Source organism: Hypanus sabinus, chromosome 21 (assembly GCF_030144855.1).
Source record: "Hypanus sabinus isolate sHypSab1 chromosome 21, sHypSab1.hap1, whole genome shotgun sequence".
Lineage (NCBI taxonomy): Eukaryota > Metazoa > Chordata > Chondrichthyes > Myliobatiformes > Dasyatidae > Hypanus > Hypanus sabinus.
In genome coordinates, this window is record NC_082726.1 from 30,471,306 (window position 1) to 30,593,201 (window position 121,896).

The window sequence follows — 121,896 nt, forward strand, 5'->3', positions numbered from 1 at the left end:
TGTTGTGCTGAATCAAATAAATTAGTAACCAAATGGCCAACTAGATTAATGCCTTCTGCCTACACAATATCCATATCTTTCCAATATCCTCCCATTCATGTGCCTATTTTAAAGTCCCTAATGTACGTGTCTCTATCACCACCCCGGGCAGCCCACTCCAGCCACCCACCACTCTGTATAAAATAGAACTGCCCCTCACACCTCCTTTGAAATTATTACCCCTCACCCTAAATGCACGCCCTTTAGTTATAGACATTTCAACCCTGTGAAAAAGATACTGGCTGTCTACTGTATCTAAGCCTTTCATAATCTTATAAACCTCTATCAGATCTCCTCTCACCTTCTGCTGCTCTAGAGAAAACAACCATATTTTGTCCAAACTTTCACAATAGCACATGTACTCTAGTCTAAGCAGCATCCTCTACTGCACCCTCTCCAAAGCCTTGACATCCTTCCTATAATGGGGCAACCTGAACTATATGCGTTGCTCCAGAACACAAGATATTCTGCAGGTGGCAGTCCTGATGAAGAGTCTCGGCCCAAAATGTTGAATGTTTATTCATTTCCGTAGATGCTGCCAGACCTGCTGAGTTCCCATAGCATTTTCTGTGAGTTCAATACTCCACATGCAGCCTAACTAGAGTTTTATAAAGGGGAAACATAACTTCCTGACTTTTGAATTCAATGCCTCAACTAATTAAGTATGCCATATGCCTTTGAATCCACCCTATCAGTCTGTATACCAACTTTCAGGGAGCAATGAACTTAGACCGCAAGATTCCTCTGCTCCTTAATAGTGTACTGTCTCTTTACATTTGACCTACCAAGGCATAACACTTTTGGCCATTAATAAACTTAATTCTGATTCCATGGTAGCTGGTGTTTCAGATTCAATGTTTTTATATGCATGTAAGGGCACTAATGGTGTGGGTGCTGAAGTCGTTAATGAATGATGGGTAGGAAAGTAGGTTGTGACGAGGACAGAAGGAGGCTACCAAGGCAAAGGAATGTGTTAAGTGAGAAGACAAAGGTTTGGTAAATGGAGCACAATGTGAGACAACGTGAGGAAATGGGAATAGTCCATGACAGAAAAAATAAAACTGTATATTTTGTATGTAGCATTTTTCCTTTTGGACCGAAAGAGAATGAAAGGTGACTTGATAAAGGTGTATAAGACATTAAGAGAAGTGGACAGCCAGCCTTATTCCAAGGGTGGCAATGGCTGATATGAGAGGATGTAATTTTAAGGTGATTGGAGGAAAGTACAGGGGAAATGTCAGAAGTAAATCTTTTACTGAGGGAGTGAGTGTGTGAAATGCCGGGGTGGTGGTAGAGGCAGATACATGTGGAACATTTAAGAGAATCTTACATATGAACATGCATGAAAGAAAAATTGGAGGGCCACATGGGAGGGAAGGTTTCAACTGATCTTGGAGTAGGTTAAAATGTCAGTGCAACATCATGGGCTAAAAGGCCTGTAATATGCTGTAATGTTCATTGTTCTTTGTTCTAAATCGTGAGAGAGTGCAGAGTTGTGAGATGCAAGGTATCTGGGTGCCCATGTGAATGATTCACCGAAGGCAAACATAGTGTTATCGTTTTCTCGGTTCATTGTTCTATGTTCTAAATGGTGAGAGACTGCAGAGTTGTGAGGTGCAAGGATACTGGGTGTCCTAGCGAATGATTCACAGATGGCTTAAATGCAGGTACAGGGAACAAAGAAATCACTGTGTTATCATTTGCTCTGAGCAAAATTGAGTTCAAAAGCAGGGATGCTTCAGTTACAGACAGTACTGGGAAGACCACATCTGGAGTACAGTGTGCAGTATTAGTCTCCATATTTAAAGATGGATGCTAATATGTTAGAAGCATCTCAGAGAAGGGTCTTGTCATGTACTCTCTATTTTCCTCTTCTATTTGACCTCTCAAAATACAACTCTTTACACTTGTCAGTTTTCCACCCAAATTTCCATCTGATCTATATCCTGCTGTATCCTGTTGCAACCTTCCTCAGTATCCACAATCCACATGTTGTCTGAAAATTTACCAATCAGATCCCCTCTATATTCATCCAAATTATCTACCTATATGTATATATATCTCACAAACAATAGGTATTTTGTATATAACACTCTTTGTGGAACACTTAATGGTCACAGACCTCCAGTCAGAGAAACAACTATCTTCCGTCTTCAAGGCCAAGCCAATTTTGCACCCAATTTACCAATTCTCCATGGATCCCATGGGACTTAATTTGCTCAATCTGTCTACCATGAAGCACTTTTTCAAATGCTTTGCTAAACTCCAGACAACATCCACTGGAAAATGAACTACCTATACCTGCATTGTTTGTGATATATAGTATATACTGTACACATGAGTAACTTGGATGAAAATGTTAGATGGGAGGATTAGTAAATTTGCAGATGACACAAGGATAGGTGAAATTTTGGAAAGTAAATAAGGTAAACCGACTTAGATCTGTTACAGGTGTGGGTGAGGAAATGGTAGATGGAGTTTAATCCGGCCACGTCTGAGGTGTTGCATTTTGGGAGTAGGAGGGGGAATGAGGGATTTTGAGGAAAAGGCAGTAGGTGGAGGTGAGTCCACGCCAGATCAGCCATAATAAATGGCAGAGCAGGCTTGATGGGCAGTTGGCCAACACCTGTTCCTCTTCCTATTTCATAGGGGCATATAAAGAGCAAATGTCCAGTTAATAGCAGGACCCTCAACTATACTGATGTATAGAGGGACACTGGAGCCTGTAACTCCCTGAAAGTGGTTCAACAGATTGATAGGATGGAAGAAAAATTATGCATGGCATTCTTGCCTTCATTGGTGCAGCAGTGAGAATAATAGACAGGAAGTCATGTTGCAGTTTTGGTTAGGTTGCACCTAGAGTATTGTGTGCATTTCTGGTCATTACCTAGAGTAATGTGTGCATTGTGGGAAAGACATGAAGGCTTTGGAGAGGGTGCAGAAGAGGCTCACCAAGACGTTAGAGTATATGAGGGTTTGCACAAACCTGGAGTACTTTTTCTGGAGCACAAGGGCTGAGGGGAAACCTTATAGAAAATGTCATAGTTAATTAATTTTTAATTAATAATTATTAAATTATTAAACTATAGTTCTTTAAATTATTTAGTTGACAGAGCGTGGACATCTTATTACCACAGGCAGCTGGGGTGGCCAGGTTGTTGAGTGTATTTAAGGCAGAGCTTGATAGGTTCGTGATTAGACATGGTATCAAAGGTTATGGGGAGAAGGCCAGGGAGTGGGAAAAAAGGATCAGCCATGATTAAATGGTGGAGCAGACTCGACGGGCCAAATGGCCTTACTCTGCTCCCATGTCTTACGGTCTTATGGTTAATCTTTCTCTCAGTGTTAAATATCAAACACTAGATGGCACAACCTTAAAGTGCAAGGGACCAAGTTTAAAGGAGACACACGGCAAGATTTTTTTTACACTGAGTGATGGGTGCCTAGAAAGCACTGCCAGAGGTGGTAGTGGAGACAAATATGATGGTGTCATTTAAGAAGCTTTTAGACCCGTGGTTCCCAGTGGGGTCCATGGCATACAATAGGGTGAGAACCCCGGTTTTAGACAGATGTGAATATGTAGAAAATGGAGGGATATGGACCATATAAAGGTAGAAGGGATTAGTTTAATTTCCGCATTGCGTTCGGCACGGACATGGTGGGCTAAGTGCCTGCTCCTCTGCCATTCTGCTTTGTGTCCTCTGAAAGGGAAATTCTTCTTCATACCTTTTGCATTGGGACAGGGAACACCCACCGCCACCAACACTCCTGCATGCTTACCTCAGTGGTCATTCCAACTTGAAGCTGGAACATGAAAGAGGAAAGGCCACAGGTTACTCATCCATTTCAAAAGAACACGGCCCCTTGTACCAAAACCCAAGACTCACAGAGACCCCACTGACAGCAGTGTGGTTGACAGGCCTACAGATGATTCTGGAGGAGTCAGCCTGTGAAGTCCTACCCTCAGCCACTGGTGCCTGTCACACAGTGTTCATTTGTGCAGAGTCGGTCAGGACAATACCAGACATACAGCATACCTTTCATTCCAACACATTCTCCTTTCTTTAACCACAAGCTCTGGGGATTTGTCAGAATTCACTGCTGAAATAGCACAGCGTTTTCCCTAACCAAGACTTATTGACATTCTCATTGTCCCGAACCTTATGAGTCTGCTTACATTTGGTGTGGAAGCCAGTGCCTTCTTTACATCAGTTTGCATCAACTGAACATAATGGGGTGGGGGTAACACCACGGGCAAGGGTGGGGAAACTGGCACTTCACAGGCTCACTACAGCCACGTCTGAACAGAATGAGTCAAGTAACGCCACTCGAGGAGGAGATTTGGCCCATGGAGTCTATACTGGCTTCATGCAAGTACGATCTAGCTCATCCCACTCTCCCACAACCTCCCCTCAAAGACATGATAGTTTTTACTTTCGGACAATTAACCACTTCCCTCTGAGTGGAACACCTAAATTCGCCTGCACTCCCCTCCCTCAGGAGAGTCTTGACACTGATCATTCACTTTGTCAAACAAATGCTTCCTCTTGTCATTTTAGGTTGTTTGCCAATACCTCCATTCTGTGAGCCACCCATTTGCTTCTCCTCTGCTTGTCCCCTTCACATTCAGTCCCTCCATCAGGTCATTGACTTTCTCTCTGTGAGAGCGAGGACATCTCCAGTCTATCCACAATGCTCAGGATCTCCGTCCATGGTCAACACGCCATCACCCAGTAACACGGTTGGGGGGGGGGTGGAGAATGGCATTTCCTGCTGGCATCACCCACACCAATACCACAGCGCACTGCAGGGAGCACTCTGTTCTGCAGGTATGTGACAGCAGCACTGGGAGGCAAACAAGTGAGACAGAGGTTGTCAGTATGACGTCTGGAGTCGCCAGTGTTGAACCAGGTCTGCTGGTAGGTGAGGATACATTTAGATTCTGGGGAGGGGAAGAAAACCTCCACTGACCCTTTGAACTCTGGGGGACTGAGGAACTGTCGGCTCCAAGAACCCATCTTACAACAGACCTGGGAAATCTCATGGGTGAAACTTCCAGTTGTCCCGTTCTTGGACCAACAGTCGGGATGGTTACATTTCCTAATGGGAAATGGACCTCCCGCACTGGGACAGGACAGTGCTCACAGCCAGCCATCACTCCAGCATCCTTACCTTGGTGCTATTCTCATTAGTTGGCACCTAGAACATGAGAGAGGGAAGGCACAGGTTAGTCACCGGAAATTGAGGGATCACCTTATTCCAAAGGATCCCACCCCCTTGTTCCAAAAGCGGAGTCTCAGTGAGACACCACTGACAGATCAATGGTTTCAGATTTTTGCATCATTCAGATCTCTTCTGGGCCACAGCAGACCTATACAAGAGGGATGGGTTGCATCTGAACTGGAGGGGAACCAGTTGTACCAGGTTGTTGGTGCATGGTTCTTCATAAATTCTATTGTACTTCTTTATTTTCTTGTAAATGCCTGCAAGACAAGGGAACCTCAAGGTAGTATACGGTGACATATATGAACTTCGATAATAAATTTACTTCTGACTTTTGATCTTATTGAGCAGATGCATTTGTGCTGTTAGGGAGGATTTAAACTAAATTGGCAGGGGGTTGGGATCCAAAGTAGAAGCGAAGCAGGAGGGAGGCTGAAAGTTGTGACGGAACTCAGCAGTATAAGGTCAGTTGCCAATGATCACCTTGTTCTATAGACTCCAAATAGTCGATAGGAATTAGAGGCACGGAGACTGCAGGGATAACTGTGGGAGCCCTGACTGAGATATATGCACCATCATCTGCGACGGGCGAGGTGCTGGAAGACTGTACAACCAACATGGACCAGCACAGCACAGGAACAGGCCCTTCAGCCTGGAGTGTTGTGCTGAAGTGATAAAATCAGTAATCAAATGTCCAACTCAACTTATCCCTTCTGCTACACAATGGCCACATCCTTCATCCCCTGCACTTTCATGCCGAAGTGCTTATCCAAGAGCCTCTTGGACTCCCGGTTGTGTTAGACTCCACCACCATCCAGACAGGGTATTCCAAGCACCTGGCACTTTCTGTGTAAAATCATCTCCCTGGAATTTATCCCTTAGCACCTTAAATGCATATCCTCGAGTATTAGACCTTTCTGCCCTGGGGAGTAAGATGCTAGCTGTCTACTCTATCTATACCTCTCCTAATCTTATACATGTCTATCGGACGTCCCCTCAGCATCTTCTGTTTCAGTGAAAAACAACATCAGAAGGTTGTACAACCTCTCCACATAGCACATATCTCTAATCCTGGCAGCATCCAGGTAAGCCTTCTCTGCACCCTCTCCAATGCCTCCACATCCTTCGTATAATGAGGTGACCAGCACTGAATGGAATATTTTGGATGTGTCCTAACCAAAGATTTATAAAGTTGTAACATAACTTCCTGAAATGAGTCTTGAACGAATTCTTTGAACAATAGAGGCAAGCATGTTATATGCCTCCTTTGCCACCTTATCAACCTGCGTAGCCTCTTCTAAGGAGCTACGATCTTGGACACCAAGGACCCTCTGCTCATCAACACTGTTAAGGTTCTTGTCGTTAACAGTGAACTCCCTCTTTACACTTGATCTCCCAAAGTGCATCCCTTCACATTTAGCCGGTTAAGCTCTATCTGCTATTTCTCCACCCATATCTGCAGCTTATCAATATCTTGCCGCATCCTTTGCCAGCCTCTCACTCAGTCGACAAAACCACCAATCGTTGTATCATCTACAACCCTGATTAGCCCGACCAACCCCAGCCCTTAAGAAGGGCTGCGAAGTAGAACCTGGGAAATACAGAGCAGAAAGCTTATCACCTGTGAGAGGCAAGTTGGTAGGGGGATTCTGCAGGATAAGATACGTCAGCATTTGGATGGACCGAGTTGATTAAGGACAGTCAGCTCCACTTTGTGCATGGGCCATCATTTCTCATGAGTTTTAGCAGAGTATAAATAAATGGTGGTCATAGATAGGGTGAACATGCACAATCTATTACTTATAATTTAAGAGATAAATATGAAACATTTCTGAAAATTTGGCGCCCTTATTTACAAAAGACAGGATTAAATATATAGGTGCTCGAAAGATAAAATAATTGGTTATTTGGGGAAATAAATAAATAAATATATACACACTATAATTATTATGAACTCTGTGGAGGGTGTGGGGATCTCCCGATATCCAGGCATTCATTCTTTCTTTCTCTCTTCTCTTTCTTTTTCTTTCCTTCTATAGGGATATGTTAGGGGGTGGAGGGGTTAAGGGGAGGGGGAAGGGTTGATAATTCTTTTTCTTCTTTCTGTAATCATTTGAAAACTCAATAAAAAATTTTTTTTAAAAAAACATGCACAATCTTTCCCTAGGGTTTGGCAATGATAAACCAAAAGGCATAGATTTACAGTACTGTGCAAAAGATCCACCCCTTGGAAGTTTTCATGTTTTATTGTTTTACAACATTGAATCACAATGGATTTAATTTGGCTTTTTTTATACTGATTAACAGAAGAAGACTCCTTCATGCCGAAGTGAAAACAGATCTTACAAAGTGATCTGAATTAATTCCAAATATAAAGCACAAAATAATCGATTGCTTAAGAATTCACCCTCCCCCCCTTTAATATGACACATCAAATCATCACTGGTGCAGCCAATTGGTTTTAGATGTCACATAATTAGCTGAATGGAGGTCTGCTTTTTGGAGACCCGTGTGCAGTCAAGGTGTTTCAATTGATTATAGTAAAATACACCTGTATCTGGACGGTCCAACTACTGGTGAGTCAGTATCCTGGCAAAAACTACACCATGAAGACAAAAGAACATTCCAAGCAACTCCGCAAAAAGGCTATTGAAAAGCTTAAGTCAGGAGATGGATACAAGAAAATTTCCAAGTCACTGAATGTACCTCAGAGTACAGTGAAGTCAGTCATCAAGAAATAGAAAGAATATGGCACAGCTGTAAATATGTCTAAGTCTTTGAAAACTGAATGACTGTGTAAGGGCCTAGTGAGGGAGGCAACATGACAACTGTGGAGGAGCTATAAGCTTCAGTGTCTGAGACGGAAGAGACTGCGTATACAACAACTGTTGCCCGGGTGCTTCAGCAGTCACAGCTTTATGGAGGAGTGACAAAGGGAAAGCCACTATTGAAACAAAACTCACATGAAGGGGGTGAATAGTTATGCAATCCATTATTTTGTGCCTTATGTTTGAAAATTAATTTAGATCACTTTGTAGAGATCTGAATTCACTTCGATACTAAAAAGTCTTTTTCTGTTGATCAGTGTCACCAAAAGCCAAATTAAATCCACTGTGATTCAATGTTGTAAAACAATAAAGCATGAAAACTTCCAAGGGGAGGGGGGTGAATACTTTTATATGCACTATATAGTGAGCATGCCTCAAACCTTTGTACAATATGGTAGCCATTTTATATGTTGCACTGTATTGCTGCCACAATAAAAACCAAATTTCATGACATATGTGAGTGATGATAAACCTGATTCTGATATCGGCCATTATTGACTGAGATTGGGAAGGGGACAGAGAGAGGGGAATCATGGTTGGCGAAAGGGGAAGGGAGCGGTAAGCACCAGAGAGACATCCTGTAATGATCAATAAACCAACTGATTAGAATCAAATGACCTTGCCTGGTGTGTCAGGACTGGGTGTGTCTGCACCCGCACCACCCCCTGCCCTTCTCACTTCCTCTCTGCTGCCTGTCCCACACCCCTCCCATGGTGCTCCACACTCGCCATTCCTAATATCCTTTGCTCCTACCGGGTTTACAACTTCGCTCCCTGCTCCAGGTGACAAACACAGTACTGTGCAGACGTCTTACGCACCCTAGATATATATAGAATTTTTCATTGTACTGTAAAGTAAGAGGGGAAAGATTTAATATAAACCTGAGGGGCAACTTTTTCACTCAGACATTGGTCAGTATATGGAATGAGCAGTCATTGGAAGTGGCTGAGGCAGGTACACGACAACATTTGAGAGATAGCTGGAAGGGTACGTGGATAATAAGGTTTGGAAGGACATGGGACAAACGTGGACAAATAGGAATTTTGGTTGGCGTGGGCCAGTTGGATCAAAGAGCCTGACTCTGTGCTGTATGACAACAGGGCTGCATTTAGCCTGCAGATGATGTCGGAAGTTTCAGCTTGTGACTTCCCACGTTCATCCACTCACTGACCTGAGTCGGTCAGGACAACACCAGACAACATCAGTATCAGTTTAACATTACCTCACAGGTTGCCGAGCTGGTGGTTAAACAAAGGGAGAACGTGTTTGAATGAAAGGCCATTCAAACACGTTCTCCCTTTGTTTAACCACCAGCTCGGCAACCTGTGAGGTAATGTTAAACTGATACTCTTCTCGGTGTCAAAGGGCACACAAAATAATAGGAACCCTCCCTCTTGGACCAAACACTCCTTCCCAAATGTTGCTGACTCTACGATAGTTTGTACCTGGCATTTGCAACAGGTAGGTTAGGGATGGGGGACAAGGAGGAGGGTCCTAGGATGCCAGGAGTGGGGGCCCAGAGCTGGGAAACATGACACACCGCACAGACCCCACCCGCACCGGTGTGGGCTGGGATCACAGCTACGTTGTGAGCAGAGGCAGAGATGGCTGACTGTGAAAGTGTATCTGCTGGTGGGAAAGGGCGGCTGCTCAAGCCCCTCCGGGGGCAGCATGTTGTGGGGGGAAGGGACACACCCTTCCCTCCTGGGGTAATTTCACAGTGTGCTGTGAGGGAGGGTGCAGTCCCGCCCTTCTTACCTCTGTACTTGACTGGTTCATTCCATTGCTGACGGTCTGGAAAAATTAAAAAGCCACATGCATTAGTCACAGCGGTGACATCCGCCTCCAACACTCAGACACCCTCTGCTCCACTGTAACATCATTGCTACTGAAATGTTACAGCCTTTTCCCCTATTGAAGACTTACTAACATCCGCTTTGCCCCTAATGCAGTGAGTCTGTTTACAGCTGGTGTGGAAACCAGCTCCTTCTTTACATCAACTGAAGGTCACGGGGTGCGGGAGCTACCAAGTAACGTCACTGCCAAAGGTCAGAGAAACCAAACTGCCAGAAGCTCAGTAAAGCCCAATAGGAGCTGAGAAGTCTTCATCCATGGAACGAGAGCACCGGTGAATCACTGAAGGGGTGGTTTCAGTCCAGGGAGTCCAATCTGGCTTCCCGCAACAGCGATTCAACACGTTCCGCTCTCCCAAACCTTCTCCCCAAAGACACTATTTTCCTTTCCAACAATTAACCACTTCCCCTCTGAGTGGTACAACTAAATTCACGGCAAACCCCCTCTTCAGGACAGTCCTGACACTAATCATTCACCTTGTTAAATAAATGTTTCCTCAGGTCATTTCAGTTTGCTTGCCGACACCTCCATTCTGCGTCCCTGATCCCTGACTCTGCCTCCTTAGGAACAATTTCTTTGCTTCTCTTCTGTATGTCCACTTCATGCTCAGTATTTCCATCAGGCCTCTGACCCCTCTCTCTCTGTCCATGGGAACGAGAGCACCTCCAGATCCTGCAGTCTATCCACAGAGTTAAACACCTCTGTTCACGACGTTCCGTGGCACAGATGTTAGACCATAAGATATAGGGGTAGAATTAGGCCATTTGGCCTATCAAGTCTACTCCGCCATTTCATCATGGCTGATCCATTTTCACCTCTTAGCCCCAGTTTCCTGCCTTGACCTTGTATTCCTTCATGCCCTGACCTATCAACTTCTGCCTTAAATATACATAAAGTCTTTGCCTCCACAGCCTTCACTTTGGCAATGATTTCCACAGGGTCACCAACCTCTGCCTAAAGGAATTGCTCCTCAGCATTCTAAAAGGGCACTCCTCTCTTCTGTGGGTATCCTCTGGCCCTAGATCTCCCACCACAGGAAGCATCTTCTCCACACTCACTCTATCAAGGACTTTCACCATTTGTAAGGTTCCAATGAGGTCACCCCTCATTCTTCTGAATTCCAATGAATACAGGCCCAGAGCCATCAAACATCCTTCATATAAGCCGTTCAATCCTGGAATCATTTCCATGAAACTCCTTTGAACCCTCTCCAGTTTCAACACATCCTTTCTAAAATAAAGGGCCCAAAACTGCTCACAATACAAGTGAGGCCTCACTAGTGCCTTAAAATGCCTCAACGCTACATCCTTGCTTTTGGATTCTATTCCTTGTAGATATGTTGCACCAATTAATTTCTGTATCAGTTGCTGCTCTGCCTGTGACTTGCACACTGTTGCTGAGCGTCTCCTTAAAGGAACAAGCACATGATGAGCTGCTGCCATCACGTCTAGACCCAGAAGTTACACATTGGGGATGATGTTTCTCTCACCAGACCTTCAGTCCTTGCCCCAGGCTTCTCTCACCTCGTCATGTGATGTGAAGTAGTTGGAATTCTACAAAGATAAAAACATGATGAATGTTACTGGCGGTCACATCCGTAGAGAAAACAGGCTGTCAATGCCACGGTCAGCCCTCTGCTAATTGTGTTGCAATTGTTCTCTACCTTTTGAAGCTTTGCTCTTCTGAAAGGTACAGGCGATCATTTCTACCGGACTGTCTGGTAGGAGGTACCCCTGGAGGGGAGGGAGATTCACAAGCCGGAGTAATTTTGGGGGAGATTGGAGGAAGGGGGAGGGTGATGAAGGGAAAGTTAGGAACGAGAAGAGCGGGGATGATGATGAAGAGGAGGGTGGTGGGGTGACAAGAGGAGAAGGGTGGGCGAGGGAGGAGGAGGGACAGGGAAGAGGATGTAGCAGGTGGGGAATGGGGGAGGAGAGAAGTCAGGGAAGAGGTAGAGGTGGAGAAGGGTGGGGGAAGAGGAGAAGAGAAAGAGGCTGTCCAACACATTCCCCTTTCTCAGAGGTGGAGGAGTCTTGCTGACTCTGCCCGTGCAGAGGACACCACTGCCCACAAACCGACACTTGGTCTCAGTGTGTGCGCGGCAGGAAATGGAGAGAGATTTTCACTTTTATTCATTCCCTCTACAGCTCGGTGTATGGTGCAGTCAGGCAGCCTGCTTCATCCACCCGATTCACAGTTATCTATACACAGGATAGTGACATAATAAAGTGATGGGTTCTAACTGTGAGTGATACTGAGAAATGTCATGGAACATACAGCAATGGACTATTCTGTGCTGAAGCTGAGCTCATTTTAAGTTCATTCCATCTGCCGAGACATGATCCATATTCCTTGGATCCCTGTCTGTTCATGTGTCTGTCAAATGCCTCTTTAACTTTCTTATTGTGCCTCCTTCCACCAGCTTCTCTGCCTGTGCATTCCAGGCACCTACCATTTCCTTGTGTGAAAAAACTTGCCTCATAAATACCGTTCAGACTGAAACACAAGAGAGTCAGCAGATGCTGGAAACCCAAAGCGGCACACTGAAAAAAGCTGTAAGAACTCAGCAGGTTAGGTAGCATCTATAAAAGGGGATACATGTTTGAAGATTTGGGCTGAACCCTTCTTTAGGGCGAGAAGGAAGGGGCAGATGCCAGAATGAAATGGAGAGGGGAGGGGAAGGAGGATAGTTGGCGGGTAATAGGTGAAGCCAGGTGGGTGGGAAAGAGGCTGGAAAGGAAGGAATTTGATAGGCTAGGAGGGGACCCAGGGGATGTAATAGGCATGTGAGAAGAGGTGAAAGGTCAGAGTGGGGAATAGAGGAAGGGGGGAGTGGGAGATTTGCTTATTGTAAGGAGAAATCAATGTTTATGTCACGGGTTGGAGGCTACCCAGGCGGAATATAAGCTGTTGATCCTCCACCCAGAGAGCGGCCTCATCTTGGCAGAAGAGGAGGTGGCTGATCAACACGTCAGAACAGGAATAGGAATTGGTCATTGGGAAGTCCCACTTGTGGTGGATAGTGTGAAGACGCTCAACTTAGTGATCCCCGGTTTTTGACACAGAACTTTTAACTTGCCCCCTAACCTTAAACCTGTGCCCTCTACTACTTGACATTTTTATTCCCCCACCCCTGTAAAAAAACACTCACTATCCACCCTGTCTGTGCCTCATAATTATAAAAAATTCTATTAGGTTGTCCATCAGCCTCTGAAGATCCAGAGAAAATAACCCAAGTTTGTCCAACTTCTCCTCATAGCTAATATCTCTTATACATATGACATCCTAAGTGAACCTCTTTTGTACCCTCTCCAAACCTCCACAAGTGACCTCTCAAGCAGCAACATCTCACACTTGTCTGGCTTTAACTCTCATCATTCCTCTGCCAAAATTTCCAAATTATCTACATCCTACTATATCCTTTGTTGCTCTTCTCTTTGTATAACCCTGCCAATTTTTTTTCACAAAATTACTAATCATCTCACCTACATTTTTGTCCAAGTCATTTTTATAACTTAAACTGTAGAAGTACCAGAACGAATCCTTGTCACAGTCTTTCAGTCAGAATAGCTCTTCGTCAACACTACTCTTCGTCATCTATAGCAAATTAATTTTGAATCCAGTCCAATAAGAATCTATTGATTTTAAATCTTCCTCTGAAACCTCAATTGTTCAGTAGTCATGACATAAAAAGTAATTTTACCTGCAAATTTTCCAATTCACGAGCAGGTTGGCAGACAATACATTCCGGGTGTTAACCACCAGCAGTGAGAATCATAAGACCACGGAACAGAACTAGGCCATTCAGCTCATCAAATCTGCTCTGCCAGTCCATCACAGTTGCTTTGTTATCCCTCTCAAACCCATTCTCCCCATAACCTTTGATGCCCTGATTAATCAAGAATCTATCAACCTCCACTTTAAATCTACCCAAAGGCTTGGCCTGCACAGCTGTCTGTGGCAAAGAGTTCTACAGATTCACCACCGTCTAGCTAAAGAAATTTTTTCTCATCTCTTTCTAAATGGATGTTCCTAAATTCTGAGGCTGTGCTGTCTGGTCCTAGAATCCCCCACTATAGGAAACATTCTCTTCACATCCACTCTATCCCGATCTTTCAATATTCAGTAGGTATCATTCAGATCCCTCCTCATTCACTTAAACTTCATTGAATACAGGCCAAGAGCCATCAAACACTCCTCATATGTTAACCTTTTCTTCCCCGGGATCATTGTCATGAATCTCCTCTGTACTCTCTCCAATGCCAGCACGTCCTTTCTTAGATAAGGGCCCAAATCTGCTCATAATACTCCAAGGGCAGTGTGACAAATGCCTTATAAAGTGTCGGCATTACACTTTGCCTTTGTATTCTAGTCTTCTCAAAATGACTGCTAGCATTGCATTTGCCTTCCTTATCACCGACACAACCTGCAAGTTAACCTTAAGGGAATCCCAAGTTCCTCTGTACCTCTGACTTTTGAATTTTCTCCCCATTTATGAAATAGTCCATGTCTTTATTCCTTCTGAAAAAGTGCATGGCTCCCTGCTTCCTCAACACAACCTACCCATCCATCTAGCTTCATCTCATTTGCAAACCTGGCCTCAAATCCATCAATTCCTTCATCTAAATCATTGACATACAATGTGAAAAGGAATGGTCTAACACTGATCTGTGAGGCACGCCACTAGTCACTAGCATCAGCATTATCATTATGTTTCCTTTCGTATGATGTGGGCGATTGTTCTTGGCAAGGTTTTTGTACAGAAGTGATTTGGCATTGCCTTCTTCTGGGCAGTGTCTTTACAAAGTCGGTGACCCCAGCCATATCAATACTCTTCTCTGCCTAGCATCAATGGTTGTATAACCAGGACTTGAGATGAGCACGAGCTGCACATACAACTATCCACCACCTGCTTTCATGGCTTTAATTGACTGTGATTGGGAAGGGTGTGGGGTGGTGGGGGGGACTAAGTACATGCTACACCTTGCCCAAGGGTGACCTGCATGCTAGCAGAGGGAAGGAGCGTTTTTACAACTCCTTTGGTAGAGACCTGAAGCCAACTAAAAAAGACTCCCTTTATTCCCATTCTTTGGCTCCTGCAGGTCCATGAGTCTCTCCATGCTAGTACCTTTCCCATAATAGCATGGGCTGTTAGTTCGTTGAGCAGCCTCTTGTGGCACCTTGTCAAATGCCTTCTGAAAATACAAATAGGCAACAGCCACTTATTCTCCTTTGTCTATCCTATATGCTATTTCCTCAAAGAATTCCGACAGATTTGTCAGGCAAGGTTTCCCCCCTTTGAAAACAATGCTGACGTTGGATCATTTCACCATGTGCCTCCAAGTAATCCAAAACCTCAACCTTAATAATCGACTCCAACGTTGTTCCAATCACTGATATCAGGCTAACTGGCCTATAATTTTCTTTCTTCTCCTTCCCTCCCTTCTTAAAGTGTGGAATATTTTTGATTTTCCAGCCCTCAGGAATGATTCCAAAATCTATGGACTCTTTAGAGATCATTCCTAATGCCTCCACAATCTCTCCAGCAACATCTTTCAGAACTTTCTGATGTCGTCCATCTAGTCCAAGTGACTTATCTGCTCTCAGACTTTTCAGCTTCCCAAGCACCTTCTCCTCAGCAATAGCAACTGCACTCTCTTCTTCCCCGACACGCTTGAATTTTTGACATTCTGTTACTAGACTGCTCGTGCCTTCCACAGTGAAGACTGATGCAAAACTCTTATTAAGTTCCTCCACCATTTTTATGTATTCCATTACTACCTCTCCAACCTCTTCATCATTTTTTAGCAGTCTGTTATTCATCTGCGTCTCTTTTACTCTTCATTTTTCTGAAAAACCTTTTGCATCCTCTCTTATATTATTGGCTAGCTTACCTTCATATTTCATCTTTTCTCTCTTTATGGATTTTTAGTTGTCTTTTGTTAGTTTTTAAAATCTACCTAATCCTCCACCTCCACCTTCCCCTATATTTTTGCTCTACTATGTGCTCTGTCATTTGTTTTCATGCTGTCTTTGACTTTCCTTGTTAGCCACGGTTGTCTCATTGTCCCTTTGGAATATTTTTTTCATCCTATTTATCTTTCCTGTGCTTTCCGAATTTCTCCCAGAAAGAACAGCAAATTCTGTTCTGCTGTCATCCCTGCTAGTGTTCCCTCTCCACCTCTTCTCTCGTGCCTCTGTAATTCCCTTTACTCCACTGTAATACTGATAATTACAGCTTCTTCTCAAACTGCAGGGTAGAAAGTAGACACTGAAGATAGTATCTCCTGTCACCTTATCCACAAAGCACAGTTCATTTGCATCTCCCCACCACAAAGTAAAATCTTTTATTCACAGCTCAGTTGACACCATGCTACCAAAATAAAGTCAATGTAGTAGTTACTTGGACTTGCTGAAGGGTGTTGGCTGTACTTTTTATCCATAGATGCTGCCTGGCCTGCTGATTTCCTCCAGCACTTTCTTTGTGCCACTTGGTAATGTGTGTGATTGAACACGGAGTGACCATGCTGCAGGTGACCAGAGCTCTGGCAACCTGCTGGGCTTGAGTGGGTAATTCTGCATTGACTGCGGGGCAGGCTCCGAGCTCCAGTGTGTGTGTGAGTGAAGAGACACTGCCTCAACAGCTCACCGTTCCAGCAAATGGAACAAGCTTGGAGCAATGGCAGGTTTAAGGACTGCCTTGAGGTCACCCCGTCCATCAAAGGAACGCGCAGTCTTTGCTGGCCCTCTCTGCTGAGGTGGAATGAGAGGATTCCCAGGATGAGGAGCCAGGAACTTAGCTTGGCCAGGGTGATGCTCCCACATTGGTCACGTGGCCCAGAAAACCTCCACGCGTTGCAATATAGTGTTCAACTCATTCACCGGGGCCATGATAGTGAAACACCTGCGAGTGGTGCCACAGAAACTTCGGGCCTCTGCAAATTAGTAACTGAAGCACGTGACTGAAAAAGGTAAGTACTCTGGGGCTCACCCGGGGAGAGGACAATCTTCTGTCCTGGAGTTGTGGGCCTTTGGAATTCCCTCACAGGAAGCTATGGTTCCCTCCAAATACTCCAAGGCCAAGGTTGGTGGGAAAATTGGAAGAGATATGGATTGGGTGGGAAGGTAAAATTGAGGCAGAAGAACCGCAGTTTGATTGTGTTTACTCCTAGTTCTGTTAACACATCACTGGGGAAAAGGAAGCTTCCAGCAGTTCCTCAGTGTCACATTACTCAGCTGAACCTAATGCTGTCACAAATCTCCACTCCTCAAGAGCAGCAGGATGGACAACCCTTCACAGCGTCACCAGAGAACAGATATAAAACTGCAGTCTTGTGCCGACTAGGAGAGCTCACTGCCTGATTCAAATCCACAGTCAGAGAGGACCATTTGGGGAGAACACCTGTAATGCCAAGCAGCCCTGGCATGTTGGAAGGCATGCATGGGCATCGAGAGGCTCTGGCTGTGGAGGAGGGCATCAGCTTTTCTGCTTTGCACTCAGACATCACAGAGGATTATCAGAGCTGACAAAGTTCAAAAATCTGCACTAGAGCAGCAAGGAATGAGCATTGCATACACTATGTGCTGTGTTGTATGACGTGGACGATCATGGTCTATGACCAGGATCGTTCTTGGCAAATTTTTCTACAAAAGTGGTTTGCCATTGCCGTCTTCTGTCTTTCCAAGATGAGTGACCCCAGCCATTATCAAAACTCATCAGAGATTGTCTGCTTGGCGTCAGTAGTTGCTTAACCAGGTCTTGTGATATGGACCAGCTGCTTATACGACCATCCGTCACCTGTACCCATGGCTTCTTGTGTCTCTGATCAGGGGGTATAAGCAGGTGTTGCACTTTGCCCAAGGGTGCCCTGCAGGCTAGCGGAGGGAAGGAGTGCCTTACACCTCCTTTGGTAGAGATGTACCGCCACTCCACCATGCATTAAAACGTAACAGACACAAAATGCTGTATGAACTCGGCAAGTCAGGCGGCATCTATGGAGGAGAATGAACAGTTGAATTTTCATCAGGACACTGAAATGGTGACTGTTTATTTCTCTCCATACATGCTGCCTTACCTGCTGAGTTCCTCCAGCATTTTGTGTGTGCTCCAGTTTCTGCAGAATCTCTTGAGTTTCTGTTATATATGTAAAAGTACCATGAGGATAAGGAGAGGTGTTGGCCAGGTGATAGTTCAGAGTGGATGTTATTAAACACTATATGAATAGACTGCTCCTCAGTTTGCACTTCAGAATTCTAGAGTTGTAGTTTACATCAGAGCCACACACCAAGCTGCAACATCACTCACTGAGACGATGGTGAGAGAGCTGAACGCATCAATGTAATCCAGTCCATTAACAAAAGATCCAAAAAATAGTTCTTGTCTTCTCTTGATTCTGTCCCTCTGCTGACCCCCCGGCCAGACAGTGGGAGGTTGAGTAGGGTTCATGGCAGATCACTCAAGGGGAAGTTTAAACAATGGTTTCCGCACTCTGTGGGGAACATCTCGGACAGACAGAGCATCCTAGTTGGTAAAATTAATTTTGTCGGATACAGCAAGGGAGTGAGAGCAAGGAGTGGAAACTATTCTGTACGCTCTAAAGGGGAGGTGAAGTTCTCAGTGTGGGCAGTCCTGATGGTCAGGCCTGCTGCAGCATAGACTGTGATGCCCAGAGGTGCAGGCTCACGGACAGGAACGGAACTGGAGGCTGAGGCTAATAGGTGTGGGGGGACTGTGGGTGGTCAAAGAAATCCGGTGCTGTGAGTCGGCAGAAACAGGCCCCAGGGCAAAGAAACCAGAACGACAGCAAGGACGAGTGAAACAAGTCAGAACCAGGACTTAGGAAAAGAATAACATTTAATGAACTCCCCAGAACCGCCAAAGGGGGAACTTCATCAGCTACCCTCAATCCAGTACAGTTTGCCATGTCACACTGACCTTCCCATCACTCTGACCTTCAATAAACAGACCATTCACCATTCCCTTTCAATCATTTTCAACACCCATATGGTCCTCCATGGCCATGGCCATGGCTCCACTGCGGAGAATTATTTCTGGGTTGGGATCAGCGCCCGCTGTTCTGTGAGCTTCCTGCACTTTCGCAGCCGGCACACCTGCTTCATGAACAACTTCCTGCTGAAAGCACCTGCTGCCACTTCCCCTCTGCGTGTTCGCAAAGTTTGTCTCCTCAGAGAACAAAACTTCAATTGATGTAAAGTCAACAAACTGAGCTGTTACCGGGAACAGTATCTAACCAATGTTTAATCACAACACGGATTGGAGTTACACTTGACTGGAGCAAAGACAATAGTTGCTTCTGTTGTTGGACTGACTGACTACAAAGGATACAGAGGGTTGTTGACTCAGCCAGCCCCCTCAGCCATCCAGAACATCTACAAAAGGTGATATTCATTATTATTATTAAGGGACCTCACCATCCGTGACATGCCCTCCTCTAATATCTACCGTCAGGGAGGTTGCACAGAAGCCCGAAGACCCACTCCACATTTTAGGAACAGCTTCTTCCTTATCACCATCAGATTTCTGAACAGTGCATGAACACTAACTCATTATAAAAAAAACAAATAGTGCATAAAAAGGAATAATTTACTGATCATTATGCCTTTGCATTGCTACTGCTGCTGCAAACACAACAAATTTCACATCATGTGGCTGGGATAATAAATCTGATCTGATTCTGCTGAAAATGGAACACATCATAAAAATTATTCAGATGATAGAAAAACTCCCATTTGTTTGGGATAATGCTAATACCCAGCTTATGCACAGTCCATTCACACCAGTGAGCATTTGGGAGACAGTCAGAATGACTGTTTGCAGTGGGGGTGTCAGATGGGAATTCAGATCATGGTCACATTCCCAAATATCCTGGTTATGAAAAATCACAAAAACAAAGACTTAGGGAAGGGCTGTGTGGGTAACAAACAATAGTGGGGGGAGGGGAGAGTTAGTGAGGCAGTGGGGAGAGCAGCCCCACCACAGCATGTACAATACAAACCCCGAACACACACAACGCAAGTCTCAGACCCAACTACATCACAGTCTGTACACTGAACCCACATACAGCCTCAGATCGAACCACAAAACAGATCACACACTGACCCACAATACAGGCTACACACTTGACGCACAATGTCGGTCTCGAAGCAGAGTTAATCAAGACTGTAGGTCATCGCCCTGACAGTCGTGTGCTGAGGAGATGGGGGTGTAGAGGCAGAAACACTGGATGAACAGAAGGTAACCTGACAAAGAAAAGGTCTCATCTACAAATGTACGTTTCAATGCTTACAACAGAGTTCCTACTCCTCAGTCTAACTGTTCTGTACAAGCACACTTTAAATGAGGCTAAGAAGGGCCAATGTATGCTGGACTGTCACAGGATCACACCAGGAAGCTGATCGTGGGCTGTGTTCCATGGCATATTCAGAGTCAGTGCTTTTCTTGGGTCATGTGCTAGTGGAACCTAGAGGTGGCCTCGTAGAGCATTCTTGGAACAGCGCAGCTGTTTTAGTCTATTGCTAAAAGTGCTCCTCTGTTCAGCCAAGGTGGCATGCAGAGGGTGAGAAACATTGTCCAGAATTGCCAGGATTTTCTGGAGGGCCCTTTGTTCTACCACAGCCTCCAGTGTGTCCAATTTGACTCCTATAACAGAGCCAGCCTTTCTAAACAGTTTATTGAGCCTTTTGGCATCACCCATGTTGATGCCATTGTCCCAGTACACCACCGCATAGAAGATTGTTCTGGTGACAACAGGCTTGTACAACCTGTGAAGGGGAGGCCTGTATACACCAAAGGCCCTCAGTCTCCTCAGGAAGCAGAGGGGGCTCCAGCCCTTCTTGTACACAGTCTTTGTCTCCACTCAAGTCTACCATTCAGGTGCAACCCCAGGTACTTGTGGGTCTGCACCACATCCACATCCTTACAATCAATAGTAATAGGGATCAGTGCAGGCTTAGTCTTCCTAAAGTCCATCACCATCTCCTTTGTCTTACTGATGTTGAGCTGCAGATGATTCAGCTTGTACCATTTGACAAAGTCCTCCACCAGGGCCTTGTATTCATCCTCCTGTCATACACCCAACTATTGCTGAGTCAGCAGAGAGTTTCTGCGGATGATATGATTCAGTGTTGTATCTAAAGGATGGACAGAAGACCAAAGAATTTCAGGAATCATAATGTCCCCAACCACAACAGAATGGTTGCTGACACCAAGAGTTCAAGGTTGTGAAGATCTGAGAAGAGGGACACTGAGAATCTGATACCTGTACTGCCCAGAAGCTCCCATGAACAGGATAAATGCAGTCCCTTCAACTCCCTCAGTGTGGGTAAGCAGGAAAAAACTGCATGTAGTGAGCCTGTCGATGGAAAACACCCCTCCTCCAAACAAAGCTCCTGCAGCTGGGAGCAAAGGTTTCAATATCTGTGGTATTTTGAGTGATCCTGGGGATGTTCAGCCAGAGCAGTGGGCTCATGAAAACAGAGTGCAAAGAGAAATGTGGTCTTGTATAACAACCACCAGACACAGAGCGTCCTAATAAGAGACGGAAGCTACCAGAGACCTACTGCAGTCATTGAACAGCCAGTGCAGGCAGAACTACCACTAGATATAGACCCCGAGTGATACTCAATGTATTGGACAGGGTCCAAGGCTGAGGTTTAATGGCAGTGCAAGTGGTGTGTGAGCAAGATTAGGGGAGGAGTGTGTGAGGGAGGGAAGGGATGGGATGGTATGTGTGTGTGTAAGGTAAGGGATACGTGTGCAAGGTAGAGGATGGGAGGAGTGTGTGAGGTAGAAGATTGTTTGCATCGGAAGGAGGGGATGAGTAAGGGAGAGGCAGAAGAATGCGCAAGGAGGATGAAGCGAAGAGCATATGAGGGAGGAAGGAGATGAGTGTGAGAGAGGGAGGGGGCAAGAGTGTGCAATGGAGGAGGGGAGGGGTGAGGGAAGGACAAGAGGAATGTACGAGGGATGGAAGGAGCTAGTGTGAGGTAGGAAGTTTACGATGATACATGTGTTGTTGGTGAAAAAACGATGATGAGAATGGAAAGCTGATTATGATCCCCTGGAAACGAGCTAGAAATATTAGCAGGGTGAAATGACAAAAAATGAGTAGTTTTAGCCTTTGGCAGCTGTGTCACACCAGGAACAAGACATGCAGAACCAGAGGAAACTGGGTTATAATCAGGACCTTTTGCAATGGGCCTTCTAAGGGTTATCAGATGTTGTGTAAGACCCAGATGATTTCAGGCATAGGCTAATAGGTGACAAGTTATATTTGCATCATTCACACAAAAGGTTCTGCAGTTGCTGGAAATCCAGAGTGACTCACTAAATACTGGAAGAACTCAGCAGGCCAGGCAGCATGTATAGAGAGGAATACTCAGTCCATGTTTTGGGCCAAGGGCCTTCATCAGGACTGGAAATGAAGAGGAAAAAAGCCAGAATGAGAAACTGAGGGGAGGGGAAGTTGTGCAAGCTGAAAGGTGTGAGGTGAAACCAGGCGAGGGGGAAGGCAGGGGGACGAGGGAGGGGGGAGTGGGAGGTGATAGGTGGAAAAGGTAAAAGGTTGGAGAAGGAATCTGATAGGAGAGGAGAGTGGACCACGGGAGAAAGGAAAGGAAGGGTACCAGAGGGAGGTGAAAGGCAGGCAAGAAGAAAAGTGGGAAGAGGGGTCCAAAGTAGCGAATGTAAAAGGGTAGGGGGTAGAAATTACTAGAAGTTGGGGAAATTGGTATTAATATCACCAAGTTGGAGGCTACCCAAATGGAATATGAGGTGCTGCTCCTCCAACCTGTGAGTGACCTCATTGCGGCAGTAGAAGAAGCCGTGGCCTGACGTGTTGGAATGGGAACGGGGAGTGGTATTAAAATGGTTGACCACTCTGTTGTCAACAGACTGAAGGTGCTTTACAAAATAGTTCCTCAATCTAGGTCAGATCTCACTCCGTAGAGGAGTTTGCATCAGGAACACATGGATCAGTAGATGACTCCAAAAGACTTGCGTTACCTGAAAAATTGACCCCAATTCAGAATGGGGATTGGGAGGTTTTGCGGGATTTATACGGTGTATGCGAGGGAAGTGGTGCCAGAGTAAAAGGTCAACCATGATGAATCATGTACAAAGTGGGGAATGGCCTCCACCATCACCTTGGGGAAACATACACTCAGGGATGAAGGGCTTTCAGAAGATGCCCTGCTTTAGCACCAGAGTTGCAGGAATGGATAAAATATCGTGGGAAGACTGATGCAGTTTTAAAAATCTGTGACTTGCTAATATTACTCAATGCCCCGTAGAAACACACAATCTCCTTCAGTCACTAGCAAACCAAGGAAGAGCTGATAACTCACCATTGCCCGACGTCGTTAGCTGCAGTGATGGAAGAACACAGAGTAAACAGCATTCAACTAAAAGTCAAAACATAAATTGAGTAACCAGATTGGAACCAATAAGGAAGTTAAATACTAGAGTTCTGTGGCTGGGTATGGGCATCGTGAACAAATTTTGCATATGAAATAACTGCAGAAAGCTCTGAACAATGTAGTTGGAACTTCGTTCACTATCAGGAAGCAAAGAACTTCTGGTATTTAGTCAATGTTGTGCCCTGCATAACATGAGCAGATGTGGAGATTTTAGTGCAGGAGCTGCATCCTGGTTGGGCTTTGGGCCGTATTCCAGTGCCAGACCATACTCAACACTCAGCAGGCATGGAAACTCTATGCCCGAGACTACAAGCTTATCAAGGACATTGCCTGAAATCAGAGAACTGAGAATGTGTCAGTGGCTTAAATAGCTCATCATTATGACACCCCTGGAACAACACTCCACGGGTCAGGCGGCATCCGTGGTGAGAAAACATTTCAGGTGACTGACTTTTCATCGGAACTCAACAATGCTGAAGATTAAATTATTGCCTTTCCAGAGGCATGACACTTAGGTTTGCAGTCTGTGGAATCTTTCTGTGCACACTTGGCTGGGCTTGGGAGTGTTTGCTGTCTCAGGTCCTGTGTTCATTGGGAGTTCACAAGGATGAGGGGACGATCTGATTGAAACCTACCAGATACTAAAAGGCCTGGTTAGTGTGGATGTGGCAAGGATGCTTCTGAATAAAGGGATGCCTCTTTAGAATTGACATGAAGAGGAACTTCTTCACCAGAGGGCGGTGAATCTGTAGTCACAGAGGCCAAGTCACAAGGTGTATTTAAGGCAGAGATTTATAGGTTCCTGATTGATAAAGTGGGGAGGAGGGTTAATGATGACAGGGGAGAGATGGAGATTGGAGTCAAAATTAACAGTAACCATGATTGAATGGCAGAACAGACTCAACGGTCCACGTTCTGCTCCTTTATCTTATGATTTCATGGACAAGCGACTACAGTTAGAATGCATGTGGTAGCTCAAGGATCTGATTTCAGTTATCAGGAGCCCTTCCCAATTGTTCAGCTCTGTCTCGAACCCCAATTTCTTCACTGCTGCATAGTGGGTCACCCCCTCCTCCAGCCACTGCCCCTCTTCCCCTCTACCTACGGAGGGTTGAAAAGCACATGGTGAGCAACGACAACCATTTCTCCCCAGGCACCCTCGCACTGATGGCATTGGCCCGCTTCCCAAGGCAAGTGACATCTGCAGGTGACTGGGGTTTGAGCCTCTCTCTCTGCACACCATTTCCCATCAAATTCCAACCCATCTCCAGTGCCAAAGTGGATTATAGGCTGGGATGTTGGGTAGGTTCCAGGGTTGTCTGGCTCTTCCTGAGGAAGGAAAGCACGCTGCTAGCATTGTCTCAGTATCTGTGTGGGGATTAGGCTCAGCATTTGGCTTGGCCCACCTGAGGTAGACTGCTCTTCAGGTGAGACTGTATATGATGGCCTCTATTGGATCCTTCCATCCATTCTCTGAAAGAGTTCTGCAGGCTCTGGTCTGGTATTTGTCCCATATTGGATAAGGTATTGTGGAGCAGATCAGCAGGGGAGCTGCAGAGGGTCATATAGGCCACACTGTGGTAGTAGAGAGAGTCCAAAGTAGCAACATGGGACAAAAAAAACCATAAGGCACAGGAGCAGAATTGGGCCACGCAAACCAGTGAATCTGCTCTGCCATTTCATCATGGCTGATCCATTTCCCTCACAACCTCATTCTCCTGCGTTCTCCACATCACCTTTCATGCCCTGACAAATCAAGAACCAATAAACCTCCACCTTCAATACAATGACCTCGCCTCCACATCCGCCTGTGGCAATGAATTCCACAGGTTTACCATTCTTTGGCTAAAGAAATTCATCCTCATCTTTGTACTAAATGGATATCCCTCTATTCTGGGCCTGAGATATCCGGTATATTCAGAAGAACTATAAAATGTAGTGGACTCAGCCCAGTACATCACAGGTAAAGCCCTCCCAACCATTGAGCACATCTACATGAAACGCTGCTGTAGGAAAGCAGCATCCATCATCAGAGATCCCCACCACCCAGGCCATGCTCTTTACTCACTGCTGCCATTAGGTAGAAGGTACAAGAGCCTCAGGATTCGCACCGCCAGGTTCAGGAACAGTTACTACCCCTGAACCACCAGGCTCTTGAACAAAGGGGGTTATCTACACTCACTTGCCTGTCCATTGAGATATTCCTGCAACCAATGATCTCACTGATCTGATTATCACAATTCCACATTCCTATCTCCCCACAGAAACCTTTCAGATCTATCTATCTGTTTTAAAAATTAAAGACTGCTTCACTGCCTTATGAGAAAGCTACCACTGACATCCCTTTATATTTTCCTCCTATCACTGGAATACTCTGCCCCCTCATACTAGCCATTCCTGCCCCAATAAGGGCTAATGCCACAGCAGTATTCAGAGGACACATTTGAGGGCACATCCACAGGGTCATTTTGGGCAGTGCTCCAATAATCACCGCGAGATGGAGAAACAGGCATTGAAGATGGACTATGAAAAGGTTTCTAAAAATGGAGGAACCCAAGAGAAAAAAAGATAAGTCCACTTCATATTTGCCATGATGGGTGTTGAAATTTCTAGGACCTAATAATCCTAGAGTTGGCCATGGAGACTGTGGATCCACTAACTGCCATTTCCCAACATTCCAGAGTCCAGAATCGTTCCCACTGTCAGAAGGTAGCAATCGAAACCGCGGATCTATTAAAAAAAACTAGCTAGTATGAGATGGAACTCTGAATAGCAGCAATAAATCTTACTGGACAACAGTATTTTGAATGATTTCATCACTGAATGATTGACTTCTTTATCTTAATTGCACTTTTTTAATAAGCAATTTATTTTAATTTTCAACAGAAAAATTATAAATTCAGAAAAGAGCGTTGTTTTGTAAACAGTACTTTTCAGGCACTTCACAAAAAGGCCACAAGATCATAGTTCCAGAGTTTTTCCTGATAGGTGAATCGGTGATGTGCAGAGAATTGTCCTCTGTATAATGGTCATAGGTAAAGATCTGGGGAATTTACTGTTGAATGTATACTTGCTATACAGATACATCCTTGCTTCATGTACAACACAGTAGGGAGCACAGCTGTGCCTGCTCTGACCCAGCCACACACAGTGTTTCAGAATAAATAACAAACTAACCATCTACAACCAACTACCAAATACAGCTTCAGACATACAGAAGCAACAGACTGTAATGTTGAATATTTTACTATCAATACGTTTCTGCTCTTTTCCTGCACCTAGGGTTAATGGGAACACCAATGGCTTCCATGTATGGAATAATTCCTTTAAAATTTGGATTTCTGAATTATCTCAGCGTTACTTTTTTCTATCCTTTTCTTATTAAACAGAACACCACACTCTATTTTAAGCAAACTATTTCCATTTGTTTTTGAATACCATAGTGCCCAATTCTCAAAGTATTCAAATGTGATGAGCTGAACATTACATCATAAACATTGTTAAAGATGATGAGTGAATCCCACCACCCCATTTCTTGTCATGCTTCAAAGGTTTCCAGCTCTTCGAAGTTCTATATTTGCAAACAATTTGTCTACGGCGTCCATAACTAGCTGTGTTCTTTCGGCGACCAGAACAGTGTAAACCTTACAGCCAGTGAGGCAGGTTGGAAATGTTGCCTTCATATTTAAACAAAAAGCAAGGAGTCATCACACTTATAAATGCAGACTGGACAGATGCAGGGGAAGGAAGAGGAGAAAGGAACCAATAGGGAAGGGCAGAGAAAGGGAGGATGGGAGAGAGGAATGGGGAAAGGGACAGGTAGGAAAGGATGGGGATGAGAACAGAGATGTCAGTCTGACAGGAAAGAGCTTTCTGAATAGAATCATAAGTAACACTGAATCAATGGTTTTGGAATCCTGTTCAATTTGAACCAAAATCAGAAATGGCTCTCAACCCTCCTTGGTCAAAGTACAAGTGAAGTAAGCCGCACTTTGGAAGTCCAGTGTACAGCCAGTGGGGTGGTCATTTCCTCATGTGCAGCTCATCTTGAAACTTGGTGCTGCTGTATCGAGCGTGAAAACCTTTCTTATTTATGGTGTCATCAGTGTAAAATCGGATCATGATCGAGTCTCCTGCAGAGTACACGTCTTCCAGAAGCTAGGGAAAGAGAAATGAAGAGTTAAGTCAAGCTGGTTAAGGAACTGGTTTAACCTCCAAGAGACAGAAATTGTTCATAGTTGGATTCAAGAGGAACTTTATTTTAAAACTGTATATATCACAACCGGGCTGAAGACTGAGCGTCATGGGTAGGGCCTGCATTTATTGCTCATCCCTAATTGTCTTCGAGAGGTAGTGGTGATGAACCATAATTTTATTAACTGGATTGAGAAGCTGATTGGCTAATGCTCCCAGGTCATCCCTTTCTGTGGCAGGCCACTGATTTACACAGCTGCAGTGCTTCAGGTGAAGGGGTTCCCTTGTAGATGATGACAATGAAAGGAGAGTAGTATCTTCCTAATGTAGGGAGGTGTTAACCTGAAAAGAGACCTCCAAGTGGTGGCACTCCCATGACCCTGTCGGCCTTGCCCCTCTTGGTGGTGTAGGCCGTGATTTCTGTGAGGTTCTGCTGCTTAGCTGAGGTGAGTAACTCTAGTGCACTTTACAAAAGCCACACACTGAAGCCACCTTGCCCAAGTGGTGGATTGTCCTGGGCTGCAGATGAGGTGCCAATGAAGCAAGCTGCTTTGCTGTGAATGCTGGCCCTGCACTCATCCAGGCAAGTACTCTCATTTATGCCTTAGAGTGGAAAACCTTTGGATGTTAGGAAGTGAGTGTAGGACACCCAGCTTCCAATCTGCTCTCAATGGGTAACAAGTCTCTGGTTAATGGTGGTCCCTAGGATATTGATGTTCAGGTCCCAGAGATGGTAATGTCAGTCAATGTCAAGGATAGGTGTTCAGACTCTCTCCTTCTGCCTATGTTACACTTCATTAATCAACGCATGCCTGAATGTTGTCCTGTTTTTGCGGCTTCGTCTGCTGAGGAACTGGACACTATGGAGTCATCAGAGAACATCCCACTTCATACTAATGAAAGGTTGTTGCTGCAGTAACATCCAAATGGTTGGATGTAAGGCACCCAGGGGAACTGCTGCAGTAATATACTGGGACTGGGAGTATTGTCTTCCAACAACCACAATCATTGTCCAGTAGGAAAGCAGTGAATCCACACACTGGGGTGTTTCCTTGCTCATGCCTACTTGGCCATCTTGATGCCACACTTGATGAAATGTTACTGATGCCACTGGCAGTCACTCTCACCTCACCCCTGCCACCTGCTCTTTGGCCCATGCTTGGACGCAGGCTGTGATAAAGCCTGGAGCTGAGAGGCCCTGGAAAAGTCACAATGGCCATCAGTGAGTAGATCGGATTTGTCAAGTCTTTAGTGAATGTGACCGTAAGACATAGGTGCAGAATCAGGCCATTTAGCTCCACCATTTCATCATGGACGTAGCTGGACGTAGTTGTTAGGTAGATGTCCGGATAATAAATGATATGGGGTTGGCTTAGTTCCTGAGTGCAGGTCTTCGGTACTATAGGGATATTGCCTGGCCCTCTGATCTTTGCCTTCTCCAGACATTTCTTGGTATCACACTGATGAACTGAATTAACTGTAGGCAGGCTTGGATGAGGGTGGCGATCTCAGAAATAGCTGAAACAGATCACCTTGCTGGTACATCTGGCTGAATCGTCATTAAATCTGAGCTCTCCCTTTTGCTCTCATGAGCTGGGCCCTCGCTGTGTAGCTGTCTGGGGCTGCCCCCCCCCCCAGTGAGCCGTTTCAATGCCACTCCCATTCACGGCCAGATGTAGTGGGTTTGCAGAGCCGTGATCTGATCTGTTCGTTGCCAGACTGGAAAAGGAACAATGGCATTTTCTGAAAAATTATCTGTTTAAACATATGTGAATCAATCGTTGCTTATTAAATAGACTCTCTCACAAAATAAACAAAAAGCACATGATCAACCAACCAATCACAGAATGCTCTTGCATGTAGCTCACCTGACTCTCCTCAGTCTCATCCTTCTTTCCCAGGGCCCAGTCAGAGTCAAATAGCATGGAAACAGGCCTTTCGGCCCAACTGGCCCATGCCAACCAGGGTGCCCATCAAGCTAGTCCCATTTCTCCGGGTTTGCCCCATATCTATGTATCTGTCCAACTATTTTTAAAAGGTTGTTTCTATAGCTACCTCATCCACTTCCTCTGAAAGATTATTCCACTTACATACAATGACACCACGTATTTGGGTGTCATCTGAAAATGGCTTGTACATTTGCATTCAAATTGTTGATAAAGACGAAACAGGCCTAGCGCTGACCTGAGCTCCATCACTTGTCACAGGCCTCCGGACTGAGAAGTAACCTCCCACCAACACCCTTCGCTTTCTACCGTCGAGCAAACTGCAGATCCACTTAACCAGCTCTCTTTGGGTCCCATGTACTCTAATTTTCCAAAGCAGCCTACCTCGTAAACGTCCTGTTGAAGTCCCTTATTTAAAAGCCTTACTGAAATCCATATAAACCATGCTTAACACCCTGCTCTCGTTGAATTTCTAGGGTCACGTCATCAAAAAATTTAATCAAGCTCAAAAGACACTATCTTCACCAGCAAAGACATACTGGCCACCTTTAAGCAGCCACAGATACTTGTATAATTGGTCAGACACTGGAGAATTACCTAGTTGTATATGTTTTAAGACATCTAGTACTTCCTCTACTGTCATGCTGACTATCCCCACAATCTTACCCAATTCCCAAATTTTTGAGCCTTGATCCATGGAGAAATATTCATTGGAAACCTTGCAGTTCCACACAGGGATGTCTAGTCCTGTCCCAGCCAATGTTCCGAAGTGTTAGTGTGCATGGGATTTTCCAGACTTTGCCCTGCCCACTAATTTTGTAAACCTTACCCCTGATCCACAGAATCTCCCAAGTCGAGGGGCCGCACTGTCAGGACCGTCGTATATCTCCATGTAATCGTATCCGCAGTCAGCCTCCTCCTCGATTTCAAATGTCTGAAATATCAGCTCCACCCCGTAGCCATCCTCTGCCATGATCACCCAGTCACAATGCAGCTGGCCAGGGTAATTGTTGTCTCCAAACTGTGCGTGAGAATACAAGTCGTTGGTTCTGACCTTGGCTCTGAGATGCCCACCACACACTGAAGAACAAGAGTTACTGAGTTACTGTACAATGCCAGTACTGGCTGCTCAACCCCATCCCAGGAAGCATTGAAAGGGTCTGAAGCAGAGATGAAGAGTGGGCCTTTGGGCCAACATCAGCGTCTATTTACACTTACCTCAGAGTCACTGTGCTGTGCAGCATAGAAACTGACCCTTTGGCCCATCACATCCATGCTGACCCCTTTTTTTGCCCCATGCTAATTTGATTTGTCTACTCACATTTTGATTTTCCCCACTTTCCCAACATAAAATAGACCAGACCGGGTAAGAATGGTAGATAACCTCCCTACAGGCACTGGTGAACTTGGCTGGACTTTTGACATTAATAACAGCCACAGTTTTCCTTTCCAACAAGGGGACCACAACCTTGTCGGTGGGTTTGAAGGCTTTCGTGCCTCAGTGACCTGGAGAGCTATGTTGGCTGGAGTCTGAGCTTTATGCTTCGGCTCTTGGTAGGGTCCCCATGCTGAACGGGTCAAAGGGTACAGGTCAGAACAAGAGTGGTCCACTGTTCCTCTAGGTTTGGGGATTCAGCTCAGGGCTAACAAGCCTGACTGGTAAAACAAAATTGTTACGGAAACAGCAATGAAGAATCCTTCTATATTTGAGTGTGACGGTATTCCTGAGTCTCCATCTGGGACGTGCGTGGCTGACAGTTGAGAAAACCAAGCGGAAGCTACCAACACGATGAAGGAGGCCTCTCAATGCAGCCTGAGAAAGATAGCCTATATTGCTGCCTTAAACACCTTTAAAAATATTAATATTTAAATATTCAAATTTACTAGTGAGTTTTGAACTTGTGTCCCTGAATCAAGATTCCACAGTTCTCTTTACTGGCTCAGTAACCTAACCACTAGCCTACCAAAGGAACTGAAAGTGGAATGCTCAGAGTGACTGAGTGGATTCCTTGTCCTCGTTGGTGTCAAACTGGAATATTGCTGATGGTGTACCCAAACTAGACAGTGAAGAGCATTTCATCGCAGCCTTGACCAGTGCTGTACCAGGCCAGGTGTGAGCGAAGGGTAGCAGGAAATCTATCCCATAACGTGTGGATGAGCCAGAGGTTTTGGCAGCTGATTCTACTTATGCCAAGCCCTCAGCTCCACCAGCCGAAGCCCAAGGCTGGAGAGAAGTACAGCAGTGTCAGTGGAAGACAGCAACGATCCCTCACGGGGGACAGTTCAGTGAGTGGGGGCTAGCTGGATGGAAAAGGGCGGAATATGGGACAAGGTCAAAGAACCTGTAGAAAATGGGCGAGGCTGAACTTCGGAGTAACCAATTTCACTCATCGCCCGAGGACTGAAATCAAAACCATGCTGGGGGTTCACAGCAGGTCATGCAGTACTTGAGAGTGAGGGTTGGCATTCAGGTTATTGTCTTTTACCCCCAATGCTTTCTGTCTACTTCAGCCTTACAGCATCTGAGAAAATCTGCTATCTGACTGTTACAAAGGCCAAGTCCTTTAGGCTGCATTTAACCTGAGGATCACATCTCACCTGTACTGTGTTTTGCCTGAAATCCTTTCCTCTGGATCGAAGCATCAGAGAAAAACTTGATGAACATTTTATTCCCCGTGGTGACGAGTGTCTCTGGTTTTTTACTCCCACAGTATCGGGCCAGCAAGGAGGACCTTGTACCCAGACCATCGTAGACCTCGAGATAGTCATAAACACATTCCTGATGCTGCTCAATTTCAAACTCGCTGAAGGCCTATTGGATGCAAGTTGGAAGGATTTAGTCTGAGGACTGGTAAGAATAGATCCCTGCTATTCCAGCTCAACCCACTCCCAACATTTTCCCAAACCACTCGAGGTGATATTTCCAATTTAGTGTCACTCCTGAGTTGGCATTGAGGGGACTGGTTCACCCTGAGTGTGCTTCACTGCTCGGTCTAGCGGTGGAAACCTGCTTCAGGTAAGCCCACTGAACTGCTTGCCTTCTTCTCGTCCCAAACAAGGCCACGACACCACCCTCTTCCAAGGACCACCCGAATCCCCTGAGTTCCACCACCCCTTCGCTGATCCAACCTCTCTTTCACTTATGATCCTCAGATCAGATCCAGGCAGCCTCCCCCTGATCCTCATTCCCAAACCGAATCTCCAACATTCCCCACCCTGCAGGCGGTCCACAGAATGACCCCCCATCGGACTAACAGAGACACAGTGGCAGTCTTCCCCCCACTACTCTATCTATGGGCTTTGTGAACAAGAGTCCCACCCCACCGCCTCAGTTCTCAGCATGGCAAAATAGGCAGGGATTCCTCAATCAGAACTTTCACGTTGCCATTCACCGCGCCTCCTCCGGCGCTGGGCAAGTACAGGCCCATCTCACTGCCGTTTGTGTGACCCTGCTGTGCATGCAGGCTTGTAGAGCGTCAGGACACCTTGAGGTCATGAGACAAGGGAGTCCCTTCCCTCCGAGTGCCGACTGGAGTCGCAACAGAAATATTTACCAGCTTGACCCTGTGCCCCGGGGGCGCAGAGATGCTCCAGGTACACTCCTTGCGGTTGGGATACTTGTCTGGCCAGTTGGGACTGGCGATCACTCCCTCCACGCTGCTTATTGAATTTCTGCAGCCAGCTGTAGGAGAAGGGGAGGAAGGAATTTAAGATCACTTTGGACATTGGGGAGCATGCCTTATGAGAACAGGTTGAGTGAACTCGGTCTTTTCTCTTTGGAGTGAAGGAAGATGAGAAGTGACCAGATAGAGGTGTATAAGATGATGAGAGGCATTGATCGTGTGGATAGTCAGAGGCTTTTTCCCAGGGCTGAAATGGCTGCCACAAGAGGACACAGGTTTAAGGTGCTGGGGAGTAGGTATAGAGGAGATGTCAGGGGTAAGTTTTTTACTCAGAGCGGTGAGTGCGTGGAATGGGCTGCCGGTGACGGAGGCAGATACGATAGGGTCTTTTAAGAGGTTTTTAGATAGGTACATGAAACTTAGTAAAATAGAGGGCTATAGGTAAGCATAGTAATTAGTAAGGTAAGGACATGTTCGGCACAACTTTGTGGGCCAAAGGGCCTGTAGTGTGCTGTGGGTTTTCTATGTTTTTCTATAATTAATTGAGTGTACTGGAGAGGTCCGAATGGGGGACCATCTCTGCCCAGTGCCCAAATGTGGGGCTCCACCCAGTGCCTGATGTCCACATTCTTAACTTTTCCTTTGGCTCTCAAGTCTGTGCTGACCCTCAATTACCCGTTACCGATCTCTGATTCTCCTATCACTCCTACACTTGGGATTGTTTAAAACAACCAGTTAAGTCACCATCTTGCACATCTTTGGGCTGTAGCCAGTGCAGCCAGGTGGAGCCAGCACAGTCACAGGAGAATGTGCAAACTCCACACAGGCAGCTCTGGAGGTCGGGATCAAACCTGGGTCTCTGGAGCTGTGGTCCACTTCATACAGGCTTCAAAAAATTCAGCATCTGCATCGTGTGTCAGGAAAGGCATCAAGTCCCATGTTGGTGTGTCCATGTCAGAGTCATAGAGCGCGGCAGTAACAGAAACAGGCCATTCAGCCCATCTATTCTCTCTAGTCCCATCAACTTGCACCCAGATCATAGCCCTCTACACACCCCCTCATCCAAGGACCTATGCAAATTTCTCTTGCATGTTGAAATTGAACCTACACCCAATACTTCCGCTGGCAGCTCAGTACATGCTTGGGTAGTACATCTTTGGTGGAAAACAGCAACCATTCCCGAGGCACTGGACAGACAACATCCGTCACGTCCACAAACTCCATTTCCTCTGACTGCTCTGTGCGTTTTTTGCCCCCCCATTCCTATTGCACACTGCTGCATCAAAGTGAGCTCACAAACAAATTTTCCAAACCCCTCAGTTCCTCGTTACAACAGTGTCAGAGGAGTCTCCCAACACTATTCAATTAATTTTCTCAACATAAGCAGGCCCTCAGCAAAAACCCACTGACCTCCTCTGGTCCTTCATCTCTTTATGGCAATGCTCTCCACGCCCCTTCCCAGTCTCTGCAAGCTCCCGCAGCCAAACATTCAGCTTCTTGGACCCTGGCCTCTTCTGCCACTCCTGTGTGGCAACATTCACACACCCCACCAAACCTCGCCACCCCTCTGCATCTCGACCACAGGGACGTATCTGAGCTCTTCTCAGGTACCTTTCTCCCGTCTCTCTGGAAAAAGCCTAGAATGCGCTTTCACATCAAAGATGTAAGGTAGATACAAGTCGTTATGAAAAGCTGCCTACGTAACTATACAGTAAGGGACAAGATGGAAGAAGCTCCCTGTAAAGACGCCTCATTACTACAAAGTCAGGAGCTGCAGGTGAGGTTGACACAAGTGTCCTCCTCAGTTACCTGCATAGCAAGAATTCCTCAGCCTGGCATGGAGCTAGCGGGGTAGTGGAGAATGTGTTGGTGGGGAGAGAATGTGCTGGTGAGGGTGCATGAGTGGGTAGGTTGGAGACCGTGTGCTGGTGAGAGATTGCGCTGGTGAGGGTGCATGAGTGGGTAGGTTGGAGACCGTGTGCTGGGGAGAGAATGCGCTGGTGAGGGTGCATGAGTGGGTAGGTTGGAGACCATGTGCTGGGGAGAGAATGTGCTGGTGAGGGTGCATTAGTGGGTAGGTTGGAGACCGTGTGCTCGTGTGGCCAAGCCACCTACCTTCTTTACAGTCGAGGCCGTTCTCGTGCAGCGTGAACCCATTGCGACACTGGCAGATGTAAGTCCCGACTGTGTTCACACAGTCGTGCTGACAGCCCCCGTTATTCACCGAGCACTCGTCCTTATCTGAGGGGGAGGAAGAGTAAGTCAGACAAAAACGTGCCCTTCATAGAGAGGCAAAGAGCATCGGATAACATGGAACCTGGTGCAAAGCTCGGGGAAGCCAAAAGAGCCTGGTCTGGCTGAACCTTGTAGCAGAAGTGAGGTGATCAACTCGCAGCAAGGGTTTGGGAAAGGCCATGGCAGGTGAAGGAATGCTCTAAGCAGCAGGGGGAAATGGAGGGGCACGGGTTAAAGGTCCTCTCAGTGTAACCCGATTTCTGGCAACATTACAGAAACGATCTCAAGAAGGCAAAGTTCACTTCCCCCCACAAGGTGCACCCCCCCCCCCCCCCCCACCGGCTTTCACCAGACTGACACACTCCAGGGAGGTCATTGGCAAAGCCCTCATCAAAACGAGCAAAGGAGTTGCCCTGGGAGAGGCACTGGTCTGTAGTGAGTAGAGATCAAGCATGAGCAACGTGGGGTCAGCGACGTGCCACCTTCTGGTTGGGCAGGCACGAGGTTCTTTACAAGATAGCCCTTTGTTGTACCCCAAAGGAGAAGCTTTGAAGCTGTCTTCGAGAGCTGGCTCTTGAAATTCAACCCCCTGAAGGCTGGCGTTAGGACTCAAGCTTGCACAACAACATATGGCACGCGGTTTGCAGTTTCTAACCACATTTCCTGTTGAAATCTAGTTGTGATTTACCCAAACTCTGGCACCAACTCCTTTCTCATCAATGCTGATCAATCTCATCAATTTCTCATCTTGCAGAAGGCAAGATGCGTATTACTCACTGGAGCGAAAGATTTTAACTTATGAAGCCTGTAGTTATGAGTCTTATCACACCGGAAGCAGAGAGCTGTGTCACTCTGCTAGGTTAGCGTGGTTTTAAACAGACCACGTTTAACACGCAGGGCAGCACAGTTCTCAGCTCCTGGGCTCTACTGCACTGAGGCACAAGTAGGGCACTTGGCCATGCACACCCTCTCTCCGCACCATCCAGCCTCCTTCAGGCACCAGTGTGGCCCCTGAGCATCTAGTTTGACATATTGCTCAGGTGTCAGTGACCCCTCACCTTTCTCTGCTTCCCAAGCCCCTCAGAACACCCTTCACACTGCTTCCATGACCTCTGCAAGTGAAGTATGTTATAACTGCAAGATAAATGTATATATAAATAAATAAATACATTTAATGTAACAAGTTTAATGCAGAATCTGTAAATGACTGCAAAGCCCAGTGAGTGATACATTACGCTGTGGACTGACTTAAGGCCGGCTTTAAACCCTCTTGAAGGCACCAGATCAAGATAACATTAAGGATGTCACAGCTTTTCACATGAAAAAGCTGATCATTGGGACAGAAGCCCCTGACGACATCATTGGTGGCTGATATTCAGTGTGTAGGGACCACACTCATCCAGTGGAGAGGCCCTCTGTCCAAGATTGCTGCTCCCCTAGTGGCTGAGGTGCCCAACACCCAACCGTGGTACGGGAGGCATCAGCAGATCTCCAGTCAGAGCAGGCGTGAGAGTCTTTGCTCAGGAGGTCACGCCTGCCACTGCATCAAACCTCTAGAGTTCATCGTCCCCTGAACCGGTGCTCACCTGCAAAGAACTGTCCTTTGAAACCTTTCTTGGACACGGTGTTGTCAGACTTGAACTCGATCCGCATGTTGTTGAATTGCGAGGTGATGACGTCAGGCCTCTCGGTGCCACAGAACCTGCCGTGCAATTTTGATCCGGAGGAGAGCCCACTGTGAACCTCGACGTAGTCGTACTTGCACACCTGGGGAGGGGCATGGCACTGTCAGCACAGCTTCACACAGGATGCAGCCTGTGTGTGCACGCGCGCTCGCACTGGGTTTGTAGGGGAGTGCGCGTGTGTGTGAGTGTGAGAGTGTGAGTGTGAGAGTGTGAGAGTGTAAGAGTGTGAGAGTGTGAGAGTGTGAGAGTGTGAGAGTGTGAGAGTGTGTGTGTGAGAGTGTGAGAGTGTGTGTGTGAGAGTGTGAGAGTGTGTGTGTGAGAGTGTGAGAGTGTGTGTGTGAGAGTGTGAGAGTGTGTGTGTGTGTGTGTGTTGTAAGGGAGTGTATCTGCGCAGGCATGTGTCTGTGTGCGTGCAGAGTGCTGAGGTGTAGGGGTGTGTGAGTGTGAGTGAGTGTGTGTGTGTGTATGTATGTATGTGTGTTGTAAGGGAGTGTATCTGTCTGCGCAGGCGTGTCTGTGTGTGCATGCAGAGTGCGTAGGGGTGTGTGTGTGTGGGGGGGGGGGGCAGTACTGGTGTGACTTCATGTTCAGCCTCTGATGTTTAATCCCGCAGTGCACAACTGACCTCTGCTCGCCCACACCCAAGGTGGAGGGGTAACTTCAGGGGCCAGTGGGAGCCCTCTGAGAACCTCCTCCATCCCAATACCCACCCTGTGCCAGACATCCACCCCCAACCCCAACCCCACACCCTGTCCCAAATGGCAATCTGCAGAAATTTGTGGAATGAGCAGTTACAAGTTGCACGCCTGCCTGTGACAGGGTCAGCTGAGGGGTGTGGTGAGGTTGGGAGAGGAATAACCCCTTCACCACACTGACAACAGAACCTACCACCCTGGGGTCCCCATACTGACACCAATCTGAGGTGGCACACCAACATGTAACAGTCACCATGTTCGCCCCGCCCCACACCAACACCACCCCTTCCCCTGCAACATCCCGGTGACACCAGACACGACCTACGTCGTTTCCCTCCAGCTCGAAGGCCTCGAAGAGCAGGGAGATGCGATACTGGGCCGGGGCGACGAGCTGCCACACACAGTGCCGGTTGGTAGGGTACTCGTGGGGCCAGCCAGGGCTGCTCACCGTGCCGTTCAGAGCAGTGAGGAATCCACCACAAGCAGCTGTGGAATAAGACAGCAGAGGTCAGTGTACTTGTGGTCAATGGTACCCGGGGTAAACAGCACCCAACACAGCCTGGGCACCCAGGGTCGACAGCATCCAACACAGACTGGGCACCCAGGGTCGACAGCATCCAACACACCCAGGCATTCGGGGTCAATGGCATCCAACACAGCCTGGGCACCCAGGGTCAACGGCATCCAACACACCCAGGCATCCGGGGTCAACGGCATCCAACACAGCCTGGGCACCCAGGGTCGACAGCATCCAACACAGCCTGGGCACCCAGGGTCAACGGCATCCAACACACCCAGGCATCCGGGGTCAATGGCATCCAACACAGCCTGGGCACCCAGGGTCAATGGCATCCAACACACCCAGGCATCCGGGGTCAACGGCATCCAACACAGCCTGGGCACCCAGGGTCGACAGCATCCAACACAGACTGGGCACCCAGGGTCGACAGCATCCAACACACCCAGGCATTCGGGGTCAATGGCATCCAACACAGCCTGGGCACCCAGGGTCAACGGCATCCAACACACCCAGGCATCCGGGGTCAATGGCATCCAACACAGCCTGGGCACCCAGGGTCAACGGCATCCAACACACCCAGGCATCCGGGGTCAATGGCATCCAACACAGCCTGGGCACCCAGGGTCGACAGCATCCAACACAGACTGGGCACCCAGGGTCGACAGCATCCAACACACCCAGGCATTCGGGGTCAATGGCATCCAACACAGCCTGGGCACCCAGGGTCAATGGCATCCAACACAGCCTGGGCACCCAGGGTCGACAGCATCCAACACAGCCTGGGCACCCAGGGTCGACGGCATCCAACACAGCCTGGGCACCCATGGTCGACAGCATCCAACACACCCAGGCATTCGGGGTCAATGGCATCCAACACAGCCTGGGCACCCAGGGTCAACGGCATCCAACACACCCAGGCATCCGGGGTCAATGGCATCCAACACAGCCTGGGCACCCAGGGTCAACGGAATCCAACACAGCCTGGGCACCCAGGGTCAACGGCATCCAACACACCCAGGCATCCGGGGTCAATAGCATCCAACACAGCCTGGGCACCCAGGGTCAACGGCATCCAACACACCCAGGCATCCGGGGTCAATGGCATCCAACACAGCCTGGGCACCCAGGGTCAACGGCATCCAACACACCCAGGCACCAACTGTAATAAGTGCCCATTGCAGTCTGGACACTCGGGGTAAACAGAATCCAACACAACCCAAGCACCCAGGGTAAAAACACCCAATAGACATGGTTCCAGCTGGACTGGTGCCACCATGTGCACAGCACCCAATCCTCTGTACCCTCATCCCGAGACCGAGCCTCCTCACCGTCACCCTGAGACCGACCCTCCGCACCCTCGTCTTGAGTTCAACAACCAGATGCTGCAAACCATCACTTGGTCTTTTTTGTGCAAAGTTAAGGTCATTTACTTATTCCCCAAGCATGTTGCTCTCGTATAGAACCCCTGACTGTAGAGCAAAGCACAGGTGGGGTGGGGTGAGCGAGCAGTAGAGAAGTGGGAGGGAGATGAGTGAGAAATGGAAAGGTGTGGGGAAGGGGGCGACTCATGATGAGGGGTGGTGATCGGTGATCAGGGATGTGTCGTTGACACTCTGACAAGGGTTCAGCCATGGGGGATTGGGGGATTGGTTTGGGTGCAGAGCAGTTGGGTTCACCCTGTTGGAGGGGTCAGGGGAGGTTGAGTACACTTACCTTCACAGCTCTTGCGGTCTGCTGCCAGCTCGTAGCCCGGTTCACAGGCGCACCTGTAGCTGCCCAGGGTATTGACACATCGCTGCTGACAACCACCGTGCTCTGGCCGGGCACACTCGTCCTCCTCTGCGATGGAACACAGCGGGATCAGTGTGTTTCCCCACTGCTTGAATGGCGCCACATAAATGCAGCAGGTTGTTGTTACACGCCAGGTTCTCCTCCGGCATTACAGTAACCAGACTGCAGGAACATGGCGCTGTCATTGCAACAATCAGCAGTCCCTGTCACCCCAGTACCCAGGGCTCAAGTGCTGCCTGTCACAAAATACATTTCCCTTCAGTGACCCCTGTCCCCACCCTAAACTGCACTCTGCAACTTTCATATTCCTGTATGTGGTTTCACTGCCAAACTTCCCTTATTTCATTGCCTCTGTGTTAATTGCCCTCTCTCTAACTCTGCTAATGTCACTTAAGTTTTGTTTGGAGATACATCACAGTAACCAGCCCAACAATCCCGTGCCACCTTTGTGACCAATTAACTAAAGTGCATCTTCAGATGTGGGAAGAATCCCGAAGTCCATGAGGAAGCCCGCACCGCCATGAAGAGAGCTACAAAGACCTTGCAAACTGTGGCAGAACTGAAGCTGGGGTGTTGCCGCTGTGACAATGCTGCATTGTGCCGCCTGTTTACATATGGTACCATACTGTTAACTCACAGATCAAATGACCTTGTTCAGTTTACCCCCATGGTAACCCTGCCTCACCCTAACAGAGATTTTAATTTGCTCTCTCCATCCCTCCCCCACCATTATCTTTGAAAGTAAATTAACCTTTGAATGCTTGAAGCCCACTGCTCTTCTCCCTTTGCTGAAGGATCTCCCACCTGGATCAGTCATTTCTCTTTGCGATACACACAAAATGCTGGAGGAACTCAGCAGGCCAGGCAGCGGCAATGGGAAAAGGTACAGCCCGATACATTGACTGTACCACTTCCCTAGATGCTGCCTGGCCTGCTGAGTTTCTCCAGCATTATGCGTGTGTTACTTGAATTTCCAGCATCTGCAGATTCTCTCTTAGTTACTTCTCTTTCCAACAATGCCACCACATCTGCTGAGTGTTGCTACTAAGTTGCTTAATTTAGATTTCCAACTTCTGCAACTGTTGAATTCCATTATTGGTCATCTAGACATTGTCTCACCACTGGCCTGGACAACGAAGTTTATTTCAATTCAGTTGTACTTACTTCTTCTAGTTATAAACCTTCAATAACTTAATTCCAAACTCAATTCTAAACCCCTAGGTCTGGGACTCAGTACCTCCCTTTACAACTGACTTCTTGAGCAACACACAGCTATCAGTAAGAATAGATAGCAACATCTCTGCCATGACTACCTTCAACACTGGTGTCCCACAAGGACTCTGCATCCTCAGCTCCCTTCTTTATTCCCTATTCACTCAGGGGAGTGTGGCCAGATGCTGCTCGAAGTGTATCTACACGTTTGTAGATGATACCACTGCAGTACACCAAACCTCAAACAATGACAAGTAGGAGTTCAAGAAGGAGAAAGAGGCCTTGGGACACAGTGTCATCACAAAAACCTTTCCTCTATGTTAGCAAAACGAAGATCTGGTCATTGACTTCAGGAAGGGGGCAGTGCCCATGTTTCTGTTTTACATCAACAGTGCCAAGTGTTGAAAGCTTCAAGTTCCTGGTGCAAACATCACCAACTGCTTATCCAACCACATTTATGCCACAATCAAGAAAGCACACCAGCACCTTTACTTCCTCAGGAGGTTAAGTCAATTCCACTGCTGCTCACCAATTTTTACAGATAAGCCATAAATGTATCTTATTAGGTTACATCACTGCTTAGTATGGCAACTGCTCTGCCCAAGACTGCAAGAAACTGCAGAGAGTTGTGGGCACAGCTTAGCACATCATGGAAATAGACTGCATCCCTCCAGGCAGTCTGTCTACACCTCTCCCTGCCTCAGTAAAGCAGCCAGCATCTGACAATAACTAATTACCAAACAGTAACGTGCAGTTTGCTTTCCTAAATATTATTCTTTGACGAATCACTAGGATACCCACCACACACGGCATCTTAGAGCTCTGCACTCTCTAGATCAGGGGTTCCATGAGAGGTCGCTAAGGCTTCTGCGAGAGATCATGATGGTGCTAGTGCTCGCCATGGTGGGCAGTGACTGAGCAACCCTGTTAGCAATCTCAGCCCAGAACGGCAGTGCGCAGTAGGAATGTGCATGGCTGAGGGACCAAAACACTTGAGATAAAAACATGTGAGGATGCGAAGAGGCCTCAGAGGATGTAGGCAAACTGGGTGGACGTGGCAGATGGAGAATAATGTCAAGTAATTTACTTTGATGGAAATAGCAGAATTGTTGAGTATCTCTGAAATGTTGAGAGACTTGTATGAACTTACACACTTGATTTGAAGCTTCGTCAAAGGTGAAGGGTGGCACAATAGCGTTGTGGTTAGCACAACACTTTATGGTACCAGCGACCCGGGTTCAATTCCCACCGATGTCTGTAAAGAGTTTGTACTTTCTCCCCGTGACTGTGTGTGTTTCCTCTGGGTGCTCCAGTTTCCTCCCTCAGTCCAAAGATGTACCAGTCAGTAAGTTAAGTGGTCATTGTCCCGTGATTAGCCTAGGATTAAACTGGGGAATTGCTGGGCAGCACAGCTCAAAGGGCTGAAAGGCTCCTCGATGTAGGTCAATAATAAATTAATTAATATGTGGTTATTGTGTAAAATTAAAGCTCTTGATGTAGGAGCTAATGCTTAGTGTGGACAAAAATGAGCTGTTTAACATGCAAAAGTATAAAAAGCAGTTAGCAGACAAATGATAAGTTGGCCCTTCTTGTTCCTTTCCATGCTTTGTGGAACATTAAGCGGCATTTTTGCTGTTTCCGGAGCATTTTGGACTGCTTTTTACGAGGCCAAGTTGTTAGCTTGACGCTCAACCTAGCACGGATGGAAAGCGTGCAAGAGGCTGGTTGGATTCGAACTCGTGACCATTTGCCTCCAAGTCCGGTGCTGATGCCACTACACCACTGGCCGGCTACGTTTACTGCAATAAAGTGCAATTGCAAAAATGAAATGTCTCATATTGACACTTCACATGAAGTATTTTTGCAATTGCAGTGTCTTCAGCTAAAACAAGAAAAATGCACTTGCAAAAGAGACAGGGAAACAAAAGATTTATCTGTCAGGATCTTGAGATAAAACGTAATAGACACTTTAGCCCAAGGTGTTGTGCCAACACGTGGTCCATACCTTTCAATTCCCTGTACATTCACATGTCTATCTAAGAGCCTTTTAAATGCCTCTATCATATTTGATCCCCTCCCCCCCCCCCAATTAGACTGTTATTATCCTCTGTTTACCAGAACTCTGTTTAAGCTCTTTAGCCCTGGTTACCACACCCTGCTATCATGGGCACCCTGTGCAATACTACCATCAATTCTTATCTGGACAGTGTGAATGTGCACCTTTTATTCTGTAATATTTTGGTAATTCTTGCACTACCATCTTATCACTGTGAACTTGGAAATCTTGCTCTGTTTATTTTTGGAGCATATAGAATTTTACACGTCTTGTATTGTACAGCTACCACAAGACAACAAATCTCACAACAATGGTAGTAAACCTGATGCTGATAGCACAACCAATCAAACCCACCCTTGAAAAAGTCTGCAGCGAATCCAGCCTTGCTGATTGAATTATCTGACGAAAACCTCATCCAGAGTTTGTTGGAGGTGGATTTGATATCATTGGGTTTAATGTAACCACAGAAGAGGCCAATGAGGGGTGCAGCTGGGCCGTCACCATCACGGATCTCCAGGAAGTCATACGCACAGGTATCGTGCCGCTCCATCTGGAAAAGACAGACGTTGGAGAGGGAGGCGTTTGTGCAGAGAACCAGCTCGGATCCCAGCAGCACATAGATTTTCCCAGTGAAGGCTACAGACAACTCATTCGCCTTTAGCTCCACACACACCCCAGTACTGATGGCCCTACTCACTGGGGACTGCCCTGTGTCCAAGGGGGTAGATTCACAGTGGGACAACCACACTCCATTCCATCAGAAATGGTTCAGGACAAGAGGCCCATGCCTGAGGACTCCTTTCCTATCAGGGGCAGTGCTGACGTTTTATACTTATGACTGTGAGGCCAAGCAGAGTTTAAGTTTGCTGATGACACCGCTACCATTGGCCAAATTGAAGGCTGTGACAAATCAGCATATAGGAGGGAGATTGAAGATCTGGCTGAATGGTGCCATAACAGTAACAATGTCAGCAAAACCAAAGAGCTGATTACTAACTAGAAGAAGAAACCAGAGATCCATGAACCATTCCTCAAAGGACCAGAGGTAGAGAGGGTCAGCAGCTTTAAATTCTTTGGTGTTATCATTTCAGAGGAACTGTCCTGGGACCAGCACGTAAGTGGTATTACAAAGATGCCACAGCAGTGCCTCTACTTTCTTACAAGTTTGCAAAGTTTTGGCTTGTCATCTAAAATTTTCACAAACTTCAATAGATGTGTGGTGGAGAGCATACTGATTGGTTGCAAAGGGGATCTGAAAGGCGGAATTTTCACTCAGAGGACAGTGGGTATATGGAAAGAGCTGTCAGCGGAAAGAGAGAGCTGCGTACAGTTACAATCTTTAAATGACATTTGGATAGGTACACGAATAGGGAAGGTTTAGAGGGCAAGGGTCAAATGCATGCAAATAGATAGCTGGGCCAAAGGGCTTGTTTCCATGTTGTATAGCTCTTGGAATCCTTTTTCTTGTGTTCAGACTGCTTGTCTTCTTGAAACTGTTTTGCAGCTTCCTCATAATTTATCCTCTAAGTCTCATAGGCAAATAATGAAATATTATGGTCTGTTTCCTCAACATAAATAGCTGGGGCCTAAGCACTGATTGCTATGGTAATCCAGTAGTCACTGTCTCCACTCATTCTTATTTTCCGTTTCCTATCTGCCAACAGATTTTCAGCCTGTCCTAACACTCCCCCTGCGATCAGGCTTTCAATTTTCACAAAGGTGTTTATACAGAACTTCAGCAGAAGCAGTCTGAAAATCTAAGCAGACAACTCCCACTCATCACTGGATACCTCTTCAGGAAACTCCAGTAGGCTTGTGCAACATAGTCTCCTTTTGGGTTAGGTGGGAGGGAGGGAGAGGGGGAGAGGGAGGGGAGAGAGGGAGGGAAAGAGAGAGAGAGGGAGAGGGGGAGGGAGGAGGAGGGAGAGGGAGGGAGGGAGAGAGAGGGAGGGAGAGAGAGGGAGGGAGAGAGAGGGAGGGAGAGAGAGAGAGGGAGGGAGAGAGAGGGAGGGAGAGAGAGAGAGGGAGGGAGAGAAAAAAACACTGGAAGGTCTCTTTAAGAATGGTGAATCGCTTCTACAGAATGGTTCTTTTAGAGTGAGTTGTTCCTTTCTCACCAGCTACTGTGCAGACCACATGGGAAGCTCTTGGTCCAACAATGGCTTTGTTTAACAAATTAGAATTCAAGGGACTAAATTACAATTTCTCTTGCTCAAAGACAACCAACACAGGTGCACCCTAAGGATATTTATTTAACCCATTGCTCCCTCTACGCTCATGTCTCTGTGTCTAGGTACAGCTTAACTGCCATCTATAAATTCGCCGATGACACGGCTGTTGGCAGAATCTCAGATGATGATGATAAGGTGTATGGGACTGACATAGTGGGGCTGGCTGAATGGTGTGTGGCTGTAAGACCAAGGAACTGACTATAGACTTCAGGAAGGGGAAGTCAGGAGAACACACATTTCTAACTGAAGGGGGTCAGCGCTGGAAAGGGTGAGCAGCTTCAAGTTGCCGAGTGTCAACATCTCAAAGGGAGTATTGATGTAGTACTGATGCAAAGGCACACCAGTGGTTATACATCGCTAGGAATTTGAAGAGATTTGGTAGGTCACCAAAGACCCCAGCAAGTAGAGTGAAGTGCATTCTGACTGGTTGTATCATCGCCTGGTACGAAGGTTCCAATGCACAGGATCGAAAAACTCGACAGGACTGCAGACTCAGCCAGCTCCGTCATGGGCTCTAGCCTTCCCACCATCAAGGGCATTTTAAAAAGACAGTGCCTCAGCAAAGCGGCATCCATCATTAAGGTACACCCCTCCCCAATCCAAGACATGCCCTCTTCTCATTACTACCATCCGAGAGGAAGCACACACGTTTAGGAGCAGCTTCCCCTCTGAATGGTCCATCAATACTAACTCACTATTTTTCTCTCTTTTTCCATTATATATTTTTATTACTGTAACCATAGTGATTTTATCTATTGCACTGTACAGCTGCCAAACAACAAATTTCACAATGTATGTCAGTGATAACAGACATGATTCTGATTTGATTGTTGTCCAGTCAGTTTGTACCAACTTAAATTTCACCGCATTCTCCTCAGTTGCTACCAATGTTTACCGATGGATCCATATCTTTGTTGAACACTGAACAGAGCTGTGTCAGATCCGGTGACCGCATGGGGTTTCGAGAGCACACCGGACAGGTGATCCATCGGCTGAGATCAGTCCGCAGAGGGTGACTCTCTATGGTCAGCAATGATGGGAGCAGACTTACCTCAAAGGCCTGGAAGACCAGGCCCACCTGGAAATGCTTGGGGATAGTGATTATCCAGATGCACTCCTTGGAAGGCCGGTAGTCATCAGGGTAGTTGGGAGACTGAATCTGGCCAGCGTCCTTGTGGAGTTCTCCTCCACAGATCGCTGGAACACAAGAGAAGGTCAAATCTGCCAGGTTCCTCATGAAACATCATTTAGAGACTCTTGGAAATAAACTACTTGTATTAATACAGTACTTTTAACTATGAAATGTTGTGAAATGTTTACTGGCAGGATGGCTTTGATATTGGCTTATTATTGTCACATGTACCAAGATATAATGGAAAAACTTGTTTTAACAGATCAATTCGTTACACAGTGCTTTGAGCTAGAGAAAGGTAAAACAATATTAATGCAGAATAAAGTGTAAAAGCTACTGAAAGTGTGGAGTGCAGGTGTATGATGGTGCACCATTGTAATGAGATAAACTGTGAGGCCAAGAAGCCATCTTATCATACAAGTCTGATAAGAGTTGTCCTTAAGCCTGATGATACCTGCCTTCAGGTGATTTGTATCTTCCGCCCAATGGGAGAGGGGTGAAGAGAGAACATTTGACACAGACCCCAGGGGTGTAGGCAGACTTAGCTACCCCTGGGTCCTGGAGGCAGTGGAAGGTTCCTCTAGGCTGACTTTCTGGTAATTTTCCAGGAGTATGTCTCTGCCCGATTATTGCTGGAGAAAGGACAGGTGTCCACAGGAGGCATGGAGAGAGGTATTCTGGGACGTGTTGGGCCCTGCAGACTTCTTAGATAATAACAGGAGTCATTCTCTGGGATTATTTAGTCTGGGATTATTATTATTATCTCTGGTGTTTTTATTGTAGCACTGCAGTGATGTAGAATTTGAAATGAATGTATATTTGTTAAAAGAAAAAGCAGGTGGTCCACACCTTCATAAACAGCAGAGAATCCCCGGCCTACCCAGTTACTGCTGCTGTGGAATTCGACCCAGAGCCGACTGTCGCTGGACACGATGGGTTCCGGGATCCTTCCACCACAGAACCTGCCTGGGAGAGGAGACAAAAGCAAACTCAGTCGAGGCAAGGTCCCAGAGCTGCAGACCCTGGCTGGCCACAGTGTGCCGGTGGGAGCCCCCGCACGGGCTCTCTTGTTGTTCTGCGGGACAGCCACAGTGCTGGACGCTCTTCAGAAGGAGCTGCTCGGTGGTACAGTTCCCATCAGCCATGCCAAACAACAGCGGCCGCTCCCTAGCCCCCAATCAGCCTCTGGGAGAGGTGACCACATCCCGTCTCTCCCACACCAGAGGACCACAAACAGCAAGGCTCTCCCCGGGACAGGAATGGCCTGTGTCTGGAATGAAGGCACTGCACCTTGTTGGGGCAAAAGCCTGGAGATCTGGGACCCTCCCTTCCACAAGAACATGGGATTCCGGCCCCAAGTCCTGTCGCTCAGGCTGGGGGCTGTGGTACACAGTTGACTCCCTGGCACTGCCAGGGGCAGTGGGCAACAGCGTATGGCACAGTGTTATCTTGGCACCTCCGGAGGTACTCTTGGCTCTGACAGCTTGACGAGGGGCGATGCGATGCCCCCTCGCACACCCACTGTCCAGAGTGAATCTGCCGACTGGTTACCTCCTGTCACTGAAAGGGATCAGCGAGACTAAACCCCCCACCTTGCTCACTCCCTCCATGGGTTCAAAAGCCGACTTTAACCTCAGCTGCAATGCATTCCGCATCCCGGCATCTCCACCCTGGGAAGGCCCACCTTCTCCCGGGCTCCCCTCTAACTCCAGAGGGTAACATGGGGGGAGAAGACTCTTCTGTTGACAGATACTGGTTCTGTGAGATGCCTAGTCGGTGCCCCCGCCTCATGATGGCTCGCCTGCAGTCTGGCCAACCGGGCACCCAGGGTGCTGGGATTGGGAGTGCACTGCTCCAAGGCCGATGGAGGCAGAGACGCACGTTTAAGTACCTGTATCAGCACCTGAATCGCTGAGGTACAGTGGGCTGTGGACCGGTAAATGGGATGGGTGATTGAACCCAGCTCTCCAGCTGTGCCCACTGCGCCTCGCAGTGGTGAGGAGAGGGTGGAGCACACTCCTCATCTGTAGACTGTGTGAATTCACCCTGCAGGACTAACATTCCCCCTCACCATGCTCAACAGCCGTGGAGGTTTCCCACCCATTCCCAGCTTGTGACACTTCTACCAGCCCTTGGCCAGTTCTGGACAACACTTCACTTGGGTTGTATCCCAGGGACCGACTTAAACTGTGCAGTAACACTCTCTGCTGATGATCCAATCAATCAATAAAATTGTTTCCAAGCGCAGGTTCTGCCTGAGCATCAACCACAAGCACATCAACGAGACCTCACACTGCAATGCCCATTTCTACAGCCCCGTCTGCACCACGGAGACCACGTGACACTATGGTGAGATCAGCCCTCTCTACCAGGGCCTGGGCAGCTGTGCACCCATGGCTGGTTGCTGCGTGGGTAAGAACAGCCAGCATTCTGTGCCAGGCACCCAGGGCAGAGCACCAGGATTGGGTGCAGCATTTGGGGGAAGCACTGACCAGCTACAGCACTGCTGAGGGTGGGGCAGTGGTGGTGGTGACCAGTGGGGTACTGCTGGGCACACTGCTGTTTGTCATCTGTTCCAACGACTCGGATGACAATACAGTTAACATGGTAAGTAAGTAAGTTAGCAGATGACACCACAAGTTGGAAGTACAGCAACACAGTGAATAGGGTTATCCAAGATGAGAACAGGATCCAGATGAACTGGTGATGTGGGCCAAGGAATGGCAGACTGAATTTTACTCAGTTAAGAGCAAGGTGTTGGGCTTCAGTAAGTTAAACCGGAGCAAGGTGTACACAATAAATAGCAGGGGTCCTGTAGAGTGTTGTAGAACACGGACCGAGGAGTACAGGTAGATGGTTCCCTGGAAGTGGAGGCGCAGGTGGACAGGGCGGTGAAGAAGGTGTTGGGCATACTAGCTTTGAACAGTCAGGAGACCAAGTACAGTGGCTGGGTCATCATATTACAGCCGAGTATGATATTGTTGAGACTGCACTGTGTAGAGTTCTGGAAGGGAAGGAACATCGAACTCCAACACAAAGCACACCTTCAACAGGGACAAACCAAAGAACATGGCTAACAGCTCAGGTGTAACAGGTAACATAAAGAGAGAACACACAAGGAAAAAAGTTGAGCTGGTCAAAGCCAGCATGAGAATTCGTACCCAGGAGTGGCGCTTTCCTCGAGTACCCATTCCGTACCTCAATGTAATCGTACCAGCAGAGACGGCTCTTAAACAGGTCCATAGTGGTGAAGTTTAAAATGATCTGAAAAACATGGAGCACTTTGTTTAAACCTTGCGCACACCTCCACCTCCTGAGATCCCAACTCTGTTGTCTACTGTCTGATAACGTTAACTTACTGTGTTATAGCACTGCTGTTACCTGTGCCTTCGTGGTGTGGAAGGAGTACTGGTAACATGGCTCACCTCCAGCCCACTGTCGCTTCAGCAGGTGCCAAGGCAGGCGGGCCCACCCTCTCTCCAGGAGCAAGGCAAGGCAGCACTGCAGCATGGTAGGGCACTCAGCCCTCAGGTTCCCAAGTCTCTGCAAGAGCAATCCCACTCCCTCCTAAAATCCACACAACTTCCTTCGCAGATAGTTACCTCATCTTGGGAGGCACAGTAGCAGAGTAGAACAGTTTACAGCATCAGCAACCCAGGTTCAATTCCTGCTGCTATCTGTCAGGAGTTTGTATGCTTTCCCTGTGCCCGTGTGGGTTTCCTACCACAGTCCAAAGATGAACTGGTTGGTAGGTTAATGAGCCATTGTCAATTGCCCTGTAGTTAGGCTAGGGTTAAATCGGGGGCTGCTGGGCCCTCACTGGGTTCAGAAATTGTTCCTCAGATCACTTTTGGTGATTTTGTTAAACACCTTCACCCTACATCTCCTGGTTCTTGACTCATCTGCCAATAGGAACAGCTTCTCTCCATCTGCACTATCTATACCCTTTCTGATTCTAAATAAATCCACACAACCTCCTGTGCTCCACTGACAGCAGTCCCAGCTTCTCCAGCCACGAATGATCCCTCATTTTGTAAAGCCTCCTGCACCCTCCCCATAGTCTTCATATTGTTATAGACCTGGTGGGAGTAGTTTAAATTGGCGTCATGGTAAACACAGACCATGTGAGCCAAGAGGCCTGTTCTTATGCTGTACTATTATTTATTTTATCTTCCCCAAATAGTGGCTCTCCTTTCTTCCTCGTTATCTATGGGTCTATTTATAAAGTTCAATATTATTTATGCTTTCTGAACAATCTGTCCAAGCACTTTCAACAGACCCTGCACATTTATCCCCAAATACCTCCATACGATCCTTTCTATGATTCATTTCACTTCTACCATAATGTATCGCTTCATAATACCCGCCACTTGTCCACTCATTCCATTGGCTTCTCCGCATCTCCTTGCCATAATCTCTTCAGTTCACCATACCTTTGTGTTTTGTGTTATCTGGAGCTTGGATATTGTGCCCCACACACTGAAGTCAAAATCAATAGTGGAATTTAAGAAAAACAGCAGACAGAGAAACAGAGTTAACATTTGGCTCAATGATTCTTCATCGGTATTGTAATTACAAAGAGGGAGGTGAGTTTTTGGCCTCAGACTATTAAAGAAACATTGGGCCAAAGGGCCTACTGCTCTGTGGTGCTGTTCTATGTTAATATCTAAAGTAAGCTCAAGGAAGTGCACCTTAGCTTCTGACTGAACAGACTACAAAACCTTGGACCTCAACTATGAAATCACAATTCCAGCTATCTGACTTTTCTGTTTATATCTGCACCGGGTGTCACTCAGGATTATTCATAACTGACATTAATATTTTTCCTCTCCTGCAAACACTGCCTGTTCTGCTGGGCAGTCCCAGCACGTTCTTCTGTTGCAGATCTCCAGTACTTGCTGTGATCTGCATCTGACCTCCTGTAAGTATTCTGTGTCTGACAGCACCAGCTGTGATCAGTATCTGGACACCTTTGATTTCCAATCTATCACAGATAAATTCTCTGTGCTCCCTACAACTAGAATATAATTTACAATTCTGACAAAGAGTCGTTGACCTGAAATGTTCTTCTCTCCTCAGAGATGACACTTTGTGGCAGACCATACAGGAAATTTATAAGAAAACACTCTTAACAAATTCCATTCCAGCTAAGTGCTTAGTACTGTGGAGGTCCCATTCTATACTAAGAGAATTAAAAACCCCTACTATGATAACCAGATATTTTTGCAACTCTCTGCAATCTCCCTACACACTTATTTCTCTATTTCCTATCCACTGGGCTTCAAATTCCCTTAGCGGACTATAGTACAATCGCAATAACAACCTCTCTGAACTTTCTGAATTCAGGTGGACTCTGATTAAAATTTGCCAGAGTGACATGCTTTGCTCTGTTTTGCTCACTGGTTCTCCATGCAGCTCCCCTGCTGTGTTTTTCTTGTGACCCCAAGATACTTGCTGACTTGGCTTATTTTGCAAGAATGCTGGCTCCCTCACTGGGCCAGAAGCATATGGATCAGGAAGGCTTCTGTGAGACCTCACCTCATGCTCCAACTGTTACCCCACACAAACCATAAGCTGTGGGAAGAAAGTTCAGATCTGTTGTTTAGTAGTCAGGTGTGATGTGGTGAAAATGATCACAGTGGTCAGATTTCCAGTTTTTCCCATCACCAGCCAATGATCAAGTAGGCCATTTAGTGACAGAGAGGTCTCCAAGTCCTCACTCCATTAATAAAGAACTTTATTCTTCAGAAACATTCCAAAACCTAATCCCGGAAGTCCAGTGAGGAAGAAAGTAATAAAGAATGAACCTGAAATGTTCAAATATGTGGGAGATAAAGTTTAACATAGAACATTGCTAAATTCAATATTTAGTTTGGAAGGACAAGGTGAGGAACTACAAACTCGAGACCCTGGTTCTATAAGGGATAGACGATCTGGTGGTAAATGTGCATGAATTGTTTGAAGAGGCAGGGCAGGTTGAGATCGGGGTTTAAGAGCGCATCGGACTCCAGGCTGGATTAACCATCTTAACATGCCGATTATTCCACAAGAGGAGCATTGTGTCTAGTCTGGAACCACACTTCAGGAATGATGAGAATGCTTTGGAGAGGCTGAAGAAGCTTAACAAAATGATCCTGGGGGTGAGGTCATGTGGAAAAGCTTGGGTTGTTCTCCTTGGAACACAAGACCACAAGGAGATTTGCTGGAGATTTTTAAAACCCTGAAGGGTACAGACAGCACAGAGTGACACATATATGTCTGTTCACAACCAAGTCCACTCCAAAGTTGAAGGAAGGTACAGATTGGAGGAACAGCATCTCATATTCCATCTTAGTAGTTTCCAATTGATGACATGAACACAGATTCTGGTACCCACATCCATAAGATCATTCTCTTTTTCCTCTGATCTTATTATTTTCCCCTCCCTACCCTCTCCATCTGCCCATGACCCACACATTTCTCCTTCCCTTACCCCACCTCCATCCTTTAATTCCATGGTCCACTGTCCTCTTCTTCCATCTTCTCAGCACTTTGTAATGTCCACCTCCCAGCAACTTATATCATCCCTACTCTCTCCCCTGCTCCATCTGCTTATCACCACATCCACCCATTAGCATGAGCTCCATTCTTTCCACTTTTAAAAAAAATCCTGGCTACATCCCCACTTTCTTTCCAGTTCTTAACAAGGTTCGCAATCCGAAACATCGACTGCTCATTTCCCTTGATAGATGCTGCCTGACCCAGTGAGTTTTTCCAGCTATTTATTTATTTGTCAATTTATTGAGATACTGCACAGAATAGGCCCTTCTAGCCACACTTCCCAGCAATCCCCCAATACTAATCCTGCCTAATCACGGGATAATTTGCAACGTCCAATTAAGCTATCAACTGGTAGGTCTTTGGATTACGGGAGGAAACCGGAACAGCCGGAGGAAGCCCACACGGTCACGGGGAGAACGTACCAACTCCTTACAGGCAGCGTGGGTACCGTAAAGCATTGTGCTAACCACTATGCTACCGTGTCGACCCACGCTGTTGAGCGAGAAAATGTTCTTCTTGGTGGAGGAGTCACTAACCAAAGCAGATAGAATGAACGTGATTGAGAAAAGGTGAAAAGAATGATGGAAGGAGGGATTTTAGTCTGCAGAAGACTCTTAAGATCTGGAACGCACTGCTGTTGGGGAGTGGAGAGGAGATTCGGTATTGGTGTTTATGCCCTCTTTAGCCCACAGGCAAGACCCTGAAGACTGATGAGTAGCCAAATTTGTTCCATTGTTCATGAGGGAAATAGGGATATTCTTGAATCAGAGGTAGAGAAGCTCTTGGAGACAATTTTTAGAGACAGGATTTATGGGCATTTTAAAAAGAATGGCCTAATTAGGGACAGTCAACATGGCTTTGTGTAGGGCAAGTCACATCTTACTAACTTGGTTAAGTTTTTCCAAAGAGGTGAAGAAGATAATTGATGGAGGTGGAGCCATGGATGATGTCTATAAGGAGTTCAGTATCGTGCTTGACAAGGGATTCACCGTGACATGGTAATTTGGATTCAGAACTGAATCCATGGAAAGCAGAGTATAATAGTTGATGGATCTCTGTGGCTATTAGTGTTCTGGAGGGACCTCTGCTGTTTGGATTGTATATAATTAACCTGAATGAAAAAGCAGATAGATGGGTTAGTAAAATTCAAAGGGAACAAAGTTTGGTGGGATTGTGGATGCAGTGGGACATAGATTAGTTGCAGATATGGGCAGAGAGATGGCAGATGGAGCTTAATCCATCAAATATCATGTTTTTCCATGTGAGTGACCCAATGTAAACCCTCAACAGAAAGACAATCTTAACAGCGTTGACGTACAAAGATGTCTTCAGGTCCAAGTCGATAGCTCCTTGAAAGTGGCTGCTCAGGTTGAAAGGTAGGAAAGGTGGCATATACTTGCCTTTATTATTTGAGGTATTGAATACAAGAGTCAGGAAGTTATGTTGCAGTTTCATAAAACACTGGTTAGGCCTCCTCTGGAGAACTGCATTCAAATCTGATCACCCAATTATGGGAAGGTTGTGGAGGCTTCAGAGAGGATGCAGGACAGTTTTACCAGTGCGCTGCCTGGACCAGTCAGCAAGTGCTATAACAAAAGGTTAGAAAAACTTGGCTGTTTTCTCTGGAGCAGCTGAGGGGAGATTTCATAGAAGATTATGTCAGGCATAGATGGAGTTGGAAACTAGTATCTTTTTCCCAGGGTCAAAATGTCCAACACCACAAGGCATCACCTAAGTTGAGGGGGTACAAGTGTCATAAGTCGGGTGTTGAATCAGGACCCAAATGCAGGACACAGACACTGGGGTCCCGGAAACGGGATAAGACGGAAATAAAAGGATGGGACGGGATGCAGTCTAGGCAGGGGAAGCAGGACCAGGACGAGGGATTGGGAACAAGGATCCTGGGGTGGACTCCGAGCCCGAGACTGGACAAGGACCCAGAACCTGGGTCTTGCCTCGGGCTTGGACCCCCAAACCCAGGCGAGCACATGACGAGGCTTGGCTAGGGACTTGGGGTTTGCGGGCTGCAGGCCTGGGTCGAGGCTTGAGGCTAGAGCTAGGGGCAGACTAGGTACAGTACACAGACATACAGCTGGGAATTATCCACCGACAAGCCGGGACTCATCTACAACTCCACACCAAGGTGGGGCAGGGCAGGACCATCCGTTGGGTAATGGCAGAACTTCCTGACTTACCCGACAGAGGCAAAGACAAGACAGATTCCCCCCACAGGGCAACAGCAGAATGGCCTGACTTACCCCATGGAGGACGAGGACAAGACAGATTCCCCCTGCAGGGCAACAGCAGAACGGCCTGACTTACCCCACGGGGGCGAGGACAGGAAGAGACAAACACCAAGGAACAACAGACAGTTCCACCTCTGCATCGGGGTAGCTCCGAGTAGCCGTTATGGCCGGCAGCCTTGGCTGGCTATGGAAGCAACCGGATCCCTACCTAGCTCGGAGTGGCTGATGGCCACCCAGCTGGCCTGGGCAACAGGTGAATCCATAGCGCGATGACAGCTCCGACTACTACCAGCAAGGGTCCCAGAAGCCATGGTTCTCTCACGCGGGCCCAAGGATGGCAAGAGTCCATTCTAGCCTACCACCAGCCATGAGTATCTTGACTTGACAAGACAACCCCCCAACCACACTCAGTACCAGGGCCACTTATATTCCCGGTTCCAATATGAGCCTCAGGTGTTTCTAGTTAAGTCCAACCACAGCAAGGGACCGCCGGAAAACCCGGAGTCCGGAGTTCGGAGTCCGCGGACCGGACCATGGACTGGACCACCACAGTAAGTTCAAAGGAGTTGAGCAGGGCAAGTTTTTTTATGCAGAGAGAGGTGGATGCCCAAATTGGGTTGCCAGTGATAGTGGCAGCAACAATACGATACAGACACTTATGAGACTCTTCGATAGATATATGAACGTGCAGAGAATGAGGGAAATTAACACCATGTTGGCAGAAAGGCCCGTTTCTGTACCATACTGTTCAATGTATTCAAAAGAGTAATATTTAAAACAAAAATCTTTGACTATGGGGAGAGAGAGTTGGTAATAGGGCTGGCTGGAGAGCTCTTACATGGATTCAGAATGGACCCAAAGGGCTGAATGGCCTCTCTGTGTACAGTAAACAATCAGATGTGAAGTTGAGCTCACCAACAGATTCCTGGGAATCAGTGCTTTATAACAACTCAGTGACTGCAGTGAAATGCAACTGCATCGGACAAACATGTGAAAGACAAGGAATAGAGAGAAGCATACAAGCTGTTGCTGACGATTAACCACACAGGGCAAAGACACACCACAGATAGTGAGCAGCCGCATGTACACACACCCTTCGGCAATCAGGGCTGAGGAAATGTTGCGCTGGAGTACCACTCTATCCAACCCATGGTCCATCTGCCCCAGGGGGATGTGCAATGCCCTCCCTGTGTATCAGTCCTGGTGTGCAACAACTCATTAGCTCTAAGCATGAATGACGTACAACTGATCAGCAGGGGGCAATAAATGCTGGGACTTTGTGCCCAGGGTACAGTGGAGGCTGGAGTCATTGCAAGCATGCAAAGAGGAAGCAGATAAAGGTCAGGAACCGAGCTGTGGGAAACAGGCACAGAGGACGAGATGAGGCCTAGGGCGAATCAACCATGAATGTTGGGGCAAGCTTAAGGGCCCAGATCACACTCTAACTTTCCTGCGCTCAGCACCGATTTTGTACAACTGGTGCACAAACACGAGGAAATCTGCAGATGCTGGAAATTCAAGCAACACACACAAAATGCTGGTGGAACACAGCAGGCCAGGCAGCATCTATAGGAAGAAGTACAGTCGACGTTTTGGGCTGAGACCCTTTGTCAGGACTAACTGAAAGAAAAGATAGTAAGAGATTTGTAAGTAAGAGGGGGAGGGGTAATTCCAAAATGATAGGAGAAGACCAGAGGGGGAGGGGTGAAGCTGAGAGCTGGAAAGGTGTCACTCTGAGTGCGTGGGCAGGGTACCACACAACTGCTCTCTTATTCCACTGGAAAGACGCAGCTGGAGATGAAGGGGCTTCTACAACAGGTGAACAACCCACCGGAGACACCAGACACTGGATCAGGGGTTCCAAATGGACCTCTCGGTTATGGTGAAGGTTCACGGCATTAAAAAGGTTGGGAAGCCCAATACTGGACAAAGGTGACTCTTCACGTGCAAGAGGAGCAGTGCAATCGATAAGTGAATACAACAGCTAAACCCGAACTATGGCCTGACATTGAACCATTGGTGCTGAGACAGGCTAGAGGAAATTAAAAAATAACTTAAGGGCTTGTTCAGGAAATCCTCTCCTTAATAGGTATCCATTAACCTCAAGAGACCATGAATTGGCACCTTGGGAAGTTTCCAGGGTGCAGGCCTGGGCAAGGTTGTATGGAAGACCGGCAGTTAGTTGCCCATGCTGCATCTCCCCTCTCCACACCACTGATGTTATCCAAGCCAACGGCAAGGGCCGATACAGCTTGGCACTGGTGTCGTCGCAGAGCAATGTGTGGTTAAGTGCCTTGTTCAAGGACACAACGCTGGCTTAGCTGAGGCTCAAACTAGCGACCTTCAGATCACTAGACCAACACCTTAACCACTTGGCCACGTGCCAACACTCTCCTTAATAATGAGTCAATACTAAGATGATTAACCAACGGACCAAAGAGAAGTTCTGCTCAGATCTGCTTGCAGGGCTGTATGAGTTTAACTCACCCGAATCTGTGAGCATACCTCAGCTCAAACCCGAGGAGCCCAGTCCACTGCATGGTCGATTGGCTGCTAACCAAATGCAGGCAGATCCACCAGATCCCCATACGGAGTGCAGGGCGCCTGCCACAGAACCAGAGGCGGAACACAACGGCGAGACAGCCCGTCTCAGCCCAGCACCTGGCCAGGTCTCACCTTCTCTCCTGGTGTCACCGATATTCTCCACACGCAATGGGAAAAGGACGGGTAGCTGTTTGGAAACCCAGGGGTTGAGAAATTCCCAACCGAGTCCTGCAAACTTTCACCACAGTCTGAAAAACAAAATATCAAGGAACACTCTGCAATTAAAGGAGGTGATGTAAACACAACAGGAAAAGGAACGGGGGTTAACTGAGAGGAAGGGGAGAAGCAGAGGGGTGAGGGAGTGGGGAAATGGTTGAGTGAATGCGAGGAGCCAGGAGGGAAGAGTGAGGAGCTGCAGGAAGAGATATCTGTGTGGAGTTGCAGGGGGAGAGCGGGCTATTGGTTTATTAATGTCACATATACTGAGGTACAGTGAAAAGCCATCCATATAGATTATCTCACATCAAAAGAGAGGAAAGCAGTAAAAGAATAAAGTGTTATAATTACAGACAAAGTGCAGTGCAAACAGACAATAAGGCGCAAGGGCAACAATGAAGTCGATAGTAAGATAAAGGGACCATCTTAGGGGGAGGCAAGCAACGCTGGCTTTGCTGGGTGGATGGCTGTTGAAGGATCTAGACCCTGCCATTGCTCTGACCTTCCTACTAACCACATGTTGGTTCCATCCAGTGGCCAGTGGAGCCCCCACTGGGACTGCAGTTCTGGGCAGGAGCTGCAGCCACGTCGTTGCCCTGTGGGGAAGAGGCAAAGAGCTGTGCAGAGTGATCTGCACCCATGGTGCACACCTCGGACAGAGTTACAGAGAGCCTTTAGCTCATCCGTCTGCATTTACACTACCCCTACTTCAGTTTTTACTCTCTCTGTGGAGTTTTCCAGCTGCTAGAAACAATGCCTCCAGCAGTCCGAGTACATGTCACCATTATAATAGGAGAGGAGTGAGGCTGCCTGTTCTGAGACACCCCAACTCATGTCCCACTATGTTTCTCTCATTTTATCTTCTAATAAAGGGACCTCTTCGCCTGGTTGAACTTCTGGATACAGCCCAGTCCGTCCAAGCCCTCCCCACCACTGAGCACATCTACAAGTAGTGCTGGCCCAAGAAAGCAGTCTCCATTAACAGGGACCCCCACCATCCAAGGCCACGCTCTCTTCTCAATGTTGCCATCAGCAAGGAAGTACAGGAACCTCAGGTCCCACACCACCAGGTTCAGAAACAATTATTACCCTTCAACCATCAGGCTACTGAACCAGTGTGGCTAACTTCACTCAGCATTGAACTGATTCCAAAACCTATTGGCTCACTTTCAAGGACTCTAACTTATTCATTTATTCATATTTGTACAGTTTGCCTTTTGCACGTTGGCTGTTTGTCAGCCTTTGTGCGTAGTTTTTCACTGATTCTGTCGTATTTCTTTGTTCTACTGTGAATGCCTGCAAGAAAATGAATCTCAGGGTAGCATATGGTGACATATAAGTACTTTGATAATATATTTACTTTGAACTTTGACTGCTGTAGAATGGTCAGACAAGGGTGAAGTGGGAGTGACACAAGGAACAGGCACTTCTGATGGCCCATGCATTCACAATCCCCTATCTCTCTGTCTCCAAGGTGAAAGGTTAATTGGCCATTACAAATTGCCCGGTCTGTTACTAAGGGGTATAACGGGGGGAGAGGAGAGAGATGACTGGAATGTGAGGAGAATAAAAATTGTGATTAAAATAGGATTAGTGTAATGGGTGGTTGACGGCCAGCCTGGCCTGAGTGAGTTGCTAGGCCTGTCTCTGTGACATTTGACCCTTCCAAGTGTGCTGGTGACCAGAGAATCTTAGTATGTATGAGGGCGTAGCTCAAAAGATCACCCATTCAGAGGCTGGGACCACCATCCACCAGACCTGATGTCAAGCGGCCAGCCTAGCACCTCCCCAAGTCAAAGAGCAAACAAGCTCCAAGGCAGCCAAGTCCAAGCCCTGTATCTGCAGAGGAATGGTAAGAAAGCAGCATAACGCAACCCACCACACTGCAGGAGGCTTGAAGTGGACACGTCCCTGCCACTGTAGTCACTAGGTACCTGAGGCTCGGTAGGCATTTGTTAATGCTTCTGGGCAGTGCTTAACACCAGACACCTGTCCCACCTGTTAGTACCAGCCACACAGTTGGAGTGGAAGGTGGGTGCCACTTTGATCGAGTATTTTACAAGAACTTCATGAGAATTCTGCACAATTAGAGCAACTTAACGAGGAGGGAATGTTCAAAGAGCTCACAATGGCTGATCACCTGCTTCATAGGCTGCCGCCAGACGTGAACTGGAGCAACAGATGCAGATCCAGTGTCTGACACTGTCTGTGTGCTCAGGGTACGAGCAATCTGAGTTCAGTCAGGCTGAAACTGCTGCCTACTAGCCTCCTGCAAACCCCTGCACAGCTGGAGGAGGCCCTGAGAAACTTGGAGACTCTCCTAGGGTCCCGCAGAACGTGGATCACCCCTGGCGCTCTGCCCTTCTCAGGTGGACTGACCACGATAAGTTTCGGGCAGAGCTAGTGCACCTGATGGTCACCGTACACTGGGTCCTTGAGATGCTGTCAGCTCACCTACGTGGTGCAGGGCTAGACAGGTGCCCCCAGTGGAATCTCTTCATATTTGTTCATTCAGTACAGAGAGGATTGGGGGGGGGGGGGGGGGAGAGGAAGAGGAGGATGTCCCTGGGGCTGGCAAAGATGACCTATGGATCCCAGAGATATACTATGAAGGGTTCTGCCTGGGCTGACTGCCTAGCAATTTTCTGGTGATATATCCTTGCCTGGGTAAACCTGAAGAAAGAACGTGTGTACCATGGATGAGTTCAGGGACCGTTGGGCACCACATCAGATAAATACACCTCTCTGAATGGCAGAGATTTTTTTAAATTCGCCATCTTCAGAGAAAAAAATGCTATCTTAAACATCATTTTTTCTAAAACTCTGCCTCCACTAGGAAAATATCCTCTGCTTCCATCATCCTGCCAATCCCCCTCAGAATCAATTTTATAACAACACCCCCTATTGGCCTATAGTCCAATGAGATAGGCCCAAACTGTTTCACCTTTCTTCATGCACCAACCTCTTTATCCAGAAACCAATCCAGGGACCCCTCTGTAATACTTCCCACTCTAGTACCTCACCTTAAACATGGACACCTGATTGCTATAATAGACTACAAAGCAAAGCCAAGCAGCATCACCGACATAGCACATCCCTTCACAATGAGCCTAACGCATTCTATGTACGTTCTGAACAGAAAGTGACTGGTATGATATTAGTGCATATTCTGGACTTAGGGTGTATAGCAAAATATTAACTTTAGCCACCGATCTTCAGATCCGAATGTTGACCGTAGGTTAAATTTAAAAAGCAGCTTTCAACAATGGATTCCCAAGAGCCGCAGTTAATCAGAAAACCAGATAATGCTGACTTAACATTCACTTGGGTGTCTGTAGTGTGGGTGCCAAGAGGGAAGTGTGAAAGTTATATGCAACTCAAAGGAAGCATTGTAAATACAGAATTGTCCTTTGATCTTTAGCATAAAATATATGTAATGTTGGGTTGAGCAGGCCTCTTCCTCGGAAGGGGACTCAATATAATGCCTGCTGTGTCTCCTTTTGTCAGATAAAAGACTACTTCATATCTACCAGCTGCATCGCTCCAGTAAACTTGTTCACGCGACAATGTACGTCACCACCCATTCCAACATTCTCCAGTGCACCTGAATCCACAGTCACTGCTGAGGATCAGTCTGGAGAGAAAACCAAAGAGCACCTGGTCCAGTACTTAAATCCTGTGTGAATCAGCCAGTGGGGGTATTTGCACATATTTTTAACCTCTCCCCTACTTCACCTGCTTTAAGAAGACTACTATCATCCTAGTATGCAAGAAAAACAAGATCATCTGCCTTAATGATGGCTGCCCAGTGCCTCTAACATCTACCATCATGAAGTGCTTCGAAAGGGTGCTCATGGCATGCATTACCTCCGGCCTTCCAGGGAGCCCTGACTGACTGCAACTCACCTACTGCTGAAACAGCCTATGGCAGATGCCATCCCTCTGACCTTACACTCTGGACGGTAAATACATCTGTGTCAGACTGCTGTTAATGTTGACTACAGTCTGCCTTCAATACTTTGAATTCCAAACAAACTCATCACTAAACTCCAGACTCTGAAAGTCAACACCTTCCTCTGCAACTTGATCCATAATGTCCTGACACAAACAAGGGAAAGTAGCAGATGCTGGAAATCCAAGCAACACACACAAAATGTTGGAGGAACTCAGCAGGCTAGGCAGAATCTATGGAAAAGAATAAACAGATAACGTTTCAGGCTGAGACCCTTCATCAGGACCCATGACTGTTTATTCTTATCCACTGATGCTGCCTGGCCTGCTGATAATGGTCTGTTGGTCAGGAAGTCAGAGTGGCAAGGTGGAGATACATTTCTATCAAAGGAGGTGCAAGGCACTCCTGTGCATTGCTTTGGATTTCCAGCATCTGCACATTTTCTGGTGTTTGTGAGACCATAATCAGTAAGCGTAGGCAGCAACTCCTCTGCCATGATTATTCTAAACACAAGATCACATCCTCAGCTCCCTACTCTACTTCCCGTACACACCTTACTGTATAGCCAGATTCTGCTCTAGCTCATCAACAAGTCTGCAGACCACACATCTCAAACAATAATGAGCTGGATACAGGAAGGAGACAAAGAATTTATTAACATAATGTCATGACAACAACCTTTCCCTCAATACACCAAAACAAAAAAGCTGGTCACTGACTTCAGAAAGTGCTCAGTGCACATGGTGCAGTCGATATCAGCAGTGCTCAGGTTAAGAGCTTCAGGCTTGTAGAAATGAACAACACCAATAGCCTGTCCTGGTCCAACCACGATGATGCCAGGGCCAAGGAAGCTCACCAACTCCTCTATGTTCTCAGGAGGCAGAAGAAATTTGGCATATCAGTCCCCTTCAGCCCTTACCAATTTTTATCAATGTTAAGTATCCTACAGTATCTGGACGATCAAGCCAGATATGGGATGGGGAAGGGTGGAGCTGGGAGAAAATGGAGGGTGATGATACAAGGAAGCAGAAGCCAGGTGGGAGGATGGGAGGTGAAGGCAGAGACAACTGGGTGGGTGACAAGCAGGAGTACAAAGGCTACCAGTGCTGACCATCTTGTTTAATCCTTTTCCCTCCAAGTACAGACTAATCCTGTTGCTCAGTGCTTTATCTAGTAATTTCCCTACTACTGATGTGGGACTCATAAGCCTGTACAACTTAGCTCATCCCTGCTGCCCTTCTTGAATAAAATAACATTTTCTGGCAGCAGTGTGATTGAAAAGATTTGCTCTGTACCAAATCCGCACACAGAATCAACGTTTTGTGGGAGATCTTCAGGGTTCCCAGAGTTAGTTTCCCAGGCCTAGGGAATCAAGTACAAGAACTAGATTTAAGGGAAGAGGGTAAGATTTCATAGGAACTTAAGGGGCAACACTTTATTCTACACTGTGTGTTTAATTAGGTGCTTCTTTAAGGTAGTTTTAGCTGGGGATGGCAGTGGGGATAAGCTTTCACTACCTGTCAAATGCTCCCAAAGGTGTGCATCTCAAATAACATCTGACAACTACATCCAGCTCCTGGCCTTCACGTCTGGCTTAGATACTAAGCCCAGTGTAACGGTTTCTACTGACAGGAGAAGGGACAAAGGTAGGTTACTGGTGCCTTAAAACCAGTCACTTCAGGCAGATGGGGCTCGTCAGCCGTGGTTGGCAACTCATCTAGGAGAAGGAAAACTCTGATCTCAAACCTCTGCTGCCTTGCGGATAGACCCACTCATAGGGAAGGCTTCAGTAGCAAACCCTGAAGGATAAATCCAGAGCGGGACTTAGTCCTACACTGAGTTCAGCGTTGACTGGCAACTCCTGCGATGCTGCTGATGCCAAGCTGTATTGGTCGGTCTCTGCCGTTCCTTTGGGTGCGTCAGATGCATGGTGAGGGAGAGCTTGCTGTACGGACAACAGCTTGCTCTCCATATTATACTGCCCAGGTTTGCATATCCAGACAGCCAGGATGCAACAGCAATGGCCCACCCTGACCGACGGACGCCTCAGCTTAATTAGCTCAGCACAATATCATGGGCCAAGAGGCCTGTTCATCTGCTGTACTGCTCTATAGACTATCCTATTTGCTTCTTGTACCTGCAACATTAACTTCCAGTTACTTGTGCAGAAGGACACCCAGATCCCTCTAAGCACGAACACCTTTAAGACTCTCACTGTCTTCTACCTTTTTGTCTAAAAACAGTCCATTTGCCAAGTGCTAATCCATAGCCAATATTGTCTCAACGTACCCCTGCACATATCTCACGCCTATACTGTCAGCCAGCTTTGTGCTGCTGCACACAGTCCCTCCATCCACGTCATTATTGATACGTAACATGACATCAGGAACCCCAGACCTATTCCCTGTATCTCCTACTTCAGGGACACCTGCTGTATCCATGCTGGTTATTCCTTCCACTCTTCTCCGTGGATTGTCACCTTGTTGTGCTGGAGAAGCTTGTGTGGTCCTGAGATCCCGAGAGTGATGCTGTCTGGAGCTCTGCTCCTGGTAGGGTCACCCATGGCGGTAAGGTCGAGGGTGAGGTCCCTGGCAAAGAACAATCCAACCAAGACCTCAACGGAACAGGCGGACCAAGTTACTTCAAACTCAACTGCTGTGAAGGCGAATGAAGGCAGCAACAAATCAATCAGCTCCAATCGTCGTGGTTTCCATGCCACTGGAATCAGTTGGTTGATCTGTGAAGTATCATGTACTTCTTGGAGTGCAACATCAAGTACACGTTAAATAAATACATGCACAGGCATCTCCGCTCTGTGATAGATCAACGGAACGACGACAACGATTCCTTCCACTCTATTATCTATCAGTAACCAGTTCACAGCACATGCAAGTTTATCACCCCTAATCTCATGTGTTTATATTCTTTATATGTGTTTATAAGGCTCTGTATAAAAGAAGGCAACTTCTGAAGATCACAAAGCAGCTTCTGAAGTCCAAACACACCACATCCACTGGTTACCTCTTTTCTACTCTACTGGTTAGAATCTCAAAAAACTCCACTAGTTTTGTGAAGATCATTTTCATTTCACTGCCCAGCCCTAACAACCCTGCTACCATTTCCTTAACTAGAGGTTCCAACACAGCGGAGGCTGGATCACTGAAGCAGTGACAGAGGAGATAAATTAATCAGATCTGGCAACCGATGGTCATGGAGAACTGTCACAAGTAAGGAGCTGAGGCCTGCAGCGGAACAGTCTCGATCGTAGGATCAAGGCACCTACTTGAGGGATCAGGTGCTGCTGTTTCGTTGTGTTCTTGTGAAGCAAGTTCAGAGGGGCTTACTGGGCTCATAGAATTTGAAGTTTGTCTTCAGACGAGCTGCTGTTCTGGCCAGGCTTGTAGCTGGTGAGGGAGACAGGAGTAAGTGGGGTGATGTTGGAAACATACAAGACCTCAATCAGGATGAATGCGAAGGGTGTGTATCGACTCATGAAACAACGTATATTTTTAAGGCAGGAGAAGATAAGCACAGAGATGGAAGGTTACTTGGAGTAGTCAGGAAGGCAAAGTTACAGAGACAAGGGATATACTGAGATTATTTGACTGAGTGGTAGAGTAGGATTGAGAGTTTGAGCGGCCTTCTGCATCTCCTAGTTCTCATATGTGGATGTTAATATACGTGACCTGTGCATGCCCAGCTTACACTGGACAACGCTTTTGCTTCCCGAATACTTTGGGATGTACCTTAGATTTGCAGCTGCTGATCATGAAAATCACAATGAAATTTCCCTGCCCTGACACACACCATTGTTACTTTTAAAATCGTCTAAGTTTGTTACTTCAATTTATAATTCAAGTCAGAATAACTGATTAAGGAAGGTATTTTTGTTGGTCTACAAATCAAACATTTATGACAGGCAATTCTAGGAACTTCTAGTGGGGCTGGAGAAAATCACATGGAAGGCAGTCAAAGATGTTATTGAGAATTTTCTTGGCAATTACAGAGCACCAAACTACATGCAGCTGGTTGACAACATGCTTCAAGCATACGAAACCATGAAGTGCAAAATGTCAAGGAAGATTAATTTCCTGCATTCCCATTTAGATTTCTTCACTGCAAATCTTGGTGTTGTCAGTGACAAGCAGAGTGAAAGGTTTCGCTGGGACATTGCAGTCATGGAGGAACGGTATCAGGGCAACTGGAATCCATCAATGCCAGCTGATTATTGTTGAACACAAGTGAGAAGGCTCAGACACTGAGTACCAAAGAAAATTGTCAACAAAACATTTGAACAATTGCAAAGTCAGCATCATTATGCAATTAAATGCATTATATTCAATAAAAGTTAATTTCTTAATTCTCCAAATGCCTACATGATTGAAGTAGTCTGAAATTCTATTTGTGTTCAGCTTCAAGCAGTCTATCATAAACAAAAAAAAAATTTTTTTGAGGAAGCAACACTTTTGAAAAAAAAATTGTGGTCCAGTGCAATTTATAATAATGCAAACCCAGTGTACCAATCCCTACTGCTTCTTTCATTTCCTTTGTCTACAACAGATCAATGATTGGAAACGGTTGCCCAATCCCTCTCTCCTCCAGAGGACAACATCCCTATGTTACAGAATGCTATTCTTAGATCTATTCTTAGATTCTTTCTCACGTTATCCTTTCTGAAAATAGAAGCCAGATTCCTGGAAAGTTACCTGGGCACTCGTACAGTTTCTTGGCTTGGCTGATGTCTCCTTGGCTCAGTTTTACTCTCTGCCCAATAGTAGGTCTTGTGCCATGATCATCTCTCCGAGGAAGGATGGTATCCAGAAAAACACCCCTTTGAAATGAATGGAGAGCAATGGGCTGTGAATATGGCAAAGTTGGCCCAAGAGGGCATGGAAAACATCAGGCTGAAGATGAACCAGGCTGAGCTTTTGTTGATTAATTAGGGAAGTATCAGGAGGGGCAAGTGTGGTGTCATTGGTTCAACCAGGAGATGGGCTGAGGGTGATTCACTCAATGAGTATCGGACAGATTTCCACGTACACATCAGCTGACTGATAAGCAAAATTATATTTTCAGAGATATTCAAAGGTTTCAGCTTCTTCCATTGTCAGAGTTAGACAGCAGAGAAACATAACTAATTAAGCCAATAACATCTAACCTCTTCTGCATGTGCATTGTCCATACCCCTCCATTCTCTGCAGAGTCATGGGCCTATTCAAGAGCCTCTTCAGTGCCTCCAGTACCACTCCTGTCTATGCATTCCAGACAACCAGCACTGTGTAAAAAAAATTTGCCCCACACATCTTTGCACTTGCATCCTCCCACCTTAAGTGCATGCCCTCTAGTATCAGACCCTGGGAAAAAGACACCGGCTGTCTACTCTACCCAATGTCTCTCGTAAATCTGTATATTTCTATCAGGTCTCTGCTCAGCCTCCACCACCTTAGAGAAACCAACCCTAGTTTACACAACTTTTACCATACTCTCTTTTTACCATATTCACTCTAATCCAGGCAAGTTCCTGGTAAATCTTTCTGCATGCTCTCCAGAGGTTGAAGTTTGTGTAGTTAAATTTGCTTCACCTCCACTCTTTCAAATTGCCTGGCATTCATTAAACTGATAGTCCCTTATCTCATATCCATGTTCTTTGACAATTTTAGCGTAATACAATTCTAGCACTGTTGGTTTTCTTTCAGTAGTCTGCACACATCAGCCTCCTGGGCAAGTTCCAGATTGCCATCACAAAATAACCAGCAGAAAAATGTGACTTGACATTACACCTGAATATCCAGCTCACGTTCTGGGCTTTCCTCGACTTTCCTGTTCAATTCATTTAAGCACTGACGAGCTGCAATAATGTGACCCCACGCCTCTCTTCACTTGAGGGATCACAAACAATCTGGCCCAAACACTTAACCTTCAAGCTCTGCCGTGAGTATGGTGAAGCTCTGCTTAATGTACTCCAAGTGCACAATGCCTTCGCTGTTCTTGTATTCAGACCTGGAGTAAAAGTCTCCCCTGGGATACAGAGACTGCTTAGATAAGGCTCAAGCTCTGGACAGGCTGGATAGTTTCTCCTTTCATGTCCAAACAACCCTTTTAAGAAAGTTTGTACAGTTGCAAGACTCCCAACCCACTGAATCATCCCCCACCTGTTCATACCCCATTAAGGAGAGACCGCCTGCATTCTAAAATAGAGCCAATTTCAGACACGGTGGCGCAGAAATTTCACAGTGTTCGGATTAATCAGCGTCACCATCTGAAACCTTAAGTCCTGATAATGGAGGCTTCACCAATACCAGCAGCAGCTCATGGCTGCCTTGAGATGGAAAGATCTCCAGAGGATTTGATGTAGGACAGGCAGAGAAGACCCCAGCAGAGAAGTCAAAGCTGCAAACCTTTGCTCATGCTGCTGGGGTATGGTCAGATTCACTGCCATCTATCCAATGGCATAACAGAATGCTGGCAATGCCCAGGAAATCCCCAGCATTCCCTGGGATCTGATTGCGCCATTGTGAATAACGGCAACAGGAAATCCAATTTCAACGGTGTGTAAAATGTGGACAGCTAGCTGTGAAATTGAGGTTTTTTTTTATGGCATTTTTAACAGTCCAACTAACATAGAACAGACGGTAATAGGCCCTACAGTCTATGACGTAAAGCCAAAAACATCTAATTAAAGTAATCCTTCTGTTAAATTAATCAGAAAATAATAATTAAAGTGGAGGGTCAGCCTGGTGTGGGGAATGTTGCTGGGCTGGGACAGTGAGTGGCCATCACCCCTCAACTCTCGTCAGTACAGTCAGGGCTAAGCCCACAGTATGATGGTTACCCAGTTGTGTGGGGTGGAAGAAAGGAGGGCCATTCCTGACAACTGGGGTTAACAGGGGCTTCTGTGGCAGCTGATGTGACTGCAGGATGATATCTCGTCTCCCAGGTGCCAAGGTCAAGACTTTACTGATCAGCTACAGGGCACTGAGGGAGGAGGGTGGCCAACCAGAGGCTCTGATCGACCTCGGTGCCCATGAGGTAGTGGAAGGGAGGCTGAGTACCTCAGGCAGATAAATGGAGCCGGGGAGGAGACTGAATAAGGGGACCCGAGGGAAGCGGTGTTCAGATTACTCCCGGTCAGAGTGAGCGAGCACAGGAGCAAGAGGGATGGAGAGGTTTGGATCTGTGGGGCTCTGGGTGAGGTGGGACCTATATAGGCTGGGTCAGTTGTATCTAAATCGGGTCTGGTGAGTCACTGTGAACGTTCTGTAACCATTTATCAACATTTACAGGAGGTGTGAAGAACTAAATCCACATAACCTTAAAGTCCAACCTGGAGAAGGTGTTTCTAGCGTAGTGCATTATGCTATCAAAATCATAAGTCTCCCCAAGGGAATTCACTTCGGCGGGCTCCATCTTCAGGAAGTTGTATTCCTGCCCTACAAACACAATGATAACCAGCATTACTGTGTAACTGGGAGAGGTAACACGGGGAATGACACACTTTGTCACATTGAGGCTGAAACTTTTCTTATGAACCACACCTTCCAGCACGTGTGGCTGGATCCTTGTGTTGTGATGCCTGGCTAGACCAGGGTCATATCTCAGAGCACTTAGAAACAGGGTTACATTAGTCTCAGCCAGTGAGGGGCAAAAAGATGCCAGGAAATTTAGCCAACAAGTCATTTTCTAAACTAAGTAGGCAGAACTATATGTGCTGTGTTTGACTGTGGTACTGTGTTTTGCACTTTGGCCCCAGAGGAATGCATTGTCTTCTTTATTAATTATTGTACTTTGCACTGTTTTGTGCACTTTATGTAGTCTCATGTAGGTCTGAAGTCTAGTGTAGTTTTGTGTTGTTTCATGTAGCACCAGGGTCCTGGAGGAATGTTGTTTCATTTTTACTGTGCACTGTACCAGCAGTTATGGTTGAAATGACAATAAAAGCGACTTGATTTGACTTGATACGTTCCCTGGTTCCAATGCAGATTTTGGCATGGCTGTGTTCAGGTGTGTGTTCCCTGGGCTGCTGACATGCTCTAGTTACAGATGTGGATTGGACCAGCTCTGTGCAGATATTGCCCAGGAGCTGGGCAGCGGTGCTCACTTACCTGGCTGGATGTTTTCTCTGATGATGCTGACATGGGCATCTCTGTCAGGCCGGGTGTGTTCATGCCAGAACCCAATCACGTGGCCCAGCTCGTGCACCACGATCCCAAACTTGTCACAGTTCTTGCCGATGGAGATGGCCTGGGGTCCGCCCCCTCTGCGGCCCACGTACGAGCAGCACCTGGGGACCAGTCATACTGGGACCTCAACCAGAGCAGGACCTGATCCCAGCCCCGAACACCCAGGCCATCAGGAGAAGCAGGCATTACCCGAGTCAGTGCAGCACCTTCCTGACACTGGGACCCCACACCCCAACCCTACTGACCACAGATTCCGCACTGTTACCCATCCTTCCAGCTGTCCCCTCCCCATCCTCCTAAACCAATCTCCCACCCTCCTGGGCCCAGGACCCCAGGATCTCACACCCTCCGACTGCCCCTTCCCACCGTCCCAACCCCACCTCCCTCTCTGCTGACCACAGGTTCCTGCACCATCTTCCACGCTTGCACCACGTCATCGGGCATTTAAAGTGGAGGTTCATAAGTTCATAATCAGGGCGTCACAGGTTACAGGGAGAAGGCAGGAGAGTGGGGTTCAGAGGGATATTAAAATCAGCCATGATGGAATGGCGGAACAGATTTGATGGGCCGAAAGGCCTGGTCCTGCACCTATGTCTTATGGCCTTATACTTTGGGAAGAACACAGTCCAGGTCACGAGTTCCTAGTGTAGATGATGTTGTGGGACCCTGGGCACCAGCAATAGTACAGTATTCCTCACTACATGGGCTCACAAGCTGCAGTACAGCTTGAGCCCACCCAATGCGGCCCAGAGCTGAGACAATCAAGGACTTCCTACAGTTTTGACAGCTCAAGAGCCAAGACCATGGACTTGAATGTTCACCTGCTGACCTCCTTGTGGTGGGTTTCCTAACCCCTTCACTTGAATCACTTACCCACAAGGTCTGTAAGTAAAGACGATGAAGCTGTCCTCAGTCGATCGCTCCACAAATGTGACACATGTGAACTTCTCCCAGTGCCTCATTGCTTGCTTAAATATGGCTCTCTGCATTCCTAAATCATTGCACACAAAAGTGCCAAGTTAGTCTGCTCACCCACACAACACACAGAAACTCCTCAGTTTTAATCCTTACTTGCTCATGAGCACAGCTGGACAGACTGAAGCCACAAACAAGAAGGGAACGTGCCATTCAGTCCATCTGTCCATGCTGTCCTTTCCTGCCTCTCCGCACTAATCCAATTTGCCCACATTCGGTCTGTATCCTTCGATTCCAAGCCTACATCAAGTGTCTGCCCAAGTGCCTCTTAAACAGTGACTGTATCTGACTTCAACACCTCCTCCGGCAGCAAGTCCCAGTTAACAACTATTCTCTGTGCCAAGTCCAACCTTTCAACTCAGATGCCCCTTAAAAACTCCCCACCTGTGCCTCTACTTTACCTCAGCCGCTAATGTCTACTCGTCTAGCACGGCTCATCATGTGGCTGGAGAAATCCTCTCAGCTGGAGGATGTTGAAATGCAGGAACCATGCCCAGGTGTGCATCTCCACCCTTCATGCACAAAACTCCTGCACACCCTATATCAGCAATGTGATTCGCAAAGTGCCAATCACTCTGCTTCCACGGCAACAGCAATGACAGGAGCCGGTCCTGGTACAGGAGTTGTAAAAACCAGAACAGGTGGGTGGAGGGTTTGCCACAGAGGCACACAATGGGGAAGGGTTCTCAAAGGGGAAGATCTCGGACATGAGCCTTTGGGATCTTCTCACGGTCCTAGAAGTTGTTTAATGACCTCATGTGTGTAATTAGTATCAGGAAAACTCAACAGTAAATCCCATTTTCCATTACGAAACTCAAACCACTCCTGGAGTGAGCTCCAAATTGGCCAAACCACAACACTCAGGAGTTAGGACCTTACAGCCCGGAGGTGTTACCACTGGGTCCCACCTCAGCCTGGCCTCTGTTCCCTCGAACCGACTGCGGTTACAGATCACAGCATTTTGTAATGATGAACACACAGTTGCTACCAAGATATCAGGTACAGAGTGAAAAGCCTTCTACACTATCCTTTCAAACATTCCTGGGGTAGCACCGTAGGGGTTTGAGGCCCCCCTCAGCAAAGCCCCACCGAACACTCTGAGGACAGATAGGGCACAGGTAAAACACTGAGTTCACCTGCTGCCACACCTCATCAAACGCTGTCAGGGCAGGTGAAGCTTGGATTGGGCACAGTCAGGCTATACCGTCTTTTCAACCCACCCTACAGCTGCCAGGGTCATAGTTGATGTTGACACTGAAATGTGCTGTTACCACATCCAGAAAGAATGCTACAGTAAAAGTTAAGACTTTTATCTTTCAGACTCACACTGACCAGTGAAATTGCCCCCTATAACGTAGGGAATGATTCCCCCGGGCCAGATCCGTTCTGGCTTCGACGTTGCAGCTCGGCCAACTCTTCTGCGGGAAGCTGCTGCTTGCCGACGCTGGTTCTTCCGTCTCGCTCTGGCCCGGTTACCTGCAAGGACAGGAGCACTGGTTTCATTGCAGGCAGCATCTCTGCTAAGCAATGATTTTGCCTCGTTCGCACTACCCCCTCTCTCGCTTAGACCCACCGAGCACTGACTGTATGTAACTGTCCTGTAGTATTTGTAATGAAGCTCCTGTACTGACCACTCACTGCAGCTTACATGATAAGATGTGAATTTTCCAGCGTCATGGTGGGTAAGCTACTGTATATGTCAGAGTGCTCACACTGTTTACCCTAGTGTAAGGTGTTATGAGGTGAGTTGCCAAGAATGCTTCAGGTCTCAGACCAAGAGTCATTGTCCTGCTGGACAATCTGATGGCATCTCTTTTGTTCTACGACACGAGAGAAAGGGATTCCACTGCGTCCTGAATGAGCTGCTAAATAAGCATCTCAGGAGGTCATCCACTGGGACTTTCCAGATGCAGGGCACAAGGTTTGGGTTCAGGAATGGGGAGGAGGTTGCTAGACAACTGAATATCCCACAGCACAGGACAAATTAGAAATGTGATGGAAGAATCACCACTTGCCTGGACCATATCAAATCCAACTCTAAGCAGCTCCACACCATTGACAGTCATCCCTCACCTACCAGCTGTTGTGTGTGCCGTTTACAGATATTCACCCAGGCTCTACCAAACCAGAGGCTCTCCTACCGAGGACAAGGCTGGCAGGCCACAATTTGCAGGTTCTTCTCTGTATCACACAGAGTTCTGACCTGAAAATAAATCACTGCCATACAGAACTCCCTGGGAGCACTGTCACCACACTGGCTGCAGCCATTCAAGATGGCTGCTCCTTTCCTCCTTTTGAAGGGCAACACAATGCCAGTAATAGAATTTTAAGTACAAGGCTTTGAGTTTATTAAGTAGAATCATGGAGCCCTTATTTGTTTAATTGTAACTTTAATTATTTGAGTTGAACTTCTTCAGTAAAATAGTGTGATTAATTCCTCTTTGAATTAATGCTCCTTAGTTCAGTTACAGGCTGGTAACTTTAACATTAGACTCCTGCTAAATCTCAGGACTTCTGCTTAGTGAACAGATTAAAAGTTAACAATACATCAGCTTTCTTTAAGCAATTAACACAGACTCTGATAGATTCAAAGATGCCCTCAGTGAGATTCTCAAATCTTTGGTCCTTCCCTTCTTGATTGTGGCCAGCCAGGGTAAGGGAGGTGGGTTTACACCACTCTCTCCAAATGCTTTGAGAGAACTAGAACCATATGTTCAGGACTGAGTGCAGACTACTGGGCTCAGGGACATGGGAAACCTGCAATGGGTGAAGCTCTCTGCCGTGGTCTACATCTGTGGTGTTATTTTGCTGATGCTCAGTGACCACACTGGCGTCTGGGGAGGTAGAGTTGTGTCTTGGCTTTTTGCCCATTCAGACATCTCAGGTGCCAGCACTCTAAACACTCAGGCACAGACCCCTCCAGCATCATCCCTTAACCACCTGAAGCTACATCAGACTTTTCTTGGAGGTATCCCCTTCTTTATTAGGTGGATATACAAGACTCATTATAAATTGGATGTCATTTGATTTTAAATTCCTTACCTAACGCAGTGGGGTTAATGAGCATCCCTGAAACAAAGCTCCTGAACCCTGCTGCCAGTTCCGTAAATAACCATTATGTTGAAGACCGACAGTACCTTAACAGCCTGACCAATGTTTATCCTCAACATCACCAACAAATCACTGTGTATAAATATTAAAGCAGCAAATACATTTTAAAAACTCTGTTGGTTGCAAAGCAATTTGAGGATTTCAAGGATGGAACAGTTGCCACAACAATGCAGCAACTGTTCTCTTTCATCCAACTGAGTGAAGGAAGGTTTAGGAATTCAAGGGAAATTGATGGATTGTTAGTCAGGTCATATTGACATGCTTGAACATCTGTAAGACTAAATTCCTGTATCACCTGTATTTGCCACAACACACTTCCCTCTAACATAAAAATTCAAGGCCACATACAGCCAAAATTGGACCATTTCTTGTAGGGATTGAAGTATATATGGAGAAACCTTTTGGGAACAGTGATCATAGATCAGTAAGCTTCAAGCACATACAGGTGGATGAAGACACAGTTTGGATTGGGCATCATGGTCTGCACAGACATGATGGGCCGCCTGTCCCACGTTTTGTGTGCTGTCAGGGGAGAGCCTTTGACTACATGACGCTCCTACCTGATACATGTACATGCCGCACTGGTTCTTGCTTGAGGTCAAAACGCCACTGGCTGCACACTTTCCAGCCACTTGCTTTCAGATCCTGGGGCTTTTCTCTACACTGTTCAATCTGCCACCCTCTCCTTCAACCTTGTGTTTGAGAAGCATCAGGCAAAACAGGCTGATGAATGTACACACAACCCAGACAAGGTGAACAAGATGCACATGTTTTCCTGAGCATAGAACAACCTCCAGACAGAATACATTTAAGTTAAAAACAGAAAGATTATAGAGGAGCTAAATAAATAATCTTCCACCCAAGGGATGATTGGTTTTGAGACTCACTTCCAGAGAAGGTGGTGGAGACAGAAATTCTCCCTATGTTTAAAAATACCTGGATAAGGGGAAGAGCTGTAAGCTCCAAGACTACGTACTGAGAACTGGGATTGGTTTGCCTGGATTGCTGATTTTTTGATTGGCATGGATATAACGTAAAGAACTCCTGTCTGTGCTGCCAGTTCCACGAGTCTACGATATCCAACACACTTGTTTACTTTAAAACTGGTTCAAACTTCATAAAATGATCACAGCTCCTTTTGACAGCAGTTACTGAGGAATCCAATGCCAGGATGAATTGGACGCTTAGTAAATTCAACATGGTTAATTGTACTATGTCCTTACTGAAGAAATGGAGATACAACGGGAAACAAAAACTACCCACACGTCTGGGAACACATTACCCCTTCTCAGTGCCCTGCTGCCTCCAGTTGCCATGGTGTTGGGATGCGGCCTTCGTAGTAGTTCAGTCGTCCCACCTGAAAGACAAAGACCAAATGGCAAAGGTTAGACATGCAGGGCTTGGGGTCAGAGGGGAAAAGTAAGCAATCACCTGTACCCAGGAATGGCAACAAATCTTCAGTGCCTCTGGAGATCGATGGATAGCACCCTTTTGAGGGATCACCTTTGAAGGTTTCCTTGATGTTGAGAAGGTTAGCAATGGAGCTGGCAGAGTTTTCAAACTTTTTCCGATCCTGTGCAGTGGCCCCTCCATATCAGATGATGATGAAACCAGGCAGAATGCTCTCCATTGTAATCTGTAGAAGTTCGCTAGAGTCTTCAGTGACATAACAACTCTCATCAAACTCCTAATGAAATATAGCCTCTGCTGTGCCTTCTTTGTAATTGCATCAACATATTGGGTCCAGGATAGATGTTCAGAAATGTTGGCCTACAGGAACTTGAAACTTTCCACTGTTGATCCATTGATGATGACTGGTATGTGTTTTCTCGACTTCCTTTTCCTGAAATCCACAATCAATTCCTTGGTGTTACTGATGTTGAGTGCAAGTCTGTTGTTGCAACACCAGACTGATCTATCTCACTCCTGTATGTCTCCTCACCGCTATCTGAAATTCTGCCAACAACAGCTGCATCATCGGCAAATTTATAGACTGTGTTTGTACAGCCATGCAAACGTGATGACAGGGAAAGTAGAGCTTGGGCTAAAAACATATCCTTCAGGTGCACCAGTGTTGACTGTCAGCGAGGAGATATAATTCTCAATCTGCACTAACTGTTGTCTCCTAATGAGGAGGTCAAAGATACAGTTCAGAGAGAGATTCAGAGGCCCAGGTTTACAGGTTGTTGATTAGAACCTAGGGTATGTGTGTTGAATGTTGAGCTGTATTCAATAAACAGTAGACTTAAGTATGTATTGCTATTGCCCAGGTGATTCAAGGCCAAATGCAGCCAGTGAGATTGGAGCCACTGTAGACACATTGCGGCGATAGGCAATTGCAGTGGGTCCAGGTCCTTGCTTAGGCAGGAGAGATTCTAGCCATGACCAACATCTCAAAGCATTTCATCACAGTAGATGTGAGGGCCACTGGATGATTGTCCTTGAGGCAGCTCACCCTGCTCTTCTTCAGTATGACTGTCACCCTTTTGAAGCAAGTGGGAACCTTCAATTGCAACAGTGAGAAATTGAAAATGTCCTTCGACGCTCCCAGAACTTGGCTGGTACAGGTCCACCATCAGAGTCTAATGCTTTGCAAGTGTTCAAGCTCTTGAAAGATTTTCTGACGCCGTCCTCCGAGACAGAGATCACAGAGTCACCAGATGCTGCAGGGATTCCATCATCACCTTTGATTGAGCCAACAGTGCTGTTGTCAGCAAACTTAAATATGGCATTGAAGCTGTACTTTGCCTCACAGTTCTAAGTACACTGGTCACAGTCATCAAGTGGGCTGCTCTCAGCTCCAACATCAAAAGACCTATTCATCTCCAGAGCGAAGAGATGAAAAAAATTACTGCATTCCTCCATCCACCCTAGCAGTCACCTATTCACCAAACCGCCATCAGGGAGACGCTACATCCATCACCACCAGGACGACATGTCATCTCCGAAGCTTCTTTCCTGTAGCTATCCAGATTCTTAACAAAAAATCACTCAGGTGTACTATCCTAACTGTCCCTACACAAAATCCCTTAAATGGTCTTTCTTGCTCTCTTTATTCTGTTGATAATTGTAGGGTCTGCTCATCTGTTTGCAATTACAGTGCCTATAAAAAGTATTCACCTGTCTTGGAAGCTTTCAAGTTTTTTTGTCTTACAACATTGAATCACAGTAGATTTAATTAGATGTTTTTGACACTGATCAATAGAAAAGACTCTTTTGTGTCAAAGTGAAAACAAATTTCTACAAATTGGTCTAAATTTATAACAATTACTAAACACAAAATAATTGACTGCACATTTACTCCCCCACTTCAAGTCAGTATTTAGTAGATGCACCTTTGGTGGCAATTACAGCCTTGAGTCTGTGTGGATAGGTCTCCATCAGCTTGGCACATCTGGACACTGCAATTTTTCCCCTTTCTTCTTTACAAAACTGCTCAAGCTCTGCCAGATTGCAAGGGGAACATGAGTGAACAGCACTTTTCAAGTCCAGCCACAAATTCTCTATTGGATTGAGGTCTGGACTCTGACTTAGCCACTTCAGGACATTAACTTAGTTGTTTTTAAGCCATTCCTGTGTAGCTTTGGCTTTATGCTTGAGGTAATTGTCTAACTAGAAAACAAATTTTCCCCTAATTCGCATTTCTCTTACAGATTGCATCAGGTTTTCCTCCAGAATTTCCCTGTATTTTCTTGCAATCATTTTACCCTCTACCTTCTCAAGCCTTCCAGGGCCTGCTGCAGTAAAGCATCCACACAGCATGATGTAGCCACCACCGTGCTTCACGGTCTTGGTGGTGTGTTTTTGATGATGTGCGGTGTTTGGCTTACGCCAAACATAGCATTTGGTCTGATAGCCCAAAATCTCAATTATAGTCTCAACAGACCATAGAACCTTCATCCAACTGACATCAGAGTCTCCCACATGTTTCTGGCAAACTCTAGCTGAGATTTCACGTGAGTTTTTTTTCAACAGTGGCATTCTCTTTGCCGCTCTCCCATAAAGCTGTGACCGATGAAGCACCTGGGCAACAGTTGTTGTATGCGCAGTCTCTCCCATCTCAACCTCAGAAGCTTGCAGCTCCTCCAGAGTTGTCATAGATCTCTTGGTGACCTCCCTCATTAGTCCCCTTTTTGCAAGGTCACTCAGTTTTTGAGGATGGCCTACTCTAGGCAGATTTACAGCTGTGCCATATTCTTTCCATTTCTTGATGATTGACTTAATTGTACAGTACCCTGAGGGATTTTCAGTGCCTTGGAAATTTTCTTGTATCCACCTCCTGACTCGTGCTTCTCAATAACCTTTTCTCAGAATGTTCTTTTTTCTTTATGGTGTAGTTTCTGCCAGGATACTGACTCACCAGCTGTTGGACCATCCAGATACAGGTGTTTTTTTTACTACAATCGACTGAAACACCTTGACTGCACAGAGGTGATCTCCCTTTAACAAATTACATGACTTCTAAAACCAACTGGCTACACCAGTGATGATTTGCCATGTCATATTAAAGGGAGTGAATACTTATGCAATCAATTATTTTATGTTTTATGTTTGAAGTAATTTACATCACTTTGTAGAGATCTGTTTTCTCTTTGACACAAGTCTTTTTCTGTTGATCATTGTCAAAAAAGGCAAATGAAATCCACTGTGATTCAATGTTTTAAAACAATAAAACATGAAAACTTCCAAGGGGGTGAATACTTTTTATATGCACTGTATTTAAGTTTGCACATGGGACTGTTAATTGGTGATTGCTCATGGCTAAGCACAGGGATGTGTACTTAGTTCACTGCTCTACTCTCTCTACACCCTTGACTGTATGGCTAGGCACAGCTCAAGCAGCATCCATAAATTTGCTGATGATACAATTATTGTTGGCAGAATTTCAGATGGTGATGAAAGGACTTACAGGAGCGAGATATACCAGTTAGTTGAGTGGCATTGCAGAAAACCTTGCACTCAACATCAACAAGATCAAAGAGCTGATTGTGGACTTCAGGAAGGGTAAGACAAGGGAACACAAACCAATCCTCGTAGAGGGATCAGAAGTGGAAAGAGTGAGCAATTTCATGTTCCTGGGTGACAATATCTCTGAAGACTTAACCTGGACACAACATATTGTTGCCGCTATAAAGACAAGACAGCAGATATATTTTTTTAAGGAGTTCGAGGGAATTTGGTTTGTTAAATAAAACACTCAAAAACTTCTACAAATGTACTATGGAGAGCATTCTGCCTGGCTGTATCACTGTCTAGTATGGGGTGGGGGGGGGGGGCTATTGCACAGGATCAAAATAAATTGCAGAAGCTTGTAAAACTAGTCAGCTCCATCATGGGTCCCAGCCTCAGACATCTTCAAGGAGAGGTGCCTTCGGAAGGCAGCATCCATCACCTAGATCCTCTCCTTTGCCATCTGATTTCTAAGTGGACATTGAAACTATGAACATTACCTTGCTACTTTCTTTATTTCTGTTATTTTGCAGTACTTTAAAAAAAATTAACTATTTAATAGACATATACTTAATGTAATTCAGTTTTCTTCTCTATATTTATCATTTATTCCCCTGTACTGCTGCCGTAAAGTTAACAAATTTCAGAACATATGCCAGTGATATTAAATCTGATTCTGTTTGTACTATTGTCTTGTAAATTGTTGGTTGCTATTATGTTGTCTGTTATGGTATTGTTCCGTGTTTTGTGCTTGGAACCGAACCACAATGAATTCTGGTACATTTCAGATACTGGCAATTAACTTTCACATACTGACTATACAGTGGGTAAAGCGGGAGGCAAAGCACACAGCCTTGTGGTACAGCTGTGCTGATGGTGATTGTGTACTGACTGGGGTCTGCAAGTGAGGAAATCGAGGATCCAGTTGCATAAGGTGGCATGGAGGCCTAGGTCTTGCAGTTTAAAAATCTGTTAAAGGGTGTCAGCCTTTTCCAGAGATGCTGCCTGGCCTGCTATGTTCCACCAGCATTTTGTGTGTGTTGCTTTGGACTCCCAGCATCTGCAGATTTCCTCCTGGTTGTGGATCTCTTGTAATCTATCATGTTCTTGATTTAATACCTCATTAATACTTTTTTGCACAATTTATTGTGTAGTTTATAGTAACTTCTTGAGTTTGCAGTGTATTGTGTGCTGCAACTGGAATGTCAGCTTCAGGTGGCTGAGGTGCCCTCTGGAAGCAGCAACCCGAACGAAGAAAGCTGGAAGATGTGTGAGAGACGTGCAGTTAAACTCGTCAATGGTAGCAGCACTAAGACATAGGGCACAGAACAGACTGTTAACCAGCCCCCAGCCCTTTCAGTCACGGCAACAAAGGATCCATCAGTGGCCTTTGTCTGTTCCTTGTTTATGCCATTAGTGTTTAATAGTCTTAGCAGACTGAAGTGAATAAGCTTCCAAGACAAGGACTGCATCTACAGAATGGGAGGACACCGACACCCAGCTCAGCTGATGGGATCAGAATAGCCACAAACAAAAAGCCACTCCTGTAAACAGGCTCAACTCTGCAGATGGCAGTGGGAGACATTTAGAGTTGCTTTGTTCAAGGAGTCTTTCACATCTTTTGAGAAATCGGTGCCACAGCTAGTATAACAACAACCTCTTGAATTACAGAGCACACCCTTCCTTAAGGTGGAAAAAACAGCTCCAGGCTCTCCACAGATAGGAAATAATCAAAAATGTGGGACCTAAATTACTAACAAACTGCACAGATTAATAATTAGTCACTGAATTACTGCAATACTGGCTGAGGAAGGATCAGGACAAGTAGAATTAATCACCCTGCTCTCCAATAGTCACACAGGAACATCAAATCAGAAGCACGAGAAGGTCAGTTAGGATTTTTGGGATTACAGGAAGGAGACAGAGTGACATATTTATGTTTATTCATTATTTATTTAAAGATACAGCACTGAACAGGGCCGCACTTGCCCAGCAACTCATCTGTTTAACACTAGCCTATCACAGGACAATTTACAATGACCAATTAACCTACTAACCAGTATGTCTTTGGACTATGGGAGGAAACCAGAGCACCCAGTGGAAACCCAAACTTGTGTGCTGTTTCAAACTTCTTACAAACGATGCCAGGATTGTACTCCAAACTCCGGGACACCCCAAGCTGTAACAGCGTTGGACTAACTGTGGCACCCCATAGTATCATGGCAACAATCTTTTTCTCAGCATCAAAAAACCAAAGTCAATATCAATGTCCAAAAATTAAGCTGTCCTTTGTCTTCAGAAAGTGGACTCATTCCTATCTACATGGTGTTGAAGTTGAGTGCTTCAAGATCCTAGATATGAACATCACTAATTACCTGTCCTGGTCCAACCATGTTGATGTCATGGCCAAGGAAGCTCACCAAAGCCTCTATTTCCTCAGGGGGCTATAGAAAATTGGCACGTCTCCATCGACTCCAATTTTTATTAATGCACCATAGGAAGCATTCATGGGTGCATAACGGCTTGATACGGCGACTGTTCTGGACATGACCACAAACTAAATAGAGTTGTGGGCACAGCTCAGCACATCACAGGAGCCAACCTTCCCTCTATGGACTTTGTCCGTACATCTTTCTGCCTCAGTAAAGCCACCAACGTAATCATTGACCCACCCACCTTGGACATCCACTCTTTTTGCACTTTAACTGGGCAAACGATATGAAAGCTTGAAAGCACGTACCGCCAGGCTCAAGGAGAGCTTTTATTCCACTGTTACCAGACTCTTGAATAGACCTCGTTTACAATAAGAAGTTTCCTAGGCCTCAAACCTGTCTCACTATGATCTTATACTTAATCATTTACCTGCACTGATTTTTTTTTGGTGGCATTTACATTTTATTCTACATTGTTACTGTTTTACCTGTTTTGCACTGTGTAATAATGATTGGATTATGGTGTACCACAGAACCACAGAACATTCAGCCCTCCATGTTGTGCCGACCCATATAATCCTAAAAGTACTAAACCCACACCATCCCATAACCCTCTATTTTTCTTTCATCCATGTGCCTGTCCAAGAGGCTCTTAAATACTCCTAATGTTTTAGCCTCCATCACCATCCCTGGCAAGTCATTCCAGGCACTCACAACCCTCTGTGTAAAAAACTTACCCCTGATGTCTCCCCTAAACTTCTCTCCCTTAATTTTGTACATATGCCCTCTGGAGTTTGACAATAGACAAAAGACAGTAGGAGCATTTGACCCTTCTAGCCAGCACCGCTATTCACTGTGATCATGGCTGATCGTACACAATCAGTACCCCGTTCCTGCCCTCTCCCCATATCCCTTGACCCCACTATCTATAAGAGCTCTATCTAACGCTCTCTTGAATGCATCCAGAGACTTGGCCTCCACTGCCTTCTGGGGCAGAGCATTCCACATATCCACCACTCTCTGGGTGAAAAAGTTTTTCCGCATCTCTGTTCCAAATGGCCTACCCCTTATTCTTAAACTGTGGCCTCTAGTTCTGGACTCACCCATCAGCAGGAACATGCTTCCTGCCTCCAGTATGTCCAATCCCTTAATAATCTTATATGTTTCAATCAGATCCCCTCTCATCCTTCTAAATTCCAGTGTATACAAGCCCAATCGCTCCAATCTTTCAACATATGACAGTCCCGCCATTCCGGGAATTAACCTTGTGAATCTACGCTGTACTCCCTCAATAGCAAGAATGTCCTTCCTCAAATTTGGAGAACAAAACTGCACACAATACTCCAGGTGAGGTCTCACCAGGGCCCTGTACAGCTGCAGAAGGACCTCTTTACTCCTATACTCAATTCCTCTTGTTAGAAAAGCCAGCATGCCATTAGCTTTCTTCACTGCCTGCTGTACCTGCATGCTTGCTTTCATTGACTTGATGTACAAGAACACCTGGATCTCGTTGAATTGGTGCCCTGGGAAACAGGTACTGACTATCCACCCTATCTATGCCTCTCATAATCTTGTAGACCTTTATCAAGTCCCCTCTTATTCTTCTACGCTGCTAACCTTGTTTCATATGACTTGTTCTCCAAACCAGGCAACATCCTGGTAAATCTCCTCTGCACCCTCTCCATAGCTTCTACATCCTTCCTATAATGAGGTGACCAGAATTGAACACAATACTCTAACTGCTGTCTCACCAGAGATTTGTAGAGTTGCAACATGACCTCTCTACTCTTGAACTCAATCCCCCTGTTAATGAAGCCTGGCATCCCATAGGCCTTCTTAACTACCCTATCAACTTGTGCAGCGACCTTGAAGGATGTATGGATTTGAACCCCAAGGTCCCTTTGTTCATTCACACTCTTAAGTAACTGACAATTAATCCTGTACTCAGTCTTCTGGTTTGTCCTTCCAAAATGCATCACCTCACAGTTGTCCGGATTGAACACCATCTGCCATTTTTCTGCCCAACTCTGCAGCCTGTCTATATCCTCTTGTAACCTTCGACAACCTACAGTTCTATCCACAACTCCTCCAATCTACCTGTCATCCGCAAACTTACTCGCCCATCCATCTGCCTCTACGTCCAGGTCATTTATAAAAATCACAAATAGCAGAGGTCCCAGGACAGATCCCTGTGGCATCCTACTAATCACCGACCTCCAGGCAGAATACTTTCCTTCCACAACTACCCTCTGCTTTCTTTCTTTAAGCCAATTTTTTTTAGCCAATTGCGTAGAATTGTTACTTCTCTTGAAGCTTAACTTTCCTATGGTCGCTCGTATTTTTAAATAATCACCTATACACATATAATTGCTCAGTGAATTTTCTAGTAATTGTGGTATGGATATTTCTGTGTTTTTCTAGAATTTTCCTAGTTTTTTTTTCTCTGCAGTAGGGGTCACAGCACTTGGATTTGGCTATTTTATAGGTGAATTGTTATCACTGGAATATTATCATTTAAGTTGGAGCTTGGTTTTTGTACAAGACGACCATAAGTCCTTTGTTGTCTACTTTTCTTTCCCTTGTCCTCAGTTCCCAATAAACATGTTTTATGACTCATTCTTGACTTCCAAACTTCTGTATTACAAAAACATTGAGATCTGACAGTATAAACAGAATCCAAAACAAACTTTTCACTGTACCTTGGCAAAGCAAAACAAAGAATGTGGTGCAATAATGCAGTGGTCAGCACAATGCTTTACAGTACCAGAGACCCAGGTTCAATTCCCGTCACTGCCTATAAGAAGTTTGTACGTTCTCCCCGTGACTGCGTGGCTTCCCTTTGGGTGCTTTCGTTTCCTCCCACAGTCCTAAGAGGTACCAGCTGGTAGGTTAATTGGTCGTTGTAACCTGCCCAGAGGCCTACTCTCTCTGTATCTCAATAAATAAAAACTTGAGGATGCTCCTTCACGGAAACAGGCACACTGACCTCTTCTGAAAAGAGTCCAGTGGAGCCAGTTGAGATTCTCCTTAATTCCAGACTGAGCGTTCTGTGCCCTGGGCTGCAGGGTCACCACCTGAGCCAGGCTGTGACCACAGCAGATAGAGCCCCTGACTCACAATCCCGACCTTGGGTCCTGACCGTGTGGAGCAACACACATAAAATGCTGGAGGGACTCAGCAGGCCAGGCAGCATCTATGGAAAAAAAGTGCAGCCCACGTTTTGGGCCAAAACCCTTCGGCAGGACTCAGCTTGGGTTTTGGCCAGAACCTTCAACCGTACTTTTTTTTCATTGATGCTGCCTGGCCTGCTGAGTTCTTCCAGCATTTTGTATGTGTTTCTCGGATTTCCAGCATCGGCAGATTTTCTCTTGTTCCTGACTGTGTGGAGTTTGCACGCTCTCCCTGTGAAACATTGGGTTTTCACTCACATCACAAGCATGTTGAGGTGGGTCAAAAGGTAACTTGCCCTCAGTATGTGTGACCTTATCAGAGGTCCTCGAGTGTGTGGGAAAGAACAGGAGACAAGTCAATTAGCGAATGGGGTTGGCACCAATTCACTGGCTGCAACTTCTTTCAGTTCCTGATATGAGAAAATGCGAGGCTAACACCTTAGCCACAGATGTCTTAGCTACTAGACCGGATAATTTTGAAAACGCTGGTTTCGCATAAATGATAGGCATCCACACTATGCGTTTTTGAAAATATCTGTCCACATTGAAACGGAGATGTCAGCGAATCGCCTCTGACTCCACATGCACAGGATACATCTACCGAAAACAAGCGACATGTTTGCAGCACTGTATTGCTGCAAAAAAAAAACAAATTTCAGACATATTCAGCCTGATTCTGAGATTCGGGGAAACCTGCACTGTGAGGGGTCGGTAGTCGGGGAGAGCTACACTGCATGGACTGCCCATTGTTCTCTATGCTGCCAATTACTTTACTGACCAATTTCAGCTCCTAAGCAATGCCTCAACTTTAACCATCACTTTCAATAACTTTCATTGTCACAACTCTCCTGGTCTCAGGTCCCTTTTGGAATTATAACCCCATGTGAAGCTCCTCAGATTCAACCCCAGATCCAACTCAAGTCTGTGGAGCACTTTGGAGAACAGTGCGGAACGGTCTCGGCCTGTTGTTAACTTATCACATGAAGTAATCAAACAACTGCTACACCATAGGCTCCTGGCCTTTTCTCCACCCTTCGAATGGCTGAGAGTACACTGGAACATCCTGAGGTCGTGAATGACGCCACAGAAATTAAAACTCTGTTGCTCTACAGAAACCTGTAACACACTACATTTTCCAAGTGCAACGTACAACGGCAGGTAGTGTGAATCGCATCACAGAGTGGTCGGGTACAGCAATTCTCTCTTCAATCTCCTCCGCTCCAAAGAAAACAGATCACCATTCTCTCCACACTAAATAAGTCCTGACAACATCCTCAAACTTCCTCTGCACCCTCTCCAGCATCATCACATCATTCCTGAGATGTGGTGACTAATTGTAAATAGTACTCCACCTGCAGCCTAACTAATCCTCTTCATGGTTCCAGTAAGATGGTGGCGTGCTTGGTCGCAGTGGCCTCTTTGGGTCCAACAAATGGTGCAAATGTTTGTCTTAAACCTTTTTCCTGTGATTGCAAGACTCTGTTGGATATTGGTAACACGAAATATTGTAAGTGTGGTTCATCGGCGAGACCGATGGCAGGGGAGCTGCGTTGTCTTTGTTGTTGCACAGAACAGGCCTTCATGCCGTGGCATTGTCTGTCACAGCCACCCAAGGGAGAAGGCACCAGAGACAATGTGGAGAGAACAGAGACACACTGGAATCGCTGCTGGCCCCCGCAGGCTGGCTATCCTGTCGATACTGCTATCCAGTGCGCACTTGCTTCATCTGCGGCTGACCCAGCGCAAGACGAGCTGGATTGCCTTCATCCACGGCAGGCCCAGCTCGAGACAAGGAACTTGTGCCTGTTCTTGTGGGAACGTGGCTCCCATGCACTATCAACCTTCAGACCATGCCTCTCAGGGACTTGTGCTAATATTATTTTCGGACTGTGTGTTATCGTAACTGTATGTGCTGTGTGCGACTGTGTGTACTGTGTTTTGCGTCTTGGTTCTGGAAGAATGGGGTTTTGCCAGCTGTATACATGTCTATGGTTGAAGGACAGTTAAACCTGAACTTGAACTTAGTTGTTGCTATGCTCTTGTATGATAATTAACCACCTCATTTTCCTGCCCTGTCAATTTCAGGTTTTGATAGACACACACCTCTTGTTTCTTCACTCCTCAGCATCCTATCACAGTGTATCCTTAGCTTGCTTTCTGTCCCTAAACATATTCTCTCTCCAAATTGAATTTTATTCGCTGCCAAGTTTAACCTGCCTGTCATGATACCTTCTTTGGATTTCAAACCTTCTTTCACTCTGCCAACTGCACAGCCGATTTTTGCATTATCAGCAAACTTCTGAACTATGTGGACATGTGAGATGGTCCCAGTGGAGAAGGTGGTAAACCTAGACTTTCCCAGATTCAGGACATTGTACAGCTGCTTCCTGCACTCAAGTTGCTTCTGAAGTTGTCTCATTTTCTGATGTAAAACAGCAGTGAACTCCCAGTGATGTAGTGAGCAGATAGGTGATCAGGTTTCAAAATGATGTTGATTCAAAGATAAATATTGGCCAGGAGATTCCACAAAGTACCTGGGAAAACAACCTACCCACCTTGGAATCTCCATGGTAGCAGAGATTATTAACTCGGCTGAGATTTGGACTGGTTACAACCTGACACTAGTCACTGACACATTTCCAAATGATACTCTTCTCAGATTCCATGATCTTTTCCTCCAGTATCACTGACACAGGCTCTGTGGTGGAACTGAAGCCTGCTGCCATTCAAATGTAATTGTCACTTGCATCAAAAACATACCCTCTCAGACTAGAATTGCTCTGAATTCCACCTGCTGTCTTTAGTCCAGTGTTGCATGTCATCAGTATTCTTCTGGTATTCCCAGAACTAACAGTAGGTCCTGTGAACCATCCTGGGACGTTTGCAAATCCTGACACCACCTCCCCAGCACTGAACAGGGTATTGGGCTAGTTACAGAGATGAGAGCTGCGGGGCTTTCCTTAAAGGGGATCTGAAGGGTACTTATTTGTATGCAGAAGATGGAACTCACTGCCAAAGGAGGTGGTGGGACCAGATATAATCACTATGTTTAAGAATTTAAACAAATAGACAAGGGGTAGACAGACATAATGCAGGCAAATGGGATTAGTGTAGATAGGTCAAAAAAAGGTCAACATGGTTGTGATGGGCTGAAGGACGTGATTCTGTGCTGAACAACTTTGTGAAGCCTCGCACGACTCAGATTCCATCCTTAACTCCAATTCTTCAGTTTCTTCCTTCCGACAATTATCTTCCTGCTGACAGATGACCAAAACACTTCCGTCTATAACCACAGGCTCTCCCCAAGGCTGCTTTTTTACCCCTCCTACATCTCCACAGCCAAATCCATTAAAATCCTAAAGTTCGTGGATGACATGACTGTAGTTAGTCTCACCTCTAATAACGATATGACGTGCTATCAAAGAGAGGTAGACCATCATGCAGGATGGTGCGCTCCTAACAATTTAATATTAGCAAGACAGTGGAAATGAGGATCAACTTCTGACGACAACCCCTCTTGGGAATTAGTGGTCAGACTGTGTCTGTGGGCAAGTCATTCAAATTCATGGGGACCATCATTAGCAATACGTTGAAGTGGGGCATCACTAGGAAAGCCCAGAAGAGATTGTTCTTCCTACAGAAGCTTAGGAAACTTAACATCTCGGGGTACATCCTGATGAATTTTTATTCAGTCATTGTGAGTGTTGTAACCACCTCTATCACCATTTGGCTTCCCGCCTCCTTCCTCCAAGTCCACGTTGCAGTGAGTGGTTCACTGGCTGTCAGCTACTGACATTAAAAGACCTCTTCATCATCAGGGCAAAGAAAAGAGCTTAAAAAAAAATTACTGCTGACTCCATCCACCCTAAGAATCATCTATTCACCATTGGGGAGATGCTACAAGTCCATCACCACCAGGATTGCGTGTCATCTCCGAAGCTTCTTTCCTATAGCTATCCAGCTTCCCAACAAAACTCACTCAGGTATAATATCCTGCACAACATCCACTAAATGGTCTTTCCTACACTCCTTGTTCAGTTGATAACAATTGAGCCTATTCATCTTTTTTTCTCCAGCCCTGCTGAAGGGTCTCAGCCTGAAACATCGACTGTACTTTTTCCCATAGATGCTGCCTGGCCTGCTGAGTTCCTCATGCATTTTGGATTTTCGCTTGGATTTTCATCATCTGCAGATTTTCTCTCGTTTGAGTCTGTTCATATGTTCACATTTCTTTAAGTTTGATTCTTGATGTTTGCGCATGTGGCCATTCTGCTAATTGTTGATTGCTCATGGCATTTTGCAGAATCATCTTGTAAACTGCTGGTTGCTGTTGTGTTCTCTGCCATGGTATTGTCCTGTGTTTTATGCTTGGCACCGGACCACATTCAATTCTGGTTTGTTTTACATACTAGCAAATAAGGTGATTCTAATTTTCATGGTTATTATAATTTTTCAGTTTTGACTGATTTCTTAAATCTGTATCATAAATCAAGTTTCTCATTTTTAATTGGGCTATACTATTTCTGCTCCTTCACAATCACCTTACCCCATATCCAGCATCATTACAATCTCAGCTTAGTAACACTTACCAGTTGTGTGTCCTGTTCTGTCAGCTTCCTGTCCCATTAAACCTGAACTTCTGTCACGATGAAAATACTTCAGATCCTCTTCATCCAGAGCAATATCTCCCCAGAAAGCCACTGGTAACACACAAAAGCCTTAATGAATGGATCTGAATCTTTCCACACAATGAGCAGCACAACAAAGGTAACCAGGAGAGTGCCGGGGCCATATAAGAGAGTTTTATTCCCTCGGTACTTCAGCAAGGTCCATTCTCGCAAACATCTGATGCGGACTTAAAGAAAGGAGTTTGGTGGTCTCCAGTTCAAAAACCAACTGTGGCCTTTGGAAACTTACTTTCAATTAATTAAAACTGACAGTAAAAGTGGATAATCTTAAACTCACTTGCCCGGCCCCCAATGTAAGCAGATATCCCTCACAGCAGGAACCATGACTCTCTCACAGGGCTCCACTTATCTCGAACCACAGAAAATGCCCAGTGAACCATTCAGTTGTAATGAAGTTTGAAATGCGAGAAGGAAACTGATCACCTGACATTGACTTTGGCACCAGATTCAGACTCGGCAACATGTCCCAAACCCACTGGCTCCAGGGACTAGTGGCTAAGCTCAGAGAGCAGCCCCAGAGATCGACTGGCTGCATCAATACAAATACAAATACTTTATTGTCACCAATTGATACTAGAGCGTACAATCAACACAGTGATATTCGTTTTTGCGCTTTGCGCTCCCTGAAGTACAAATCGAAGTAAATATAACAAAAATTTAGATTATAAATCATAATTAGAAAATAGAAAAGGGGAAGTACGGTAGTGCAAGTCAGGTCCGGTTATTTAGAAGGTACGGCCCAGACCTGGGTCAGGATCTGTTCAGCAGTCTTATCACAGTTGGAAAGAAGCTGTTCCCAAATCTGGCCGTACAAATCTTCATGCTCCTGAACCTTCTACCGGAGGGAAGTGGGACAAAAAGTGTGTTGGCTGGTTGGGTCTTGTCCTTGATTATCCTGGCAGCACTGCTCCGACAGTGCAGCGTGTGGTGTAAAGAGAGTCCAAGGATGGAAGATTGGTTTGTGTGATGTGCTGGGCTGTGTTCACGATCTTCTGCAGCTGCAGGATGAGCACACCTGCAGGAAGCATCATCGCAGGAAAGCAGCGTCCATCATCTGCGATCCCCACCACCCAGGCCATGCTCTCTTCCCACTGTTGCCACCAGGAAGGTGGTACAGGAGCCTTAGGACTCACAGCACCAGGTTCAGGAACAGTTATTAACCCTCAACCATCAGGCCTTTGAACCAAAGAAGATAACTTCACTTGCCCCCTCACTTAACTGTTCCCATAACCTAAAGACTCACTTTCAAGGACTCTTCATCTCACGTTCTCAATATTTATTGCTTATTCATTATTATTGGCACACTAATTGAACACCCAAATTGGCCTTTCACTGAGTCTGTTGTAATTATTATTCTTTCACGGATTCATAGAGTACGCCTGTTAGAAAATGAATCTCAGGGTTGTGAATGGTGATGTGGTGTCACTCTATCACAGATACGTGTCTACTCTATCACAGTCTCTGTGTATAACAACACAACACACTTGAAACACTTCAGCAGGTCAGGCTGCATCTGTGGAAAGGGAAACAAAGTCTATGCCTCAGCTCGGAGATCCTCCATCAGAACTGAAAAGGAGGTAAAGTAGTTGTAAAGTTACAGGGAGGGCAAGGGAGGGGAGTGCCTTTGATATGGTAAAACTGGGTAACCATGTTTTCTAATCAGCAAGTGAATGGAAGCACTGAGAGTGAAAGCAGACTAAAGAATGTAGAATGGAGAGCAGGAAGACATGCCACGGAGTCATGCAGCACACAGGCCTTTCAGCCCAGCTGGTCTGTACTAACCAAACTACCTCACTGGACTTGCACATTTTGTTGCATTCGGCCCTCGTCCCTTAAAACCATATCCAATTATGTACCTATCCAATTATTTCATTGTTGTAATTATGCCTGCCTCTGCCACTTCCTCTGGTAACTCAATCCACCCACCCTCTGTGTGGAAAACCTGCCCCTCAAGTTCCCTTTAAATCTCTCCCCTCTCTCTATGCCCTCTAGTATTATACTCTCCCGCCCTGAGAAGAACACTGCAACTATTCACCTTATTTCCACCCCTCATGATTTTATCTACTCGCCTCCTCTAGGTATTGTGGGCAGGCTTCCATCTGCCATACGATATAAATCAGGGGTCGGCAACGTTTACCACTGAAAGAGCCATATGGACCCATTTCCCACAGAAAAGAAAACACTGGGAGCCACAAAACCCGTTTGACATTTAAAATGAAATAACACTGCATACAACGGTTTATTTTGCCTTTATGCTATGCATAAACAAACTATAATGTGTTGCATTTATGAAATTGATGAACTCCTGCAGAGAAAACGAAATTACATTTCTGCATGCAACAAAAACATTTTGAACTCCAAAAAAAAGACGTTGGGTTGAAGGTTACTCCATAGTTAGCCTACCTTGGATCGAAGAATTAAAGGAAATCGCGCACTGGCGGGTGTCAAGCATTGGCAGTGGTGACGTATATTAATAGCGATAAAAAACACGCAGCGCTAAAATAACGACACTGCAGTCAAAGATAACTATTCGAACTAAACAGCCTTGCTTTAAAGCCTCCCTCAACCCGCCCTCTGTGGGCGCGGATGCTCCAAAAGACACGTACTCACAAACCCCCGTAGGCTATCTCCCTTAGCCAGAACGGTGGCTAATTGTGAGCCGGTTCGGATATGCCAGGAAATGGGGTCACCACAATGTTTGATTTAGATTGTACAAGATCACCATAATCTTCAAATTTCGAATTACATTTCAAAAACTAACAAACCACGGGGAGCCGCAGCACAGAGATGAAAGATTCGCCTGCGGCTCCGGAGCCGCGGGTTGCCGACCCCTGATCTAAATGAACATTGAACACATGAACACAACCTCACTTTTTAAATATATTATTTCTATTTTGCACTATTTTTGAACTATTTATTGTAAATGATTTGCCTATTTATTTTTCTTTCAATATTATCATTGTACTGCAGTAACTGAGATAACAAGTTTCACACCATATGCCATTGATGATAAACCTGATTCTGACTATCAGGTAGTGCTATCATGCCAGTCTCTGGACCTCATCCTGCTGATGACGTATGACAAGGTTTCAGTCTTCCTTTACCTCTCAAACTTCAAACTACATTTATTATCAAAGTATGTATACATTTCACAACCTTGAGATTCGTCTCCTTACAGGCAGCCACAAAACAAAGAAACCCAGTAGAACAAATTAAAAGAACAGAGGACTGTCAAAAACCCAATGTGCAGCGAAAAAACAAACCATGCATACAACACTAGAAGGGCTGAATGGCCTGTTTCCTGTGCTGTAGTGTTCTTTGGTTCTAACAAAAGCAAGCAAGCAAGCAACTGAAGTTCATGAAAGTGAGTTCACAGCTGCGAAGCCAGTCTCACTGCAGCCTCGCTGAGCAGTGAGCCGAACTGGCCCATCCCTCGCCACCGGCCCTGCCACCCTGACCTTTTCAAACCGGCCTGGCATTTAAATCATCCAAACCTTGGTTCATACCTCGCTCCTGGGATCGGAGTTCAGCCAGTGCCCGACCCTTCCAATTTGGCCAGGTGCTTAAATCGATCAAGACTCAGGTCATTCCGCACGCTCGGGTCTAGGGGTCCGCTGCCTCGATTCTGCCATATCGAATCACCTCCAAGTCTGCTCCAGTAATGGCCGAACGTTGGCTCATTCCCCACTCTTGGGCCGGGCCACGCCACCTCAACGTGGCCCATACACGCCACACCACAACCATCCTGCTCTTGGGCCGGGCCACGCCACCTCAACGTGGCCCATACACGCCACGCCACAACCATCTTGCTCCATTGAGACTTCAATTCACACCACAAAGGTGCTAGTTCAAAAGGTCAACTCCGAAAGGGAAACTACAGTGATTATTTACTAGCAAAAGTGTGATTTAATAAAGTAGTTAGTAGTTTTGTTAAATTTGCTACTGACAAGAAGTCACTGTGCTTTGCAAGTGCCATCCTCTCTGTGAACTCTCTAAAGTCTGTCGATGAATTGTGTTCTATTGTCATAAACTAATTTCTGCAAATAGGATTCAATCTCCTGTGGTAATCTGTAACTCTCAAAGCTTCAATCCTCCCTAAGAATGGGAGCTTGGAACCTAGCCAATAACTATGAGGACCCATAGTTGCGTGAGAAAAGTGAGCTCCCATGGAAAGCTGTGGTCTTTGTGGTCTCATTCTTTCAAAAGGTTCAAAGGTTCATTTTATGTCAAAATATACATGTACAATACAACTCTGATATTTGTCTACTCCAGATAACCATTGAATGCAGAAAGACAATGGGTGTTGATGACAGAAAAGACATCAACTCCCGTCCAACCATCATGAAAAAGACACAAAACTTGCAGACCCCAAAATCCCCCCTCCCCTCGCCCGCAGCCACAATACCAATCACCGACCCCTATACGTACAGTCCCTGACCCCCCCACTTGCAGAAACGAACAGCAACACTAGCACCATACCCCCAATCCCCCCCCACTTACACACAAAATTTAACAGATCTCCCACCCACCAATTATCCACCAGAAAGAGAACACCAAGAAACTAAAGGAAACCAAAATACAGATCAATAATCACATTAATCTCAGAATATGGGAAACGTCTTTTCATGAGGGGAGCAGACGCACAAACTTAGTCCTTCTGTGAAGAGCGACCACCGATCCTAATTCTGCTGACCCGGCGTCTGACGTGCCAAACGCTGCAAGCTGGCTTTGAATGCCACCAATCCGGGGCCAAACGTGCTGATCCCGCAGGGGACGGGGCTGCTGACCATCTCTCTTGGGAGCCCTCATTGGCCCCCTTCACACTCACCTCGATGCTTCAATCTTCCTCGCCCAAGGAATCATTGTTTGCCAGCACCATCTTGACTGGAAAAAACAAACCTTTTGAGGCTTCACTGCCTAGTCTTTATCCCCACCAGTAGAACCATACTGTCCAGAGGACTGTTTTATCTAGTGGTTGTTTCTGCTTGCTATCTTGTGCAGAATATGTCCGACTCATTTTCAGACGGCATCAGTAACTCCTCAGTCCTGATGCAGGGTCTTAACCTGAAACACTGAAATTTCCCCACCCTCCACCCCCCCATGCTTCTCAACCCGCCAAGTTCCTCCAGCAGGTTGTTAGCTTTTTGCCGCTGGTTGCCTCTAGCCTTAGTTGGAGAAAGCTTACAGTGTTGTGGAGCCTCTCCCAAGGGCAGCGACCACAGCGCAGCAGCTACAATGTGTTTCTGAAGATGCTGTGAATCCTCACCACCTGCCCATTACCTCAGTCTGGTTCTCCACCTCCTTTGTTATTCCACCATCCTCTACTGTCAGATTCCTTCTTCTTCAGCCCTTTACCTCATCCGCCTTCCATCTCCTTCTTTCTCATATCATTACCTTTCATCCACCCACCTCCCTTCCCCTTACCTGGCTTCACCAATCATCTGCCGGCTCATGCTCCTTCTCCTCCCCACACCTTCTTACTCTAGCTTCTGTCCCCTTCCATTCCAATCTGATGAAAGATCTTGGCCCAAAAAATCGACAGGTTATTCCCCTCCTTAGAGGTTGTGTCACCTGCTTGGTTTCTCTAGTGCTTTCTGTGTGTTGCTAGTCTATGTCATTAGATTTCAATAATGTTGTGGCAAAGATGGAGAGTTGTAATCATACAAGGAAAGAAACAATTCCTTCAAGGCAAGACAGTGGCTATATTTCATTAGGAGCTTGAGGAGACTTGGTTTGTCAACAAAAACATTTGCAGAATTTCTACAGATGTACCAAGGAGAGCATTCTAATCAGTTACATCACTGTCTGGTATGAGGGAAGGGTGCTACTGCACAGGATCAAAGTAAGCTGCACAGAGTTGTAAAACTAGTCGGCTCCATCATGGGCCTCTGTAGTATTCAGGACATCTTCAAGGAGCAGTGACTCAAGAAGGTTGTGTCCATCATTAAGGATGTCCATCACCTGGGAGATGTCCTGTTCACATTGTTACTGTCAGGGAGGAGGTTCAGAAGCCTGAAAGCACACACCAACGATTCAGGGACAGCTTCTTCTTCTCTGCCATCTGATTTCTAAATGGACATTGAACCCATGAACACTATCTCACTACTTTTTTATTTCTATTTTTCAACTAGATATTTAACTATTTTCTATATTTTTTTTTACTGTAATTCAGTTATTTTTCTCTATTATTATAGATTATATTGTACTGCTGCTACAAAGACAACAAATTTCATGACAAATGCTGAGTTTCTCCAGCAATTTGTGCATGTTGCTGGTCTACATTATTAAGAGATTTCACTAATGTTTTGGGCAAAGATGGAGAGCTGTAGTCATACAACAGGGAAACATACTTCAGCCCATCACTCATGCCACGTATCAAGTACCTCCTGAGAATTTTCACACAAAAGAACAATTAGAGCAAAACAGCCTACTTTAATGCAAAATCAAAGTCGTACAGTTGGTCAACTCTAGTGATTAGAGTTGTGCTGCAGGTTCAAGAACTAAGTAGTTGAAGGGAAGTAAGTGTTCCATATTCCAACCATCATCTGTTGTAGATAAAAATATTTCCTCAAATCGCAGAGGCTCAGTGAGTGAGAGGATGTGGTTGATGGAATATAATGTAGAAAAATCCCAAGGACATCCATTTTCATTTGCTACATTACTGTTGACACAATCAGCCTATTATTCTCGTGAGTTCAGAAGAAGTGATCTTGGGAACTGACAAAGTTCTGACAGGGGATAGAGGTAAGATATCTTTGGAATGAAGGAATAAGGTGTGAGTGTGAGATGGTGATACTGAAAACAGCCAGGATCTGACTGAATCTTGGAGAAGGCCCGAGGAACTGAATGACCTCCTCTTGCTTACACTTCTCACCTTCTGATAGTGTGATGCAATCTTGCTTTTCCCCCTCAATCGTAGACCTCATGGGATCCAGCACTATGTGGCTTTAATGGAGGATTGTGTCCTTTGAAGTTTCAGCTGTGAAGACCAGGCAAGAGAATGAGAGCTTGGTTAACTAACCTGTAAATGGATCTCCTGTATTGGAGCTGAACTTTCTCTCAGATGAACTGAGGAGGGGATGTCTGTGCATTTGAACTGAACGCCAATTCCATCACCCCTGGAGGCATTGTCCTCAAAGCTGTGGGCAGATAGTAGTCTGCATATGACAAGCCTGGTGGTTTATGGGATTTATTACAAGAAATGGCTTCAGATCAAACCACACTCAACTCAAAACATCCCTCACAGCCAGCATGAAATTACAAAATACTGGCTTGGAGCCCATTTTTATAAATGAGTAATGAGGAATGACTTGGCCTGATTCAAAGCTAATGTACGTTTGGCAATTAGATTTCAAAAACGTCTGAAGTCTCTGTAACTTATGAATGTTTCAGGATAGAGACTGGATCCAAAGAGATATTCAACTATTAAATGTTATAATACAAAGGAAATGAATAAACAGCTGATATTTATTCATCTTCATAGATGCTGCCTGACCTGCTGAGTTCTTCCAGTATTTTTTGTGTGTCAGCATCTGCAGAGTCTCGTGTTTATAATGCAAATTACAGCACACAGTCCAAAGGACAGTTCAAAGTCCAGCTAGCAGCAAAAACTGACACACAATGAAACTTAAAACATTTCAAAGTGAGAGAGAGAGGCATCAAGACCACCTACAATGTAGTTTGCCTTTCATTTTTTATAGTGGCAACAATGAAAATCTTTTTCAGACTCGGTTACCCAGGCTCAAATTCTATACATCCCCTGGGCAACTTCCAATGCCAAATTAGACTGGTCACGGCCTTGCTGTCCTCTTTGAGGCTGCCAACTGCATCTCTACACTATACTCAATCAGTCACATCACCCAACATCCTGCCTGCCTCAGCTTATTTCTTATTGAATGTTCATCTCTGCCCGAACTCCCACAATGGTCACTTATTCCACCACCCACCATCATGATAGGCATGAATTATTACTTAAGCAGTGTTCACTGTTTGGACTGTCCACGTGGACTTCAGCAACGTTTGCATTGGTGGGGGTGGGGGAGAATTGCTGGATGAGACAGTGGTCCTGACCAACTATAACCAGTCAGAGGATAATACAAGTCAGGAGTATGGAAGGTGGCAGATTTGGAGTTCCTCCCTCAGTAAATCTACCTGCTCCTGGTGGGTTCTGTACAACAACAGATTGAACCCTCTTCATTCCAATCACATCTTGGCTCTTCCCTTGTGTCACACACAAAAATATGAAGTTGGTGTCTGTGTGCTTCGTCAGCCATGCTGTGCATTGTATGCACGGGGAGAAGAGTCCTTTCATCCATGGACAGATTGCTCTAATTTCAAAAGACACTTTGTTTAACAAGTGGTCAGCATACCCAGTGACTCAAACATCATTTTGTTTATCTATCAGCTTCCCATGGAAAGTGAGACACCTCTAAACTTTCCACAACATCATCTACAACTGATGCCAGCAGTGTGTCTGAATACTCGCCACTATCTTGGGGAAGCAAGTGGAGATATTCCATCACCCTGCTTACATCGCCATGGTTACACATCGCTCAGAAAACTCAAGAGATGCCCACGTAATCCACCAACCTGAATGTTCGCTCCCTCAATCACGGTAGCTTCAGTGTAAACCACCCAGAGCGCATGCAGTTACTGGCTTTAGCTACTTCATCACAACATCCCAAACACGTGAAGGTACGACACCAGCAAGCTCCCTTCAAGCCACACACCCTCTTGACTTGGAAATATACTGTGGCAGGGTTTAAACTCTAGAGCTGCATACCCAATAGCACTTCACCAGAGGGACAGCAGTCACTCAGGAAAGCGTTCAATGACACCTTAAACACGAGGAAGTCTTCAGATGCTGGAAATCCAAAGCAGTGCACACAAAATGCTACAGGAACTCAGCGGCATCTTTGGAAATGAACACACAGTTAACGTTTCAGGCCAAGACCCTTCCTCAGGACCGGAAAGGAAGGGTGAAGACACCAGAATAAAAAGGTGGAAGGAGGGGAAGGAGACTAGCTGGAAGGAGATAGATGAAGCCAGGTGGGTGGAAGAGAGTGAACATTAGGAGGAAGGGAAGAACGAGGGGACCCAGGGGAAAGTGATAGTCAGGTGAGAAGAGGTAAGGGGCCAGAATGGAGAATAGTAGAAGAGGTGAGGGGTAGGGAATGTTTTTTTTAAACCGGAAAGAGAAATGCCATCCAACTGGAGGCAACCCAGATGGAATATAAAGTGTAGCTCCTCCACCCTAAGGGTGGCCTCTTCTTGGCACAAGGCCGTGGACTGACATGTCGGAATTAAAGTTCTAATTAAGACACTTTCTCTCAGGTGCAACAAGATATGGGAAATAAAAGCTGGCCTTGCCACTTGTACTTGCATTTTGAAAAAATAATAAAAAATAACTTCCTCCTCCACTTACATAATTTATTGCTCCCTTCTTCTGGCCAAGGTGTAGCATAAGCCAAGGCTGAGGACACAACTTACCAAATTCAGAATACATTCTATTTTATCTCCATTCTCCAATCCTTTTCCAGTGCCTTCTAACACAAGTTTACCATACCTCTGCTTTCCTTAATAACCCAACCAAATTCATTGTAGGGACAACTTCAATGACGCTACCAATACAAGTGACTTAATGATGATGCTACCAGGGCTCAGGAGACCGGATTATCAGCAGAGGCTGGGTCTGCTCGGACTTCATTCCTAGGAATGGGTGTATTCAAAACCATGAGGGGAAGGCACATCGTCTAGTTTCCCCAGAGAAGGGGGACTACAATCGAGAAGGCATAGGTATAAGGTGAGAGGGGACAGCCTTAGAAAGGAACAACTTCTTCACACTGACAGTGTGGTGCATTTATGGAATGATTTGCCAGAAGTGGTACAATAACAACATTTAAAAGACATTTGGGTAAATAGATCAATAGGAAAGATTTAGATCAGGGGTTCCACACCTGGGTCAACTGACCCTTCGGTTAATAGCAGCGTTGTGGAAGTAGGGTGTCTGCAGAAGGACTTAGACAGATTAGGAGAGTGGGCAAAGAAGTGGCAGATGGAATATACTGTAGGAAGTGTATGATCAAGCACTTTGGTACCAGGAACAAAGGCATAAATTATTTTCTAAATGGGGAGAAAATTCAAAAATCAGAGGAGCAAAGGGACTTGCTAGTCCTTTTGCAGGATTCCTTAAAGGTTCACTTGTAGGCTGAGTCAGTGATAAGGAATGCAAATGCAATGTTAGCATCATTTCAAGAGGACTGGAGTATAAGAGCAAGGATGTAATGCTGAGACTTTTTAAGACATTGGTCAGGCCACACATGGGAGTATTGTGAGCAGTTTTGGGCCCCTTATCTAAAAGATATGCTGGCACTAGAGAGGGTGCAGAGGAAGTTCATGAGAAATGAAAGGGTTAACGTCTGAGGAGCATTTGATGGCTCTCGCTTGAGTTTACAAGAATGAAGAGGGAATCGTTGAAATTTATCAATTATTGAAATGTTTGGAATAGTGTGGATGTAAGTTGGATGTTTCTTGTAGTGGATGAGCTGCACACCAGAGGATACAGCCTCAGAATAGAGGGACGTCCATTTAGAACAAAGATGAAGAGGAATTTCTTTAATCAGAGGATAGTAAATCTGTGGAATTCATTGCATTGAGTGGCTGTGTAGGTCAAGTCACTGAGTATATTTAAAACAGAGGTTGTTAATTTCTTGATGAAAGGTTATGGAAGAAGGCAGGCAAATGAGGTTGAAAAGGATAATAAATCAGCCACGACGAAATGGTGGAGCAGACTCAATGGGCTGAATGGCCTAATTCTGCTCTATGCCTTATGGTCCTTCAGCTCATGACGCTATGTCAACCATGCAGACCGACTGCATGATCAATCTAACCCATTCCTCCTACGCAGCCCATAACCCTCCATTTTCTTACATCCATGTGCCTATCTATTCTGGTATTGAATTGGAAAATAAATATATAAACAATAAATGATAGAAAAATTGCAAAATAATGGAGTGGGATTAGAAATCTGAGATAGTGGGAGAACAGGAGACATCTGAGCTAATTAGAACATCACAGAGGTACTTGAAGAGAATATCCTCAATGGATCAGCCATGGAGACCCTATTGGTAGAATATAGGAACAAACAAGAGATGATAATATTGCTGGGGTTACACAGTGGGCTTCTAAATAGTCAACAGGGATTAGAGAGTGGAACATATGTAAGCTAATCACTGAAAGATATAGGAGCAATTGAGTCAAGTTGAGGGATTTTAATGTTCACAGTACTGATTAGAGCAAGGGACTCAGATGGGGCGAAATTTGTTGTGTGCATCCAAGAAAGCTTTTTGAGATGAGATGTACAGAGTCTTACAAGAGACAGGGCAGTACTTGACCTCACCTTCAGAAATGAAATCGAGCAAGTTTTGGAAAGTGTCGGTAGGGGAAGACATTGGGAAAAGTGAATTCTGTAAGTTTCAAGGTATTTATGGAAAGGGTTAAGGTTGGTCTTAAAATTGAGATCCTGAATTGAGGAAAGGCTGATTTCAGTAGGGCCTAGGGAAACAGATTGCAAGCAGATGCCTGTGGGTAAAACAACATCTGACAAGTGGGAGCCTTTAACAGAGAATTAGTAAGAGTTTAGGGCCAGCATGTTTCTGTCAGGGTGAATGACAACAAGATTAAGGGACTTTGGATGATATAGGATATTGAAGGTTTGATCAGGGAACAAAAGCAGATGGCAAGAATAACCACTAAGGAATGTAGAATGAGTAAAGAGAACTTAAGAAATTAAGAGGGCACAATGGGGCCACAAAATACCATTAGCAAGTAAGATCAATTTGCAAAACAGGTAGACAGCTGGTAAAGTTGGAGGCAGGGCTAAAGGAGACACCAGAGGGTGACTTCTCCTAGCCCAGGGGTCGGCAACCTTTACCACTGAAAGAGCCAATATGGACCCATAAACACTGGGAGCCACAAAACCCGTTTGACATTTAAAATGAAATAACACTGCATACAACGGTTTTTTTTTTGCCTTTATGCTATGTATAAACAAACTATAATGTGTTGCATTTATGAAATTGATGAACTCCTGCAGAGAAAACAAAATTACATTTCTGCATGCAACAAAAACATTTTGAACTCCGAAAAAAAGACATTGGGTTGAAGGTTACTCCATAGGTAGCCTACCTTGGATCGAAGAATTAAAAGAAAGCACGCACTGGCGGGTGTCAGGCATTGGCAGTGGTGATGTATATTAATAGCAATAAAAAAACACGTCGTAGCGGTGTAGCGCTACATGCAGCGCTAAAATAAAGACACTGCAGTCAAAGGTAACTTTATTCGAACTAAACAGCTTTGATTTAAAGCCTCCCTCAACCCGTCCCCGTGGGCGCGGATGCTCCAAAAGACACGTACTCACAAACCCCCTTGGCTATCTCCCTTAGCCGGAACGGTGGCTAATTGTGAGCCGGTTCGGATGTGCCAGGAAATGGGGTCTCCACAACGTTTTTAGATTGTACAAGATCACCATAATCTTCAAATTTCGAATTACATTTCAAAAACTAACAAACTACGGGGCGCCGCAGCACAGAGATCAAAGAGCCGCATGCGGCTCTGGAGCCGCGGGTTGCCGACCCTTGTCCTAGCCCATCAGTGGAGCAGTTTAAACCAGTCTTCTTCTAATGTCTCTATTTTCCTTTTCAAGGTGGCTGGGTCCTGTTGAAGTCCGAGATCTACAATTACACTCAAACTGTGGTTCTGCTTGGTGGCACGTTCCCATTCTTGGAGCTCCCCTGATCTGCTGCATTTCAATATCTCCAGGAGTGGCCTGGAAAATGGGCACCTTCGGATTGTGGTCCTGTTGACCCAATTTCTTGCCGGTGTTGTGAACTGAAGCACCAAGGTGAGCCGGAACATCGAGACAGTGAGTGTGGCTATCGCAGGCCTCTGCACTTGGGTGAACACCCTCTCTCTTTTGATGGTGAGTGAGAGCTTGCTGCTGATTCTCAAGTCACGGGCACTCAAAATAAAAGTGGCGCTACAGATTGCAACATCGTAACAGCGCCTGCTTGTCTCCCCTCTCGCCGTGGAAGGAGTGATTAGTGAGGGAGAGCTTGAGGGATGTCGAACTTTTGGGATGGACAGTAGGGCCACGGTCTCTCTTTGGGGCTTTGCTGTTGTTTGCATGGTGGTTGGTGGGAGTGCTGGTGCTTTCTGCCAGAATAAGTGGGGGAGGGGAAGAGTTGATGTTGCTTGCGTGTTTTTTCTGTCAGTCATTCTTTGGTGCTCTTCTTCGAGGACGTCTGTAGAGAGTAAGAATGTCGGGTTGTATATTGTACACATTGTCTGATATTAATTGGGACCAGTGAACTGTACTTGTGCATTTTTTGTTTATTATTATTTTGTTCTTTACCTTTTGTGTTTTTTTTATGCTGTACCAAATCCAAAGTAACAACGATTTCATTCTCCTTACACTTGTGTACAAGAAATGACATTAAATGATCTTGAATCTTGAACTCATTCTACAATCTACAGACTCAATTTCAAGGACACTTTACAGCTCATATTCTCTGTATTTTAGTGGCACAATTTGTCTTCTTTTGCACATTTGCTGTTTGACACTCTTCGTTTCTTAACAGTTTTTTTTCCTCATAAATTCTAATCTATTTCTTCATTTTCCTGTTAGTGACCGCAAGAAAATGAATCTCAAGGGAGTAAATGGTAATACACACGTACTTTGATAATAAGTTTGAGTTTGATTCCAAATGTGTATTTTCCTCGTTGAGCTGAATGTGTCAGACAAGTAGCAACTAACATTACACAGATGGTTAAAATCTCTTGCCCAGGGCAGCAGAGTCTGGACTAGATGGTGCAGGTGTAAGGTGGGAGGGGAGTAATTTAAAGACCTGCGGGGTTATGTTTTTCCAGATACAGGGTAGGGTGGTGGTTATGTGGAACAAGCTGGAGGAAGTGGTAGAGGCAGACACAATTGCAATGTTTAAAAGGTTTTACAATAGCAGTATTGAAAAGGTGTTAGGACAGATACTTGGATAGGAAAGGTGCAGAGAGATACCGTACTAATGAGAACATTTGGAAATGCAGTGCCTATAAAAAGTATTCACCTCATTTGGAAGTTTTCATGTTTTATTGTTTTACAACATTGAATCACAGTGGATTTAGTTTGGCATTTTTGCCACTGATCAACAGAAAAACTCTTGTGTCAAAATGAAAACAGATCTCTACAAAATGATCTAAATTAATTACAAATATTACACAAAATAATTGATTGCATAAATATTCACCCCTTTAATATGACACACCAAATCATCACTGGTGCAGCCAACTGGTTTTAGAAGTCACGTAATTAGTTACATGGAGATCACCTGCATATAGTCAAGGTGTTTTAATTGATTGTAGTAAAAATACCAACTGTATCTGGACAGTCCAACTGTTGGTGAGTCGATATCTTGGCAAAAACTACACCATGAAGACAAAAAAACACTTCACACAGCTCAGCGTAAAGGTTATTAAAAAGCAAATGGAGATGGATACAAGAAAATATCCAAGTCATGGAATATCCATTGGAGTTAAGTCAATCATCAAGAAATGGAAAGAATATGTCACAGCTGTAAATCTGCTGAGATCAGGCCATCCTCAACTGGGTGACCGTGCAAGAAGGGGACTAGTGAGGGAGGCCACCAAGAGACCTATGACAACTCTGGAGGAGTTATAAGCTTCAGTGTCTGAGATGGAAGAGATTGTGCATACAACTGTTGCCCGAGAGCTTCAACAGTCGCAGCTTTACAGAAGTGTGGCAGAGAGAAAGACGTTGTTGGGAAAATCTCACATTAAACCTGGGCTAGAGTTTGCCAGAAACAAGTGGGAGACTCTGAAGTCAGCTGAAAGAAGGTTCTATGGTCTGATAAAACCAAAATTGAGCTTTTTGGTCATCAGACTAAATGCTACGCTTGACCTAAGCCAAACACCACACAACATCAAAAACTCACCATCCCTACCGTGAAGCACGGTGGTGGCTGCATCATGCTGTGTGTATGCTTCTCTGCAGCAGGCCCTGGAAGGCTTGTGAAGGTAGAGGGTAAAATGAATGCAGCAAAATTCAGGGAAATCCTGAAGGAAAATCTGATGCAGTCTGCAAGAGAAATGCGACTTGGGAGAAGATTTGTTTTCCAGCAAGACAATGATCCCAAGAATAAAGCCAAAGCTACACAGGAACGGCTTTACAACAAAGTTCATGTCCTGGAGTGGCCAGGTCAGAGTCCAGACCTCAATCCAATTGAGAACTTGGGAAATTGAGAAATTGAAAAGGACTGTTCATTCATGAAACCCATGAAATCTGAGAGAGCGTTTGTAAAGAATGGGGAAAAATTGCAGTGTCCTGATGTGCAAAGCTGATAGAGACAAATACACACAGACTCAAGGCTATAATTGCTGCCAAAGGTTCTTCTACTAAATACTGACTTGAAGTGGTGAATACTTACGTAATCCATTATTTTGTGTTTTATATTTGTAATTAATTTAGATTACTTTGTAGAGACCTTTTTCACTTTGATGCTTAAGTCTTTCATTGCCGATCAGTGTCAAAAGGTGGCAAATTAAATCCACTATGTTCCAATACTCTAACACAACAAAACATGGAAATTTCCAAGGGGGGGGGGGTGAATACTTTTTATAGGCACTGTAGGTATTACGCAGTGGTCCCATTTCTGTGCTGTATGATTCTGTCTCAAGGAACAAAATAGAAAGCCAAGCACAGGTTCTAGATTTCCTGATCTATTAAAGAGTGTTTGATATTCATTGCCATTCATCTGTCAGTATGAATGGATTTTATTTACTTATTCTGATACAGTGTTGATTTTGATGCTGTACATTATGGGCTAAATACAAAGTGCAGTGCAACAACCTGGCAAGGCTTCTTACACCATGTCACCTGAACCAACAGGAAAAAGCAGGGGATGTGCAGGGACACAACTCCTACACATTCTCCTGCATCATACCACATCCTACTGCAGTGTTGGTGGTTCTAGTGAGAGAACATCATCATGGCAGATAAGATGTAAGATGGAGGAAGCTGATGTTATAGTCTTTGAAAGGAAAATTGAGGAGATAGAATTATTCAAAAGAAGAATGGGGAATGTCAGTGTTGAGAGGACAGGATTTCTCAGAAAGTCAGCTCAGATGTAATAAATAGTCTGTGCGTGCGTGTCCTTAACTCATGGTGGAGTCGTCGGGGCACTGTCACGACAAGATTATCGTGACAATCACCAATCTTTTTGGTGATTGCTCATCATACGGCGTGTCTTGGGCATCTGAAACCTGGCAGAGCCCATCCCTCTCCAGGTTTTTTTTTTACGAGGTCGAGTCGCTAGCTTGACACTCAGCCCAGGGACGGATGGAGAGCGTGCAAGGGAGCCGGCTGGATTTGAACTTGGGACCTCTCGCCCTGAAGTCCAGTGCTGATGCCACTACGCCACCAGCCGGTCAAAATAAATTATATGCCCATCTTAATTGCAAAGACATTGCAACAGGACTAATTGGAAGATGAGGTGCTGTTCCTAAAGTTGGTGTTAGCCTCACTGTAACAGGGCAGAAGTCACAGACTGATTTGTCAGAATGGAAACACAAGTGGCAGGAAGGTGGGGGGGGGGGGGAGTGGAAGGCCAAGTGTTGCATTGCCTGCAGAGGCAAGAGAGCATGCCATAAGGAGGGAAACAGGAGCAGAAGGGTCGATCAGGGAGTTGTGAAGGAACTGGTTCTTGTGAAATGTCGAAAGGGGAGGAGAGGAAAAGATGTGTCTAATGGTGGAATCTCTTAGAAAGTGGCAGAAATTCAAGATAATAATCCGTGAATGTGGGGGAGGAGAGATTAGATGGAAGGTAAAGCAGAGGAATTGTATACTTGTTTAGTTCCTGAAGAGAGAGGGTAGAGCCAGGCTGTGAGAAGGGAATGAGATACAGCCAGGGTCTTCATTAACAATGGTAGAAGGGAAGAAGACAATTCACAGGCACCTGTATAGGTTGGCTCATCATCGCAGCAAATTCAATGGAGGAACTGGGAGAATGTAATGGAATCCTAACAGGGAGCAGGGTGGATAGAAGTTAAGATAGCTGTGAGAGTCAGTCATAAATGGATGATAAGTGGTTAGCCTGTCCTTGAGATAGAGACCAGGCACTGAGAATGAAGGTAAGAGTCAGAGGTTGATCGTGTGAAGATGAGGACAGGGTGAAAATTGGTTGTGAATGTGATTAAGTCATTGAGTTCCTTAGGAATGCAGGAAGCAACACCAATGTTGTCATCAATGTTCTTAAGAGGAAGCTGAAGGAGTGGGCATGGGCAGGATTGAATCAAAGACTGTTCCACGCTTTGCACAAAATGACCGATGTGAGTTGAACCCTCATGAAAGCCACAGCTACACCTTTGATGTGAAGGTAGTGAGTAGAGTTGAAGAAGTTGTTCAATATCAGAACAAGTTCAGCCATGCTTGGTGGTAGAGAACCAGTCGGAACACTCTACAGGAGGAAGCAGAGGTCCCTCAGACCATCCTGATGTGGGAATGAGGTGTAAAGAGAATGTAGGTCCATGGTGAGGATGAGTCTGTTGGGACAAGAGGACTAGAAATGGGTAAAGTGGCAGAAGGCATCAAAAGAATCATAGGTAAAGTGGGAAAAGACTGAACTAGAGGGAAAAATAGGGCAGAAGAAATATTTACAGAGCAAGAGCAAGCTGTAACAATGGGTCTCCCAGGGCTTGTTCTCACTCTCAAACTGCTCTCATTCACATATTGACTGTAAAACCTGTTCAGTTTATTCTCACGGTCGTTCTAGTTTTACTCTCATCAGACATCCCCTCCTCTACCATCTCTGAGCTTTACGTTTATTTTATCTTCCCAGTTCTGATGAGCCTTTCACCAGAAACTTCATCTGTTTCTCCTACCCCAGATGCAGCCTAACCTATTGAGTATTTCCAGCATTTCTGTTTCTACTTAACTGTTTAAACTGAGAAAGGGTAAACATGCCTTAGAGCTCAGCTCAATAGGGATGCAAATTAAAATAAGAAAACAGCAAACAAGTTCAAAAAATGGAGGCCACAGTTATAAAACAGAATTGGGACAGGTACCCGAGAACTTTCTAGGAGTAGGTGCAAAAGACTTGAAAAGGCCAAACACACAACAGCTCTTCCAGAGAGCTCACATGTATGGTCCAAATGTGATGGTCCATCTTTTACTGATGCTATGAACCACTTTTGTTCAGGTTTCTTACTAAAAGTGGAGAAAATATAGCATTCAAAGAAATGAATAATATATCAAAGACTAGAATTCACTGACATTAAAGCAAATAATATGCCGAAAAATATAAAAGAGCCAAAGAATAATAAGTCCTGTGGTGCTCTTTGTTATCACCCCAAGGGAATGTGAAGTACATCGTAGATACCTCAGCTGTATCCTTTAACCTGTTCCTGATTAGGAAATGCCTGTTTAGAACAAGAACCTGGGAATTGGTTGTCCATTTTGCCCAAGTCCACTCTGCTATTCATCAAAGTTACAGGTGATAGGGTAAATGCAAGCAGGCGTTTTCCCGCTGAGGATGGGTGAGACTAGAACTGGAAGCCATGGGTTAAGGGTGAAAGATGAAATGTGTAAGAGGAACATGAAGGGGGACTTCATCACTCAAAGGGTCGTGAACATTTGGGAATGAGCTACCAGTGGAAGTGTTGGATACTGGTTCAATTTCAACACTTTAGGGAAATTTGGATGGACAGGAGGGGTATGGAAAGCTATGGCTCAAGTGCAGGTTGATGGGACAGGGTAGAGTAATGGTTCAGCTCAGACTAAATAGGATGGAGGGTTTGTTGCCATGCTGTAGGAGTCAAAGATCTACATTTGCATCACCCTGATGGTCCTCCCATTCTACTGACATCCAGATATTTCTCTACAGCTTTCAAACGAAAGTGATTACTGATGCTCCATAGTCCTCTGTGGTAAACAATATAAAATTCCCTAAAGAGGAGGATTCTCTTCACAGTACTTTATTCTCAGACCATCTCTAGGGAGATGCCTTTAATTTTCCAATATTTCTGTGGCCTTCCCAGCCTCCCCAGTGAGGCCCAACATAAAATGAAGGAACAATCAGTCTAGTCACTTTGTAGCCTCCAGGAATAAACACTGAATTCTCCAGCGCCAGGTAAAATGCTTTTGTATTGGTTCTCATTATTATGCTGATAGTCACTACTCACTACTTTACTTTTGAATGCCTTTCTAAGGGTCAGTGTTCATGTTCCTTATCTGATCTGTTTTAACCCATCTCCACAGGGTCTTTCGTCTGGCAGCTCTGCATTGAAAACTTTAACCACTTCACTCCCATCGTCCACCCGAGTTCTGAGGCAGAGCTGTTGACCAAGAATATTGACTGGTTTCTCAATCCACAGATGCTACTGAATTGGATGAGTTCTTCTGCAGTTCCGAGGTTTCAACCAAGGGTAACACCTCCTCCTCCACACTCACTGACCACTTTATTAGGTACAGGAGTCAAACTCAGTACAATCTTCTGCTGCTGTAGCCCATTCACTTCAAGGTTCAATATGTTATACATTCTTCAGCACACCACTGTTGTAACATGTGGTTATCTGAGTTAAGGCTGATTTATACTTCTGCGTAGCAGCCTAAGCCACAGCCTTCGTAAGTGGCTTGCGCTGTTGTGAGCGTTTATACCTGTGCGTTGGTGTGTTTTTGTTGCTCTGCAATTCACCGCCAAAACGCCAGTTGGCACTGGGGTTTCTATGCCGCTGTGTAGAGTTTCTTCGTGTACTTCAAACAATGGTGACTGAGTTGGAACTAATAAATGTTGAATAAGGGTTACTTTTATTGAAACTACTGCAACACAGGAAAGAGAAGAGACGTCGGAGATGGTGTGTATGTACGACCATTGAACGGACTGAGGCAGAAGGAGGGTGAATTTTCTGTGCTTGTCTGGCCACAGGGACATGGACGAAGAAATGCATTTCAAATGTCAGCAGGCAGATTTGAAGATTTGGTTCATTGTCTCCAACCATTTATTTCGCATCAGTGTATGCACAGTATGCCTATAGACAGGAGGAAATGTGATGCTACCAAGCCGACCAATCACTGTTGTTGCTGTCTGCGTCGCCGTGACGCGTAGTTACATTTTTGGAGAGGTGCGCGTTATGCTATGGCATAAGGGTAGGGAGTAGGGTACAGAGTAGGTTATGTAGCTACGCCGTACCTACAGCGTTCATTTGACGCGGAAGTATAAATCAGCCTTTACGGTCGTCTTCCTGCAGCTTGAATCAATCTGGTCATTCTCTGACCTCCCTCATTAACAAGACATTTTCACCCCCAGAACTACAGTTCACTGGATGTTTCTTTTGTGTTTGCAACATTCTCTGTAAATTGTAGAGACTGTTGTACATAAAAATCCCAGGAGATCAGCAGATTCTGAGATACTCAATCCACCCCACCTGGCACCAACAATCATTCCGTGGTCAAGGTCACTTGGATCACTTTTCTTCCTTATTCTGAACAAATGAACTTCCTGACCATGCCTGCATGCTTTTCTGCATTGAGTTGCTGTCATATGATTTACTGATTAGATATTTGCATTAACAAGCAGGTGTACCTAATAAAGTGGCAACTGAGTGCAGAACATAGAACAGTACAGTACAATACTTTCGGCCCACAATGTTATGCCAACCTCTTCACCTAAACTTTTAACCTAATTTTTCTATCATCCATGTGCCTATCCCTTAAATGTCCCTAATGTACAGGCCTCTAATATCACCCCTGGCAGCATGACCTGCACACCCACCACTCTGTATGAAAAAACCTACCTCTGACATTACCCACCCCCCCAACTATATTTTCCATCAGTTATCTTAAAATTATGCCGCCATGTATTAGCCATTTCTGCTCTAGGAAAATGTCTCTGGCTGTTCATTCTATACCTCTTATCATCTTATACACCTTTATCATGACATCTCTCATTCTCCTTTGCTCCAAAGAGAAAAGCTCTGGCTCGCTCAAACTATCCTCATAAGATAAGCTCTCTCATCCAGGCAGCATTCTCGCAAACCTCTGCTCCCTCTCGAAAGGCTGCAAAGATTTTTGTAGATTTCAGTATTATTTCTCATTCTACTAAACGTTATAGAATGTAGGCCTAGTTCATACAATCTCACCTCATCTAGCAAACGTATCAATCCTTGAACCACTCTGGCTAACCTTCAGTGCACCCCTCAATGCCAAGTATATTCTTTGTATGTAGTTAGACTCACATTATGGTCTGGTACAGACTCTCCAAGGCACTACACAATACCACTTTAAACAAATCCTCTAAAAAGGCTAACGCACCATTTGTCTCACAATTATTTGTTGAAACCCGCAGATTGTCTTTCAGCAACTTGTGCTCGGGTAACGCAGATGTCCCAGTTTCTTATCATTTAAAAAATACTCTGTTCTGTTTTGAATACCAAAGTGTATGATAACCTTTTACTCCTTTGCCATGAAGCTGCCCATCACTCACTCACCCTGTCCACATCCCTTTTCCTCAGCTACATGGAACACCCCATGTTCCAAGCTAACACCAGCATCGCTCCCCAAATCTCCTTACACTACAACGATGACTGCATTGGTGCTGCTTCCTGCACCCATGTTGAGCTCACTGATTTCATCAACTTTGTCTCCAACCTCCACCCTGCCCTAAAATTTACTTGGTCCATTTCCTCCCTCCCCTTTGTTGATCCTTCTGCCTCCATCTCTAGAAACAGTCTATCTATTGATATCTTTTATAAACCTACTGACTCTCACAGCTATCTGGACTATACAGTACCTCTCCCCATCATGTCACTTATAAAGATGCCATCCCTTTCTCTCAGTTCCTTCATCTCCACATCATCTGTTCTCAGGACGAGACTTTTCATCCCAGAGCTACTGAGAAGTCCTCCCTCTTCAAAGAAAGGGGCCTCCCTTCCTCCACTATCAAAGCTGCCTTCACACACATCCGTTCCATTTTGTGTGCATCTGCCCTCACACCAGGGATAGGGCTCCTCTTATCCTCACTAACCACCCTTTGTATCCAGCACATAATTCTCCGTAACTTCTACCATCTCCGACGGGATCCCACTCCCACCCCAACCCACCCCCCCCCCCCACTTTGTGCAGGGATTGCTCCCTACACGATTCCCTTGTCCATTCATCCCTCCCCACTGATCTCGTTCCTGGTACTTAGCCTTGCAAGTAGAACAAGTGCCACACCTGCTCCTACACCTCCTCCCTCACAACCATTTAGGTCCCCAGTCTACCCAGGTGAGACAACACTTCACCTGAGAATCAGTTGGGTGTCATCTACTATATCCAACTGTACAGTGTGGCCTCCTGTATATCCCAATGTGGATTAGGAGATGGCTTTGCCAAACACCTATGCTCTGTCTGTCAGAAAAAATGGGATCTACCAGTGGCCATCCATCTCAATTCTACTTCCCATTCTGACATGTCCTCCTCTACTGCCCTGATGTGGGCATACTCAGGTTGGAGCAACACCTTATATTCCGTCTGTGTAGCCTCCAATCTGATGGCATGAACATCAATTTCTCCAACTTCCAATAAGTGACCCCTCTTCATCATTCCTCATTCATGTTTCCCTCTCTCAGCTCATCTCCTTACATGGCAATCACCTCCCTTTGGTGTTGCTCCCTCTCCTCTTTCTTCCATGACCTCGGTCCTCTCCGATCACATTTCCCCCTCTCCAGCCCTTCATTTCTTTCACCAATCAACTTCCCAGCTCTTCACCCCTCCCCCTGCCCCAGTTCACCTATCACCTTGTCCTTCTTCCTCCTCTTCCCTCCTCCACTTTCTTACTCTAACAACTTCTTCCTTTCTCATCCTGATGAAGTGTCAGCCTGAAATGTTGACTTATTACTCTTTCCATAGATGCTGATCTCCTCCAGCGTTGTGTGTGTGTTGTTTCACAGCTTTTTGAAGCCTCCTAGTCTTCTCCTCTGTATTCAGAACCCTGTCTAGTTTTGTATCAGCACACTTGTCCACTCAACTACAGAAACCATTCCACAATCTACAGAGCCAAGCCCTATTAAGAAGATAAACACAGTATCCACCGTCTCCTTCAAGTCACTGGGTCCTTAGAGTGACTGGCTTTCAGTTCACCAACCTCTCCAATACATTTAAATGCTAATTTCATTTTAGAATTAGTATCTTTATTTCTTACATCCATTTCACAACGTGAGGGATGAGAAAGGAAGAGGAGAAGTCAGAGGAGAAAGGTGGAGGGGGAAGAGGAGGAATAAGGACAAGGTGATAGGTGAACTGGGGCAGGGGGAGGGGTGAAGAGCTGGGAAGTTGATTGGTGAAAGAGATGAAGGGCTGGAGAGGGGGAAATGTGATCGGAGAGGATCATGGAAGAAAGGGAAGAAGGGGGGTGCAGTACCAAAGGGAGCGATGTACATGTAATAAGGAAGGGAAATGTGGGAGGATATTGCCCAAACACTAAGATTGTTTTATTCCTCATTTTTTCTGGCAGACAGATATTTCTGAACTTAACCTGAAGAGACATGGAGTAGCCGTTTAATTCCTCTGCTATTTCTTTGCTCTCTGCAAAGTTTCCTTCTCCAAATCTGTTTTTGTTTCTTACCAATTGACTCTTCCTTTACTTTATCAATTTCTTAATGCTCCTTTGTTGGGTTCTAAGATGCTTCCAATCCTCGGGCTATTGTTACTTGTAGCAACTTGTATTAAATATTTGGATTTAAAACAATTTACTTGCCCCTGTCAGCCACACACAAATCAGTTCTTCTCCCTCGTGGTTGCACTTTTAAGAATGTTTGTTTTACACATTCCATATTATTCCTTTAATTTCTGGCCACTGGCTGTCACACCTTTCAGATCAAAAATCACATACTTTAGCTAGAAATTATTGTATGTTATTCACATAAATAACTAGAGGAAGTCATGAGCATTTAAGTAATGCTATGCGGAATAAGAAAGCTTAATGAATTTGTGAAATAATGTTGTGTTGAACAAATCTAATTTAATTTCTGCAGAACTAAGTAGCAAGGTGGAAACTGTCCAAGGAAGCAATTGTATGGAATCCTGAAGGTCTTCAGTAAGGGTCATGTTTCTCCAACCCTTCACTCACAACACTTGTACCCAATCCTTCCACAGGGGCATTCTCCACAGCTTCACAAACCCCACCCTCCAATGCCCAACCAGCAGATTTCACCCTCCCCATTCAACAAGGAATTATAGTCATAGAACACTACAGCACAGAAACAGACCCTTGGCCCATCTAGTCCATGCTGAACTGTTATTTAGCCTGGTCCCATCAACCTGCACCTGGACCACATCTCTGCAGACCTCTCCCATCCACCCACTTATCCAATTTGCTCTTAAAAGTTGAAGTCAAGTGCACACCCATCACTTGCAGCTTCTTCCACATTCTCACCACCCTCTGTGCAAAGAAGTTCCCCCTCATTTATCCCTTAAACATTTCACCCTTCACTGTTAACACACGACCTCCAGTTCTAGTCTCACCCAAACTCAGGGGAAAATGCTTGTTCAAATTTACCCTATCCACACCCCCCCATAATTCTATATACCTCTATCAAATCACCCCTCATTTTCCTTCACTCCAGGGAATAAAGTCCTAACCTATCCAACCTTTCCCTATAATTCAGCTCCTCAAGTCCCAGCAAAATCCTTGTAAAATTTCTCTGCATTCTTTCAATCTTGACACATTTCCTGTAGGTTGGTTTCTTGAACTGCACACAATACTCCAAATTAGGCCTCACCAATGTCCTATACAACTTCAACATAACATTCCAACTCCTATACGTACTCAGTACCTTGATTAATGAAGGCCAATGTATCAAAAGTTCTCTTTACAACCCCATCTACCTGTGACACACTTTCAAGGATCTGTATTCCCAGATCCCTCTGTTCTACTGCACTCTTCCGTACCCTACTATTAACACTAAGCCCTACTCTGGTTTGACCTCCCAAAGTGCAAATGCTCACACATGTCTGCTTTAAATTCCATTTGGCATTTTTCTGCCCATTTTTCCAGCTGGTTTTGATCCTGCAAGCTTTGATCTCCTTGCTCGCTGTTCACTACACCACTATCTTGGTTTCATCCAAAAATTTGTTGATCCATTTTCCCCACATTATCATGCAGATTGTTGATACAGATGACGAACAACAACAGACTCAGCACTGACCCCTGTGACACACCATTAGTCATTAGCCTCCAGCCAGAGAGGCAACTATCTACAACCACTCTCTGGCTTATCCCATGAAGCCTATCTGAAATCCAATTTACCTCATCCTGAATGACAAGTGACTGAATTTACTTGATCAACTTCCCAAGTGAGACCTTGTCAAAGGCCTTGCTAAAGTCCATGTAGACAACATCCGCTGACTTTCCTTCATTAATGTTCCTGGTAACTTCCTGAAAAAACTAAGATTAGTTCAGCATGCTGGTCTATCCCTAATCATTCCCTGTCTATCCAAATACTTATACATCCAGTCCTTAGAATAGCTACAAATAATATACCCACTACCAGCCTTTAATTTCCCGTCTTATTCTTAGAGCCTTCCTTGAACAACAGAACAAAATTAACTATCCTCGAATCATCCCCTGAAGATGTTTTAAAAACCACTGCAAGGGCTCCTGCCAATTCGGCACTAGCGTCCCACAAGATTTGAGGGAACACCTTATCAGGGCTGGAGATTTATCCATCCTCATTTACCTCAAGACAGAAAGCAGCACCTCTTCTGTAATCTGTACATGGTTCGAAATTGCACCGCCGAATTTTAAAAGTAATTACATCACAATCTCTTTCCTCAGAATCTTGCCACCCGACTGAATAGACTGATGCTACATGAGCCCAGAGAACCCATCTCACCCATCTCTTTTGCTTGACTGATCAACACTAGTCACTTTGACTGGAGCAGTTGTTTATGGAGTGGCGGAGGTAAAAATAAGCATCTCCTGGAATCTTTGCAATCTTTATGAGGCCATATTATTTTGAGTGGGACAGGATTCTGAATGGGGGAAAGCAGACATGTCTCTGCTCTGCCCAAGGGCTCCCAACCCCACAGCTGATCGGGTGGAGCGGACAGGGCAGGCTAGGTGAGAGCGAAACTAGCCAGGAGCACAGCCACACATGCATGGGAGGGTGAGGGTTAGGGTTTCCAAACAACCTCGACCCACTGCAATTTGCCGACCACTGAAACAGGGATGTGGCAGATGCATCTGACTGGCCTTACACTCATATCTCGAGCATCTAGACATCAAACTAGATTCACTGACTACAGTTCTGCCTTCACTACTATTATACCAAACTCTGGACCCCGGAAATCAATGCCTCCCTCTGTAACTGGATCCTTGACTTCCTGACCAACGAACTGCAATCAGTAAGGATAGGAAGCAAAACTTCCACAATTACTCTAAACACTGGTGTTCCCCTAGACCGGGGGTCGGCAACCCGCGGCTCCGGAGCCACATGTGGCTCTTTTACGTCTGTGCTGCGGCTCCCTGTTGCTTTGGGAAATAATTGGTTGTGGCGACCCTTTTCCTGGCACATCCGAACCGACTCACAATTAGATAGCCTACGGGGGTTTGCGAGCACAGAGCTTTGGAGCCTCTGCGCCATGGGGGGCCGGTTGACAGAGGCTTAAAAGTGAGGCTGAAGATTTCGAATAAAGTTTTTTCCTTCGACTGCAGTTACCGACTCCGTGTCGTAATTTTAGCGCTGCGTGTAGCACACCGCTACATGGTCAGTATTTAATTAAAATGTATTTTATGTTAGTTTGTTAGTTTTTGAAATGTAAATCTAAATTTGAAGATTCTAAATAATACAATCTAAATAAGATACAATCTAAATAAGATGTTGTGGCGACCCATTTCCTGACACATCCGAACCGGCTCACAGTTAACCAGCGTTCAGGCTAAGGGAGATAGCCTACGGGGGTTTGTGAGTACGTGTCTTTTGCAGCATCCGCGCCCATGGGGGGCGGGTTGAGGGAGGCTTAAAAGCAAGGCTGTTTAGTTCGAATAAAGCTATCTTTGACTGCAGTTTACTGACTGCGTGTAGCAACCGCTACAACGTGTTTTTATCGCTGGCTGTCCAGAGGGGAGGTGCTGAAACGCTTTGTCGCGTGTCTGGAAGAAGTGAAAACTTTCCTGGGCAGCAAAGGGCTCACCTTTCCTGAGCTGGAACAGCCAGAGTGGCTGGAAAAGCTACACTTCATGGTAGACATGACAGCGCACCTGAACACGCCGAACACAGCTCTTCAGGGGAAAGGACGTACAGCCCTGCACATGTTGGAGGATGTTTTGGCATTCGAGCGCAAGTTGACGTTGCTTGCCAGAGATTTACAGAAAGGCACATTGTCTCACTTCCCCAATTTGAGAGAGTTCAAACAATGTCACGACATGATAAATTCGGAGTATTTACATTCTGCAATCATCGCAATGCAAACATCGTTTGGGAAACGCTTCTGTGAGTTCAGAGAGGAAAAAAAACACATCCTTCCCGGTCACTCCCCTAAGCATCGATCCATCCCTACTGAATACGACTGCATTGTCAGGTGTGAGTCAACCTGAACAAGTATGATAAATATTTTAATTGCCTATTATTTTGTATATTCATATGTTTTCATTGTTCAGTGAAATAGTCCTTTTATTTTTCAGGTTGACAGCTGGCTGACGTTATTTTTGGTTTGCTGCTGGCGGCAAATTTAAGTTTGGCGTTTTTCATAAATACAAGAAGGACTCAAATAGACGTTGAGTATTTTACTTAAAAGTAACCTTCAACCCAACGTCTTTTTTTCGGAGTTCAAAATGTTTTTGTTGCATGCAGAAATGTAATTTCGTTTTCTCTGCAGGAGTTCATCAATTTCATAAATGCAACACATTATAGTTTGTTTATACATAGCATAAAGGCAAAACAAAACGTTGTATGCAGTGTTATTTCATTTTAAATGTCAAACAGGTTTTGCGGCTCCCAGTGTTTTCTTTTCTGTGGGAAACAGGTCCAAGTGGCTCTTTCAGTGGTAAAGGTTGCTGACCCCTGCCCTAGACTGTTCTCTGCCTTGACTCCACTCCTTGTACATTTGTGTCTGCCTGGCCAGGCTCTGCCCCAACTCCATCTACGCAATTCCAGATGATACCACTGTAGTGGGCTGCATCTCAAATTACAATGAGTCGATTACATGCAGGAGATAGAGAGTTTAGTGCATGGTGTCATAACACTTCTCTCAATGTCAACGAAACAGCTTATTCAAGTTCAATGCTCTATGTCACGATTAACTTCAGAAAGGAGGCTGGTGCACTTGCTCCTGTCTATGTCAATGATGTTGAGGTTAAGAGCTTCAAATTCCTAATTCTTAATTCTTCTAAGAAAGCTCACCAATGCCTCTACTTCCTCAGAGGATAAAGTTTTCCCTGTCCTCTTAACTTTTACCAATTTTTATCAATGCACCATAGAAAGTATTCTGATTGGATGAAATAGAGTTTGGTACAGCTGCATGCGACCACAAGAAACTGCAGAGTTGTGGACAGAGCTCAGCATCAGAGAACCAGTGTCCGCTCTGTGAACTCTGTCTTTTCTTATTGCTGCCTCACTGAAACAGTAAGCACAAAGTCCCAGCCTAGTCTCCACTCTCCCATTGGGTAGAAAAGCACATGCCATCAGGTTCAAGGACAGCTCCTATTCAGCTGCTATCAGATCCTCGAACAGACATCTTGTACAATAAAATGGACTCCTGGCCTCACAACCTGCCTCCACACTTTTTCTGTAGCTTTGCACTTCATTCTGCACTGCTATTGGTTTTACCTTATGCTAGCTAAATGCTCCGTGTAATGAGCTGATCTATATGAACAGTAACAAGATTAGATTTTCACTGTAGCTTGGTACATGTTATAATAATAAACCAACACCACCCTTTCATTATTTAATAGCTTCTCCTCCTCCTTTAAACTGACTTGTCCCAGATCACCCAAGTAGCCCTCCCTGAACCTACCACCTTTCATATCCCTCTCCTTGGTGAATACAGTTAAGAGTCCACAGTTATGACCTTGCCTATATCCTCTAGCTCCAAACACAGACTACACCTCTCTTCCCTAAGAAACATATCCTTTCCACACTTGGCTCTTGTTCCTGATAAACAGTTAGTCCCAGGGTTACACAAATGTTCCATTCCTGACAAAGCACCCATAAGGAAAGTTTTTTTTTGACAAATCGGAAACATCTGTTTTCTACAGTTACCCATTTCATATCACCGACATACACTTTCAGCAACTCATTTATATTATGGGATATTTACACACAATGAAACTATACAATGTCTCCAGTCATTAATGAATACCACAAAACACCTTATCATCTTGAAAAATGCATTTCAAATGTAGGGGTGAATTTTGAGTAGAGTTCGACTTCTATAGTTAGGTCATTCTGTAACCCAGCAGCCTAGTCTATACTTTAATACCCTGGGATCCTCTTTATCTTACCAGGATATTTAATGGCCTCCCTTTACCCTCCTCTGGTTTGTATATCCTCGTCTACGCTGCTTCTTAAGAGACTTCCTGGATTCCAACTGTTTGTACTTGTGATATACTTCATTATTTTTCTTGATCAAACCTGAATCACCCTAGGTTCCCTCGTTTTGCTGTAGAACACAAAAAGTACAGCCTGGGAACACACCCTTTAGCCCATGATTTCTCAGCAAACACAATGTCAAATTCAACTATTCACCTGATCGATACCCATCCATCCACTGGACATTCATCGGTCCAGCTAAAGGCCTCCTGAATGCCACTATCTGATCTGCTGCCACCTTGGCAGGGTGTTCCAAGTACCCACCGTTCCTCTGTGAAAGGTTGGCAGGGTGTTCCAAGTACCCACCGTTCCTCTGTGAAAGGTTGGCAGGGTTCTGTGTAAGCTGCTTGTCCCACACACCTCCTGGAAACTTTTTCCCTCTCAGCTTAAAGTTGTACTCTCCAGTGTTTGTCACTTCTACCCTGGGGAAAAAGGTTCTGGCTTCTAAACCGGCCGATTTTGCCTTTCACCCTTACTGGAACATCCTGCCCTTTAAATTAGTTACTTGACCCTGACTAGTCGGTCATAGCTTTATTGGCAAGCTTTTCCTCCTAACTTACTTTCCCCCATTCCCACCCCCGGTCCTCTCCTAGCTCACCTTTCCTCAATCCAAGATGCTAACTTGAACACCAGGTTCTTTCGCCTAATCACTTTCCGGCAAGGGATTCTGAAGCTACAATCTGCCGGAGGAACTCAGCGGGTTAGCAGCACCCGAGTTCCTCCTGTACATCGTTTGAAACTCACAGAGAATGGTGGGTGTTCCCTATCGGAATTTCACTCCCTACCTGGATTCATTTAAAGTTTTGAAACAAATCTGAGCAAATAGCAAAAGTCGAACCAACAAACATGACAAAAGAAATGAGCCACAGTGGTGGACACAATGATGCTCGTACACCCAGAGAGCAAATACAGACAGCTGCACTGGAACCGTAACCCATTCATTCGGTAAAACGCTCGCACCGTGTTGCGAGGGGCCGGGATGCCGGGTCTCCGTCAGACCCTCACTGCGAGCACCGAGACCCCGCCAGCGCAGACACAGAGCGACCACTGACCACAGGGAGGTTCCCAAACTTTCCCAGCTCCTTGCCCGCGAGTTTTATCTCTCGACGAGGACCAAGCCTGCACCCGCCCCAGCTCCAGCACTCACCCGCCTTGCAGGGGTCCGCGTAATCGGCGGACTCCGCCGAGGCTCCGGCGGCGAGCCCGCGGCTCCACGGCGGCAGCAGCAGCAGGTGGGTGACGAGCAGGCGGCAGGGGTTCATGGCGGTGGAGTGTGCGGGACCCAGGCGGGGCTGCGCTCTGGCAGACGGTCCCGGTCAGGACGCGGCCCGAGAACTGCGAGGCGAGCTGCCGCCCCTGTCAATCACAGCCCCACCAATCAGCGCACGCTGCGCTCCCGGGCTCCGGCTGAACCGGGACAAGGGAGCGGAGTCGGACCGTGCGCCGCCGGGACGCGAGCACGCTTCCACCAACAAGCATTCAGAAAGATTAACACAAGAACGATCTGCACCTGGGTGAAAGAGAGACGAACTGAAGGTCCGAGGAAAAGGGAATAAAACTGGGAACGGTCAGAAAAAATGTTTTAAAAATAGGGTTTATTCTCAGATCCGTGCTCATTTCTTGTACACAAAGTAGGAAATATAAAATATTTTAAAAACAATGCACAATATACTGCAATGAATTTGGCATAAGTATGTTTAATCAGAATACATCTGAACAATGTGCGGCCCGTGACGCCTTCCTGCATAAAAATCCATTTCACTTAACATCTGAAATACTGCTATATCGGTTCAGGTTACTTTATTCCGTTGGATGATTCCGACTCCGAGGATTGTGAACGGGAAGTACACCCAGAATGTTCCAGGAGACCGAGCGAGGGCAGCGTACCCGGGACGAGAGAACAGTTGCAATGATCGGGACAGAACAATGCCCCGGGGAGGGGAACTGAAGAATGGGGCGCGAGGTTCGGCTTGGGCAGGACGCTCCACCCGAGAAAATACCAAGGGAACCGAAAACTTGCAATACATCAATGCACCGAGATTGCAGAGATGACAAGGAGGGATACAACTTGGAGCAAAACAGAAGATCTTGATAGAGAAGTGACCCGGGACGGTGCAGTACCACGAGAATAGGACCAAGGAACGGATAGGATAGAAGTCGGAGCAGTACTCCATAGTGCACCCATGGGGAAAAAAGTACACGGCATGACAACTGGGCCAGGCCTTCACCATCAGCAGGAGGTAGAGCAGATAATCGACACGTCCGAGAGGGGTGTAAAAGCAATGGCACTATGTTGCAAGCGATTGCAACTTCCTCAATGCTAACTGAGATCACCTTGGTGTGAAAATTGCAGAGAGGTCAGAATTTAAATTGAACTGTGCTGTTTACTGGAGTTAGAACGTAACCAGGCGAGTGGTTACAGCTTCAGTAGGGGAGAATTTTTGGTAAATGCTGATGCTGACAGCTTTCAAGGTAATTAATGGAGGAATGATCCAGACATCACAGTTTGAAAAGGGGATGTCTGCTTTTAATAAGGCAGGCAAAATGAAAGAGTAGC

General features: G+C 45.7%; 1 protein-coding gene across 3 annotated transcripts; it reads right to left on the reverse strand.

Moving 5' to 3' along the window:
• Positions 1 to 26,253: 26,253 nt before the first annotated feature.
• On the reverse strand, positions 26,254 to 120,719 carry LOC132378913 (tolloid-like protein 2). 3 transcript variants are annotated; one of them, XM_059946222.1, is made up of 21 exons: positions 120,487 to 120,719; positions 89,607 to 89,717; positions 75,748 to 75,822; positions 72,687 to 72,830; positions 71,253 to 71,370; positions 70,302 to 70,480; positions 69,524 to 69,629; positions 66,906 to 67,030; positions 58,164 to 58,279; positions 49,863 to 49,965; positions 47,551 to 47,667; positions 46,621 to 46,766; positions 43,693 to 43,888; positions 39,993 to 40,118; positions 38,085 to 38,245; positions 36,966 to 37,146; positions 35,260 to 35,385; positions 33,076 to 33,203; positions 32,120 to 32,333; positions 30,351 to 30,601; positions 26,254 to 27,539 (listed from the first exon to the last, which is right to left on the reverse strand). In XM_059946222.1, exons 1-21 carry the CDS (start codon positions 120,599 to 120,601, stop codon positions 27,405 to 27,407), a joined length of 2,973 nt encoding a protein of 990 aa, XP_059802205.1. In that variant the 5' UTR covers positions 120,602 to 120,719; the 3' UTR covers positions 26,254 to 27,404. The 3 variants fall into 3 exon arrangements, with proteins under 3 accessions (XP_059802205.1, XP_059802207.1, XP_059802208.1); XM_059946224.1 differs by lacking the exon at positions 120,487 to 120,719 and adding an exon at positions 96,727 to 96,845; XM_059946225.1 differs by lacking the exon at positions 89,607 to 89,717.
• Between the last annotated feature and the right edge of the window lie 1,177 nt (positions 120,720 to 121,896).

What these genes read in the sequence shown, in the direction of transcription:
- LOC132378913 (XM_059946222.1), bottom strand. Translation starts at nt 120,601, where the DNA reads ATGAACCCCTGCCGCCTGCTCGTCACCCACCTGCTGCTGCTGCCGCCG. An exon ending in CAGAGAAAACATCCAGCCAG is followed by an intron (nt 69,630 to 70,301) that starts GTAAGTGAGCAC and finishes TTGTGTTTGTAG; the next exon opens with GGCAGGAATACAACTTCCTG. An exon ending in GAAACTGTACGAGTGCCCAG is followed by an intron (nt 58,280 to 66,905) that starts GTAACTTTCCAG and finishes TTTGTTTTTCAG; the next exon opens with ACTGTGGTGAAAGTTTGCAG.